Raw genomic sequence first — 126070 nt, forward strand, 5'->3', positions numbered from 1 at the left:
TTCTTATGGAAGCTCAAACGTGATGCGTAACACGAAAATTAACCTCACTGGTTCTTACGGAAGCTCAAACGTGATGCGTAACACGAAAATTAACCTCACTTGTTCTTGCTGAAGCTCAAACGTGATGTGTAACACGAAAATTAACCTCACTGGTTCTTGCTGAAGCTCAAACGTGATGTGTAACACGAAAATTAACTTCATTGGTTCTTGCTGAAGCTCAAACGTGATGCGTAACACGAAAATTAACCTCACTGGTTCTTGCTGAAGCTCAAACGTGATGTGTAACACGAAAATTAACTTCAATGGTTCTTGCTGAAGCTCAAACGTGATGCGTAACACGAAAATTAACCTCACTGGTTCTTGCTGAAGCTCAAACGTGATGCGTAACACGAAAATTAACCTCACTTGTTCTTTCTGATGCTCAAACGTGATGCGTAACACGAAAATTAACCTCACTGGTTCTTGCTGAAGCTCAAACGTGATGTGTAACACGAAAATTAACTTCATTGGTTCTTGCTGAAGCTCAAACGTGATGCGTAACACGAAAATTAACCTCACTGGTTCTTGCTGAAGCTCAAACGTGATGCGTAACATGAAAATTAACCTCACTGGTTCTTGCTGAAGCTCAAACGTGAGCGTAACACGAAAATTAACCTCACTTGTTCTTTCTGATGCTCAAACGTGATGCGTAACACGAAAATTAACCTCACTGGTTCTTGCTGAAGCTCAAACGTGATGTGTAACACGAAAATTAACTTCATTGGTTCTTGCTGAAGCTCAAACGTGATGCGTAACACGAAAATTAACCTCACTGGTTCTTGCTGAAGCTCAAACGTGATGCGTAACACGAAAATTAACCTCACTGGTTCTTGCTGAAGCTCAAACGTGATGTGTAACACGAAAATTAACTTCATTGGTTCTTGCTGAAGCTCAAACGTGATGCGTAACACGAAAATTAACCTCACTGGTTCTTGCTGAAGCTCAAACGTGATGCGTAACATGAAAATTAACCTCACTGGTTCTTGCTGAAGCTCAAACGTGAGCGTAACACGAAAATTAACCTCACTGGTTCTTGCTGAAGCTCAAACGTGAGCGTAACACGAAAATTAACCTCACTGGTTCTTGCTGAAGCTCAAACGTGATGTGTAACACGAAAATTAACTTCATTGGTTCTTGCTGAAGCTCAAACGTGATGCGTAACACGAAAATTAACCTCACTGGTTCTTGCTGAAGCTCAAACGTGAGCGTAACACGAAAATTAACCTCACTGGTTCTTGCTGAAGCTCAAACGTGAGCGTAACACGAAAATTAACCTCACTGGTTCTTGCTGAAGCTCAAACGTGATGTGTAACACGAAAATTAACTTCATTGGTTCTTGCTGAAGCTCAAACGTGATGCGTAACACGAAAATTAACCTCACTTGTTCTTTCTGATGCTCAAACGTGATGCGTAACACGAAAATTAACCTCACTGGTTCTTGCTGAAGCTCAAACGTGATGCGTAACACGAAAATTAACCTCACTGGTTCTTGCTGAAGCTCAAACGTGATGCGTAACACGAAAATTAACCTCACTGGTTCTTGCTGAAGCTCAAACGTGATGTGTAACACGAAAATTAACTTCATTGGTTCTTGCTGAAGCTCAAACGTGATGCGTAACACGAAAATTAACCTCACTGGTTCTTGCTGAAGCTCAAACGTGATGCGTAACATGAAAATTAACCTCACTGGTTCTTGCTGAAGCTCAAACGTGATGCGTAACACGAAAATTAACCTCACTGGTTCTTGCTGAAGCTCAAACGTGATGCGTAACATGAAAATTAACCTCACTGGTTCTTGCTGAAGCTCAAACGTGATGCGTAACACGAAAATTAACCTCACTGGTTCTTGCTGAAGCTCAAACGTGATGCGTAACATGAAAATTAACCTCACTGGTTCTTGCTGAAGCTCAAACGTGATGCGTAACATGAAAATTAACCTCACTGGTTCTTGCTGAAGCTCAAAGGTGATGCGTAACACGAAAATTAACCTCACTGGTTCTTGCTGAAGCTCAAACGTGATGCATAACACGAAAATTAACCTCACTTGTTCTTTCTGATGCTCAAACGTGATGCATAACACGAAAATTAACCTCACTTGTTCTTTCTGATGCTCAAACGTGATGCGTAACACGAGAATGAACCTCACTGGTTCTTGTGGTAGCTGAAACGTGCTGCGTAACATGAGGTTCATTCTCGTGTGTTAAGCAGCATGTTTGAGCTTCCAGAAGAGGTTTGTTCTCGCGCATCATTCATATTCGGTTGAGCTTCGGTTGATTATCTCATTGTGAACTTTTTGAAGCGTCGAAATTTCATTAGCATAAGCTGTCTATAGAGGGACAGGAAGCTCTCAGATTTCATTAAAAAGATCTTGATTTGTGTTCTGAAGATGAACAAAAGTCTTACAGGTTTGGAACGACATGAGGATGAGTATAATTAATGACAGAATTTTCATTTTTGTGTGAATTAAACCTTCACAGTATAGGCCCCAGGCTTCCACTTCCTAATGTGTGTGTGGTGTGTGTGTGTGTATTTGTATGTTTCCACAAGGGGGCATCAGTTTTAATTTATTTTATATTATATTTTATATCTTTTATAATGTATTATATGTATCCTTACTAATCTCTTAACTGCACTGATAACAATATATGTCCGCAGACTAAAAACTGTTTATTTTCTCGATCCGTTGTGTATAAACACACAGACTCCTGAATGCTTTCTCTTCTATCATTTTTCTACAGGAGCAATGTGGACCCAGCAGGGACCGCCAACTCAGAAACACCGGTATGAAAAAGTAATATTTTCTAGCTAACATGTTGTAATTTTTATTAATAAAATTCCTTGATGTTTCTTAATATTCTAGCTGGCGCAAGCTGGTAAACCGTCTTCGACCAGCAACAAACTATGTACCAGTCATACCAGCTTAAATTGGTCATGCTCTATTTATCCATCCATCCATCAGTGACTGTTCAATATTGTAGTTTTCAATGTTACATACAGAGATACATTTTATTTGACACCAGATGGTGTAAGAGAGCCAATCTGGGTTTCTGTGACACTGTTTAGTCTCAGTAAGCTGCAATGGAGGAGCAATGAGAGGCTGGAACAAAATGTTCCCATGCTGACGCACAGCTTGGTTCTATTCTTTTATGGCAGATGGTTACTATACTTATGATGCTTGATTATTTCTAAGCTCCCCAAGGTGCATTGTGACTAAAAATAGAAGGTAAGAGGGAGAGAAAGAAAAGAGTTAGAGGAGATTGTGCTTGACATAAAATAGCTTGAATAAGGCGGAGGCTTTGAATCACAGCTTTTGGTGACTTAACATCAGTTGCTTTAATTGGCTGACTGGCTCATGTACGTTAAATTCATTAGCATAGCAACACAGCTCTCCTCTCTCACACACACTCTCTCTCTCCTTATTGGGAAGGATGCTGTGAGGAAAGGGAGGAGAGGACTAAAATTGGTGCCCCTGAGCAGGAAAGCCCATATATGGAGTCTGATAACGCTGTCATGCGACGTCAAAATAGCAGGTACATTGAGTGTGGGCTGAGAGAAAAAGAGAAAGAGAGGAGGGGGGGGGCCACGTGCGTGTGGCATTCAGTACGTGAGTGCGTCAAAGCGGGAAGCTGGCGGTCTGTGTCAAGTGTGTACGTCAGTCTGAGTCAGATAGCGTCTCATCGCGAGTGTGCGTCAGTGGTGTTGCTGAGCAGTCCGTACTCCAGGGGAAAGAGTGAGGAGAATGCAAGGAAAGGACAGTGGTTAGCAAAAGGGAAGGAAAGGAGGAACTAGACACATGAGTACTTTTAAGTGCACTTTAATATAAATGCCTCTGTTTTGACAACCAAATACACTTATCAGCGACACAAAAGAACACTGATCCACAATGTCCATTCTTCATAAATAGCATATGTCAAGTATGTTTTCATCTCATATGATAGAAATGTCTCTGATATGTACAGACTGTTGTTTGTACAAATGTACAAATGATTACAATCTTTAACCATTCCGCATCATGCCTAGCTAGAGGCACGTGCACCAAGCACCCTGTAAGTCAGCATACATACAATAAAATACTTTTTATTTTTAAACTTAGCATGTAAATAGCTAGAACATAGGAATCAATCCTTTACTTGACCGTAGAGAACTCTACGTTAGCATGTCGACACCATGGGAATAGAACCATTCTCAACCCGTGTCGATTAGTAACTGAATAGAAATAGAACTTCATCCCTATTTTCCCGCTCATTTTTTAAAACAAAACTTTGCTTCGTTTTTATAACCCCTCTCAAAAAAGAAGAATCAATCATTCACACAGTCATTGTCACCACTCCACACCGCAGACAGCAAAGTTACGATGTCACTGTGGTATTCACTGAATAAAGGTGCTGTTTCTCTTAGGTCTGCAACCTCTTGATGTGCCAGGCACACAAGAGCTTCTGCAGATTGCAAGCATTACAAATATTGATGCTGCAAATGTCCAGTGCAATTCCTTCTAGCCATGCCCATCAGAGTAGCCGGCCGAATGGATTCGTTACTCCGTCACTCAGTAGTAGCTAGAAATAAGTCCAGTAATGTCCGTGCATGCAAAGCCATGCACAATATTTTGTCCCTCTCCTTGGCGGCTTCCGCTGCAGCTTTTGTCCACCGGCCAGTAGGAGAACGATGTAAAAACTTGACTTGTCTTGCACACAAAGTGGAATTTGTTCACATTTGTACATCACATTGAAACACATTTGAAATGATATGTCCAAGAGTTGCATTCACACACCCAAAGCCCAATGTAGTGTGAATTCTGTCATTTATATTATGATTTCTGACATTAGTTACTAAGGTGAAAGATTAGACAGGAAAGCGAATCAGCTGTGGTAAACATGCTGATTTTGATACTTTTACAAACTGTTCACTTTTTGAAATGACCAAATATTGATCTATTATGCGAAAACTTTCCACACATTGGGCGTTGTGTGTGTGATGCTGGATGACGAGCATTGAGCCATAAACTATCTGTTGTTTCTCACTGAAATGTTAAAGAATCATTTTCATGTCCTCAAAGTTCACAACTGAGTTTTCACTACAAGTGAATACAAATGCAAGTCTGTAAGTCGGTTTACACTTACAAAGTCAGAGCTGTAACTCTCACTCATATAAGCTCATGTTACATCATAGCAGAAACACATAAATTGATCTCTTAGTCCTCTTAGGATTTGTTAAAGACTAGTATATTGCATTGCTACCAAAGGGTTGCACTATTATTAACATAAATGAATGGATAATTAGATGAACAATTGTGAACATGACGGTTAACTCTCATTGGATTTGAGGAAGTTCAAGTCTTTTTTGGCATTATATACATTATGTATATATTTATACAATTAATTAATATTCACTTTTCAGCAAAAGTAGCTCCATGAAATATGACAATATGCCATACTTAATGAAGTAAGTCACAGACTTATTTTAGAACGGAGGATCACTTCCACTCCCATCTGTAAGACAAAAAGAAGAAACAGGGGACATCATGTTATTATTAACAATGATAATAACAACGTTGGTTTGGCAAAAATGGCAACACAGCAAAGTGATCAGAAAAAAGACCAGCTCTCACCTTTGCGGAAGCACTGTTGTGGCGCATGACATTGGAGTTGATACAACTCAGGTTGTTGCCCCAGGCCGGGGGCGATCGAGGCACCTGCCCCAAACATGGGTTCCAGGGCGGCCAGCTCCTCGAGGAGGGACTGGGCGCAGGGCAGGCCGGGCGACGCAGGGCTGACAGGCGACGAGACAGGCACTGAAGCGGGGGAGGCGGTCAGCTGCAGTGGTGGAGATGTTGGTATGCCCATGAACAGAGGCGATGGTGCTACCTCTGTCTCCATCGCAACTTCGCCTGCCGCCTTTCCATCTGCCATGTTGCCTGCGTTGACTGGCGACATCATAGCCCCTCGCCCGGCCTCATTGTTACAGTGCGCCGATTGGACGCTACAGAAGTGACCGGCACTCACAGCAGAGACTCCGTCAAAGTGCAAGGGGGTGCACCAGCACTCAGGAGTGGAGGGAGAGGAGGGTGGGCTAGAGTGAGAGGAGGAAGAGTGAGTCGGTGAGAGGGGAGGGGAGGATGTGAGGTCCTGGAGAAGGGTCTCTAATATACTCTCTTCAAACAGAGACTCGTCATCAGAGAAGATGGGCAGGTCCAGGCCTTTCCAGGACTTGAGTGTGTAGAATTCACCCAACAGTGGCACTGAATCAAGTCCTGCAGAATTCAGAGATGGTGACTGAGAGCGTTCAGAAATGGTGGAAGGAACCAGCTTGGCCAGGAATGGATCTAAGTAAAAGCCCTCTGCTAGTGTGCTGATGTGCTGGGCTAAAAGCGAGATCTCCGTTCTCTCTTTTTCTCTCTCACGCAGTGAGGAGAAGAAGGGCAAACTTGGCTGTTTTCCAGGTGAGGCTTCAGGTGTGAGGAGACCTTCTGGTGGGTAAGGCCCATGTGGGACGTCAACATACAGCGGACCTCGGACTTCTGGTAAAGTCATGACCGTGCAGTCGCCATCACCTGGACTGTCAGGAGTAGGAGGGAGTTTTTCATAAAGCGACCCACTGCAAGTCTCCACAGGGAAGAGGATCTCTGTGGTTGGTGATGTTATAGTGAGTGGCAAAAGAGTCGAGAGTGTTGTCGTTGGAGGTGGTGGGCTGCCTTGTGGGTTTGATGGCGCTGATGGAGATAGAGATGGTGCCGTCGTTGTTGTTACTGTTGCAGTTGAAGCAAGAGGAGGTGGTGAGGTGGCCCCGGTAGGATCGAAGCTGAAATGAGGTTCCCCAAAGGGAAAATTGCTTCCACCTAGTTGAGGTGTGTATGGGGGTGTGCACACAAACTCCTTGGTCTGTTGGGCCTGGGAGGTAGGCACAGGTGGAAGAGGAAGGGGCAAGGCAGGTAGAGGAGGATCTATCTGGAATGCCGGTGGCAGCAGAATGTTCTGAGTGAGGAAGTCCAAGTCAGACACTGTTGCAACCGTGACTGGAATGGGAGATGATGCAGAAGATGGACTGGCCACAGGTTCACTGGGCTCATGCTGGAAGAAGCTCTCCTCTTCCATAGAGGAGAGACTGGAACGTGGGCCACTCTCCAGTTGTGTAGGCTCTATTGAGGAGCTGCCACCTTGTTCCTCAGTAGATCCTGCACTGCATGCGGCCGTGCTGAAGTCAAATGACTGCCCAGAGAGGCCACTACTTCCTGGCGTGAACACTTGGTCAGGGCTTGAGAGTGTTTCTGGACTCTGTAAGCTTAGGCTTTCTTGTTGGGAAGTGCTTGAACCTAGTACCAAGGAGAGCTGGGTCTGTTCAGAGCTCAGCTGCTGCCTCACTGACCAAGCCTCTGTCTCACTGTGGCAAAGAAAAAGAGTGATATTAGTGATATTTCTAATTCAGCTCGGGTTATAGACTTGACTTTGTAGATGTAGTCTGAGCCTTACCTGATGATGTAGTTGTTACTGACAATGGGGTTTTCCCCAGTTTCCAGCTGCAAGACCATGTAAAGCCAGATCCATGAGTGATCTGCAGTCTCTACACGAACCACCATCTCAGCCCTGCCCTCTCCTCCCTCTCTCACTGTGTGGTGAAAAAAAAACCGAGTTAGTCAAAACATATTCAGTTTCTTGTGAGATTTTATGTCATGTCTTGGTGGGTGGTCAGAAGTGCTTTTTCACTGCACATGCGTATTGCTCTGTATTGCTCACTGTGAGTGTCAAATGTTGATAGGCAACTGTGAGATAGGAGAGTGTTCATGCTGGGCCTAACCAAGCAAATGATGCTGAGAATATTTGTGTGTTTATTCATTCAGGAGTGAGACTCACATAGGCTGCAGTGCTGAGCTGAGGCGTGTGAAAGATCCTGAGGATGCAGGAAGCTGTACCAAGATTGGGACCGCAGAGTCTCCACGTTTAGTCCCAAATAAACATTCACACTGAAAGTTGGAAAAAGGTAAATGGTAAGGAACATTTTATCTTTTAAAAACACATTATTAGTAGTACTTCAACATTTTATCAAATTACTTTAGTCATTTAACCTCACCTGTCTTGTGCTTCCTGAAGTCTCATGTCACGGCTATGTTGAGAACGGAAACATGGCAGGAAGAAGCTGCTCTCTAGTGGTGAAGCTGAAGATTGTTCTCTGTCCGGGGCAGTTCCACCTTGGGAAGTGTGAGGCTCCAGAGGAGCACAGAAACATACCCAGACTGGGTTGGAAGTCCAATAAGATCCTGGGGAAGACTCATCGGGAGTTGGTGACAGGCAGTGGGATCGGATTAAAACAAGCTTATTGCCTGCGCTCTGCCTACGCACTGATTTGGAGGTGTTGAATCTGCAGCGGAACAGACGATCTAAGGAGGAAAGACACAAAATAATGAGCACTTACATACCTAATATGTATTATCTATCTGTGTTTCGAATTTTGAAAATCTTACCTGTGTCAGGTGAAGTTGGAGGCACCAGGTTACTCCTCATAATAAAGTGGTCTGCAGTGTCTATTATGTCGTACACACTGTCCCCTTGAGCGACCAAATCTACCTAAATATTCAAAAGAGAAAATACTGTAGGTGAATGTCCTATTGCTTATAAATAGACTGAAAAACATTAGATGAAAGGGAGAGGAAGGCTATAAAGATTTAATGAGAATGGCTGCTATGTCTGTTTTACTCACCATTGAGTGTCCGAGGTGTTCTGAGACGCTGTCTGACAGGTACAGTAACTTTCCTTCTCCAGTCAATAGCATGAGAAAGCCTGGCATATCTTGTACCAACTCATTTAGTTCGTGAAATGAGAGGAATCCCGTGGTTTCCTCAGCACTGCCAGCTGCAGCTGTATCTGAAAGACGTAATTACATTATTAAACTTCATTCATATATAAAACGTCTTGTACTAAAGAAAATCCACAAATGCGTAGCACGATTTTCGTTTCAGCACCATGGACAGCGTTTGTGTTTCAGCACCATGGAGAGAAATAGCGCTACATTTTCTTTTGTATCTTTTAAGATATTTCTTAATTCGTACTACTAAAACAGATAAGGAGCTCAGATATTGCAAAATAAATAAATAAATAAAGATGCACCTGTTGCATTAACTCGCGGCAACAAAAGAGTGATGTACAGCAATGCTTCAATACAAACTCAACTCTAAGCTTCTAATTTCATGCTTTGAGAATTACATAAATGTAAGAAGGCTTTTATTTTTTTACAATAATGTAAAAAAAGGCTTTTATTTTTTTTTACATAAATGTAAGAAGGCTTATATTTTTTATAAATTATATTTACCTTGGCTGAAGAAGACAGACTTTCTCGTGTACATGCAAGCCAGCGACATGATGTGAAGATAGGAGAGCCGAGACTTGTCCGCATCGGAGATGGGCAACAAGTCCTTCAGGTTCCTAATCTCCGCGTTTATTTGGTCCCTTCGAGCTTTCGAAGCTCCTTTAGTGGACCGATACATTGTGGTTACTAACGATGAGGACTGTTTCTGAGGTTCGCTGATAGTGTTGACTACGGTGCAAGTTGAGAAAAGTGTGAGGCTCTTTTCCAAAAGAGTTCAGGGGTGTTCACAGGTGTGTCATCTCAGCACATGTCCAGAGTACGGCTGCTCTTCTCCTTTCGCCTGCCTCTCCCGGGTTTCCCCCTGCGGTTCCGCCACAGCGCCTGGCTCAGGTTGCGGACCGGAGGATTGATGGATCTTTCCTCCGGGTCGGAGATTGAGTCAGTCGGCTGCTGCTGAAGCCGTCTCTCGCCCAGATATCAGGAGTCCGTAAATCTGGTGGAGTAACATTGCAAGCCGGTAACTTATATAGGCTGGGACTCCACCAGTGTAGGGGGGCTCCCAACGCGCCAACACCGACGTAAAAAAGAGCGCGAGGGGAGGGGGGATGGAGTAAAAGGGGGGCCGGGGGGGATTTATACGTCTCATATCAGTGTAAGCAATGCTGAAACTCACTCATCTCACCCCTCCCAACCCTTGCGCTCTGACTCTGCTCCGACGTCAGCATCCCCTCTCTCCGTTGATGACGTTGGCTTGAAATCGGGAGCTCCGGCGACGCAAAAAGCCCGATTTGGACAAAACCGAGCAATGGGCGGAGACTGAGAGTGAAACGTAGACGGAGTCACCGCACTCCAGTGTAAAGACGTGTAGAGAGAAGGGGGGGGGTTCTGTTTCTGAGCTGCATACGAATGAGATAGAGGACCACTCTCCCCGAATCCTCTTGTGTGGCAGTGCTGATTGCCTCCAACCGACCGAGTTCAGATATGATTCAGAAAATGATTCCTATATTGTATTCCACTGCATGTTCATGGATGCATGATGGGTTTGCATGGATGCATTCCCTGCCATTGTTGCTGCTATCTCATGCCTCGCTGCGCTATTGGCATCAGTTTCCACATTTTACAAGCTGTGTGACCACAGAATGAACCCTTAAATAGATCTCCATTCAAAAAATGGCAGATTATAGTAGCTCTGGCAGCATGTGGGACAATGCACTGCAGTGATAAATTCAGCAGCGCATTTGCCCCAGTGAACCAGACTGTGTGTAACCGAGAACACTGAAATATCTGCTTTATTATTACATAAATGCTTTCTCTCTGTCCTTATAAGGGAAACATGGGGCGAGCATAGACAAGAACAGCAGCTGCATTGAGTTATGTCTTATGAGTTTGTGTGCGTAAGGTGACATTGTGGGAAAGAGCCAATGGCTCACTCAGGATCTATCAGCGCAGTATGTAGTCACAGTAATAGGGGACACAAAATTGGTTGCTTCATTATGAACTTGAGATGCTCCCGACGAGCGCAGTCTGAGTGAGACAGTGAGTTATTGAAAGGACATCAAGTTGGGGTATCCATCATAACTGACTAAATGGATATTGTGATTCTTATCCCTCAGAAAACGAGAAATGAAATGTATAAACTTTGGTATGATATTCCCACATTTTTCTTCTATGAATTAAAGTAGGGTAGCTCATTGTGGTAATCAAATTTACTTGTTAAAAATATTTTAAACATTAATTTAACGTGGTATGGTACGCATGTGATTTATATATATATATATATATATATATATATATATATATATATATATATATATAATGGAAGCAAATAAAAATGCATATGTGGTCTATATATACATTTTCATATTTTTTGTCATCTAAATTAGTAATTATAAACCACATTTGAAATTTCACTTTCAACTTCTACTGCACCTCAGGGTATGATTTTACCTCTGTAGCTCATTTTAATAACTGTGGTTGCAACTCACTCTTGTGTTGCACCACTCCCCAGTCTCCACTAATTGACTTAAACACCTGTCAAACAATCGCTCGTTTAAATCACAAGCTCTACTGACGCGTGTTTGCATCCTCTCTGGATAGTTTGTTCCATCCGTAATGTCGACGAGACGAGTGTCAGACAAAAGTCGCGTGCAGCTCTCGCTGCGGCTCTGCCATTCGAGTCGATTTGCTTTCAGAAGAGGAAGCGCAGTAGCCTGTTCAGTGAAGGTGAGCTATTTTTAGCAACATGCAGAAACTCCGACGCTTTTAGGAAAGTTATGCTGTCATGTGACTTGCCGACGTTCGACGGTGCAATAAATTATACGTTTCATTTTCATTCATGATAAATGACCAGCTGCGATCACTAAAAATATAAATCTGGATAGGAATATCTGTTTAGTTATCAATACAATGCTATTTTAGACAGAATTTAGAAGTGTTAGTCAGTCTTTCAACAGTTCTTCTCAGAGGCACGCGCACGTCTCTGTAACCTGTTGCGCGCGTGAGCTGACCGTGTCGCTTTTTCTAAAAATAGCCCCATGGCTAGTGTCTGACAAACGCAGTCAAAGAGATTCACCGTCCTTGGCGACACATTTAGTCTTTTTAATCACACATTTGTGTTTTGTGGTCAAAAATAGTAATTTGTGTTGTGTAGGAGTAATTGAAGGTCGAATTATATAAATGAGTGGATCCTTTGCTTGGTTTCGGCTATGATCTCCCAGCCCAAATCCCATCTTGAACGTGCAAGCAGACTAGCTTGACCAGGATGTGAGACCAGCTTTACATTGGATGTTCTTTCAGCATAAGAGAACTTTTTTTTTTTTTTTTTAATAAGCTCTGATCACATTTATACACAACATGAAAAAAATCACTTGTGCAAATTGTGGGATTATCAGGAAGATGCATGGGAAACAAAAGAATCCAGAGTGTGTTGTTATACACATGGCCCTTAATTTGCCAATAGCGTCTTATTATCAAAATTAATGTCCTGTTTGGTAGGCCCTATAGACTATTGACTAGTTTTGATTTAGTTCCTTTTGTCATGATAGAAAATGCATCTTGTACTTACTGAGACTAATTAAGAATTGTGCATTAGCTAATGCTGGATATGGATCAAGCTGATTCCTAATGATCATTCGTACGCACACTGCACCATCCATGATTAAACTTAGGCAGTGGTCACCAGCTGTTAACAAATTAAAATAGTTGGTAGGTTTTTCTGTTCAGCAGACCCACAGCATGATTCAGAAGGCTTTCTGTGTGGCTTTCTCAAGCTTGTATGAATAGCCTCTGCTCTTGGGTATCTTTAAAAGAGGGACAGTACAATATGGTACACCAGTGTTCAGCCTTCATCACCCATTTCTGATAAACTGAATGCGGTCCAAGAGCACCATTGAATGCAAATTCTGATAAGGAGGATTGGTGGTCACCTATTGTTAAGAGAAAGTTTCTTAACTTAGAATAATCTTTCTGCTTTCTCAACACACCTTATGAATTGCACAAAAAAAGACTACCAAAAGAATTAGCCTACAGCAATGTCTGTTGTGTGTAAGTAAAAGTCTATTAATGTTTTTTTTTAACTGCATTTCCTTCATAATTCAGAATCATACACACAAAATCAAGGAAAACTATGTTAAAGGGGACCTATAATGCCCCTTTTACAAGATGTAATATAAGTTTGGGTGTGAGCAAAAACACAGTTTTTGTGTGTGTCCCTTTAAATGTAAATGAGCTGCCGCTCTCAGCCCGCTTTCCAGAAGAGGGTGGAGCTTTAACAGCTCATGCTTCTGTTACTCAACAACAACAAAGATGGAGAATCTCATGCAGCTAAAATGAGGATTGTCAGTAACGGTGTTCAACCTTACATTGTTCAAACCGGAGTCGGACACTGATGGAGAGACTCAGGAAGAAGTTACAACTTACAGAATGCAACTGGACGTTTCTGAACGGTTAGTGGATAAATTTAAATAGCTGCTGTGGAGTTGATTCAGCTCATCGACTAGCATGTGCCGTCGTGTTACTCTTTTGTTCAAATCCAGTGTTGAATTGACCCTCGTTTGTGAAGCAGTCCGGTGTAAAATGACGGCATGTCAACAACACTCTACTACAACAACTCTTCCTCTTCTCTAAAGCAGCCCAACATGGCCTCACCCCCTTTGTTGCGTGTTCTCGGGGGTGGGGTTTATGTAAATTTTAGGGTTGGTGATGTCACTAACCTGGGAAGAAGCTTGTTGTAGTCCCTACCAGCCATTTGTTGTAGTCCTTAAACAGTCATTTCTGTAAAAGAAAAAATCTCTCTTTGCATTGAACTTTGAGCGTCGTAACTTTGCAGATGTTGCTTATGCTCAAACAGCAACATTACACACTAATTAAAGTTATAAAAGTGAAATCATAATCAACCACCCCTTTAATGGTGAGGCTAAAATGCATATTAGGCTTTTTCAAAATATTCACAAGTTTTTGTAGTGGTCATTATGTTACAGTCTGGGTTTTGTGAACATTTGGGGGCAGAAGGTAAAAATTCAGTGTTTGACTGCCGGATGTGAGTAAATGGATAATGCCCAGTATGATATCCCACTGTTAGCAGTATGTCCGGGAACAGGAAGAAGTCATTTTGCCTGTGCCCAGAGTACATGACTGAGTTGACTGTGCCTACTTGAAGTCTCCGATGATTTTACACACAGTGGACAAAAATAACCACGCAGGAAAAGGAGAAGCTTCCAGATTTTAAAAAAAAAAAAAACAATGTGTCTTAGGACAAGAAGTCTTTTCAACCTAATATAGGTGGTTACTTTTTTATTAATTCTTTTTTAATTCATTTCAAGACTTGTGTGAAGGCATTTTATAGATGAAAACATGGGGTAAAAATAATGCAATTTAATGCTGTTACCCATCTTGCCATGCATTAAATGCATATGTATTATGTCTGGACCCAGTTGAGGGCCGATTCTATGCAAGTTTCGTATAAGAGTTTTGTAGGTGCAATCAAACTTGCAAAAAAACATACTTTAATGAGAAACAAAATGTCATTGGCCTCTTGTGCAATTGAAGTACGCTTGTCCTCTATCTCAAGATTCTTTCTCTCTGCACTGCTGTTTATTTTTACACAGAGAGAATCAAGGTTTTCGCTCTGCCTCTTGAAAGAAAGGAGCTAACCTGTCGCCTAGCAACACCTCCCACTCCTGCTGAAGCCAGAGTAAGAGAAGAGAGGAAGAGGAAGGATTGAAGCTGTCTATGAAACTGATGAGAGAGATGGAGGTAAAGAGTAAGGTGTGGGGTTGACTTTAAAGGCAAGAGAGGGCAGCACATCATGCCAGTGTGCCGGTATGTTTGCGATATCTGTAGCCTAATAAGAGGCCAATGAAGTTATATACCTGCATTTAAATAATCTAGATTTAAGTATAATAAATTATCTAATGCATTGTTCAGCCGTTTGCGCTGGTTGATTCATATAAACTACTGTGAGTGAGCAGATGTAACACTCAGACACCCACACACTACCTCCCTCCCTCCCTTCCCCTTCTCTGTCAGAGATACTTCCCCAGCCTGCAGCCTGGTTGGGTTTTTTTTTCTCTTTTTTTTTTTACTTGTGCAGTGTATTTTTAGACCCAGGGCTCAGTACAGTGGGAAAACGTGGTATTTTTGTTGAAGTATTTCTATCTCTCTTGTGCTTTTCAGTGTCTGTGAATGGTGACTACTAATTCATGACTCTTTTGTACATTTCCATCGAAAAAATGTCAGTATACATGCTGTAATTTTGCATATATCTTGCCCTTTAAATCACTTTTTCTGTTTTCTATTTTTTTTTTTAGAATCATTTCCACCAGTCTATAAATAGCCCAGCAAAAGCGTTCTATAATTCCATAAGGTCTTTTTTCCCCTCTTGCTGTTTAAGCTCGCTGCTCAATTCTAGCGCTACATGCCAGCACATTGTGCTCTCACCCTCCTTTTTCGCTCCCTCTCTCTCTCCTTTCGTAAGTTGTTGCTGATGCAAGGTTGCCATGGTGACGTGATGTAGATGTGTGACATCAAAACAGACCTCAAGCAGCAGATTTTTTCCCCCTTTCAGTCTGTCGCTCGCACTCTGTTTTCCCATCTCATTTCATATTAAGCCAAAGGCATTGCATTACAAAAAACCTCCGTGAGCTTCTGATCTAAACCAACCTCACAAAAGTAAGAAAGATGTCTTTTAAACTGCACATCCCGCAATTCCTCTTAAAATAATGCAGCTCTTAGTGACCATAAGAGAGCCATTATTCTTCGCCATTCAGGTCCGCCTTTGATAGTAGCGAGAAAATGGTCATTGACTCAGTGCGTGCTTCTTCTTTCTCCTTCCCATCTGACTGCAATGCTCTCGATGTGTAGTGCAGCTGTCTTTATAACAATTTTTGTAGTACCCAGGGTTGTTCATCATCGCATTGAAAATCTAGGATCTTTTTTTAAGTCAAAGAAAAGAAATGACTTAAATGCATTAATGTATTATTAAAAAGAATATTATCTTTTGGACTATTTCTAGGTCGCTAATCAGGATGTTTGTGTTCATTTGTCAGTTCAACTATTCACTCAAATTGTTATATGTTGATTAAAATACAACTTGTTATATAAAATATGTATTAAATTAGAAAAATCCAAATGCAAGGTCGACAAATCAATGGAAAAATGAGAGAACATGAAGTTTGATAAAGCATTGCATAACTATTAGAAGAGAAGAGAGTGGGCAGAGATGGTTAGAAAGAGGAAGAGAATGAGGCACGAGCAGTGAGGGAGGGAGAAAGTAAGCTACTTCAGTGGCTTTTTTTAGCTCTAGGCTAAAGTTACGATTATTGCTTTTATCCATCCTCAGTTTCCCCTTGCCTCCCTCTCTTTGCAAGCAAATATGTTTTCCCCCCTAGGATCCGATATTTTCCCCATGATTAGTGATCATCTCAGCAGTGTGAACGCTTCCGCACAGTTGGCAGTAGAGACGCAGAATGACCTGTGTCATTGACCATGTCTGGATTTGAACAATTGCAAGGTTTTTTGGCTCACTGAATCAGTGGTATGAATTTATGAATGGGGAGTCCATTACCTGACAGTTTTCCTCAACTCATGCTGAGTCACTCCGAATGAACACCACAGCTGTTTATAAGGATCATATGATAAGGAATTATATTTTCCGTCATCTTCTAAATTAAGAGAGTTTCTTTGTACTACTGTATGAAACACACACACACACAGTAACTTTCAGAACTCAAAACATCCTCCCTAGTAAATAAAGACAATGTATTGAAAGTAAGCTGTAAAAATGGTTTGTTCTGAACTTCTTTAATGAAAAAAAAAATTGGTGTAGAATTACGTTTGAAAAATGTTCACTCAGAAATTGCTAGTAAGTTTCACAAATAATTACAAGGAATTAAACATGAAATTTGGATAAGAAAAGTAGTAAGACTAAAATGCAAAGTTCTGTCATGAAACTCTAGATGGCACAGGCTGATAGGTCCTTAACTCAATCTGCTTGCAATCACATCATTCTCTATAGGGCACATTTGATTGGTTCCTGCTTTATCAGTAGCCAATGAGCTCACTGCTCAACCTTCAAATACTTGGTCAGCATTTGCTGTAGCAGATACAGCACACTTTCAGAAACCCTCCACCTTCCCCAGCTCCACCTGTATATATCTGCTATGGGTAATTCATGTACACTTTTGTACAGCAGCAGCATGTCTTACTTGCTCACAGCAGTGTGTCATATATGTTTTGGCAGTAGCAAGTCCCGTACAGCAGCAATAACCAACAGCAGCAGCGTAGCAGATCTATTCTGCTAAGGCCAAACATATCAGCATTGTCATATCCATTACTCAGAGAGTTGTCATGACAGAAATAGTATTTTCTATTAAATGTTTAAAATGTACTTCAATTATCTTTGTTTTATTTACAACTTCAAAAATAGCATTTTTTTTTTTACAGTGTTGGACAAACCAAGGATGTTTAATATGGTGAGCGTGATTTCACCAAGTACAACATGTTCTTGGATCAACATCTTTGTTGATCCTGGAACAACATTCCAATCAACCAATCAGATTTGAGGGACAAGTTTGTCAAGTTTAGGCTTACAACCTGGGTTATGTGCTTCCACAACAGTGTTATTCAACTATCATTTCCCTCTGATTTTAGGGATAAGTTATGGGTAGGGTTAGGTTTAGGGTTGGGAAAAGGTTAGGACTAAATTTTCAGATAGGAATGCTGTTCCAGGATCAACAAAATATGTTCCATGTCTTACTTGGCAAAATCATGGTGACAGTTTAATATATGAGAGCGTTATCCATTACCATTCCAATTAATCTCAAAGGCCTAAAAAAAGCACGATGAAGACCTTTGGGTCAAAACATTGCTTATTTTAATAAAATCTTTGGGAGCAGCAGTGGCAGTGCCAATTCTTGTTTATTTTTAGAAAAACACTTTACACACTTTGGGCCCTATTTTAACGCTCTAAGTGCATAGTCTGATGCGCATGGCAGAGGTGCACTTAGGGCATGTCCGAATCCACTTTTGCTAGTTTAACGACGGAAAAAATGGTTGGCACACCAGGTGCATGGTCTAAAAGGGTTGTATTATAGTCTCTTAATGAGTCATAGGTTTGTTTTGGGCGTAACGTGCAATAAACCAATCAGAGTCTCATATCCCATTTCCTTTAAAAGCCGATTGGTTGAATAATTAGCCAATTTCATTCGTCATTACTGCAAACAGGTAATTCTGATTCATGCAATGACTATCCATTATGACATGTAGGCATTTTTATCTTTATGTACACAATCTTTTACATTGTAATCCTTTTATTTTTAATATTTGGCATGTTTGTGTGTTGCTGCGCGTCCTTTTCTCTGTAACGAGCAAAGTGTATGTGCGTTGTGCACCCGCCTATGGGCGCATATTACTAACACGCTCTTTAAATGACAAAAAAAATATTGCGCCATTGACTTTAGAGCAAGTTTTTGTTGGTCAGCAGTGCAGTCATTTTCAGTTGCCTCAAAATAGCAATGCGCCAACAATGCACACCTTGTTTTCAGAACAACACACCCATAGGTGAACAGATGGGTGCAAATGCATTTGCTATTTAAACAACGTGGGCGCTGGATGTGAAAATGATAACTGCGTCGGGCTGAAACTAGCAAAAAACACTTGCGTCGCCCTGGCGTTGCATTGGGCCGGGTGTATGATAGGGCCCATTATATGTCGGGGAGAAATGCAATGTTCATTAACAGGAAAAAAATGTGTGAAAATAGCATTACACTCAAAGGAACACCTTTATCTACCCTTAAAGGGAGCGTGTTAGTGAGTTAAGGTACTAATATGTACCCTTTGGGGGTAGATAAACTACAAAGGTGTGCCATTGAGGGTACTTCTTCAGTGACAGGCTGATAATTTTCACATCTTTTTTCTGATGGGGTTTGATTTAAGAGCAGGAGCATGAAAAGTTATTTTACACAACATGTGCATTATATATGCCTTTATGCTTAATAAACAGAATGAAGTCCTCTGGTTGAGCGGTGGAATGTGAGTGTGATTTGCATTTTTGCAATATGGTGTTAAATCTGCCTGAAGCTCATTTAGTTTTGCCACAGAAGCTGTTTTTTAACACCCTATGTTAACACTCAGCAGTCAGACTCTCACCCGCAGGCTCATTCATGGTGACAGTCTCTCACACATTACTCATTCACTCATCATGAGGATAGAGTCACTTTACCGTCTCTCTCTCTCCATCTCTGACAGAGATGAGCAGCGTTAGTAAGTCCGAAAAGCCGTCGTTCACCTCTCTTGACATTCAATTTGAAGCATTAGGCCTCAAATCAAAATATGTGCATCCTTAGGCATGAAATACATTAAGCAATAAAGGGTTTTGCTCATTATGAGAGTGCAGTGATATATGTGAATGCTTAGCATTTCATTTTTTTTTACTGATTTAAAAAATATGCTCTCTTCTTTGAAGGAATTCTCTCTTTATTGTTGTCCCCTCTGCTCGCACACCCACGCGCCCATAGCAACACGTTGTCGTATCATAGTAACCACATTTACGCAGAGAGAAAAAATTAAGGGTGGGTTGTAGAAGTATCTTTCACTGACCGCCATGAGCATGATGGCTCCTTGTATTCAATGCATGACAAGGGTGAGATTATGAAAGCATATAAAGAAATGTAGCACACTAATACTAGATATTTGCTATACCTTACATGAAATTACCTGTCGATCCTGAATCTAGTTCCCAGGTTGTGAGCCATATAATGTAATTAGCCCTCCTCGTTAGGCTCATCTGAATAGCCAATCAGTGGCAGATGAGGTAGATGACTCTTGTTATCAAAGTCACTCCAGCTCAGACGAGGCCCTAATCAAGGTGTGTTGGTAATATTCAGAGGTCAATTTAATTCCCTTAAACAAATGGCCCAATTATCAGTGACCAACACATGTCCCTTTTTATGAAAGAGCCCCCTGTCTGCTGTTCTGTGGAGATCCTCCTTTAATCAGGATGCAGTGGACTGAAGCTAATGACACATGCTAATGGAGCTACTGCTTAAACCCCAATCACCCATTTGAGCATGTTATTCCCCACGCAAACCCTGCTAAATGTCCATCGAGGACAATTGACTCCTTTGTTTAGAAAGGCTATTTCTAATCTTATATTAGCTTTATTAGACAACTCTGCTGGGAAATCCAGTTGTTGATGTGCTTTAGATTTTCTTGTTGGTATACCATATACTAACTGCCATTTTAAAGGGATACATTCTTTAAAATGTTTTTGCAGCGATTCCATTTTTGAGAACCATTTTTGTTTCCCCGAAGATCCTTTGAGAGCAGTTCTTTTTTTTTCTTAGTGTGAAGAATATTTTAATAATCTAAAGGACATTTTGTACAATGGATATGTTCCCTGAAAGTTAAAGGTTCTTTATGGAACCATTGATGCCAATAAAAAATGTTTATTTTTAAAGGCCCACAAAGCATTATTCAATGTGTTTACGTAATTGACCCTTCGCAAAGACCCGCCCCTCCCTTAGTTACTGTTGCTTTGTCCAACAAGCCATGGCGCTGTCACGCCACACGCAGTGAAAAATACATCGCAGAGCAAAGAGGATACTGACAACATGTCGACAGACAAGACAGAGCAGGTTACTTATGATATTAAACAAAGTCCCAGCTTTCAAACTAGTTTTTTTTTTTTAGAAATTCAAAGAATAAAACCCGTTTTGTCTCTTTAATGTGTCGCGACCATGGTCGTGACAGATTGCTGTAGCGCCTCAGCTCAAGAGGCTCATAAACCGATCATCTCTACCTACTAGTTCATTTATAGCATCAAATAAACATGAATAAACATGCGAAGGAATGTTGTTTCAAATGCGAAAATATGTTAATATACACAATTTTTTGAGTTTAAGTCCACCGAGGATAATCTTCTAACTCCTGACTGCTTTGTCAGACAAAATGGTGGATTCGGCGTTCTGATTGGTTGGATCGCTTGTCAATCAAACTCCTGGCGAAGGGTCAATTTCAACTGAAACAGGAAAATAGCCAAAAGCATTTCATTTATACCAAAGCTCGGCCAGAGCCGTTAAACTCGGTAAAACCTCAGTTTCCTTCTAATCTCTAACCATTTCTCCTCCTAATCTCCTCTATATCGCTTTAAAATACAGCATTCTGTGAAGAATCCAAATGGGTCTGATATCTTTTCTGGTCTGAGCCGACTCGCGGTCCGCGGATACGATCTGCTCTGTGCTCTCATTTCTCTGGACCAGAGCAGAATTTTGCACGTGCTGCGGCGGTTCGCGTGAAAACTTCATTCGCGTCAATGGAAAGCATATTTACACTGTCTGAATCGTTTCCTATCGTCTATACAGTGCACTGTGCTGTTCACCATGTAGAAACAATTAAATGTGTGAACAAATGACCGATTTCAGCGTCTGTTTGTAGCGTAGGAGGGGCGGGACTTCAGATTCTAGAGAGCATTTGATTGGACAGAAGATTTGATGAGAAGCTGAAATCCAGGGTGATGTCATGAAAATCCGTGATCCATTTTAGCGGAAGTGAAAGACTGTAAGTTTTGAATGCTTATATCTCCTTAATGCAAATTTTGTCATTGTTTTGGAACACACCAGCTTATTCATAACCTTAAGGCTAACATATACATATACATATTCAAGCTAAAAAGATTTCAGGGGGACTTTAAGAGTGTAGTTCAGCATGAAATGAAAATTCTGTCATCCAAACCTGTATGAAACAAAATGATATGATATGATATGTTATGATATGATATGATATGATATGATATGATATGATATGATATGATATGATATTCTGAATATAGTTTTTTGTCCATACAATGAAAGTCAATGAGATCCAGTGTTTGGTTTTGGTTTGCATCTTTTGTGTTTCACAACCAACTACAAACCAGTTCTAACTAGTTTAAATTGGATTGTTATCCGGGAGATTGGCATGTTTGGTGTTTATATTTAGGACTAAATGCAAAATTTCTGTTTGCTTTGCCCACTGCCTCCCCACACATGCTTAGCAAATATAGATATCATGAATACTGATCTGTTGTTTGTTATGCAATTAATGCAGCGGATGTCACGGACAGTGAGTGCTTGTTTTGTAATGGCCTAATGTGTTTGAAAAAGCAGGTGGAGGGCAATAGTGTTTCCTCTTTTCATTCAAAAATAACCATGGATATCCAGGTAAATATAGTGGTTCTGTCTCTGACTGACAGCAGCCGTGTTTGTGGGGAATTTCCTGAGGGGTCCTGTGTCTCAATTAATGTGCGCACTCAAGCATGAAGGAAAAACTCTCTCGTTCCTGGCTGTGCAAAGAAATAATCTGATCAGCAGTTTTTTGTTTTTGTTTTTTGGAGTTTCCTACACTTTTTGCCACACAGTTTCACTATGGTGAGGGCAAAACGAGAGAGTGCAGACACGGCATTAAGAATCACCTTCACAGCAAGAAAGTGATGAATTAATACAGTCTGAATTGAATGCAGAAACCTGCTTTATTGAAAGGCCTATTTTTGGTTGAATGACAAACACATATGGCCTTCGTTCATATAGCCATAGTCAGTTCAAAAGAGAGCGGAAACAAATCAAGTTCACATGATTTAAGGTAGGTGATCAGAAATATTTTAAGTTATGTTGTATTATGTTGTGTTATATGTTATATGTTATGTTACAGTATACAGTATGATGATATATGTTGTGCTATATGTTATGTTGTGTTTGTAAAGCCTGTTTTTGGTTGTATAAAATCACATTTGGCCTTCCTTCATAGCCAGCAGTCGGTTCAAAAGAAAGCAGAAAAGAATCAAGTTCATGTTTTATTGTGTTATGTTTGTTATATTATGTTTTATGTTGTTTAATGTTATGCTTTATGTTTTATGTTTTGTTTTTGTTATGTTATATGCTGTTTATGTTGTTTTATGTTAATGTTATGTTTTATGTTATATGTTATGTTATGTTTTATGCTGTTTTATGTTGTTATATGTTGTGTTTTATTATGTTATGTTTTGTAATGTTATGTTGTTTTGTTGTATGTCATGTTATGTTGTATGTTATGTTGTGTTACATTTTATGTTGTTTTGAAAAGCCTGTTTTGGTTGAGTTACAACTACATTTGGCCTCTGTTCATAACCAGTAGTCAGTTCAAATGAAAGCAGAAAAGAATCAAGTTCATGTTTTATTGTGTTATGTTTATGTTATGTTTTATGTTGTGTTTTATGTTATGCTTTATGTTTTGTTTTTGTTATGCTATATGCTATGTTTTATGTTGTTTTATGTTAATGTTATGTTTTATGTTATGTTTTGTTGTTATGTTATGTTTTATGCTGTTTTATGTTGTGTTTTATGTTATGTTTTGTTGTATGTTTATGTTGTGTTGTGTTATGTTGTGTTATGTTATGTTATGTTATGTTATGTTATGTTGTGTTATGTTATGTTATGTTATGTTATGTTGTGTTGTGTTGTGTTGTGTTGTGTTGTGTTGTGTTGTGTTGTGTTGTGTTGTGTTGTGTTGTGTTGTGTTGTGTTGTGTTGTGTTGTGTTGTGTTGTGTTGTGTTGTGTTGTGTTGTGTTATGTTATATGTTATGTTATTTTGAAAAGCCTGGTTGAGTTACAACTACATTTGGCCTCTGTTCATAACCAGTAGTCGGTTCAAATGAAAGCAGAAAAGAATCAAGTTCACATGAGTCAAGATGGATGATCAGAAAGGGTATTTGTACAAGAATACAGTTCAATCCCAGGACATCCGGCCCATTCCCACTCCACCCACTCACCTGTTCCTAACCCATAAATGAGGTCACATTTGGCATGAACTGTGGAGTGTCCCTCCACTCCATAGGACATCATGACACATGAGTCAGTATATATAACTTTTTCACACACCCATGCACACACACACCTTTTCTGAAGGACACCTCCACATGCGGAGGCATATTGGCAGAGTTCATCAGCCCTCCTCTCTCTATGTGCCTGCTGGGTGGGTACAGCACATCTCGCTCCTGCGTTTGGCTCACAGTTGGGTTTACCGTTTGTCTGCCATCCAGCAGGAAACGGCGCGAGAATGCCACGTTCTCACCCACATACGTCCCCGTCACCCACTTCCTAAAGAACACGTCTCTATCATGATCTCTGCTATGAGGTAATGGTCGAAGAACATGCTGGTGCCATCTGTGTCCATCTGTGTTCACAAATGAATGTGCCATGTTATATTACTCACCTATATTAGATTCTCAGGTGTGTATGTGTGTGTGTGACCGACTACATGCTTGTATGAGATGCCATTCACAGTTGTACAGTCTAGCCCGGGAACATGTAGCCAGTCAGTTCACAGGAAGGAGGTAAAGAATCTGGTTCACTGGACAATTAGGTTACAAAACCAGCTGCAAGATTCCATCACTTCAAGTTCTTCTATTTTGGGCCTCAGACTCTGTGTGCTGCACTGCCCCCATGTGGCAGACCAGAGTCAGGTTTCAGACCTGTGATTATGTAAGACTTTGCAGGGAATGAGTCATCACTGGTTTGTTTCAGAGAGAGTAGAACTCCGTGTATGTGTGTGCTTGTTGGCACAGAGCACTGGAGATAGCAGTGGGATGGGTGAGCAGCGCCGGGGATGATGAAAGTGGGAAAGTGGGTATTTTCCCATTGCTTTTTTCGGCTGTGATTGATCAGTTACAAGTGGTCACTCCTGAAAAGCAGCTAAAGAACAAACGGAAGCAGTGATGGCAGCTAGAAGGTTCTAGAACTGCATTCATGACTGACTGCAGATAGTCTGAATGTATCTTTGATTCTGGAATGGTCTTGATTTTGCTTTCCAGGTCAGTCTATACGCATGTAATGCAGCATAAATTGAACATTATGAATATTTGAACAAATCTTTTAAAATAAAGGCATAGTTTTAACCCAAAGAACACGATTGTTTTGTATATTATTGACATAATATAACTGAATATAATATAGTGTACCTCACAGCCCTGCAAAGCCCTTTTCAGAATCAGAATCAAAAATTGCCAAGTGTGCTTACACATACAAGGAATTTGTCTTGGTGACAGAAGCTTCCACAGTAGAGAATGACAGTGACAAGACACAGATGATAAAAAATAGAATAAGTGATTATACTATATAAAAATATAAAACAATATACAAAATAGACAATATACACCAATCAGGCATAACATTATGAGCACTGACAGGTGAAGTGAATAACACTGATTATCACTTCATCACGGCACCTGTTAGCGGGTGGGATATATTAGGCAGCAAGTGAACATTTTGTCCTCAAAATTGATTGATGTGTTAGAAGCAGAAAATGGGCAAGCATAAGGATTTGAGCGAGTTTGACAAGGGCTAGACGACTGGGTCAGAGTATCTCCAAAACTGCAGCTCTTGTGGGGTGTTCCCGGTCTGCAGTGGTCAGTGTCTATCAAAAGTGGTCCAAGGAAGGAACAGCGGTGAACCATCGACAGGGTCATGGGTGGCCGAGGCTCACTGATGCCCATGTGATCTGATCCAACAGACGAGCTACTGTAGCTCAAATTGCTCAAGAAGTTAATGCTGGTTCTGATAGAAAGGTGTCAGAATACATTGCAGTTTGTTGCATATGGGGCTGCATAGCCTTCTGACTGGGCACCCTGACTGTTACTTTGACACACACCACCTGTTGACTTGGCTTCCAAATTCCCCAGATCTCAATCCAATCGAGCATCTGTGGGATGTGCTGAACAAACAAGTCTGATCCATGGAGGGCCCACCTCACAACTTACAGGACTTAAAGGATCTGCTGCTAACATCTTGGTGTCAGATACCACAGCACTCCTTCAGGGGTCTAGTGGAGTCCATGCCTCGACAGGTCAGGGCTGTTTTGGCAGCAAAAGGGGGACTGACACAATTTTAGGAAGGTGGTAATAATGTTATGCCTGATGGGTGTATGTATGGGTTATACACAAATGCAGATGTTTATTACTCAGTGGGGGAATTTAACTGTTCATGAAGTAGAGGAAAAAAAGGTGTTTCTTGTGTTTGGCTGTTCTGGTGCTCCGTGCTCTGTAGCACCGACCAGATGGCAACAGTTCAAAGAGAAAGTGGCCTGGATATGAGGGGTCCAGAATGATTTTGCCAGCACTTACTCTGGATGAGTAGAGTTCTTGGAGAGTGGGGATGGTTTACCAGCGATTCACTCAGCAGTATGTTTTTAGCTTGTTTATACAAGACTCTATCCCCATTCCTGTAGGCGTCTTTTTTGGCCTGATGAAGCTGTCTGAGATTTGCAGTAAACCGTGGTTTGTCATTGTTGTAAGTTAAATGAGTCCTGGTAGGGATGCACATATCCTCACTGAAACTGATATTTGATGTTACAGTCTCTGTGAGCTCGTCCAGATCGGTGGCAGCAGCCTCAAAAACGGTCCAATCAGTGCACTCGAAGCAGGCTTGTAAATCCCGCTTCATTAGTCCATCTTTTTACAGTCCTTGTTACAAGTTTAGCCGATATCAGGCAGTTTTAAGATGAACCAGACAGTGATCAGAGAGACCCAAAGCTGCACTTGGGACAGAGCGATATGCATCCTTTAATGCAGATACACTATAATATATAATACTACTACTACTACTACTACTAGTAGTACTACTACTACTACTACTACTACTACTACTACTACTAATAATAATAATAATAATAATAAATTATTATTATTATTATTATATATCATATAGTTTAACATAGTACAATATAGTATACCCTAAGAACCTACAGAGGATAAGTGGTTTGGAGAATGGGTGGATGGATGTTCTTGTTCATATTAGGTTGTGCAAAATATTTAAACTGATAAATTAAATTGTTAAAATGCATACTTTTTGGGATTAATGTTAAAGGTGCCATAGAATGTCTTTTTAAAAGATGTAATATAAGTCTAAGATGTCCCCTGAATGTGTCTGTGAAGTTTCAGCTCAAAATACCCCATAGATTTTTTTTTATTAATTTTTTTAACTGCCTATTTTGGGGCAACATTAAATATGAGCTGATTTAAGCTGCGCGGCCCCTTTAAATGCTCACGCTCTCCGCCCCCGGAGCTCGCACTTGCCTTTAATAGCATAAACAAAGTTACGCAGCTAATATAACCCTCAAAATGGATCTTTACAAAGTGATCATCATGCAACATGTCTAATCGCGTAAGTACAGTATTTATTTGGATGTTTACATTTGATTCTGAATGAGTTTGAGGTTTTGCTCCGTGGCTAAAGCTAACATTACACACTGTTGGAGAGATTTATAAAGAATGAAGTTGTGTTTATGAATTATACAGACTGCAAGTGTTTAAAAAAATGAAAATAACGTCATTCTTGTCTCTGTGAATACAGTAATAAACGATGGTAACTTTAACCACATTTAACAGTACATTAGCAACATGCTAACGAAACATTTAGAAAGACAATTTACAAATATTACTAAAAATATCATGATATCATGGATCATGTCAGTTATTATTGCTCCATCTGCCATTTTTCGCTATTGTCCTTGCTTGCTTACCTAGTCTGATGATTGTGCTGTGCACATCCAGACGTTAATACTGGCTGAACATGGGCTGGCATATGCAAATATTGGGGTCATACATATTAATGATCCTGACTGTTACTTAACAGTCAGTGTTATGTTGAGATTCGCCTGTTCGTCGGAGGTCTTTTAAACAAATGAGATTTATATAAGAAGGTGGAAACAATGGTGTTTGAGACTCACTGTATGTCATTTCCATGTACTGAGCTCTTGTTATTCAACTATGCCGAGATAAATTCAATTTTTAATTCTAGGGCACCTTTAAGTACAATATTTTAATAAACAATTATTATTATTATTATTATTATATATACTACCAATTGTCTACACTTTAAAATAAAAGTGCAAAGGAGGACAATTTTAATTCTATATAATTTTATATTAATATATAATTTATGGAAATATAGCATTTTATATCGTTAATGTTATTTGTTATTTTTTGCTGTTTAAATATTTTGCATAACCTAACATTAACAAGTACACCTCCTACACACAATCATGTACTCTAAGTCATATTGTGACATCATTACCCCATTAGCCAGTACAATAACTCCATTATGATTCAAGCCACTGTAATTCAGAGAAGTTCTCATTTCCATTCTGAGAAAGGACCCTCTTTCTGCTAGTGTTGGATCAGGATCAGATCCAGAAAGCTCTATTAACCTGCATCTGTGACTCAGTGGAAACAACATAGTATTGTTTATAAAAGATTGAATTTTGGAATAGTGCTTACTACTTTACTAAATGAATCCAGGTCAAGGTTTTACACCTTGACATTTTCCATATATAGTTTAGGCAAGATGCTGTAGATTATTCTGAAAATATATAAAATTATATATTTTAATATTTTTTATATATATATTATAATTTTATCACTTCTAAATCAGTTCTCTTTCTTGTCAGGCTTGTGCTAATAAGGCTGCAGAGAGGCGGACAGCTCCTCAATGGGGTTCCAGTCTATCCCGTGGTTAGATGACTCAAGAGATCGGAAGGGTGGGTGGAAGGGTTAAGCAGGGCACGTGAGCGAGACTTTCCATTAGGCGGAAGAAGACGCATAGCTGAGAAATGCCAAGAACACATCCCTGCGGGAATGCAAACATATGTGGATCTGGAGCCAGATTTTTATAGTCTTATCAAATTTATTACAGTAATAAATCCAGGATTGAAAATACAACAATGGCAGCATGGTATAAAAAAAATAAAATAAAATAAACCCAACACAAAATAATGTGAGCATTATTGATGGTGGTGCTGGTGGAGTAGAGGTTTGGAATGACTGAGTGGTTACTGAATTACAACAATGAATAACAACAATAGAGATGGATTATACATAGTGGAACATTAACAGAAGCTTTTGACACTAAGAAAATACAGAGATATTTTTTACAGCCTTGATATTGTTATTGCTACATCTATTTGAAAAGGAGGGATTAATTATTATTGCTGACTTCTGAACTGGAAGAGCAAACCAGAGGAATGAGTCTGCAGAGCTGCACCCCTCATCCTGAGAAAGAGGCATTTAGAAATGACAAAAGACAGTTTACATAGGATGTACAGCAGGTTTGGAGTCATAGTGCAGCTGGTAACTTTGCCATTTTCCATATGACATAATATAGTGAGTTATTATATTGTAGACATTTTGTCCTTAAAATATAGTGCCTGTCTCTAATAGCCTTTTTTATTATTAATTACGATGTAGAAATTTAATAGGTTGGTACATCTCTCATGAGAATGACTTCTGTACAATCTTGGAAATGATGTCTGTCATTTGGCAGACATATCCAGCTCATAAGCCCTCCTTGTTGGATGAATCAATCAGTGCTTCCACTCTTCCACCCCTTTTCCTCTCTAGGCATCTCTACATCTTTTTCAGTTAAAAAGCATAAGGCCCAACGTAGATGGTTAAGCGCAGGACAGAACTGGTGTGGTAGCTCATGAGCGGGTTGACCGAAACCATCTCCAAATCCAGCACGTACTCTCTGGGGCCTTTCACGGCACGGGCAAGAACAAGCATGGCACTGATGTTGTTGATTTGCTGAGGAAAAACACATGACAGGCACAAGATCACTTCCAAAACTTGGCTGTGTGAGAAATGTATTAGTCTTGATGGCACTAATCAAAGAAGTCTTCTTGATTTCATGGACAGAACACTGTGACTTTTAATATTTGTATATACACTGCCATTTATATCAAGTTTAACTATACGTGACCCTGGACCACAAAACCAGTCATAAGGGTCAGTTTTTTAAAATTGAGATTTATACATCATCTGAAGGCTAAAAAAATAAGTTTTCCATTGATGTATGGTTTGTTAGGACAATATTTGTTTGAGATACAACTATTTAAAAATCTGGAATCTGAGGGTGCAAAAAAAAATAAAAAATATTGAGAAAATCACCTTTAAAGTTGTCCAAATGAAGTCCTCAGCAATGCATATCCACTCACAAAAATACATTTTTGATGGATTTACAGTAGGAAATGTACAAAATATCTTCATGGAACATGATCTTTACTTAATATCCTAATTATTTTTGGCATAAAAGAAAAATAGATCATTTTGACCCATACGTAATTATTGTTGGCTATTGCTACAAATATACCTGTGCGACTTATGACTGGTTTTGTGGTCCAGGGTCACATAACATTTTTTTATATAAAATATATATATATAATTTTTTTTTTTTTTTTTTTTTACAGCAAGGATACATTAAATTGATGAAAGGTCACAGTAAAGATATTTATATTGTTACAAAATAATAGATTTATTTTTTAAAAAACACTTCTTTTGAACTTTCTATTAATCAAATAATACTAAAAAATATATCACTGTTCCCACAAAAATAATAAGCAGCACAACTTTTTTCAACACTGGTATTAATAATAAATGTTTTTTGAGCAGCAAATCATCATATTAGAATGATTTGGATCATGAAGGATCATGTGATGCCAAAGAGTGGAGTAATGATGCTGAAAAATCAGCTTTGCCGTCACAGGAATAAGTTACATTTTAAGATACATTAAAATAGAAAGCAATTATTTTAAATAGTATTTAATTTGTAATAATAATTAACAAAACTACTGTTTTAACTGTATTTTTAATCAAATAAATGCAGCTTCTAAAACATAAAAAAAGACCAAGAACATATTTTGCCAATAAGGTTAGAAAGATTTTACTTTATTCAATACATAAATTTAGCTTGTTTTGAGGGTGTTTGCATCATTGTACTAGAAAACAAGATTAATTGATTAATTAATTAATTAATTGCTAAAAGAACCAAAAACCAAAATGAATGGCAGTTTTCAGTATAATAATATTATACACCAATTTAAGGTACTCTTTCAGAATATGCAGTAATTAAAACTTAAACATACCCTGATGTAAAAATCTCCATTGTCATCTCCAGAGCGGACGCGGAAGGTGTTATAGGCTCCAGGATAGACACTGGTAGCCTGGATCTGAAAGATGTCTGAGGGGACGGTGCGCTCAGATGTGATGCTCATGTAGCGATGCACAATGGAGTAGGGCATGTCTCGACAGCTGGGCTTTGTGACAGGACACGTACAGCGACTGCAATGAAGAGAGACAACGATATCAGTCCGGAAAGACTGACTGTAAAAGGTTTCAGCACTAAACGAAAGTGAATTGAATAGATTTGAACTGATCTGTTCTGAAATGTATAAACAAAATTTTACAGGACTGGACTGATTTAGACTAAATTGAACTGAATATAGTAAATAGTATTGTTTTCACCCACTAGGTCATGTTTTTGCATGACTAATAACTGTGTTAGCCACAACTGTACCAAATTATAGAAGAATGTGTACCATATGTCCAGCAAATTGGCTTAAAATTTTGGATGCCATCCATCTAGCCAAATATTTCTTCAGAAATGCCTGACCACCTGTTATTCATTAAAAGCTTGTGGAACTTTGCAGATAATGTTGAGACATGCTCAGAGGCACAGACTCAAGAACTGGCCTGAGATGTGGAAAAATAAACCAGGCGATTTGAGAAACCATGTCAGGTATGTCTCAAATAGGCACTACTGATGAACTATAGACAATTAATGAAGAGGAAAATATCTCTCATAACTGTGAAATGAATAGCCTGCAAGTGCCTGTGGTATTTACAAATTGTTCACTTACTTTTCGGACACTTGCACATAGGGTTCCTGACAGCTTTTGTTGTCGACACATTTGTGACCTCCATGAATGTTCACACAAGTCTGTCCATCAGAGCACTGATGAGCTCCTGTCTCACATTCGTTTATGTCTAGATTGAAAGAAAATAAAGAATGTCTATCTTTTTTCCTGAGTGAACTGGGAAGCAGAGTGTTCAGTGAGAGAGCATTAACCTTGGCAGAGGCGTGTGCTCAGGAGCTGATAGCCATCAGGACAGACACAGGAGAATTTGCCGTGCTCATTAACACACTGATACTGGCACAGGTAACTGGAGTAGCTGCACTCGTCTATGTCTGTAGACAGACAATGAATATGATCAGTTGCTCCAGTTGAAAGTTGCATAAATATTTTTCACAAATATGTATATTTATTTTAGCTTTTCACATTGGTTTGTGTTTGCTCCCAGCTTACCATTGCAGGCAAAGCCATCTGGCCCCAGCTCATAACCCTGCTCACATCGACACAGGAACGTCCCGTATGTGTTATAACACCTCTGACTGCAGGGGGCCCCCATGCCACACTCATCAACATCTGAGCGAAACAGAATGACAAAGCAGACGGGATCATATATGAAAACATTGAGCACAAGGCAAGCAGTGAAGGACTGCAGTTACTAAAAAAAGGCAGTCAGATAATCCATTTTTGATGCCATTAATACCTAATAATTTTAAGTGGCTAACCATATCAAACTCAGTTCATAATGATACCCTAAAGGAGGTTCTGAAGAAAAGTTCTGTTTTATTTTGTTGCACATTTTGTCTCCCCTGGGAGAGAAAAAAGGTGAAGGGCGCTCTGTTCTTAAAGGGGCTACGTCCTATTATTCTACAGACAAAAAAAACATTAATAACAATATCACCCTAATAACTTTAAATTAAAAGACTTAATCAACATGAAAAAATTTTAATAAAAAAGCATTTTCTACTGAAATTACTTTGGCCTCTCAGACTACTGGATAATATTAAAGATGCCCTAAAACTTTTTTTTAAAAGATGTAATATAAGTCTAAGGTGTCCCCTGAATGTGTCTGTGAAGTTTCAGCTCAAAATACCCCATAGATTTTTTTTTTTAACTGCCTATTTTGGGGCATCATTATAAATGAGCCGATTCAGGGTGTGTGGCCCTTTAAATCTGGTGCTCCACGCCCCAAGAGCTCGCGTTTGTTTTAAACAACATAAACAAAGTTCACACAGCTAATATAACCCTCAAAATGGATCTTTACAAAGTGTTCGTCATGCAGCATGTCTAATCGTGTAAGTACAGTGTTTATTTTGATGTTTGCATTTGATTCTGAATGAATTTGAGGCTGTGATCCGTGGCTAACGGCTAATGCTACACTGTTGGAGAGATTTATAAAGAATGAAGTTGTTTTTATGCATTATACAGACTGCAAGTGTTTAAAAATTTGACGGCTCTTGTCTCTGTGAATACAGTAATAAACAATGGTAAGTTTAACCACATTTAACAGTACATTAGCAACATGCTAACGAAACATTTAGAAAGAATTTACAAATATCACTAAAAATATCATGATATCATGGATCATGTCAGTTATTATTGCTCCATCTGCCATTTTTCGCTATTGTTCTTGCTTGCTTACCTAGTCTGATGATTCAGCTGTGCACAGATCCAGACGTTAATATTGGCTGCCCTTGTCTAATGCCTTGAACATGAGCTGGCATATGCAAATATTGGGGTCATACATATTAATGATGCAGACTGTTACGTAACAGTCGGTGTTATGTTGAGATTCGCCTGTTCTTCGGAAGTCTTTTAAACAAATGAGATTTATATAAGAAGGAGGAAACAATAGAGTTTGAGACTCACTGTATGTCATTTCCATGTACTGAACTCTTATTATTTAACTATGCCGAGGAAAATTCAATTTTTAATTCTAGGGCACCTTTAATGTTCTCCTGTGGTGAAAATCAAGTTTTTAATGTTGTTTATATGTCTATGTGGTTATTTTAATATGCTTTAAGACAAACCAAATTCAACACCATTGTTGTGTATTTTCTCTTTAAAACTGCAGTGAACTAACGATGCAGTTTGAAATCGCTGGTGTTTCTGACGTCACAAACTACCTTGTAACCAATTACATCAATGTACGAGTGGGTTTTAGCATTTCATTAACTATAGCTGTTCTGAAGCAAGGGAGTCTCAAAAGAAGGTTATCCCGGTATATTTTTCTGTTGATAAATTGTTGAAAATCATGTAGATAGATAGATCCATAGATCCGCGTATACTAAATGAAGCAAGGGTGTAGAGTTACATTCAAGCAATTTTAAGGTGCTAAATAGGATGTTTTGTTTTATATATTTTTGCAATATTACTTGAAACTGTCTTTACTAACTGATAAAAGACTATTTATTAGGTGCACTGAAAGGAATAATATTAATATACATCATCTGTGCACGAGGTAGGGCCTTAAAAACATCAGCCAATCGTTTACACGATCATCGCGTAAACGATAGACCCTCTGGCTTGTCAATCACTGCCGTGACGTTCCTTGTGCGAGACGTGCACGGTTGCGCGCTCCAGTAACTTTCCACACTCCACAGGCGCCGCATGCAATGTTTTTGTCAGGAGACAGATTATGAGTTAACTGCGGTGAGTCCGACATAATGAATCCACTAACACGACACAGCGAATGCCGGTGGTAAACACTCGTGCACCAGTTTTGGGAGGTGTTCCTTTGAAATTTCAAAAACAGTCTTTGGATTCTCAGTCGACAAAAAAATCCTCTCTATCACCTTTAAGGCATGAATAATTTTTTTCACAGGAAAATAAAATGTTTAATTTACGTGATCAAAGATGAGTTTTAAGTGGTAAAATTATTGACTACAGGGGGACTTTAAATAGCAAAATGGCATTCTTCCTGACTCCGACTCCATTCTTGCACAAACAATTCCAATCAAAGTCCCATTCTACTTTTTTTTTCCCATGTTGAATATCCTGTTTCACTTGGAAATACATGTAATTATAAAAGTAAAATGTGCTGCAAACAACTGTTCACACTGACATTAATGTCTCAATGTCTCGTTTTCCTCCTTGCACAAAGTGCTCTTTTACTGGTTTATATTTTGGCCCTTACTCAAAGAAAATGAGGTGTAGGATGGAGTTGTGTAAGTACGTGGGTTTGGATTCTGAGTGCTTGTATGTGTGCGTGTGTGCGTGTGTGTGTGTGTGTGTGTATGGGGTGGGTTGGCCTATGACTCAGGGTATGGCAAAACGGGGCGTGGGAGTAACAGTGTGGGTTGGCTTACCAATACAGGAACGATTGTTGCCAGCCAGCTGGAAACCAGGCTCACACTGGCAGGAGAATGAGCCAGGGACATTAACACAGCGATGTTGACAGTAGCGGTACCGGCACTCGTCAATGTCTGAAAAGTATGAAAACATAAAATTAGATTACAAAAGCATTTTTTTAAAATTCCTCATTGGTATGATTGGACAGACAATGACAGATCATTTCACCATTTTATGTTATTTAAGGCACACTTCGCTCAAACAGTGGTAGCCACTCTGGGACTTAACCATGGGAACAACTTAGTAAATTGAATTGATTACATTCAATAGTGAACTTACTTAAGCTGGACAATGACACCATTTTCTTCTAGAGCTGCTGTGCAGCCAAAATTGTTTCCCTGTTTTCACTGTAAAGCTGCTTTGACACAATCTGCATTGTAAAAAGCGCTATATAAATAAAGGTGACTTGACTTGACATTAATAGGTGTGGATACAAAATTCCTAAGGTTTAAAAGGATTACAGATAACTATTTTAAAGTTATATTTATAGATATTTGTAAATATTAAATGTTAATATTTAGATTATCTACATATTACCATTTCAGTTGTATCCATCTCTTGGTGATTCTATGGCCATCACTTGCCAAAGAATCTCTGGCCATGAATTTTCTTGGCAATGATTTTTCCGGGGTAGGTTGCCAGGTCTGTCCCCAACCCTCCCCATTACATGGCTTGGGACACACACATTCACACCTATGGATAATTTAGTGTCTTTAATTCACTTAAAGCCCTCATGAAATCAAAATTGACCCTATTTACTTTGTTAGAGCACATTGCTATTGTCGTGGTAATCTTTAATCAGAGCTACTGAGCTACTGTAATATTATCATTTAGATAATAACAGATACCAAATTAAGATAATATATCAATTAACATGAGTTAAATTATCATATTTAAAGATAATATTAGCTCTTGTCAAGCTAGTAATATCTTTTGAGGTACTGCAACTAACCTAAAGGGAAAATTGTATGGTTTACATTTTGGTCCATTCCTCAAATGAATCTTTTGTATAATATCCACAAGCCATTTGTAATACTCTTGATTTGAGTCGTTTCTGAAGCATTTCTGAAACAAAGAAACCCTTCTGGGAAAAGTACACCTTAGAATTCTTTTCAAAAGAGAACTTATGATGCAAATAATACACTTTTTAAAACAATATGCTTAAGTGTACAGCCGAATGTACTAACAAGCATTTATGGTAAACTAAAATATATTTAAATGTAATTTTTACTGAAACTTGTACGTAATGGGTTTACATAAGTTTATAATTACACATTTGGAATGATGAAGTTGCAATTTAGCACACTTAAAGTATAATAATAACTATAATTTTAACTATTATTTGAAATCACTTCACATCACATGATTAAGATTTGAAGTACTCTACAAGTGCACAATCAGGACATTGAAGCAAACATCTTTTTCACAATCGAAGGCTTGGAACGACATGAGTATGAATAAATAAAGATGTCGTTGTATTGCTACAAAACGACAGGCGTTTCATTTCTCACCGATGCATTCTGTGCCCACTTTGCGATACCCATCTGGACACTGGCAGGAGAAGGAGCCTTCTGTATTGAAACACTGCTGACTGGGCTGGCAGTCGTGACTGTCCCGTTCACACTCATCCACATCTGTTTTTGTGAGACAATCATGGAAATTTATTATGGATACATCTCTGGCTCGGTTATTATCTTGCCTTTTCTTCTCAGTTTATAGCATTGGATCTAGCATAACTCTGGAATGTAGTTATTGCAGCATTTATCGGTTCACTGCTCATGGGAAGTAACGTCTTGAGTAACGTTATCTGTATCCGCTTCCTTTTGACGGTAGACGACAGCTGGGATGCCTCAGTCTTAGTAAATTCTTCGACCCCCTGCAGACCAGCCCCCTGCCAAGACTTCAGCAAGACTCCCACAGTTGTCTGAGCGCAAAAACTAGCTGACCGTTTCCCCTGACCACCTGTTTGTGCCTGAGTCATTCAAGCGCTAACAGTCAAAACTAAAACATTGCATGCAATAACCCTCCCCACCATCCCCATCCCATTCACAACACTGATTTTGATTTGCGTTTTTATCCAGAAACACATGACTCTCTACAAAGGCATGCTACTGATTACAATAGCTGATTCCTGCACACTCACAGGCTGTCTGACACCTGTTCTGAAAACACACACTCGTTTTCACACACTCACCCACGCAGCTGTCTCCCTGGGGCTCAAACCCTTGAGGGCACAAGTTGAATGACTCGCTGGCCGTGTTCTCTAGGCTGGGGTGGACCTGGTTGGGCGGATCAGAGGCAGGGATGACCGAGGCCGAGCGAGGGAGGCACAGGTATCCACCATAGTGGTTGAAGCACTTCATCTCTCCCTTACAGGCCTCTGGGATTGTCTCACATTCATTTATATCTGCCAGACACATATTTGAAGGAGGATACACAGGTGTTTGTGGGTAAAAAATACACTCTGTTTGAATGCCATAATGACCATGTGTCACATAACAGTTAAGAAGTCATACATATATTATAAACTACTAATGGAACAGTCATTTAAAACTAAATTTAAGTTTTCAGACTGTCAAATTTTATTAATTTAAATATATAATATACACTACAGTCCAAAAGTCTCTTAGTTTTTGCATTTATTTGGGTTGCACTTTATTTTAAGGTGTCTTTGTTACAATGTAATTATACATCCTGAGTAATATTAAGTAACTACATGTACTTACTATAGGTTTAGGATTAGGGTTTGGTTTGGTTTAGGGTTAGTTACATGTAATTATGCATAATTTACAGTTATTACTATAGTAACTTCATGTAACATATGTAACAATGACACTCTAAAATAAAGTACGACCTTTATTTATAAATCTATTTTTAAAATAACTGCTTTCTGTTTTTAATATATGCATAACTGTTTTAATATATGTTAAAATGTAATTTATTCCTGTGAACAAAGCTGAATTTTCAGCATCATTATTCCAGTCTTCAGTGTCACATGATCCTTCATGATTTATGAAATGTTGCTCAAGGAAACATTTCTTAATATTATCAATGTTGAAAACAGTTGTACTGCTTAATATTTTTTGAGGAAACTTAATATGGCTTAATTCTATTTGATAAACAAAGTTAAAAATAAATATTTTGTAACATTATAAATGTCTTTACTGTCACTTTTGATTAATTAAATGTGTTAATGTGTTCTTGCTGATTAAAAGTATTAATTTCTTAAAAAATATATATTACTGACCCCAAACTGTGTGTATATTTTATATAAATACACATTATATGTGTATTTACTACGTTTTTATTGTATTGTGTATATATATATATATACACGTATATATGTGTATTTATATATGTATATACCTAATGCATTAATTTTATCATATATATATATATTGTTTAAAATTTTTTATATAAAGGTATTTTATATTAGCTTATCTTTAATTAAATTAAAAGGCACACTATGTAAATTTTCGCCGCTAGAGGTCGCTTATTTAAAGCAAAGGCGAAGCTTTATGATGCTGAGAATGAATGTGGAATCTTGGGAGATGTGGTCTTCACCTCACAGCCGATGGAAAAGAATTAGGATGGGACTCAGGCAGAAATCATGTTCATGGATAAGATTATTAACGTTACTATAGTATGCAGCAGCGCAGGGCCGAGTGATGATGGAGCTGAACGAGGCCGCTGGAGCGATTGCTAATGAGAGACAAGCATGAAACACGCCTCGAGCGCAAAACTTTTATTATGCCACAGTTGCCGCTTCTGCTTTTTCCAGTCACATGTATGTGGGGTAAGGCAGCGCTGTTTATCATATTAGATACATTTGTGTGTTATAGTGCTACTCTGCATTCACTCGGGGGCTACTATGTGTTAAGCTATATAACAATCATTCGTTTTCTGTCATGATGACATGAATGTATCCATCAAAACAGTTGCTCATCTGTCTTATAAAACATATAATATATCACCATCTTTGGTGTTTCTACAAAATAAAACCGAGGGGTTTGATGTAACATGGGTATGATGTCATTGATAGGCGTCCCACGGACTTGGTCTGTGTCCTGGTTAACATTGCTTATTTCTCTGGATTTAAACATTCTTGGAAACATTTGGGATAATGTAAGTACACAAGTCAACAAAATATATAACATTGTTCTAGAGGTTTTTGGATATTTTTAATCCAAAAATCTTACATATTGTGCCTTTAAGTCTACAGATATCCTCAGTCAGCACAGCACACTGCATAGGGACCCTTTGAATTTGAAGATGTTTTACCTTTGCAGTGCTGAGTCTGTGGATCCCAGTGATATCCATCTGTACATTCCTACATAAAAAAAAAAACCACACGAATTAGTGCATATAACGTTTTATAGGCTAGGTATTTATAACTATAAATCGAATATCTACACAAAGTACAGTAGCCTGTGTGTAATATAAGATATGAAGATGATATTAAATGATGTAACATAGTTTATGATGATTTATTTAGAGAGAGATAGGAGGGAGAGAGACAGGGGAAGGTTTCGTTCCTCCTTACCGTGTAGGTGTCAGTTTCTGTGGGTGGCTGTGAAATAGCGCGACGGAGAAACACAGAGATGCACACACAAAAGACCAAAACACACCCGGGCCGCATCCTCACACACACCTTCAACAGGCTCTGATGAGCACAGACACAAAAACACCTCCAAGAGTGTTGGGATCAGACAGATGTGCACGCGCACGCACGCCGGTAGAGCGATGAGGCTGCGATAAAGTTCACTGGGAAACCTGTGGATGAGAAACAAACAGCTTGAGAAAACTTCAGAAACAAGCTTCAAGCACACATGTAAGTGATACAGCTGTACTAATCACAACTAAAGGTCAGGATGGATGTCTGTGACTGTGATTTATTTCGGTTTTATTTAGCAGATATCAGACTCTAATGTCAGGACCATAAACTGTAAAAGGTCAGGACCTCTCATTTGGCGTTCACTCACTTAATACACATGACCTCTGAAATTGCTTGATTACCAGACGCCCCCTAGTGGATGTATTAAAATTGCAACTATTGACAATTTGGGTCATTTCGTGAAGGAAAATCAACAAGACTTGATCATAGTCTGCTGTGGACACTGTGAGATAGACAGAAAGATTAAGATCTTTAGCTGTGCACAAAAGTACTGTTGTATGAGATGATTTATAACATAACACTTAATGTTAATCATGTTCATGTACCATGATATTTACACAGTATTCCAAGGTACTTAATAGAGTACCAATAATAACTTATTATTTTGGGATACCAAAAATTTGGTCTCAGTTTAATTCAAAACAACTGGATATTTTATCCTTTACCTCTTTGTTAGCTAGGCGCCGTATTCTGCTCCACTGGAAATCTAATAATCAACCTCCCAATGGCTAGTGGATACCATGTTTTTTTTTTTTTTAACTGGAAAAAGTAAGATATTCTGGGAAAAGTCATTTTTTCAATAAATTAAGATATTGTAGTTGAAATCTGATAGCTCCGTGAGGCCTCCATAGGGAGCAATGGACACTTCCTCTGTCAAGATCCATAAAGGTACTAAAAACATATTTAAATCAGTTCATGTGAGTACAGTGGTTCAATATTAATATTATAAAGCGACGAGAATATTTTTTGTGCGCCAAAAAAACAAAATAACGACTTATTTAGTGATGGGTGATGGCCGATTTCAAAACACTGCTTCAGAAGCATCAGAGCATTGTGAATCAGTGTATCGAATCTGCAGTTCGGAGCATCAAAGTCACGTGATTTCAGCAGTTTGGCGGGTTTGACCCGCGATCCGATTCATGATTCGATACAATGATTCATTTATGATCCGATGCTTCCTGAAGCAGTGTTTTGAAATCGGTCATCACTAAATAAGTCGTTATTTTGTTTTTTTGCCGCACCAAAATTATTCTTGTCGCTTTATAATATTAATATTGAACCACTGTACTCACATGAACTGATTTAAATATGTTTTTAGTACCTTTATGGATCTTGACAGAGGAAGTGTCATTGCTCCCTATGGAGGCCTCACGGAGCTATCGGATTTCAACTACAATATCTTAATTTGTGTTCTGAAGATTAACGAAGGTCTTACGGGTGTGGAACGGCATGAGGGTAAGTAATAAATGACAGAATTTTCATTTTTGGGTGAACTAACCCATTAAAATGTAAAAAATGTTACATTTGTAATCTATTATTGTAATAATATTTGCTTTAATTAAAAGTTTGAAAAAAATAATAACTGTTAATTAATTTTTAATACATTAATTAATGTTAATGTAGCCATTTGAAGTGATCATTTACTGAATTGTTAGCCTAACAATCCTTAACTACAATTAAATCATTATTGTTAATTATTAATTATGAAAATATCAATTTTTGAACATGTGAGCAATGTAATAGCATGTAACTTTAACCTAGATTAATACACACTGATATATTAATAAATGCATGATACCTAATGCATTAATATTGTTAGCAAATTGGGAAAAACGAATAAATTCACTTTTTACTTTGAATAAAAACTTTCTTCATTCACAGCACAAGAAAAATCGAAATATTAACTATAATTCTTATAAAACATTTCTGGCTTTGAGGGGGGTGAAAAGTTGTTCAGTTTACACAGAACAAAATATCACACAGACATATTAAAATGCAGCACTATTTTCCTGGCATTCTTTTCTGTAAATACACACATACATTGACATTTGCATAGAGTCAGCACACAAACGGTGTTTGCAGGTGCAGTATAGAAACACAAGAGCTGCTCCAACATGACACAGAGCCATACATTAGCTCATTGAGCTTTTTTTTTTGTTTATTTTGAGTTCAGAGAGTCCAGTCTAAAAGTATTGTCATGTTGACTCAGTCAGTGCGACAAACCGCAGGATGACGTGCAAATCTGCACATTCTATCTCAGCTGCATCAGCCTCCAGATAGAATTGTTGTGCTTTTCCTCCCAAACCGCAAGAAATGATTCAAGCGACTTACAGTAGCCACTGTACAAGAAACTTCACACGCAAACACACTGACATCCAAACGCGCTCACAAATCTCTCATCAGTGTGAATTACCCACTCTTACTGACTGACCTACATGCTACTTACAGTTAAGTAGCATCCTGCAAAATCTGGAAGCACAGCTGTCCCTGTGGTGTTGCATTGGACTGGGAAAAACCTGAAATCAACCATCATAAACAAACTTGAGGCCAGCGAGAGCATGGTTCAGTCGCTTGGTCGGAGTGTGGGCAGTGTGGAGGCGTGGGTAACATCATCTGCCATGTTGTCTGAGTGGCACTTGACCTTCTGGAATGCCAGCGGAGAGGATGTGGGCACCATTCTGAATAACAGTCAGCCGGACACTCGCTGAGTTTCCCACAGTATCACATTCCCGGGAACCCCCCTAAGGTTCACTGTAAAGGTCAAGTGGTTACCCAGAATGCCCTTGTATGAGTCCCACTTTTTCTTCTACTATTTTTAGATGTATTTAATCATTTTCTTTGGCAAATAAGTCAGTAGGTCATTGTATGGCTACGTTTTATTAAATGTGGAGCACTTCAGATGCACCATGTGCTTTTGGATGGGAAACGGCACGTCTGTTTGCTTAACATTTGGTTGGCTGCTAGTAGTACCGTGACTTTTGTAAAGTCTGCAGTGATTATACGACCGCCAATAACACAAGTAATAAAGAGCGGACTTCATGGGCAGACCACTGCAGAGACCACACACATGTAATGACAAACGCTCTCCTCCTACCTCTCTCTCAACCTTATAAACACACTCACACTGGTCCAGTGTCATGTCTACGGTTAATTCAGTGCGCTCAGCTGGGCATTAAATTCGAAATCTGACATTGTGGCCAAAACACTCATGCAGGGTTCAGTTTGAAACCTTGCTGGTTGGTGCATTTATAATTTTATGAATATTACCTCTTTACCTCCCACCTGTGCAAACTTAAGTGGGGTTTTTATGTCAGGACCCTCATGGCCCCAACAACATGTCTGTCTACAAAGACACATGCATTAATTGTTTCTTAGCTAATTTTCCAAAAAAAAATTTCCATTGATTTTTTTGGGGTCAGTTCTCACAGGTGTCATACTGGGGAACCATAGATGTGGAACCTTTTACATCATTAATGTTTTTGAAGTGACTCAATGGTTGTTAAATTGCTACAGTGTTACTGTATCCAAAAGATTAAAGATTGTCCTGTTTTTATGACAGCTTGAAGTACACTATTGTTTTAAAGGTCTTTTATGCTCACCAAGGCTGCATTTATTTGGGAAAAAAATACAGTAAAAACAGTTAAATTGTGAAATATTATTACAGTTTAAAATAACTGGTTTCTATGTGAATATATTTTAAAATGTAATTTATTTCTGTGATCAAAGCTGAATTTTAAGCATCATTACTCCAGTCTTAAGTGTACGGAAGAGGATTAGGGCCAAGCAATAATAAAAAAATAAAACCATCTCGAGATTAAAGTTGTTAAACTTCGAGAAAAAAGTCTAAATCAAATGTTGAGAATAAACTCGTTAAATTACGAGAAAAAAACTTGTTATATTTCGAGAAAAAAGTCGAGATAAAATGTTGAGAATAAAGTCATTAAATTACGAGAAAAAAGTTGTTAAATTATGAAAACAAATTCGTAATTTAACGAGTTTATTCTCAACATTTTATCTCGACTTTTTTCTTGAAATTTAACAACTTTAATCTCGAGATGGTTTTATTTTTTTATTATTGCTTGGCCCTAATCCTCTTCCGTATAAGTGTCACATGATACTTCAGAAATCATTCTAATATGCTGATTTGCTGCTCATGAAACATTTCTTTTTATTATCAATGTTGAAAACAGTTTAATATTGCTGCTTAATATTTTTCTTGGAAAGCATGATATTATTTTAATGAATAGAGCTTTTTTTTTTTTTTTTAAATATAAATATCTTAAATGTCACTTTTGATCAATGTAATGCATCCTTGCTGAATAAAAGTATACATTTCTTTAAAAAAAAATCTTACTGACCTCAAACTTTTGAATGGTAGTGTATACATTATACAACTACTGGACTCTTTCTGGTCATCAGTGATGCTAACAACTTTCATGTTGCTTACTTTAGCAGTTCTGCCCTGAGATGACAAATTAATATTTCCAAATACCAAATACTAATGTGTCTATAACAGAGGCCCCCAGTCTGATATATCGCAGCTCTCTGTCACACTCTCTGCTTTTAAATGAACGCTCAAGTCAGCATCCAGCCATATAAAATAAAACATCTAACATAAGTAATTAGCAGAACGCATAAACCAAATTATGTAACAGCAGTGGCCTATGTAAGTACAGTAAAGCAGTGTTCCCTGTTCTGATGTCACATAGGCATTTTATTGAGCCTTCATTCTTATAACAACACCTGCGCTTCCAAAAGGAGGCCAAAAAGGCTTTCGGGTAAACACAAGTGTTACCACAAATTCCCCAACCTTTGTGTGTCCTCAGAAACCTTTGGGAGTCTTTGCGTAATGTTCCCATTCTGCTGCGTCTTTCACATCAAACCAGCTCATATAAACTGACGGGAGTTAGTATGAATCAGCTTTTTGTGTTTAAAAATAGCAACATTATCTAAACAAAGTCACCCATTTTACGTCCGCAGGGCTCGAGTAACGACATACAGTCAATGGCATTAGTCTGGTTGTGAAACAGTGGTTGGAAAAGAGATTGGAAAGTTTTGCAACACTTGTAGAGATGTGTAAAACCGTCATGATGGTTGAGTAATAAATGCTGAGAAAATACAACAACACTTTATGTATGTTGGAAGATATGAGATGATACGATATGGTAGGAGATGTGGAATCTGCTGAATAATGTGACTGATTGTTCTCTCTAGACTGCTGTGTGGTGTCTGTAGTCGTGGAGAGTGAGTGTGACGTGTGCAGCCCTTCAAACAGCCTGGAGCAAACCGGCCAGTTGAAATTTTCCTTAGTCTGCCCTTTATCGCTTTCTCCCTCTGCCCCACTGTCTGTGACATAACTTCAATTCAGCCTGACATTTCTGCTTTAGCTAGATGAGCAGATCCACAATGGCCCAAAGACCCCATGCAAACAACAGCTATTGGAGTACAAGATGACATTATATTACAGTGCAATATTAGGTTTTCTTTCGTAAACATGCTATACTCACAGGCCGGGCTTTCTTCCTGCTATGTTCTTGAAGTCAGTGGTTTTTCTTCTTTTCTTCCGGTGGATCCCTCTCTTGCTTCTTTCTGTGCAGTGGTGGCACGTCTTCTCTTCTGTCCTCACTCCTCAGCCTGATAGAGTGAGTGTGGAGACGGACAGCTGGACTGTGAATGTATGCAAGGGAGAGAAAGACGGAAGAGAGGAGAGAGGGACAGCCCATTCCGACCCCCATACAGCCCCCCTGCACGGCCATCCTCCGCCCCCCGACCCCCCCTCGCCTGACCCCCCAGGATGAAAATTCCTGGTCTGCGGGCCAAATTCCGAAATTCCAAATGTGTCCAGCTCAACGATAGAAAAGCCAACCCCCCTCCATACACACATATGAACCAGCCCCCACGCACACACACACACAAACACACCAAGGCAGAGACCCCACCTGGTTTCATTTAAACTCGCCCCCCACAGCCTACAACTTTCTTTCTCTCTTTTCCCCTCCACCTAAAGTCACCCTTCATCTCTCCCATCTTTTTCGGTCTCTCGCTCTCTCTGTTCCTTTCATTCGGCTGGATATTTATAGCTTGGGAGAAGCTAGTGGAATGTAGACAAAAATTAGAGAGCAAACTAGAAAGAGAAAGAGAGAGACAGAGGAGGCGAGGTAGAGTCAAAAAAGGGAGGACAGGACGCAAGTCTACTTGGAAAAGTTGTTAGCTTTTTTTGCAGTGTCTAAATATTGAAACTGGAGGTGCTCGCAGGCTGATATAAGTAGAAATGAGAGTCAAAGGAAAGACTCGCATTCTTACTGCTCATACACTTTTACTTCACAAACTCAAACAACAGAGCATGAATTAAAAATTGGAGTTTGTGGCTTTAAGACTAGGTTTATCTGCTAATGTACTACAACACTGATGAAATTCAGTTTTGGCATATACACAAATTTTGAGTCACAAATACCAAAGAAATCTGATTTACTTGTAACTGCATAAACAGAATTCCCCAAATACACAGTTAGAACAAAGAATCATTTGTTGCAATTGTTATTTTTTGGAATATTTCTGCTGCTTCTGTTAAAGGATTACTGTTTTTGTGATGTTAAGAGCTCCTGTTTTTATATTTCTTCATTGTCACTGTTCTTGAGGGTTGTGTCATAAGCTTTTAATTGTCTTACCCCAAATTGATCAGGAAATTAGCAAAATGTAAGCAAATGCACTACTTAAAAAGGCATTGCTGTCTCAGAAAATCATCAAAGACAGAATGGCAGAATATGGGACGTTGTGTCTGAAGTGATGAATCAAAACGAAACACAAGTTGCATGGTGATGCTCCAGAGCGGTGTCTTTGAAAATCTGCTGAGAAATATAATGACAAATGCATGGAGGAAGAGGTGTCATTGTGTGGGGAGCTTTTTAGCTGCTGGTATTGGTGAGCTTTACTGGGAATGCCATTTAATGCTTTGGAGTACGTGAGAATAATGCAGAAGGGCTTGATCAGATGTTATTTTGCAACAAGACAAAGCTCTTGCCCAAATTGCTAAGAAAACCAAGAAGTGGCTTGAGAACAAGCCCATCAAGCTTATGTTTCGGCCTGGTCAGAGTCCAGATTTGAACCCTATAGTGAATATTTGGTCTCACATTAAACTCAAACGAACTGGGAGACATTTTTCAACTTGTCATGAATTGTTGGGAGCCATTAACATTGAGTGGAACAACACTGACTCTTCTTCCTGTAAAAAGATGTCTGCAAGTTGGGGAAGGTTATTCTGTGCCAAGCTGCTTTATCTACAGTATTTCTGCAATTCTTGCTAATTTCCTGACCAGTGATTTGTGATTAAAATGGTCCATTAAAGTCCATTAAAAGACCACTAAATATTTTGCCATTTTTGGCTTGGCCCTTTTTGCTTTTCTTTCTTTTTTTCTGCCCAGTTGTACTTTCTTTTTTTCTGCAGTTGTACCTGTAGTTGCCTTAACTTTAATGGCAGAATGAGGCATTTTACATTTAGTTAAATGTGCCCTAGAATTAAATATTGAATTTATATTGGCATAGTTGAATAACAAGAGTTCAGTACATGGAAATGACATACAGTGAGTCTCAAACTCCATTGTTTCCTCCTTCTTATATAAATCTCATTTGTTTAAAAGACCTCCGAAGAACAGGTGAATCTCAGCATAACACCGACTGTTACGTAACAGTCGGGATCATTAATATGTATGCCCCCAATATTTGCATATGCCAGCCCATGTTCAAGGCATTACACAAGGGCAGCCAGTATTAACATCTGGATGTGCACAGCTGAATCATCAGACTAGGTAAGCAAGCAAGGACAATAGTGAAAAATGGCAGATGGAGCAATAATAACTGACATGATCCATGATAACATGATATTTTTAGTGATATTTGTGAATTGTCTTTCTAAATGTTTCGTTAGCATGTTGCTAATGTACTGTTAAATGTGGTTAAAGTTACCATCTTTTATTACTGTATTCACAGAGACATTTTTAAACACTTGCAGTCTGTATAATTCATAAACACAACTTCATTCTTTATAAATCTCTCCAAAAGTGTGTAATGTTAGCTTTAGCCACGCAGCACAGCCTCAAAGTCATTCAGAATCAAATGTAAACATCCAAATAAATACTGTACTTACATGATCCGATGTATGCAAGCAGCATGCATGACAAACATCTTGTAAAGATCCATTTTGAGGGTTATATTAGCTGTGTAAACTGTGTTTATGCTGTTCAAGGCAAGCGTGAGCTCCGGGGTAGGCGGAGCACGAGAATTAAAGGGCCCGCAACCTATATATCTGTGCATAGTTAATGATGCCCCAAAATAGGCAGTTAAAAAAATGAATTTAAAAAATCTATGGGGTATTTTGAGCTGAAACTTCACAGACACATTCAGGGGACACCTTAGACTTATCTTACATCTTTTAAAAAGACGTTCTAAGGCACCTTTAACAAACAAATTCAAATGGACAATACAAAGAATCATTGAGAGAGCATGAAAATATAGTTCTTTTTGTACAGTCTAGATTAAGAATGCCCTGCCCACTAATACTAAAACTTCCCATTTCGATAAGAATAAATATGGCTAGATTCAGAAAAGCAAACTAAAATACTACTCTATTTGGCAGTAATATTAAGAATAGAATGTTAGTATTGTATTGTATTTATACAAGCATGTCAGATTACATAATTCGATTTAGTTGAGGCTTTACATACATGTAAACAAAGAAATTATTATACATTGAACCTAACTCAGTTGTGTCAAGTCACAAAATCACTTGCGTATTCCTGATGTTGGAAGCATTACATTCAAGCTTTATCAAATTATACAAAAGAATAAACATTGTTTTGCTCTGCAAATGACAAAAGGGCAAACAAATCTGTTTGTCATTACTCTTGTACCAAAAAAACCTGTAGAGTAATGTGGTAGGGCTGACAGCTGTCATTACATACCATTATTGCAAAAACACACACATTTACTGTGCCACCAAGACCTGACAAATTGTGGCCCCCTACTGCTTTCCCGGCCCCCAATAGGCCCACACACAGACCTAACACCCATCAGTGCGCCATGTGCCCACTTATTCTGGTCAAGCCAGAGGGGTCAGGAGTTTATGGACCATAAGGGCTTAAACCACAACATCCTTTAGACTGTTTGCATGTTGATTATCATTAGGACCCCCAAATTATGTCAATCAAATCAAGTATGATCAGTGCATAATTTTGTTCTGAACCTCCATCATTACCAAATATACCATGTTTTGTTTTTTTGTTTTGTTTTTTTCAGTCAGATTGCTAAAAGGGAAACCCACAAAGCAGAGTTAATGAAAACACAATGCAGACAGTGTCTGTGGAAATCATGCTGAGTTTATTTACAAGTAATACAGTTCTGGAGGCCAAGGGGTGAAAGAATGAAGAAGGGATAGAAGGAGAGGAAGCTAAAGAGATGGACAGATGGTGGGGGTGCAGGGGAAACATATTTGGGAAAAGATTAAAGAAAGAAGATGACAAACAGGGGAAAATCAAACATTAGGCCATAAATTCAACAGAAGCTAGACTGCCTACAGATGAGTTATTATGAAGGGAGAGAAAATGTGTAAACGGAGAGTCTTTACTCATGGTACATTCTAAGGATGCAACTCTTAATAACTCCCATGTACCTGGTCCAGACAGCATGATGCCTGAGGGGGGAAAAAAAAAAATCAGGGAGAGAAATTTAAAAATGTTTCACAAAATACATTTTTATTCTACTTATAAGAGCTTGGTTTTGTTAGTACATTTGTTCACTTTGATGAGAAATTCTCTTCATATACACTACCAATCAAAAGTTTGGGATCAGACCATCAGTATGTTTTATTAAGGAAAATTAATACTTTTTTTTTTTTTTTTGAGAAAGAATGCATTAAAATCAAAATTTAAGACTTTTATGCTGTTACAAGAAAACAATCTGTTTCAAATAAATGCTCTTCTTTTGAACTTTCTATTCATCAAATAATCCTAAAAATGTATCAGTTTCCTCAAAAATATTAAGCAGCATAACAGTTTTCAACATTGATAATAATATGAAATGTTTGTTGTTCAGCAAATCAGCATATTAGAATGATTTCTGAAGGATCACGTGACACTGAAAAGTGGAGTAATGATGCTGAAATCTCAGCTTTGCCATCACAGGAATAAATAACATTTTAAAATATATTAAAAGGAGCATAAGAAATAAATAAATTGTAATAGTATTTCATAATATTTTTGATCAAATAACTGCAGCCTTAGTGAGCATAAGATACTTTTTTCAAAAACATTAAAAATATGACCAACCCCAAACATTTGAAGAGTAGTGTAGTTCAGGATAAACACATATTTTCCAAGTGATTCGGGGTGTTTTGATTTGGTTTGAATAAACTGAAAACCACATTCCATAGTGGTTAAACCACATAAATGACTAGACAGGAAACAAAGGTGACTACATATAAAACAATGTGCATAAGATACAGTGACCCCCACTGGCTGCAAAGAGAATTTCCCCTGAACAAAGACCTCCATATGAAGCAACTGTCCAGAAAATCACCATACACACTATACAACAGCCATAGTGACACTTACTTGAAGGTGTCAAGGATATGTGCCGAGTTAGTATAATGAGTAAGGTAGAGGTTCACGTCCACTAATGTCCATTTGTCTGATCGACAAGGTTCAATAAACTGTGAAGAGAACAAAGAATGAATGCTTTGTGAAAAATTTGAGTACTTCAGATCTGATGGAAGTTTTTGTTAAATACCTTTTCAACAAGGTCAATGAAGAAATCGCGGACATCTTTTGCGTTGATTAACTTGGCAGCGATATTTACAAGGCCCCTTGAGAGATTCTACAGCAGAATATATTTTGAAATCATGAAGAAAAGCATTTATTTCACAAGAAACACATGACCAACCAATCTTCTTACCTTAAAATTGGCTTCCATCTCGTTGAAGACATTAGTTTTACCCCGCAGAGCAGTGCACACTAAACTGAGTGGATGACAGGTTTCATTATTCAGAAGGCTGAGACAGAGGGAGTAACATGCAACATTTACAACAGCCCTCCTCAGACCCGCATATCTCTTCTCCTCGTCTAAATCTCTCACTCACACACAGTGCTGAACACACACCTTTTGTGTTGGTCTAAGAGATCCTTGTCTGTGATTAGAATTTTGAGGTCTTTGAGGTCTTGAAGGAATTCCTTATCCAGATCTACATCCATGTCCTCCATCATGTTATCTAATAGAGAGAGATGGTGGATTTTGAGAGTACAGACAAAGACAAAAAGGGAGATCATTTCATCTATGTGTTTTTCTACACTACACAAGTGGTCCATTAATGACCTCAGACTAGATGCTCAATAACATACAGATGTCAAATTAAACATTAGGATAATTATGTAAGGGATAATGTGCAGTCAGCACATTTAGCAGCCATTATACAAAATCATTGGAACACTGAATGCCACGACCAATTTCAAGTATTGCAGTTGGCTGTGTGAGAGCTGTGTAACTGGTCTTACCCACAGCTCCTAGAGTCCAGTTGTTGATGAGCTGCCCAGCACAGAAGGCGAAGTCTTGGAAGGTTAGATACTGCAACTTTTTCTTCCCCGTCTCAAAACGATTATTGGCAAAGAACACTATTGCAGCATAGTCTCTGGAGGAGGAATTGGCAAGATCGTTTAGCAAGAGAAGGTGAAAAAGCACCAAATCAGCACTGAAGCAACTGTTCATGGGAATTTGCATCCGCACATTTTCAATGAATATATCACTGAAAGAATAAATGCCTTTATAATAATCATTCCTAAATGTGCTTTAACTACTCTCCATTTGTTTCTCATTTTCTGTGCTTTCTGAATAAAAAGGTTTAGAAAGAAACTTCAGTGACACTTTACAACAATATTTTTTGCTAACAATGCAGCAGAAATACTTCTACAGCATTAATTAATCTTAATGTTAATCTCAGCATTTACCAATACTTTTTAAAGATCAAAACTGTATCTGTTAACATTAGTTAATACACTGTGAACTGACATTAACGCTAACATTAAAGGGACAGTTCACCCAAAAATGAAACTTCTGTCATCTATTACTCTCCTTCATGTCATTCCAAACTTTTTTTCTTCTGATGAACACAAAAGAAAACATTATGAAGAATGTTGGCAACCAAATAGTAGGAAAAAAAACTACGGAAGTCATTTGCTACCATTAATTGTCTGGTTACCAACATTATTCAAAATGTCTTCTTTTGTGTTCTACAGAAGAAAGAAATACAGGTTTGGAACAACATGCAAGCGAGTAAATGATGGCAGAATTTTATTTTTTGGGTAAACTATCCCTTTAACAAAGATTAATAAATGCTCTAAGAATACAGTGCTGCTTGAAAGTTTGTGAACCCCTTGCATATTCTGCAAAATGTTAATTCTTTTAACAAAATAAGAGATCATACAAAATGCATGTTATTTTTAATTTAGTACTGTCCTGAATTTACATAAGAGATGTTTACATTTAGTCCACAAGATGAAAAAAAAAGATGAATTTGTTAAAATGACCCTGTTCAAAAGTTTACATATGATTCTTGATTCTTAATAATGTGTGATGATCCACGACTGTTTTTTTTTGTTTTGTGATGGTTGTTCATGAGTCCCTTGTTTGTTCTGAGCAGTTAAACTGCCCAATGTTCTTCAGAAAAATCCTCCAGGTCCTGAAAATTCTTCAGATTTCCAGCATCTTTTACATTTTTGAGCCTTTTCCAGCAGTGACTGTATGATTTTGAGATCCGTCTTTTCACACTGAGGACAATTGAGGGACTCAAACACAACTAATAAAAAAAGTTCAAACATTCACTGATGCTCCAGAAGGAAACAAGACGCATTCATTTGAAGATCAAGATAAATTTTACTTAATTTGTCTCCGGGAAACATGCAAGTATCTTCTGTTGCTTCCGAAGGGCAGTACTAAATAAAAAAAATATATATATTTCAACAAAATAAGAAAAATGTGTATATCTTCATCGTGTTCAAAAGTGTTTCTGTGTTTCCTTCTGGAGCATCAGTGAATGTTTGACCCTTTTTTAATAGTCCTCAGTGTAAAAAGATGAATCTCAAAATCATACAGTCACTGCTGGAAATGGGGTCAAATATGCAAAAGATACTGGAAATCAAAGATTTTCAGGACCTGGAGGATTTTTACTGAAGAACAGAGCTCAGTTTAACTGTTCAGGACAAACAAGAGACTCATGAACAACCATCATGAAACAAAAACAGTAGTGGATCATCCAGGTAACCACACACAGTATTAAGAATCAAGGGTATGTAAACTTTTAAGCGGGGTCATTTTTATAAATTATTATATATTATATATATAAACATATGTAAACATCTTCTAATATCTTAAAATATTGAGGACAGTACTAGATAAAAAAATAACATGCATTTTGTATGATCCCTCTTATTTTGTTAAAATAATAAACATTTTGCAGATTCTGCAAAGGGTTCAAACTTTCAAGCAGCACTGTATATTGCTCATTATTAGTTCATGTTAGTTAATGCATTAACTAATGTTAACAAATGAAACCTTACTGTAATGTGTTACCGAAACTTCAAGGACAAGGAATAGATCAAAACAGAGTAATTTAAGCAAATGTTCAATTCTTTCTCACCTTGCTAATTGATCAGGTAGCAGAAAGTGTTGCCGTATGTTTTCCACAAGGGGGCCCTTGAGTTCTTCCACCACTTTGAACACTCGCTTGAAGTTGTCAAACTATATTTGAGGAGATAGATATAATCATTTTGTTTCCAAAAAGGTCTTAGAAAAGTATCCAAGCATAAATCTTAGATATCAATGAGAAATGTTTAGTCACTCAGCTAACCTGTCTTCTGCAGCTCTTCAGCGTAATGCCTGTCTTTGTACTAACATCATCAAGGTCTTTTTTTGTTCCTTTGGAGAGTTTTTTTCCCAGGACCTCTCGAACAAACAAATCATCAAAAGCATAATACCTAGAAGAAAATATGAATAAATGAATACTATAAAAACTGCTTAATAAATAAAACAATTTATATTGGCAAAACACAAATCAGCACATACCGTTCAATGAGCATGGCTTGTCGGTCTGGCGGTATCTGAAACAGAAGCTGATTGGCTAGTTTAGCTGGGTGGTGTAAAAGTCTCTCGCACATCTGGAAAGTTCTGTACTGGTCCATGGTGTCACTGAGCAACACTTCTGCACTCGCCTCACACTCCTCCATTACACCTCCTTCTATCCGCACCGTCACTGCATCGTTCACTATGAAGGCAACCACATTGTTATTAATAAATATAATAAAAATTATATAATACATAACTTTCTAAGCAAGTATTACAGTAGTTTATAGTTTCATGCATTATACGTTACCTGTATATCCATTCAACCACAGTTGATACACCTCTTTGTCCATAATGGTGGTGTTTCCAACAAATACATCCAGCTCCACAGACATCTTGGCATCGGCAATGTATGCGTTTAAGCTGTACAGAGTCACGTGGTCATGGTAAGTTAATACCAAAAAGATGCTTTAAACATCCAAAGTGTCTTAGTGCAAGGATAAACTGGTATTAGATAGTCTCACTCTTCTGGCAAGTAAAAAAAACAAGACTTACAGTAACGTTAACTGTTTCTTAATCAGAACTGAAGTTACGGCCATAAACTAATCATTAACTAATCCATAACACAATTTAACACACCACACAGTTCAGACATGCTACATTATTATGTATTATATTTCTAAGTGGACTTACCAGACACACAAACGTATTCTTATTAATGCGTCAGTAGGTTTTTAATCACATTCAGATATCACAACATTAGCTATTTTGTTCCTTTCAACATTTAATCGCTCGAAAACATAATCATATCGGATACGAACGTTTAGAGATAATTACCACGAGTCGATCATACAGTGGTAACAATCACATTTATGTTTACCAAACAACAACTGTCATATCGTGCGACTACGCTTCATCCATAGCAACAGCACTCGTTGTGACTACTTCCGGGTGTGCGCCGCATTAATTTTACGTCACATTCACGTGACTGTAGTTTCGGGTAGTGAGTGTTCGGGTATCATCACAAATATGGCAAGCCGTTTTGACTTTTATACACATCTTAGGATATGAATTCTTGATATCAACAATTCAATTGTTGATATCAGGAATTACATTTCCAGTAGTAACAATGTTAATTCTTGATATCAACATTTGAATTTCCACTAGTAAAAACTAGAATTCTTGATATCTGTAATTTCACTAATGTCACCATAGGCTGCCATTCAAATTCAATTGTTGATATCAAGAATTGATTTCTTACTAGTTGAAATTCCAATTTCACATATCAGAAATACAATTCTTACTAGTAAAAATCGTAATTTTTGATATCAATAATTGACTCTTCGCTAAGCCACGCCCGAAAACCGCCACAGGCCAATCGTGGTTTAGCAACCGTTACTAAGCACGGGAGGTCTGTCAAGCTTTCGAGCGAGGGAACATGCCAAAGCGTTGTGCTTATGGATTGTGTTAACCTGACCCGGTATCCTAATAGTTTGGACGGGGTGGTGGAATTTTTTTTCCCTTCCAGACACCTAAAACCCAAGTGGAGAAATGCCGGTGTTCTGACAATTTGTGCTACCCTGTCAGATTTTGGTACCTCCCATTGAAACAGTAGGTAACGTTAGCAAAATCTGACAAAATCCGAAAAATGCTAACGTTACCTATCAGATTGTGCTTCCAGTGTGATATTAACGTGGTCTATGGCTTTATTAACATCTACACCTACCCCAACCCTTAACCTACCCTTATAATAATGCATATACAGTAATTTTGTGTTATTTATCATGACAACAATGATGTAATATTGATGTATGCATATGCAGTAAGCCCAGGTAGGTCAATCTGATGAGTAGGTTAGCAAGCTAGCTAACTCAGCACATCATTGCTTGGAAATAATGATGGTTCTTTATTCATAATGCATATATTTGAACGTGAAATAAAATTATTAAAGGCAAGACGGAGTTACGTTAGCCTGGCGTGCTAAAAAGGTGTAGCAACAGTAACTAAGGAGGGCGGGGCTTAAGCCGGGGACACACCTAACGATTCGCTGAAACATTCTAAGACTGAACTGGACTCACATACCGATTGTTTCCTTCGACTGGAGCCGATTTAAATACTCACACATGGAATTTGAACACCGACTGTAATCGCAGACTGAACGCAACTGGCTCTGACTGGACGCGTTTGAGCGCGATCAGTCATAAGAATCAATTTACATTCATAATCAGCCTTACAATCGTTAAGTGTGTGCGCGGCTTTAGCGAAGGGTCCATTACATTGCTACTAGTAAAATGGAAATTTTTTATATCAAGAATTAAATTATCAATAGTTGAAATGTCAGTTCTTGATATCAACAATTGAATTGCTACAAGTAAAAATGTTCATTTTTGATATCTGAAAATGTATTTCTGATATCAATATAATTTTAGATATCTAAAATGGCTTTCTTACTAGTAACAATCACATTCATGTTATCAGAAACTAACATTGTCACTAGTGAAAATCAAATTATTGATATCAAAAATTAAATATTTTTACTAGTACCAATTCAATTTTTGATATCAAGAACTGACATTTCAACTAGTGACAACTGAATTATTGATATCAAAAATTATTACTTTTACTAGTAAGAATTGTATTTCTGATATGTGAAATTGTAATTTAGTAAGAAATCAGTTCTTGATATCAACAATTGAATTTGAATGGCAGCCTATGGTGACATTTAACTAGTGAAAATACAATTACAGATATCAAGAATTCTAGTTTTTACTAGTGGAAATATAATTCTTGATATCAAAAATGAGCATTTTAACTAGTGAAAATTGAATTGTTGATATCAAAAATTAACTTTGTTACTAGTGGAACTGTAATTCCTGATATCAAGAATTAGCATTTTAACTAGTAAAAATTGAATTGTTGATATCAAGAATTCATATCCTGAGAATGAATAAAAGTCAAAACGGCTTGCCATACACAAATGTTTATGAATGAATGTGAGCCCAAAATCAGCTAAACATGTCTTATAGTCAAATAGTGCTATTTGTGACTTTAATATGTTTAAATAGGAATACTGAAACTTTGAAATGAAAAAATATAGATGTCAGGATGCAAAGTAGTTTATCTGTGTGGAAAACAATTTTCACATTGCCTAAATCCCTGAACATTTTAAAATGTATTTTTAGAATTGTGAATATTACATTGACATGGTGCAGGGAAATAACATTTATAAGATGATTTTACATGATATAATGTGACTTTTTAATATTGTAATGGAATACCAGACTCAGAGACAGGATTATCATCAAACCCAAACAGGTATTTGAACAGATGCACAGGTGAAGCAGGTGGATGATAGCAAAGTCTGTGAATAATGAATAGTGAATAATAAAGTCCTTTCCTTTCACTATGCAGTTTGGGATGAGACAATGACCGGTGAGTGGAGACTGGAGAGCACACACTTCTTGGATGGTTGGACCAGGTGAGTAGCGGAGCGGGGAACAGGTGAGAAAACACAGGTAGGTAATTGGAGAGTCCACTAGGAGCACGCTGGAGGAATACGAGGAGATCTCAGGACTGAGAATCCACTGGGGACAACTTCAGGTAAGTAGAGCAGGTAAGGAGCCAGTAATCTACACTGAAAATGAGTAACTGATTTCTGGTAAGAGTGAGCGCTGGGAGTGTGTGACGGAAGAGGCTGGTGACGCTGCCACAAATATATTAAATTTTTAATATATTACCATTTAGGCTTTAATTGTTTTAACTTAACTGTCTTTACATCAGTTACATTAGTTTAAAACAGCTAAATAAATACAAACTATATAGCAGGTAGGCTATGTGCTTTCTCTGATGACTCAAAATCTTATTTGTTCATTTAGCAGACGCTTTTATCCAAAATTATTTACAAACGAGGAATACAACAAGCGATTAATCTTAAGGAACACGAGAAGTGTCAGTGTTGGGGGTAACGCATTGCAAGTAACTCGAGTTACGTAATCAATCACATTACTTTTTTGAAGTAACTAGTAACACATTACTTTTAAATTTACAACAAATAACAATAAATTACAATACATTACAATAAATTTACAGTTAATTTTTCAAATAAGGAAAGAAAGTTACTTTTTCACATTTATTGACTGACAGCTCTCCTGTCTCCATGTTGAGAGAAAGTGGCGAGGCATTGTGCGCTGTGTGAGCATGATGTTATTGTTCTAGACTAAATGTGATAATTTACTTATCTCACTTGTACATTCAGTACTCCTCAAAATAAATAAAACCAGTGAAATGCAAAATCATCATACTACGCAAACCTCTAATAAATATGTTAAATAATAAAAGTATATTTTATGCATTTAATCTCACTTTGATGATCTTTGATGATTCAGTTAAACCATACACATATTTTTTTGTTTTTATTTGTGAAGTAAGTGTTAAACTTTCTTCTTCTGCATCCTATTCTTCTGCAATCCAGAACGGCAACACAGCTGAAAGGTTTGTTTGAGCTGCGCCCTTTACTGCACACGCATACATTTTCATTTCCTTCAGCCTGAGGCTTATTGACCATTTTGGTGTGAAAGGGCCCTTACATTTGCCCAAAAATATAACTTTTTGTTATAAAAAAAAAACAAACAAGCCCAGCATAAGTGAGAAAATGTAACGCAAAAGTAACGTAATCACTCTAAAAAATGCTGGGTTAAAAACAACCCAAGTTGGGTTGAAAATGGACAAACCCAGCGATTGGGTTGTTTTAACCCAGCGGTTGGGTTAAATGTTTGCCCAACATGCTGGGTAGTTTTATTTAAACCAACTATTGTTTAAAAATTGCTATATGGCTAGCTTAAAATGAACCCAAAATAGTTTTGAAATTAAAAACCAGATGCAATTAGAGGCAACAATAATAGACAAAAGGTGAATGTTTATTAATAAGCTTTAATATTTTATTAATATAAATTTATTAATAAGCAATTTAATAAATGTTTATTGTTTAATAATTATTAATTGAACATTAATAAATGTTCATTTCCAACATACTTTGGGTCAATTTTAATTAAGCAATACAGTCATTTTTAAACAATAGTTGAGTTAAATAAAACTACCCAGCAGGTTGGGCAAACATTTAACCCTACCGCTGGGTTAAAACAACCCAATTGCTGAGTTTGTCCATTTTCAACCCAACTTGGGTTGTTTTTAACCCAGCTTTTTTTAGAGTGAACGCATTACTTTCCTTAAAAAGTAACTAAGTAACACAACTAGTTACTTTTTATTGGAGTAACGCAATATTGTAACACATTACTTTTCACAAGTAACTTTCCTGGTGTTAACAATACAAAGTTTCAAACACTGAATAGTACAAGCTAGAACAAAGTGGGATTAAAAAAATAGTAAAAGCACAAACGAATTTTAAAATGTCAATCATGACAGATCTAAATCTAATCTAAAAATTTCCCTTGCTCCCAAACTGCAATTAATTAACTGAATCCACCAAAGGAGCACAAGTGTATTTTTGACATGGCCTTATTATTCTGCACCTCTCCCCCATTGTCTTGCATGCCTTTGTTCACCACTCCCGCTGGTTTATCCGAAACTATGGCCTGTTCCCATTCTCACTCCAGCAACCCCCCTCTCACCCCTGGCCCTGGTTAACACCCACATTGTTGTGTCCTCGTGCTAGCAATTGTGCCGGAGAGCAGGGAGGAAGGATGTAGCTAAATACCATGGCTTAAAGCAGAGAAAAGGCTTTTGTCACCCTTTCCGTTAGTTTTGTGTGTGTCCAGTGTGTATGCAGCCTCATCTCAGCAGTGGGAAGACCTCATCTAGAGATATTTCAGCATAAATGTACTAATGAAATAAGAGTATCATGAAGCTTTACACATTAGAAACAGCTGTGAGAGGGGAACTCACTCACTAGCCAGGATACAGTGCAGATTTTTACAGTAAGGGAAGAGGGGAGGCGAGGGGGAGGAGAGGAGGAGATGGGGGAAGACATCACTGCCTCCCCAACCACAACCACCGCCAAAGGAAACACTGTAATCTCAAGGAACATCTCAACGAATTCCTCAGGAATCACCACGAAGTAAACCCCCAGGCTGCTACCATACATTTCAACGTCGTTGATTCGGATTATCCGTCTTATTTCTTCTGTAAAAACCGACCAATCGCATGCAGCACTAGTGTAGCCTACCCAGCCTGTCCTACATTTCGACTCGTATTTATTTATTTATTTTTCATATTTACAAGGCGTTTTAGGAACGCTAGCCATTGGATGTCTCCTGTTTAGGCAGTAATTAATAACGTTGTTATTCTGTGGATTGGACTGGAATGAGTGGAAGCTTTAGGGCGGAGAGAGACGGATGCGGACGGACATTGTGATCCCTGATAATACAGAGGAGAAGAGATGCTCCACGGGGATTATTTTAAACCTCTGTGCTGACCTCTCATCCCATCCCGAGGAGCAGGAACAAACGCGATTGTGCTTCGGTGCTTCCCAGAAACCAAATACTGAGAAATTAATGCTGCAAATGAAGGTTTAAAACACCGAGGAGAGAGGTAGGCCTGTTTAGTGTGATACAATCGGGATGGGTTTGTTGTTTTAATAGTTAAACGTGGCTCCAGAATCCTGTTTGCATATAAGAATTGTGATTTTTTTTCATCTTAATGTAGGTTATAAATAGCGGACCGAAGAGGAAATGGCCCTTTTCTTCGTGCCTGAGTGAGGAATGTTGCGATCCATTTACAGTGACAGACATCTCATGTGCCTCGTAAGACTTATTTTATGGTTTAACCGCAGTAATATCAATTGATGGTCATTATTTGTGTACAATATGGGGAGCGACAGTGAAATATTGAACCGGGAGCTGTCAAAGATGTCCGACGAAGACTTGCTGACTTGTTCTAAGGAAGAGCTGGTGAATCGACTCCGCAAAGAAGAGTCGGATAAGATGTCTGCTCTCATACAGCGCGGCCGATTAATCAAGGAGGTCAATAAACAACTGCAGGGACATCTGCTTGAAATCAGGGAACTCAAAGTCATCAACCAGCGGCTGCAAGAGGAGAACCAGGAACTTCGGGATTTATGCTGCTTTCTGGACGACGACCGTCTGAAGGTGAAGAAGCTCGCGCGTGAGTGGCAACTATTCGGCCATCATGCTGCCAAAGTGATGCGCGAGGACCTCGGCGGATACCTCAAGAAGCTCGCCGACCTGGAGCGGATGCAGGACGGTCTGGTGAAGGAGAATCTGGATCTGAAGGAACTTTGTTTGGTGCTTGAGGAAGAGTGCGTGAGCAGAAGTGATTCCAGCCCGGGCGGCTCCACGGATCTCAACATACCGTGTATGGTGGCCCGGGATGTGGGTGACGGGAGCTCCAGCACCGGGAGCGTTGGCAGTCCAGACCAGCTGCACTTGGTGTGTTCACCAGATGACTGAAGGAGAGGAGCAGAGCCATATTACTTTAACCTTCTCTCTTGATGCTGATACAGACTTTTTATGCCTACAAAAGTAGTTTACATTTTCTGACAATGACATCTCAGATTTCGGTGGAAATAGACCAAGACTTATAAAGTAGGCTAGTTTACTGATGGGCTTTTTGATGCCATAAGGACAGTTTCTCTATATTTAATTGATTAACATTTTATAGTTGGCAGACCTTTAAAGCTGGAGGGAAATTATTGGGAGCCAGGCTAAATAGAATTATTTTTAAGCTTTAAAGTGACAGCCTTTTCTTTCAAAACCTGTCCTCCTGCTGGGAAAATCCAGCATAATTTACTCACCCCCATGTCATCCAAGATGTTCATGTCTTTCTTTCTTCAGTCGAAAAGAAATTAAGGTTTTTAAAGAAAACATTCCAAGATTTTTCTCCATATAGTGGACTTCAATGGAGCCCAAACGGTTGAAGGTCAAAATTACAGTTTCAGTGCAGCTTCAAAACGTTCTGCACGATCCCAGACGAGGAATGAGGGTCTTATCTAGAGAAACCATCGCTCATTTTCTAAAAACTTTCTAAAATTTATTTTAACAATAAATGCTCATCTTGAACTAGCTCTCTTCTTCTTCTTCTCTATTTGAATTCCAGCAGTGTAGACACTGCTAAGTGTATTACTGCCCTCCACAGGTCAAAGTTTGAACTAATTGTTATATACTTGCACTAGCATATTGTATATGACAATTTATCAAACTTTGAACTGTGGAGGGCAGTAATACATGCTGGAATGCTGGAATTCAAATAGAGAAGAAGAAGAAGAGAGCTAGTTCAAGATGAGCATTTATGGTTAAAACTTTTTTTAAAATGAGCGATGGATTTTCTGGATAAGACCCTTATTCCTCGTCTGGGATCGTGTAGAACGTTTTGAAGCTGCAGTGAAACTCTGTAATTGAGTGATTTTGACCTTCAAACGTTTGGGCTTTGAAGTCCACTATATGGAGAAAAATCCTGGGATGTTTTCATCAAAAACCTTAATTTCTTTTTGACTGACGAAAGAAAGACATGAACATCTTGGATGACATGGGGGTGAGTAAATTATCAGGAAATTTTAATTTGAAAGTGAACTAATCCTTTAAAGGAATAGTTTACTGTTATGAAACAAAAATGAAAAATCTGTCATTATTTAATGTCTTTCCAAACTTGTATGAATTTTCTTCTGCAGAACACAAATGAAGATAGTCAAAGGTGTCCAATACCAAATTGGACCCCATTGACTTTCATTGTATGGACCAGGCTTCACAAACTGGGGGTTTGTGAGGGAACTGCAAGGGGTTCATGAGTGGATGAAAAGCTAATAATTATATCATAAAAATGTAAATATGACAAAGAAAGTTTGGGAATCCCTTGCATTGACAAAAACACATGCATTTTTCCTGGATATTTTCTTTTGTTCTGCAGAAGAAAGAAAGTCACACATGAATGAGAATGATTCATGACTTTCCCCATTGAGCTGGTAGCTGTGTTTTTGATACATGGTGGCTGGTTTCTAGCTGGTCTAAGCTAGTCGAAAACCATCTGGACCACCTTAAAATTATGACCATCTGGTCTAATCCTGGTCTGAGAAGTCCTACTGGCTTGAACTTTCTAGAAACCATCCACCATGTTCCCAAAAGCTTCAAATTTTCCTGCAGGCCTATTTATCGTATTAGTAGCATTATTTGAATGTATGTTTTTTCCAAGTGTTGCTGGAATGTTTCCTTTCATCTCTTACAGGGGTTGTAGATAGGGGCAAAATAGTTTTGGGGTTGACATTTTAAACAACATTGAGAGAAACTGCTAACTTTTTCCAGGTTTTACTGTGCACTGATCTGTTCACGGGCTGATGTTTCTCCTACAATGCACTATGACAGGGCTGCAATGAATCGTCAATCTTTGGAGATTCACATTTTTACTGATTAATAGAGCCATATACTATAATGATCTGTTTGAGATCATTTACAAAAAGCACTGAATCATTTTCAAGAATGGAGAGGAAATGGTAGTATCAAATGATTGTGCAAAGCAAAGCCTCCATTGTAAGCAGATCAGATTTTTTGTGACATAATATGGCTGTATCGCGGAGGCCCAAGATTTATTCACTGGAAATGCACATGTTACTAGACCACTTTTCTACAGTAAGAGATTGTTATTTCTTGTTTATTTTGAACTGGACAGTATAATTCACTAGATGTAGTGACGTGTGCTCCACTAAACGGTGTTGCTGTGCTCTGCACTGAATCCAAAATGAACTTTCTTTTGCATTAACCCCACTTTTAACTTCACAGCTGTACTGTACAAAGCTTTTTGTGTTCAGTTGTTGCTTTGACAAGACTTTAATTAACACATGCTTAATTGACACTGATGTTTGGAGGGGAAAACATTGACAGACATGTAGTTTTAAAAATTATTGTGCTAGATATTGGTATAATTATAGTCATTTTTGTTGTATTTGCTGCATACTACAAGACCCTCTTACATAAGATTGTTCTGTTGTACATGGTTTTATTCCAAATATGATCAGTATTATTTCAATGACTTCAGTTTTATAGCTACAAGACCCAGCTCTCTGATTGATTAGCATTTGCTTCGTTTCAGGCTATGCTCAGAGTGAGTGAGCTAGCTTTAAATACACTTGACTGACACACCATGTTCTGTTCTGGTCTTTTTTTCCTCATACTTTCAAAAAAAATGATATACATATTGTATTATAACCCACAAAGGACTTCTGAATCGCATGGATGAGATTTTCCCAGTCGTGTCTTAATGAGGCCTTAGTCATGCTGAAGCTCAGGCTTTAATTTATTGATGTTTCACTGGTTTATTTTTGGCATGTTGTTTGCACAGCAGCTCCAGAGCCAGAAATACTTTCACTGTGACTGGCATACAGAGGTCCTTTCAGCAGAACATGTGCACGCTGGTTCATTCAGTACAAACTCTTCATTATCTCAATCATATGTCCCCTCTAAGTGACTCACTTGAAATTAGAGCGAAAACAGAGGGTGCAGTGCGGAGGAAATAGGGTCGGCATGTTTATTTAATTTGCTCTCTGTATGTTTATGATGTCTTGGCCTCTTTTACCTTACGTGCTCTTTCACTTTATCAATTATGTTCCTCCGGGAATAGTTTTTAATGTTTAATGTAGTTCTTCTTGTCACCACAGGCTATGAGTTGCACTATTAAAAATAAAGGTTCTTAATTAGCATTGATGGTTCCATGAAGAATCTTTAAGATCCATGGAAACATTTCTATTCTTTAGTGGAAAAAGATTCTTCAGATTATAAGAACTTTCATCTTTTTGTTATTTGGAGAATTAACATGTTTCTTCAATGGCATCTATGGATGTAAGAAAAAAAAAAAAGTGTGATAAGGATCTTTTTTGAGTATCATCATACATATCCTCGCACACTTGTGTTAATTTTTAACGACACAGACAGACAAAAAAAAAACACAAAAAGTTTGTCCTGAGTAGAAATGTAATTGTTTAATTTTTCAAACATCACATTAAGATCAACACTGTTTGAGGAGGGTGTTTAACAACTGGATTCAGTTCAGAGGCAAATGTATTTGTGACTCATTGAACTAGGAGGAAATGGTGTGCTCAACCCCTCCTCATACCCCTGTGTGCAGAGAGACTTGCTTTCCATTATGTAACTTACTAAACATTTACTTCATTGTTTATATATCTGTGTGCCCCCTGAAATAACATTACAGCTACAAATAGTCTTATGAAGGGGCCATATATCAACTTCAGCTGATTTTTTCCCCCCATACAGAATAGGAATAAATGGAATTCCTAATTTCAAGGCACTTTATTATTTTACAAAACAGCTCAGAAGTCATAACATTGTTTACTTTTCCCAATAGCAGCACATATTTTCAGTAATCGTTTATTATTAGATGTTAAACAGCATGCAACATGTTTTCAGTAAAAAAAAATTTTTTTTCAAAAATAAATACAAAACTACATGTGGTCAAGTGATAGTAGATTCTAACATAGTGTATTAAATACAGTATAAAATCTTAATAATTTACTTTTACTGGCCTGTGAATCACACACCTTTTGTACTTGTAGGGAAAAACCACTGTAGAGTAACCACTGAAGTGTTCGGTGAAGTTAAAATATAATTTAACCAGTGTAACAGTGAGCCAGTCATTGAAGTGTACATTCTCAGTGTTGAGTTGTTGTGTTGCAGACATTGTATGTAAAGAACCAGGTAAGGCTACGTCCCTTCAGTTTCTTGAAAACTAGCTTATTCAGCACACACTGTTATTATCACAATATGTTTCTTAAAATCTAGGTTAAAAACATAAATGACAAAGAGATAGCAGTACACTGTGTAAATCCACAAACGTCTATAGCAAGACAGTAAAACCGACATAAGTTCAAATCCATCAATTGAAACTATAACATTTCTAAAGTTGGTAACATAATAATAAATAACTTAATAGACACTCTAAAAATTGCTTTAAACAGTTTCCTGAAGGGCATAATGGTGAGCAATCTACATTGTGCTCTCACTAACTCTCAAACTTCCACAGCAACCTCTAAACTTGTTAGTAGGCCACATATTTAACTGTGACAGTACCGTCAACGATATACTAAATGTGTAGTTGAAATAAATGAATATCAATAATACTATCATTAATGCCACTGCAGTCAAACGTTATGGGCTTAAATGTCAGTCAGTTTTCTTTTCAATGTTATATATATATTACAGTACCAACTTTGTTACCAAGTCTGCAGTGACATTTTGAGTGGATTCATAAACACCTCTGATTGGCCATTGTGTTCACACACTCATCAGTTATGTCCGTGATTGGCTAAAAAGATCAACACTTCAAAAACATGTTGTAATTAAGCATCAATGACACTCTTTACCAAGTGTCTTTGCCCACAGGGATGTTCTTCCGCTGATAAATGGCTGTTTTCAAAGCGCTTTCGAATTCAAACACTTCAGTGTGCTTTCAAACGCTCCCGTGCGTTGATCATTGCGTCGATCACAGACATATATGTTGAGTGCATCCGCTCAACAGTGCTCAAAACGTCACATTTCTTAAATTTCAGTTCCGACGTGGTATCGAAGTCGGTACTTTTGACGACTACAACACGTGTGTGTGCTGTGATGATTTCAGTTTACTTCATATAAAAGTTACTTTTCATTTTGCACTACACATACATAAAGGTGAAGTGTGTAATTTCTAGCGTCACCGACTCAAATGGCAAAAATAAAGACTCTCATTGGTTGGACAAACAGACAGTCCATGCCAAGTCATGCCCCTGGTTTAGCCAGTATTACTAATCAGCCATCGAATGGCATAGTTGTGTCTCCTCATTAAGCTGGGACAGGAGAAAGCATTTAAACGTCAAAAATGTTACACCCATCACCTTTAACACGTGCTTCTGTATTCTTATAATGCATTCAAGTGACTAGATATGCTATTAATAAAGGTAAACAGAATACACAGGTAAAAGCATAACACATGCAGTGCTTGCTTATGCTTGCTTGCATGTAGTAGTAAAGACACTTTTGGAAGTCATAAACACTTTTCCCTCACAGCAGGTGAGAAATCAAAGGGTGAGGATAGTTGGTGAATTGAGAGAATGATCTGACTGATCCCCGCTGCTGCTGCTGCGGCGATGAGCGACACCACACGGCTGAGGGTTACGAGAAGACTGGCTGGTAGCGTGTTGAGAGGCGGTGAGACTAGGGGCTTGGGATGAAGTCACTGAGCTGGAATCCACTGAAGAAGAGGGGTAGCAGAAGACCAGGCTGGCAGAAAAGGGGGTCAGAGATGGAGTGGAGATGACGACAGGAGTATGAAGAGACTCTGATTCTAGAGCTACGCTGGTAACAGTGGAAGCTGAAGCTGGAGGTGGGATGGTAATTTTGGGCTTGGGTTTGTTAAGCTTGGTTTGACTCTTAGATTCTCCTGAGGGTCCAGGAAGATCAGGGTCCGCAGGCTCAACCTTGATTCCACTCAGTGTCGGGAGGTCATTGTTTGAGTCGGAGTCGGAGTCCGAGTCCTGGACTTTGCAAATGGGTCTATGGGCCTCGAGGACCAACTCAAGCTTTTCTTTTTGCTTCTGAAGCTCTGCGATCTCCTTCTGCAGACGTGATTTTTCATCCTCTAACTGGTCAGTTTCCTGTAAAAAAAAAGTTTAAACGTTCAATTTGGGTCCAAGTAATACAAAGAAATCTAATTTGAAAGGAAACGTGTCAAATGGAGCAAAATTAACGTACATTTTGCAGCGTGTCAGTCAGTTCGCGTCGACGATTCCTGCACTTGGCAGCAGCCATTTTGTTACGCTCCCTTCTAATTCTACGCCGCTCAAGTTCGTCAGGGGATAGCTGGAGTGAGAAAGTAAAGCAAATGTAAGAAACATGTATATAATTCATATTCATGAGGTAGTTTGACATTGGACACAGATAAGAAATGGGAAAAAAAGGAAAACAAATAATAATTGATTATAGTAATATATAAAATAAAAAAATATATATATAATTATAAAACTTTAGTAACAGTTAAATTGTATAATGGATGGCTGTGAATGGTGGTGTATGGAAATGTATAGTTGATTTGTGTAAAAATGATGTTCTTATGTTTTTTTGTCCTTATTTTATTGTATTTTTCTATATCTCAAACAAATGGCAATAAATATATTTTAGAAATAAAAATTATAAAACTTTTGGAACTATGGTCAACTCAATTTTAATAGTTGTTAAACTTGTGGAAATACTGCCATCTAGGGGATGAGATTTTTTATTTCATATCTAAAGAATCATCGACTACCTTACATTCTGAGGCAATATGGCAATTTTCATCTGTCAGTACTCTATTATGAATCCATTTATATTCTGTTAATTAATTTCTCGCTCTCTTTCTTTTGTGGACATCATATGCAGTTTCCTGCCTTTGTATTGATGAATCACCTGCAAACACCCTAGTGACTCAGGAATGAGTCATATTATTTTACTCCAGTGAATCACATGATATCCCATTTCCTGTCTCATTATTTCACTCTCACCCTGACAAGACTTGGATGTGTGAGTCAATAAGGATTTCATGAGTTAATATTGAACAAGCATCTCTGCGATTCTGTCTTGTAAATAACATATTGTATATAAAAGTCTTATTTGAACATACAGAATTAACATTTACGGCTGAATACATAGTTTACACTCTTCAATAAGCACAAAATGAGTTTAACACCATGTATGTATTAGCAAACATGTCCATGGGTCACACGTACACACGTACACACTACAGACTCACAACAGGATATTACACATTCTGTGTCTTCCACGCTTTGATTTCGGACTGTCTCCTCTTTAGAATAACACGCATGGCTGGTTTTGGTTTTGGCCAAGACCACCGACAAAAATTGAGAGGATGACAGGTGAACATGGTGACAAACCATGCTGTCACAGTCTGCCATCATGACTCATTACAACCTCATCACGTAGACACACTGACAGCTATTAAATTAAACTTACATGTTCATCATGTCTGCTTCTTGTTGAGCTGCCAACAGCTGTAGCAGCTCTAATAACACCTGGCCGGGATAAATGGGATTGAGAAAATTGAGGATTCATAGATGGGATTCTTGGTGGCAGTGGGTAAGTTGGTCGAAGTGCCCTGGATGGCCCTGGGGTGCCCAGAAGGGAGGGCTGAAGCATCCATTGAAGGTCCTGGTTTGAAGTTATAGTGTTGAGACTGGGCACAAACTGACTGGATCCTGCCACAGAGTACTTCTGCTTTAAAACACAAGAGACACAGACAATATATTATCAGTTGCCATTGGCAGATTTAGGGAGGAGACTTTATTATATCTCATTATGACTCAAAACCCATTGTTGTTGTATTTGCAGAAACACCCAGATATAAACACCAACCTGAATAGGCAATCGCATTATTAAAGATCATAAAATCTTATATTTTCATTTCTTCACCACTGTCTGCTCTTATTTGGTCAATACAACTTAAACCAGGGGATCTGAGGATCACATGTTATACTGGTCCACAGAGAAGATATTTAAAAAGTACTATAGAATTAGATTTTTCAAGACATTTCTAACATGACTACTTCATGGATATGAATTACAACTAATTTCGAATTAAAATAAAGCATTTTAAGTACAATAAGTAAATGATATGTTAGTTTTAAAATATCACTGAGGTAATTATCTTTAATAAACAATGAAAATGGAACTCGATTATTATATTCACTTGAAATATTAATTGAAAATGTTTTGAAAGCTTAAATTCAGAAAAGACTACATATGATCCTGCTTTAAAACGTATAAAATTTAATTTTTCATGACATTTCTAACTTGTCAGACTTCTTTATGAATATGAATTACAACTAATTTCGAATTAAAATAAATAATATGTTATGTATGATAGGTCAATTAACTTGTATGTTAATTTTAAAATATCACCGAGGTAATTATCTTTAATGAACAATGAAAATGGAACTCAATTATTATATATACTTGGTGAAATGTTAATTGAAAATGTTTTGAAATCTTAAAAGAGTATAACTATGATCTTGTTAGATATTAGATAAAAGACACGTACCTGTTGTTGTTGTTGTTGTTGAGATGTGACAGCGGTTGTAGCGAGAGATGCAGAGCTCGAGCCTGATCCAGAGGCGCTATCTGGGAAGGTCCGATCGATTCCTCTGCCCAGGTTTCCGTAGTTGTACATGTATGCCGTTGACTCTTCAGTAATCCAAAAGAAACTGACGACTAAATCTGTGAAACTCTGTGTTTCTTTTCTGGGTCTGCTTCCCAAAACGGTTCCTCCTACTTATATCACTGACAGTTCAAGCGAAATTCAAAAGCAAGTTAAAAATCCACCTTATTGCGGGAAAGCGGTAGAATCCACTACGACACACCTGGGGGAGTTTATAGGTTTCTGACAGCGTTCACAATGTTCATATTGCAGCGTTCACAATGTTCATATGTAAAAAATAAAGATTAAGAATATATAAAATACAGTTCTGTTTTTCTGCCAAACTGATGGTTCCGAATGTTCACGAGAATATAAATAAGTGATCAAGAGCTGTACAGCTTCGCCCCTCCCAACTTACTGGAAATGGTGCTGCCTGTCCTCTGAATGACGTATGGTCACATGGAATATTACGTATATAACCATATATGGATTTTTCCGGGAACTCCTTCTGTTTGCGCTAGTGACAGACGCTCTCATAATAATGGCAACTTTAAATCGAAACTTGAGCTTTTTACAGCAACTTTGGTTATTTATTATTTATTTTTTTAGTTTAAACATATAATCATATTTTTCCAACCTGTACTAACACTTACTAAGCCTTGTTAACACTTGGTAAGCATTGTGTGGTCCTCATTTAATTGGTCACTCCAAGCAGTTCGCGTACTCTTGTGATGAGTGTATATTCAGAGAGTGGCTGGTCTTCCACAAATGAAGACATGTGTGTAGATTGAGGTTTCAGCACGTTCCTGTGGGGGACCACATTAAAGCACCATACAGTGAATGAATGCTATGAATGAATGAAGTTTCATGAAACAATTTTCACTGCTTTTCACCATTTAGCTGAATCATCCCTGAAGCAGTAAAGGGAAAATGATTCATGGTGTCAGGCAGTGAAATCTTAATTCATGACCTTTCCTTCTCTCTTGAAAACCACAAATGGTTGGGCAGTCCACTGTAAACCTGCAATCTGGTGTATTTTGAGCACAAATATTTTACAATCACAGACCAGATACTTGAAGCAAGCCTGTGCTTTTTAGGTAAGCTGCTCTCAATTTCCTGTTCACATCGGAGCCAGAAAAACATTTTGACATACGAGAGTGCTTTTTTCCTAATCATATAAAAGCACATATACGATCATTTATGTTAAATTCTTCAACTCCAGTCAATCATCGGAAATAATTCTAAATCCAAACAATTATGACTGCAACCCATAAAACAACAAATATTCCAAGAGGCATTTTAATATATGCTTGGGAAATTTGGTGGCATTTTTGGCCTAGTTAAGTTCATCATAGCCTACTTTCTTTTTTACAGTGCCAATTTCTATATAAATGTTTTTCTTGTGAGTAGGCCAAATAAAATTCATATGAAAACACAACAAATAAACATCTATTTATCTTATTATTTTTATTTCCATTCAAATACAGTAATTGTTGTTTTTGTAAGCATTATTTGCAGCATCACTATGACTCATTTTTGGACTGTTTTGTATTACAATGTACTCAGTACGCTGATCTGTTTGTGCCAGAGGAAACAATGTTTGTAAAAACGAAACCACATGGCTGGAGGAGATATCATATCTAATGTCTTCTCTGTGTAATTTACAAAAGATTAACTGACTTCCTTTAGGATGATGTCACTGTTCCTTTTGTCCTACTTTTGATTTGCCATGCCCCCCCCCCCCCCCTTTTTTTTTTAAATGGTATTTTGATATTTGGAGATACTACATTTCAGATTTCTTCTAGCAAGATCTGGTTGTAACCAGAGTGCTAGTGCATCATTATGTGAATTATGACCTCAGCAGAATGGAATGCAGTGATGACACACCCCTTTTGCAACTCTTTGCAACATGCCTTGACATGTAGGCAAGGTGCCTCTTAACCAGTGAGATAGGATGTGCTATTACCCAAGGCTCGGTACTGATGCAAACAATTTACGCACATTGAAATTCTGGACACTAAGAAATTAATGGCACTCCCCAATGCCGGTTATTACACGTATCCAACCAAATATGTTTCTATTCTTTCATTTATCACAAAAAATGCTACTACTCCAGCTTTATACCATAATCTGTAACAGCTTATTATTATCACACACTTAGGTGTAATTATTACATATTAAGATGTATGAATGTTTTAAATGATTTCCATTCTCACAGTAATTGAATTTATCTGTAATATGATAGACATGCATTTAATGAAAAAGAAAAGCCATAAAAGATTCTACATTAGTGAATTGTTTTGGCCTATTATAACGAATTTATTGGGATGTCTCAACTTAAAGGGTTAGTTCACGCAAAAATGAAAATAATGTAATTTATTACTCACTCTCATGTCATTCTACACCTGTAAGACCTTCGTTAATCTTCGGAACGCAAATTAAGATATTTTTGATTAAATCCGATGGCTCAGTGACTCAGTGAGAGCAAAGCCATTGTAACTCTCAAGATCCTTTAATGTACTAAAAACAACAGTTCATGTGAGTACAGTGGTTCAATGTTAATATTATAAAGCGATGAGAATATTTTTGTGCGCCAAAAACAAAACAAAATAATGACTTTTTAACAATATCTAGTGGTTTCAAAACACTGCTTCATGAAGCTTTGGAGCTTTACGAATCGAATCATCAGTTCGGAGCGCCAAAGTCACGTGATTTCAGCAGTTTTGTGGTTTGGCACGTGATCCAAATCACTAATTCGACTCAAAAGATTCATAACGCTCTGGAGCAGTGTTTTGAAATCGGCCACTAGATATTAGTCGTTATTTTGTTTTGTTTTTTTTGGTCACAAAAAATATTCTTTTTGCTTTATAATATTAAGGTAGAACCAATGAACTCACATGAACTGATTTAAATATGTTTTTAGTACCTGGATCATAAGAGAGGAAGTAAGCAGGCCTCGCTGAGCCATCAGATTTAATCAAAAATATCTTAATTTGTGTTCTGAAGATGAATGAAGGTCTTACCGGTGTAGAACGACATGAAGGTGAGTAATTAATGACATTATTTTCATTTTTGGGTGAACTAACCCTTTAATGACTGCACAAAAACAGTGAATCATGAAAAAGGAAAACTCTGTGGAGGTATATATTTACGATAATCGCTCTCCTAATGTCCAAATCAGTCAAATATTGGTTTAATTTCAATTGTTCCCTCTCAATATTAAAAAAAAAAACTTTAATGTATTATTATCATGATACTCATGAGACCTATAAAAAAGTTTTTATAAAGTTGTTATCTGACCCTTTTATGAGAAAACAAATGTCACCAATTTTTTTTAAAATGCTAATAAAAATACTTTGTGAAAATACTATCTTTGTGATATATCAATGTGGCTTTAAAAATCAAATAACATATGAATCTTTTTTAAGCATTAGAAGCACAAATTCGATTTATTTGTTATGAGAACGTTTAGATATGTTTAATAAACTATTTTATCAATAACAGACCAACATTTGGTCCTTGCTTACTAGCTAACCCCTAATGAGTGAGCTTAATTTAGCTCGAATTTGCAAACTTGTTACCAATCCTGATTATTCTATTTTATTTTATTCTGATTTTATTTTATTTTATTTTGATTTTATTCTGATTTTATTTTATTTTATTTTGATTAAACTTTTTATTTTTTATTTATTTTTTTTCATTCTGATTTTATTTTATGTACTTTAATTTAATTTAATTTAATTTATTGTTTTATTTTTTTATTCTGATTTTATTTTATTTTATATTTTATTTGATTTCATTTTTATTTCATTTTGTTTTATTTTTTATTTTATTTCATTTCATTTTTATTTTATTTCATTTTATTTCATTTTATTATTTTATTTCATTTTATTTTATTATTTTATTTTATTTTATATTTTATTTCATTTTTTATTATTATTCTGATTTTTTTATTTTATTTTATTTCATTTCATTTTTATTTTTATTTTTTTATTTCTTCAGCTACACACTCAAAAGTATGTACTTTTTCTTTACAAAAACAGTACATACTTTTAGGACGTAGTATAAGTAGGCGAATTGGGACGCAGCAAATATTTTCCTCTCGGTTGCCTAGTACTGCGCTGAGCTACTATCTTTTGATTGACTTGTTTACAGCCAATCAAAATGTAAGATCGTCAGTCTACGCAACCGTCATTCTAACCAATCAGATCGTGACGTTTTTCATCTCTGCCACGCAGGCACATTCTCATCAGCCAATGAGAAGCAAAGCGAGGCGGGTGTAAGGGTGAAGGTGTATCTGTGAGTATAAGCTAACATGAAAACTTATTTAGAAAACAATATTTCTAAACACGACTAACAATCGTTTGTATCCAAATTAAGATAAATGTATTTGTAATCATTTTGGTTTCGCATTCAAGATTAATCCGACATGTTTTGTTAGTCATCTTTCAGATTAGCTACATAGCAAGCTAGTTTATTATTATTAGTCTGATGCTGACATTAGATGCAACAGACTTTAATCGCTTGGATTTCAGATTTTTCAGCTAATCAAATTATTTTTGGAATTCAAAGCAGGAGAGAAGATGGATTTTCAACAGCATGGATATCGGGCAAGTACGTATTAAAGAACTTGGCAAAAGATTGATGTTCTTTGACATACGTGGACAACAACACACTGTACTTTAATATCAGCAAATGATTACATCACGTGTAGTTTGGCACCAAAGTACAATGCAGATTATAAAGAAACTGATTAGTCCTAATTAGATATCTTAGTTTGATGACGTGCTGGATGAACTCGTTGCCACATCACATGTAACTAGTATGGACTGCTTTTATTCCACAGGAAAATGATGCTAGTATTTGTGAGTCCTAACAGTCATACATTTTATAGGAGAATTCTATAGGGGATGTTGCTTTATCAGTCATTTCTCATCATGCCAAAAAATTGTTTTTCTCCATGCAGCAAAACCCAGAGCCAGAGCATCTCCACCCAGTGGAGGTCCGCTTCTCTTCGATGACACCAGCTCTGTTCCTCCACCCATGAACAACCAGAACTACTATAGTTCAGGTTATAATATGGCTGAAGTGCCAGCGGGAGGTCAAGATCCTGGAGTGGGCAACCTCTTTGCAGATCCAATGGCCAGTGCTGCCATGATGTATGGATCATCACTTGCCAATCAAGGCAAGGATATTGTGAACAAAGAGGTGAGATGCTATGTTCAACTTAGGAGGTACAAAGTGATATGTAAATGTGCAGAAACAACTGACCCAGCTGTATGCATCAATCATGCATTGCTTCTGGAACCGGTTTATTCATTTTAATTATGTAATTTATTTATTTTTTTTCACACCCTGTAATCTCTTCTGCAGATAAACCGATTCATGTCAGTGAACAAGCTGAAGTATTTCTTTGCCGTTGATACCAAATATGTTATGAAGAAACTGATGCTTCTCATTTTCCCTTACACACATCAGGTAAAATGTTAATCCCTGAATCAAAGAGAAAATTAATGTTTATTAACATTATTTTCTTATTTTAATCGGAATTACTTCTTTGCTTGAGCGCATAACGTTTATTTAATCAGTTTTAAGATTGTTACTTTATCATAAATTAATTTCAAGCTTGTCTTGCATCACCCAGATGCATTCAGAAAATCAAATTTACTGCAAAATTATTTGAAAGGTTTATCTTGCCTTTCTTTGAACAGGTTTAATATAATCTTTTTTTGTATGTTTACTCTGATATCATCAGGACTGGGAAGTACGTTACCACAGAGACACTCCACTCACACCACGCCATGATGTCAACGCTCCAGATCTCTACATACCCAGTAAATTGTTTATTATTCACTTTGTGCAACCTGAAAAATCACTGATTTATGACATTAATTATTAAACATCTTGAAAATAATTTTAGTGTTTCTTTAAGGCCAAAAAAAAAAAAAAAACATTAAGCAAGTATGTGAATGCAAGCTCAGTTTTGTGCATTCTTGCACTCTAAAAATGTGTCAGACCACAATTCATAGTATGCACTGCGTTCTCAGCATCGCCACAAGTGCCGCTGTGGTGGACATTTCCATAAACTGTCTCGTCCTACGGCCATTTTCTTATTCAGGTCACTTTTCAGCTAATGGCAGAGCAGCATTTGAAGAGAATCTTTGTGAGCAAGTTAGATTTTATAAACGTGTTTATAACTAGCTAGTTACCTGAATAATTACACATCCTGATGGCTCAGACATTTAAAGGGAACTCTACTGCTCCCTTGAGTACTAGGCATTGTTAATGCTGCAAGACATTAAGTATGAACAACAGAAGTATGCTTACATTTTATTTGCATCTGTAGTCACATACTTTGCATATAGTATGCATCATAGTAATAGCAGAAATTGTGTCTTGGTGAATTTATAAATGTGGAGTCTTATTACAATTATTAATTGAGTTATCTGTTTGTCAGTCTAGATTTCCTCTTCAAATGTTCTTCTGTTTTTCATTTAGCAATGGCTTTTATCACCTACATTTTGCTGGCAGGAATGGCTTTAGGAATCCAGAAACGGTGAGTAATAGTGATTATCAAGCACACTGATGTGTCATTTAGATTCTGGAGTGCTTGGACATCCTGTGGGATTTGTATAAAAATACATTTTAATTAGTCAACTAGCCCATAACATTCAGTAACCTTGATGTGACCCTATTAAATGGGATTCATATCAGTACATTCAGCACTGACACATTCTTAAAGGGTTAGTTAAAACAAAAATGAACCTTCTGTCATTAATTACTCATCCTCATATCATTCCACATCCGTAAGACATCTTCAGAACACAAATGAAGATCTTTTTAATGAAATCGGAGAGGTTTTTGTCCCTCCATAGAGATTCAATGCAATTACCAGTTCCAGAAAGGTAGTAAAGACATCATTAAAGTACTCCATGAGATTCCAGTGGTTCAACCTCAAATATTTTATGAGGCACAGCAAGTGCTTTGTTTGCCCAAAAAAACATAATCTACCACTTTATTAACAAAATAATATTATCCAAAGCGGGTTCACGCAACAATGTCTGCTCTCTCGTGAACACTCGTGCACGTGCATTGTGTTGACGCACAAGTCTGAACAACACGCATGTGTCGTGATGCTCTCGTGAACGTGTTGCAGATAAATATTTTTGTAAATAAAGTGGTAAATTGTTTTTTTTTTGTGCCAACAAAACACTTGTCACTTCATAAAATTGAGGTTAATCCACTGGAGTCACATGGATTACTTTAATGATATCTTTACTACTTTTCTGGACCTTGAAAGTGGTAGTTGCATTGGATCTCTATGGAGGGACAGAAAGCTCTCAGATTTCATTAAAAAGATCTTAATTTGTGTTCTGAAGATGAACGAAGGTCTTTCGGATGTCGAATGACACAAGGGTGAGTGATTAATGACAGAATTCTAACCCTTTAAGTAATATTGTTGCCTTCATGTTTGATAATGTTTCATATATGATTAATAATTTGTATGTTTTCTCTACATATTCAGGTTCAGTCCAGAGGTTTTGGGTTTGTGTGCAAGCACAGCTCTGGTGTGGATCATTATTGAAGTTCTAGTCATGTTGCTCAGTCTTTACTTGCTCACAGTTCACACAGACCTCTCAACGTTTGACCTTGTTGCCTACAGTGGATACAAATATGTGGGGTATGTTTGAGTTGGATATTATGTAGTATTAGAGCCTAGTTTGTAATAGGGTCGTGTGTTTTTATTTGGCATTAAAAACTGTTTTTGTCTTTTGCCTTTCAGGATGATTTTCACTGTGTTGTGTGGACTGCTCTTTGGCAGTGATGGCTACTTCGTTGCTCTTGCTTGGTCTTCTTGTGCCCTCATGTTTTTTATTGTGAGTTTTGTTTAGGAATTTGTTTAAAAGTGTTGCTTACGTATTCAAGTTTTTCAATCTTTAATTACTGATTTTTCTTTTCTTTTCAGGTTCGTTCTCTAAAAATGAAGATCTTGTCTTCAGCAGACTCCATAGGTGCCGGAGCGAGTACCAAGCCTCAATTTCGCTTGTACATAACTGTGGCATCTGCTGCCTTTCAGCCAATCATCATTTACTGGCTCACCGCTCATTTGGTCAGATGACCTACAGTATTTATACAATGAAGGGACTTTAAAATGACAATGCTGGACTGGGATGGCTTCAAACTTTGGCATTGTTTCAGAAAAGTGACTTACCATGATTATGTTGTTTTTTTTCCACCGAGGATTTATGTGGTCTGATCTTCAATATTGGCTGCGTTGCAGAACATCTTCAGATCAGTTGTCGAAAATATAATTTAAAATATTTCACATGGAGACTCTTGTGACTTTGCCGTGTTGCTGTAGTGTCACAAAATCCAGTCTTCTTTTAAGAGGCATGCTAATTTATCTGCCCAGTGCTGTAATTCTTGTGTGATGTGTAACTGGTGAACACATGGTCAACTCAAGTGTCCTTCTTTTCTGGTTGTCTGTGCATGAATAGCAGTGTTTTCCTCTTTATAGCAAAATAAAGTCCATAATTCAGGCTTTTAATGTGTGTAGAACTGTTTCATCTTGTCAATTAAAATATTTTATTTTGGCATGATACTATGCAAAAAATATATTTTCTGATAGATCAGACTCATTGCGTTATTTAGCTGCTGTACACTCTATAGCAAAATCCTGCAAGCATGTTAGAATTACAAAAGCTGAACCTGAGATGCTTTTCCACCACATATATCAGTACCAGCGGCCAACATCAAGGCTTTCCCCACAATAAAACCAAACGCGTTTTATTTCATCCAGCCATGTCTCTTTAAGGAGGGGTCGCAGGAGGCGCGCCGGCTGCAAAGCGTCCTTCTGGTTTCCAAGGAAACGTGGGAAAGGACTGCGCAGACAGGACGGGATAGTGCGAGACATAGCTTCTTTTGCAGATATTTTAACACTTTGACAGAAACTTTCAACATATAAGAGAACAAAATTGGAGATTGAATGCTTTAAATTCATACCCAGTTGTTTAGGTAAGTTTTTCGCCCTTTTGTCTTGACATAAAGCGTTCACGCGAGCATGAATGCTTGGGTAATTATTCTAAATGTAACTTAATATTCTTGCGCCATTTTCTCAGGTGTATAGACCATGTGGCTTGGCTTTCTGTGTTTGTTAGTTGGTAGTATAGTCGAACTGTTTTTATTTCTCTTTCATAAAGCCTGTTCATATTTCGAATTAATTAATGCAAGCTGTCCATCATACCTGTGTTTGTTTAGCACCAATTGAATGGTATGTTATTTCTCGGTTGACTACCTCCTTGCTCAATGATTTACTCGCTTGTGCACTCGGTGTTGAAAAAGAAGTGGAAGGGCAATGACTTTTACAGTCTCCAATACTTTCTAAATCCTTGTGCTTGTTTTGTGAAAGAAAAATAATTTTAAAGGACATGCCTGCATGTGTGTACATATGTACAGTGCATTAATATCTGTTTGTGTGTTTTTACAGTTCAACAGGTGAATGTGTGGACCTGTATCTTGCAGCTGGGAGACAGATGGAGAAAGACACACAAGCACTGCCACCCCATTCTCCTCTACATTCCCCCCAAAATAATTCAGAAGCTCTTTCTCTATCCCCCTCTCTTCCACAGCCTGCCGCTGTTCTGCCTGCATCCCTCCCTTCCTCCCCAACCACCCCAGCCTCCTATCTTCACTTTTCATCAACCCCTCGGGTATATGGAGGATCACACTGCCCGAGTCCTTCCTCAGTATCTGATCAGGATGACCTGACCTGCCTCAGCTGGTTGCATCAAAGGGGGGACCTGTTGCCCTTGCAGCCCCTGCCCAGAATCACTACACTGCCTCAGATGTTAGAGCCCGTTCCTGCCCAACAGCTGCCTCCCACCCCTGCCAAACCCCCGTACTCTTTTAGCAGTCTCATCTTCATGGCAATTGAAGACTCGCCTGAGAAGAGACTCCCGGTGAAAAGTATTTATGAGTGGATTGTGGACAACTTTCCCTACTATAGAGAGGCTCCAGGTGGATGGAGGAACTCTGTGCGACACAACCTGTCCTTGAGCAAGAGCTTCCAACGAATACATCGAGACAAGAGTCAAGTGCGTCAGACCTCTTTACTTCCAAAACACATTAATCAGAATTTTCTCATCTAGATTGCTTAATTTGTTTATTAATGAAATATTCCTGTGTTATTTTACAGTCTGTTGGAAAGGGCTCATTATGGCGTGTTTGTCCAGAATATCGGCCAGCTCTTCTGGAAGTTCTTAAGAAAACACATTATTGTCATCGTACCAACAGCAACTTGTTGAACAAGCCTGTTTTGTGAGTTTGATTTGCTTTCTTTTAATACACCAGCTGTACTGTATGATGCTTATATTGAATATCTGATTTTACATGCGTGACGTCAGATGAACAAGTGACTCTTTCATTGTGATATGTGATACTCAAACAAGTATTTCTGACCTCCATTCTGAACAGGTTGGAGGCGACTGATAATGGGCAGAACATTTTGGGTGAGACCATGGAAATTTCAGGTCAGTCACAACTTTTGAATTTAACTCTGATGAAAGTCGAGTTAAGTTAAGTTAAAGGGTTAGTTCACCCAAAAATGAAATTTCTGTCATTAATTACTCACCCTTATGTTGTTTTAAACCCGTAAGACCTTCGTTCATCTTCAGAACACAAATTAAGATATTTTGATGAAATCCGAGAGGTCTTTTTTATCCTTCATTGAAAGCAATGAAATTACTACATTAACTGTCTAGAAAAGTAGTAAAAACATTGTTAAAGTAGTCCATGTAACTACAGTGGTTCAACCTTAAAGGTGCCCTCGAATGAAAAATTGAATTTACTTTGGCATAGTTGAATAACAAGAGTTCAGTACATGGAAATGACATACAGTGAGTCTCAAACTCCATTGTTTACTCCTTATATAAATCTCATTTGTTTAAACGACCTCCGAAGAACAGGCGAATCTCAACATAACACCGACTGTTACGTAACAGTCGGGGTGTACGCCCCCAATATTTGCATATGCCAGCCCACGTTCCCAACGTTATGAAAGGCATTAGACAAGGGCAGCCAGTATTAACGTCTGGATCTGTGCACAGCTGAATCATCAGACTAGGTAAGCAAGCAAGGACAACAGCAAAAAATGGCAGATGGAGCAATAATAACTAACATGATCCATGATAACATGATATTTTTTGTGATATTTGTAAACTGTCTTTCTAAATGTTTCGTTAGCATGTTGCTAATGTACTGTTAAATGTGGTTAAAGTTACCATCGTTTATTACTGTATTCACGGAGACAAGAGCCGTTGCTATTTACATTATTAAACACTTGTAGTCTGTATAATTCATAAACACAACTTCATTCTTTATAAATCTCTCCAACAGTGTAGCATTAGCCATTAGCCACAGAGCATAGCCTCAAACTCATTCAGAATCAATGTAAACAATATAACAGTATACAATACTCACATAATCCGATGCATGCATGACGAACACTTTGTAAAGATCCATTTGTGGGTTTTATTAGCTGTGTAAACTTTGTTTAGGCACTGTTTAAGGCAAGCGCGAGCTCCGTGGGCGGAGAGCACGAGAATTAAAGGGGCAGCAGCATAAATCAGCTCATATTTAATGATGAAAAAAATCTATGGGGTATTTTGAGCTGAAACTTCACAGACACATTCAGGGGACACCTTAGACTTATATTACATCTTGGAAAAAAAACGTTCAATGGCACCTTTAATGTTATGAAGTAACGAGAATACTTTTTGTGCACAAAAACAATGACTTTATTGAACAATTTTACCTCTCCCCTGTCTGTTACGCCGTAACAGCAGTGCTGCGAATCCCTGTTTACATCCAAACGCTGGCTCATTATTGGCCGATCAGCATCACACGCATGCCTCATGCTGCTCATGTGAACAGCATTGGCCAATACCAAGCCGCTGTTTGGATGTAAACACAGAAGCGAAAATAGCTTAGCAGAATGACGGGAATTTGTTGAAAAAAGTCGTTATTTTTGTTTTGTTTTTGCACACAAAAAGTATTCTCATCGCTTCATAATATTAAAGCTGCAGTCCGCGATTTTTGGCCCTCTAGCGGTTAATAAACAGAACTGCATGCGTCTTGCGGAAGAACAATGTAGCCGGAGCTACTTTTCTCCGTGTATGTCTATGGAAAAATCATGCAGTTACTGTGATACTCTGTGGCGGGTCTTACCAGTCCGGTCTGAAATAGTCCGAGTATAAACACTTATTATAAGTGTACCATAATGATTCAGGGTAAGACAAAAACACGGTTTGGAAAATGGATTCATGTTGTATATTCTCATTATAAATTTTGAACACAAAAATTTTGAACACAAAAAAGTTACGGACAGCAGCTTTAAGGTTGAACCACTGTAGTCACATGGACTATTTTAACAATGTCTTTATTACTTTTCTAGACATAGAATGTGGTCATTCGTTGCTTTCAATGGAGGATAAAAACAACCTCTTGGATTTCATAAAAATATCTGAATTTGTGTTCTGAAGATGAATGAAGGCTGAAAATTGGTCTTTGGTCTCATCTCGTCATACCAACAAACAATCAATTACACATACAACACAACATACCAAAACACCTATAATATCATACATACAGCTTAATAATAAAAATATATGAAATCTAGCAGTATAAAACAGACATGTAAAATAGTTCTTAAAAGTACTTACATTACTGTTAAAAAGCTGTATTTATTTGATCAAAATACAGTAAAAACAGTGGTATTGTGAAATATTATTTCAATTTTTATTACAAATTACATTATTACAAATATCTGTTTTGCATTTTAATATATTGTAAAATGTAATGTATTCCTGTGATCAAAGTTGAGTTTTCAGCATCATTACTCCAGTCTTCAGTGTCACATGATCCTTCTGAAATCAATCTAATATGCTGATTTTCTGCTCAAGAAACATTTCTTGTTGTTATCACTGTTGAAAACAGTTGTGCTGGCATAATATTTTTCAGGATTTTTTGATGAATAGAAAGTTCAACAGCATTTATTTGAAAACAGAAATCTTTTGTAACATTATAAATGCCTTTACTGTCACGTTCAATCAATCTAATTTGAAACGGTAGTGTATGAAATGGTGCTAGCTTCTCTCACATGCACTTTTTAGTTTGCTTGCCTTTATCCACTTTTTCCAGACACGGTATGTTTGTGAGCTGTTGCCTTGGTAACAGCCAGACATTACCCTAGCAACCTATAGCCACCCTGACATAATGGCCGTCCTCTCTGTGTCAGGCTGTTTTATTACAGGGTCACTTAAGTAAAGAAGTCTCACATAACGGACAGATTGCTCTCTTCATTTGCACACATCTTTTACCATATACTACTAATTAAATAATAATGGAACAGTACAGTAATTGGTATTTGTTAGTGTTTTTTGTGTGTGTGTGTGTGTGTGTGTGTGTGTGTGTGTGTGTGTGTGTGTGTGTGTGTGTGTGTGTGTGTGTGTGTGTGTGTGAAAGAAAGACAAAATTCAAGCATTTAAGGCCTATAAGCACATATGCGTAAAAAGATATTAAGTTTTATTTAGCAAGCATGTAACCACTTAAATCATAGAAGGAACAGACCATTTTCAGGCAAAACAGGCAATTTACCATTGAAAATATATGATTTTTAAAGTTTTTTAACAGTTATAGCGCCACGTATGGTCCAATCTCCATAAAAATGCTTCTTTAGAGTCATATGCTGCATGTGCTCATTTAAAGGGTTAGTTCACCCAAAAATTTAAGGTCTTACGGGTGTGGAACGGCATGAGGGTGAGTAATAAATGACAGAATTTTCATTTTTGGGTGAACTAACCCTTTAATTTTGTGAAGTTCTGACTTTTCGTTTAGGATTTATTGGCTTTTGAGTATATTTTGCCATGCCCATTTTTTAAATGACCCTGTTATAGCAATCCAAAGGTAAAGTAAATAATTATTGATCTAGAGAATAAGGACCAAGACCAAGGCATTGCATGCCAATTTTCTAGTCGATTGGACTAACGGTTGCGTAGTTATAGTTTTCAGGTTTTTTCTCAAGTTATAGCGCCACCAAGTGTCCAATCACCGCATTTTTTTTATTGTGACCAAAGATTGAGCCCCCTACACGTGTGTACCAAATTTGGTGAAAATATCTCATTTTGTATAAGAGTTATAGCCATTTTAGTGAAATAACAACTCTTTAACTCGTACGTTTTGGTGTAGAGTAGAGTCCCATAGAGTGACTGTCACACAAAATTCAGATCTGTTCTATATGGTACAATTGTCTTAAATCCACCACTTTCCCACTGTTCCTCAGATCTAGATTCTCTCTCCTCAAACCCGCCGTGCTCTTTGATACCAGATCACGAGGAGCTGGTCCCCATGGAGTCTGTGGAACTTACAGAGGTTGCTGGCGAGGATTCAGAGAAAGATCCATTGGCAGACAGCGGTTACATTGAGTTACACTACTATCAGTATCAGCAATATCAGTACCTGGTTCTTCCAGGAGACGCAGAGCTGGACCTGGAGACGGTTGAGATACTGCAGCTTGATGCTGAGGCTCAGGAAGCTGCAGGGTCACTGCTTGACCTTGCGGGAGGAAACCACTGAGAGAGGAGTGTTAATGGGGAGATGTGGCCACTGTGAAAACTCTGGGCTTGATGTACTATTGACACTTTATAACTGCCTGAACTTTTACTTACTGTAATAAAAGGTGCAACACAAGCAATCCCAAATAATGTAGTAATTTGAAAAGACATTTGTAGCGACTGACAACAGCACTGTGAGGGTATCCTTGGTATTAGTATATTGCATGTAATTTGGCTGAAAAAAGCATCTGGAAAATGATGAACTGTCATTAAGAACAAAATATTTATTGTTTATTGTCATGGTTGACAAGTAATATTTAATGCACTTCCATGCCATTGTTCATTAAGTCCCTCCCATTAAAATTCATCTAAAGATTTGTTGTATTCTAGATTCAAATTAGAGGGATAAAGTTCTGATGTCCTTTTTTTTTTTCTAAAGAAAATTAGGTTTCTACAGTATGGAATTGTTCAAATTGTTCAAAATTATGAACATATTCAAGTATTATTGAGAAAAACTGCCAGCTCTTAGTTTAGGTAGATGAACATATTAATATCTAACCCTTATTTCTGGTTGATTATTATTATGCTACAGCATTCTGTAGTGATTAGTTTTCTGTGTAGTATGATGCATGTCATATTTTGCTTTATTCATGTGTTTATATTATTATTTTTAGTTTAGTATGTTAAACAGATTGACACTAAATGGCACTCTGAACCCATCCTCTTCATGTGCATCTCATTTAGCAATAAAGTACTGAAATATTATGATGAAATCTTTGCCTGGTTTGTCCCATGAAATTAGATATTTAGTTTTAATTAGCAAGCTCTTAGTAGATCACAGATATAACTAGAATACATGGGGTGTTAAACAACTTCTCAAATGGCTTCATTTATGAAAATGACCTTGACCTTTAACCTTTAGATAATGGTTGGTCTGCAGTGGTCTCCTGTTAATGTGGGTAACAGACCAATGTTATGAAAATTGACCTACCTACTCACCTACCAGTAGTTTAAACTAATAATTGAAGCTACACCATGAATAGCATCAGTCAGAAGAAAAAAAAACCCTGAATAAATAACTATAAATGTTTAAATTTGTATAGTTTTGTGGTATAGAAATGCAGGTAAAATGTCCCTGAAGAATGTTAGAAATGTGTTAAATCACAAACATGTGCTATACAGATTTAGGTTAAGCTCTGCATACCAGCTGTTGTGTAATATGTAGTGAATGAGATGTGTTCATGGGTGGTGTTTGGTCTCTGCTGCACTATGAATACCGCCAAACTAGTATGACTCATTATGGAAAACTTAGAAGACACTCCCTAGATGTCTGACAAAACTTTTTTGGGGGGGAGAAATTGTTAAGATTGCTTGTAGTATTGGTACCATTTCCATGTTGGCATGAGCTAACGATTATAAGTGTATTAACATACCGAGTAAAACAGGTCTAAATGTGCGTACAATCATAGAGGTAAATATTCAATTCATTTGTAGACAAAACATTATTAAATTTTGGTTTACGCACAGAAATTATTAGGCTAGGCTCAATAATATTTATGTCCTCTGATTGGACCATAAGAACAAACCACACTTGTCAAGCGAGTTTGTTTTGGGTTCTCTTGGATGTTGTAGTTCTTGTGTGGCCTGTTTACAGTTGGAGTGTATGCAAATATATTACCGCGAAAACTACATTTCCCAGCAACACGCGCGGTGGGGATGTTCTTTGACGGACAAAGTTGTGTTTATTAAAACTGAAACGTTGATGTTCTGAGCATAATCCGTGGAAGGTCTGCAGTGAAAAGCGAAGAATAAGGTACTGGAATTAATTGGTTGCTTTTAAAGTCGGTAATATGTAAGAAAGCTTAAGACACTTTTACGTTAGCTTACTTAGGCTGTTTCGTCCGTTCCTCAAATATGTGGTCGGTTTGATTTAGAAACTCAATGTTGGGGCGAGGCGACAGTAAATAGCTAGTTTAAAATCAGCAAGTTTGATTTTATATTCTAATAATATGCACGCATCCTTTAAGATCTCAACAAGTAAACAATTTCAGGTTCATATGTGGAAAATATTACATAAAGGGTCTGCTGGAATTCAGCCAGTGTGAACAAGAAGAGGAGGTGCCTGCACTAATGTTTCAGATTTAATATTTAATATTTACTATTGTTTGACGTTTTGAAGCAACACTGGTTGCTTTTAATGGTTGATATGACCAAGTTAATATGTTCATTTATCATATCTGACAAAAGTTGGTTAGTGGCAACTGCCACGTTTCTACTTGCAGTACTAACTTACATGCACATTAAGCAATACTATAATTGTCTGTATTATTACATAATCTTTTAAGAGACAGGCAGGAATTCCTGACATTTTTCAGCAGGTTTTCTGTTCCACACCTCTTTTGATCGGTTCCACCTGTGTTTTTTTTTATTCCTCAGGGTGTGCTGTTTCACTTGTGCATATTTGAGCACTAACTCTTCCACCATATTCAAATCTCATTGGCTGTGTGTGAATTAGCCCATTTCTTAAGATGTTTCCACAGCAGTGTTGATTGTACACATTTGCCCACAAGTGAAAGCAGTCAGAATGAGTCACATTCAAGCTGGGGAATCTGTCAGTGTAGAAGAGCATGCTTGAACCTTTTAACTGGCTTGCCACATCGCAGTTTCCCAACAAACCCTGCCTTGCTAGCCAACAGGGAACGTACTGTCCCAATAATGCATCCCAGAAATGGATTTAATATGCTCTCTTTGATATTTCCAAGCAGATATTAACAGCTAGCTTTAAAGGTCAAAACAAATTGTCATGCACTGGAGTATGAATGTGTGACCTTATTTTATTGCTGGCATTAAGTTGAAACATTTTTATTGTCGTCCACAGTAAGCCTGTGAAATAGGACAGAGGATGCGGGGTGAACCTGGGCCAGTCCAAATTGTGACAGTCAACAAGGAGGAACACTCCTTTGACCTGGATACAGAGGCGCTCGGTCGAATTCTGTTGGCGCCCGATGTTCGAGATAAGGATGTGGTGGTGGTGTCTGTCGCTGGAGCCTTCCGAAAAGGGAAAAGTTTTCTTTTGGATTTCATGCTCCGATACATGTATAAGAAGGTCAGAAGGAAAACCAGTGCATTCAATATTCAGATCATGTAATGCAGCACATAATTTAATATTAAGGCAAGATTAGTTCACTTTCAAATAAAATTTCCTGATAATTTACTCACCCCCATGTCATCCAAGATGTTCATGTCTTTCTTTCTTCAGTCGTAAAGAAATTAAGGTTTTTGATGAAAACATCCCAGGATTATTCTCCGATCATTTCGCTAGATAAGAGTCCTACTCCTCGTCTGGTATCATTTAAAGCCCTTTGAAGCTGCACTGAAACTATAATTTTGACCTTCAACCGTCTGGAGGCCATTGAAGTCCACTATAAGGAGAATAATAATGGAATATTTTCATCAAAAACCTTAATTTCTTTTCGACTAAGGAAAGAAAGACATGAACATCTTGGATGACATGGGGGTGAGTAAATTATCAGGAAATTTTTATTTGAAAGTGAACTAATCCGCAAGGCAAAATTAGTGCAGATTTCCCACTTTTAAAGATCATTGGTGTCCTGCTCTTGAGAAGGTTCCTACTATATATTCACCTCTCATTATTTTGTCCCCTTCAGCCTGGTCAGGATTGGCTTGGGCAGGACAATGACCCCCTGACAGGTTTCTCCTGGAGAGGAGGCTCAGAACCAGAGACCACCGGCATCCAGATATGGAGTGAAGTTTTCATTGTACGGAAGACGGATGGAAGTGAGGTAAGCACTCAGCAGCAGGCAGTGCACTGCGGTCATGTAGTCTTATTCAGAACTGGTTAAATGTTTTACTCCCATTTAACTAATGATTTTCATGATTGTGTTAAAGGGTTAGTACACCCAACAATGAAATTTCTGTCATTAATTACTCACCCTCGTGTAGTTCCACACCCGTAAGACCTTTGTTCATCTTCAAAACACAAATTAAGATATTTTTGATGAAATCCGAGAGTTTTTTTTTTTTTTTTAAATCTCCCATAGAAAGTGAAAAGATTACCACATTCAAGGTCCATAAAAGTAGTTAAGATATCGTAGGCAAAATAGTCAATGTCACTACAGTGGTTCAACCATAATGTTATGAAGCGACAAGAATACTTTTTGTGCGCAAAAACAAAACATACATAATGATTTTATTCAACAAATTCCTCTATACCTTAGGGCTGTTTCATAAAAGATGCTAAGAAAAGCGAGGATTAAACTCCAAAACCTGACTTGAATTAACCTAACAAATGAGTTTGGGCTAAAACGGTTTCATAAAAGGTAATTGAAGTTCACGCAGTCCCGCTAATTCGATCCAGGTTCACCTAGTCAAGATAATTTCGCGTGCACGGTTTTTTTAAGCAGCCCTAGAGGTCGATCATGGATCAAATCGATCCAACATAGGAAACTGCATACATTTCGTGCTATTTTATGCGTTTGAGACATGGTGTTTTCCTCAGTGCATAACTTACTTTTCACAAGTTTATTCTCCATCTGTAAATGTTAGAAAGTAATGCAAATATTTCCATTTTGCGGCTAAACTTCACAGTGAACGAGCGCTGCTGCGCACATGCGCGCTAAACAGACGGAATGCAATAGAAGCAATAATTCTAAAATATACATTTCGCTAAAATATTTGATGTTGAACATTGAATGTGCTTTATGTACAAGTTTAAACCTACAAATAAGTGTGTTTTTATGATAGTAACTGTAAATGGACAATTGTAATGCGGTAAATCAATATACTTTGGGATAGATATATATATATATGTGTCCCAATCAACCTGAATTCCATATTTTTTATATATATATATATATATACAGCTATGGAAAAAATTAAGAGACCACTCCAAGTTCAGAAATCAATGTTAAGTGGTCTCTTAATTTTTTCCATATATATATATATATATATATATATATATATAAAATATGGAATTCAGGTTGATTGGGACACTTTTTCCCAGTCATTTCAATAGCAAAAAGTGTCCCAATCAACCTGAATTCCATATATAATATAGACCAGAGTATAAATTAAATATGGGCCATGGAAAAGGCTAGCTGACTTTATTGTGCTTTGACTACAGTGGGTAGTTCCAGTGTGGACAACATCCATACATGTAATTTTTTCTGCAGGCTGCATCTTACTCTGTCACTCTTTTCTTAGTTTTTCCGGCTCTGAAACACTCACTTGGTATTTCTCCTGCTCTTTGTCTAGCAAAAAAACACTCATCACTTAATGAAAGCTTACAAATGAAGGCCTGATTGTTTCAGGTGCCTTGTCACAGGTTTATTGATTTTAAATTTCTGTGTTACTCTTACTATATTTTCACACTTAAAACAATAATTTGGTAATCATCTTGTACTCTTCCTTGCTAAGAAATAAGTCTCCTGACAGTTCTCTCCCAAGTGCTTCCATTGTTGTCAGTATTAAGTCTGAGAATGATTCAGTGGGCTATATAACACTTAATTTTTAAGAAATTACTTCTCTTTAAATGTTTTTTTTCTCATCATACTTACCTTTTAATTAAAAAAAGGCTTAAACTTACACCAATATTTTTTTTATTTAGCACTATTTAGTAAATGTGTGTATTTTTATATATATATGTTAATAAGGTCAAATAATTGTATGTGAGAGATTCAGCTGTAATATCATTGCGTTCCTATTGGTCAGTTTTAGAGAAGCTCAGCTTAGCCTGACAGTTAGCCTGCTCCAGACCAGGCTAGTTTCCCAGCATAAGTTGCCAGAGTAACTGAGTTTGAACTAATTTAAGTTTGTTTTATGAAACAGAATTCGCTGACAACAAGTCTAAGTAAAATAAGCCTGGCTTGTTTTCTAATCTTATGAAACAGCCCTCTTGTCATTCTCCTATGCAGTTTACGTTGAAGACAGTGCAGTGCTTCCGTACGTCAGAACGCAGACTCATTATTGGCCGGCTCCTGCATCAGCATCATATGTACATGTCATGCTGCTCACGTGAACAGCATCGGCCAAAGCCGAGCCGGCGTTTGGGCGTAAACATGGAAGCGCTGCACTGCGTCAACTGCGTAGGAGACTGACAGGGTAGAGAATAAATTGTTGAATGTTGTTATTGTTGTTTTTGTTTTTGTGCACAAAAAGTATTCTCGTCACTTCATAACATTAAGGTTGAACCACTGTAGTCACATTGACTAATTTAACAATGTCTTTACTTTTCTGGACCTTGAATGTGGTAATTTCGTTGCTTTCTATGGGAGATTAAAAAAAACCTCGGATTTCATCAAAAACATCTTAATTTGTGCTCCGAAGATGAACAAAGGTCTTATGGGTGTGGAACGACATGAAAGTGAGTACTTAATGACAGAAATGTCATTTTGGGTGAACTAACCCTTTAACCATACTTGAATATCTGCATTCTACCAGTGACACAGATGGAACACTGTAGTCCATTAGAGTTGCGAACATGCAGTCCTTGAGAGAGAAATAATGCTTGTAATTGGTGTTTCTATTTGTATCCCTATATTTAATATCTGCTTCTACTTTGTTGTCCACTGCTGGTTGCTCAAAACAACAAACTTCCAGCAGCATCACCAGTGCATTTAGATTCTGAGATTTTGCGTTTGAATGATTTCAAGCTGGTTCTTTTTTATTATTTGGTCAAAATGATTCATTGACTCACAGAGAGAATCAGCTGGAGCAGTTACTGAATTAACATCTGAATGACTTATTGAACTGCAAGTCATTACTTTGAGTCATATCTGCCTCAAAATAAATCAATATTGCTCTGGTTTTATGTTATATTTAAGGCTTGTGAGATCAGTGTTTCTAACTGGTTCTTTATTTGACAATAGTTAAATAGGCTTGTTAGGAACTTTGTTTATTTTGTTGTAATAAATAGAACTTTTATTAATATTACCAAAAATTGTTGGATCAATTATTTTCAGAGATACTGAATTCCCTACAATTCCTGTCACAAGTGGTCATGCATGAGATATGTGGTGTGAATGGAGACTGAATGAAGAACTAAATGGCTAGTGTTTGACTTTCAGTTCCCTAGAAGTTCATTATGAAAGTTGCATTATGAAATTTATTACTGTCTGAAATCTTATCTAGTGTTGTTTTGTTTTTTGTTTTTTTTGTCCCGTAAGCAATCTGAACTTGCACAAGTGCTGATGTCAGATTCATAGTAAATTTGTGGTAATTTCCTGTTAAGATCTTATTGTCGTCAGTGATTCTGGGTTAACATGTTTTTAAAAAAAGTTTGATTCTTGAATCACTCGTCACTTCCGGTCACTTGCTCTGCTGAGTTTGGAGAACTGTAGTACTAAAATGGAGCATTTTGTTCTTTTCTGTAGGTTGCAGTGCTTTTAATGGACACACAAGGAGCGTTTGATTCTCAATCCACAGTGAAAGACTGTGCCACTATCTTTGCCCTCAGCACCATGACTAGCTCTATCCAGGTTTCCACAATGCATCTCAACAGTTTTGCCACAAATGAGTTGAAAGAAGACTGGAAATGTTTCATAATTCTAATTACTTTTTTTCTTCTAGATTTATAATCTGTCACAGAATATTCAGGAAGATGATCTTCAGCAACTTCAGGTAAGTGAAGTCACAACTAGACAAGAATACAGAATTCTCAGGCTAAACTGACTTGTCTTGAGACTGTCTTGCATTTTTGCATTGGGAAAATGGTGTTTTTATTACACCACAGAGAAATGATTAAAAGCAGGGTTTCTGCGGGTCTTAAAATGGTCTTAAAAAGTATGAATTCATCCGTACACAGATTAAGGCCTTAAAGGGTCTTCAATCAGAGCAGAAAGTATTAAATTCATAAAATCTTGGCATTAAATGTTGCATGCACTGCAAAAAAATTATTGTCCTGTTTTTCAATACAAGTATCTAAACATCTTTTAAATCAAGACACATTTACTTTAGATGCAAATGTATAACGAAGAACAAAATTAAGTATTCATATTAATATTTTATGTCAGTTTGCATCTTCAGTAAATGCAACCTGATTTAAGAATCTTTAGACATTTTCACTAAAAATTCTGAGAAAAACATCACTTTTGCAGTGTGATCAAAAGGTACAGTAAAAGTTATTTTCATATCCTTGTGCAGCGGTTGGTAACCTTATGACACACGGAGGGATAATCACAGAAGCACACCTCTGTTTGCGTGAACTGTACACTGTAATAAAACAATCCTGTTTTTACAAAAAAATCCAGGCAGCTGTGGTTGCCAAAATAATTCTGTAAAAAATATAGTAAAAATGTAAACATAAGTGGAAGCCACATGAGGAAGTTTATCACAAGTCCTTTCCACAAGCTGAATTATATTAGTATAAAAGGTGCACGGAGTCATTCACGCAAACACAAAGCACCATCATGGTAACACACAACACTTAAATAAAGCAATAAACATTCATTAAACAACAGAAAAGTCAAGAACTGAACTTTTTAATTGACTCTGACTCAAGATTTTGTCTTCAAATCCGTAAAGACTGATCACCCCATAATTGTTGAAATTTTAACTAAATTAGACCTTCTAAAGAAGGAAAACTTTAATATTATCTTTTGCTGGGTTCCAAGTCACATTGGACTGACTGGTAATGAGAGGGTGAACAGGGCTGCCAGAGAAGCGCTTGACCTGGAAATATCTGACTATCAAATACCACCTTCTAATTTTAGACCAGTAATTATCATAACATCACTAACAAGTGGCAGAAAGAATGGGACAAAAATAAAAAACTTTTTGAAAGTATAAAAAGAAGTGTCTTCCATAACTTCAAATCAAGACATGACCAAGTCGTCTTCACTGGGTTCAAAATGTATCACCCGAATGTATTTTAGATTTTCTATCTTATGTCTAGATAAAATGTTTTATATAATAATGTACATTTTATGGATTATGATATTGACTTAAATAGCCATGGTACTAACATGGTGTAAAAAAAAAAAAAAAAAAAAAAAAAAAACTTAATAAACAATTAAACAAAAGAAGATTTAACATAAAACCCAAATGTAGAAAACTGATAACAAAAACTATTAAGAAACATCATTATTAAAACAAAATACTTTCAAGTTTCATGCAGGGAATTCAGGGAACATCAGTTTACATTTTTTCACTGTAAACTATAATTTTATTTGCCTTTTTTATTTCCAAAAACTGTACATTTACCAGTATTTTACTGTTAAAAAAAAATTCCATGAAATGTCCAGTTAGATCTTTTACAGTTTTTCCCAGTACATAGTACGGGAACTTACTGTTAACCTATTAACAGTAGCATTTTTACAGTATTTTACAGTTAAAATTACACATTCTTTAGAGTGTTTGTCAGATCTTAAAATCTCACACTTTAATAGTATTTATAGTTCCTAACTTAATAAAACAGGCTGTGTGACTAAGGGTGCTTTCACATTAGCACTTTTGGTGTGCACCCAGGTTCGATTGACGTCAGAGTTCGGTACGTTTGGATGATGTGAACACTGTCTTCTGAACTCGGGTGCGCACTGTACCCGAGTCCACTTAAAAAGGTTGGTCTGGGGTGCGGCTCAAGTGAACTCCGGTACGGTTCGCTTCTGATATGAATGCAAACGTACCAAATTGCGGAAGTGAACCGCTATTAATGCCGTATTATTTGATGATAATGTGTGTTTGTGTGTGTGTGTTTCAGCCACTTTCCCGACGAGCGTAACTGATGTGATGCAACAGAGAGCTGTAGCGTAGCTTTTCTCATTTCTGCTCGCCTTCAGCATTCTACATTCGCGGCAAATAGACGCAAGAGCCGTTATGAACATAACCAACGGTTCAAAAACAAAAATATAAAAGTGAGGAGAGCAACGTTATGCTATCTCCTGCGCCATCGTTACTAAACGACGTAGTAAACAGCTGCTGGTTTGATTTGGGTCGGACCCAAATAATATAAATGTGAACACAGTCCAGTGGGGGCAGGTGGAGCAACTGAACTTTGGTTCGGTCCAGGCAGTCGAACCAAGTGTGAAAGCACCCTAAGAGATGATTACCTCAAAATGTACATCTGTTATTTAAATTAAATACACCTCTTCAGCTATTGCCATGTGCCAGTGATTATCCCTCCCTGACATAGGTTGCCAATCCCTGTTCTAGTGTTTGGGACTCAGGAGCAGAGCGATTCACGCTGCTTATTTGTAAAATGAATTAAAAAGTAATGGATATAAGTTGGAAGTTGTATTTTCAGAGTTGCTAATACAACTAGCACAAGTGTTAATACAAGTGTTTCTCCCTAGACATTTACATTTAGAGAACATAATAACATTGTGTTCCCTTCAATTCAACAAATAAATTGGCTAAATATCTATACTTTTTTTTATTGCCCAAAGCTGTCAAGTTTAACTGTAATTGTTTTGAAATTTATTTCTTGATTTATTTTGGATATTGTGTAACAAGCTCTCATCATGCTAAGAACCTGTGCGAGAAGTTGTACTTCTAAATTCATCCCTTTTAATGGATTGCTGTTTAAAATGTAGATAAAACTAAAAAATAGGAGAAAAAATAATCGCATCAACCTCACCAGTCAATTTGCTGGTGGACGACAACCCAGCTGTTCTGATGCAGCTCTCTACTTAACTGTACCATACAGTATATCACAATTATAAGTGTTTTTTTCTTGTTTAACATTGTGGTGTATTAAACTTTGCTAACTTTATTACACCTGTCATTTGTTTGTGTGTGTGCAGCTGTTTACAGAGTACGGCCGACTTGCAATGGATGAAATCTTTCAGAAGCCTTTTCAGGTATGAACACACGTTGTTGATGATGACTTTGTAGTCATATCTGTTTAAATGTGTTTGTGTGTGTGTGTGTGTGTGTACCTGTAGTGACGCGTGCCTTCTGTGTTCACATTTGTTTTTCAAATTTGTGGGTTTTACTTGGCACTCATTTAACTTTGTGAGCAGAATAACCTCAGGACCTAAAAAGAACTCTGGTGACACCATGTTACAATGATGGTATCAGATGGCAAAATATTATACTGAATGATTATCATATTTATATCCCATTGTACACTGCTCAAAAAAATTAAAGGAACACTTTGAAAACAGATCAGATCTCAATGGGGAAAATATCATGCTGGAAATCTATACGGATATGGACTGGGTAATGTGTTAGGAATGAAAGGATCGTTTGATGTAAATGAAATGATCAACCTACAGAGGACTGAATTCACCTCGAATTTCAAAGTGAAAAAATGATGCAGCAGGCTAGTCCATATTGCTTAAAATTCATTGCAGCAACTCAAAATGGTACTCAGTAGTTTGTATGGCCCCTACCTGCTTGTATGCATGCCTGACGTCGGGGCATGCTCCTAATGAGACGACGGATGGTGTCTTGGGGTATTTCCTCCCAGATCTGGACCAGGGCATCACTGAGCTCCGGGACAGTCTGAGGTGCAACCTGGCGGCGTCGGATTTAGGTCAGGTGAGTGTGGGGGCCATTCAATGGTATCGGTTCATTCATCCTCCAGGAACTGCCTGCATACTCTTGCCACATGAGGCCGGGCATTGATGTGCACCAGGAGGAACCCAGGACCCACTGCATCAGCGTAGGGTCTGACAATGGGTCCAAGGATTTCATCCCGTTACCTAATGGCAGTCAGAGTGCCATTGTCTAGCCTGTAGAGGTCTCTGCATCCCTCCATGGATATGCCTCCCCAGACCATCACTGACCCACCATCAAACCGGTCATGCTGAACAATGTTACAGGCAGCATAACGTTCTCCATGGCTTCTCCAGAGTCCCTTTCACTGTCATGTGCTCAGGGTGAACCTGCTGTCATCTGTGAAAACCACAGGGCACAGTGGTGGACCTGCCAATTCTGGTGTTCAATGGCAAATACCAGTCGAGCTCCACGGTGCCGGGCACTGTTTCTGATTGTTTGGTCAGAGACATTCACAACAGTGGCCTGCTGGATGTCATTTTGTAGGGCTCTGGCAGTGCTCATCCTGTTCCTCCTTGCACAAAGGAGCAGATGCCAGTCCTGCTGATGGGTTAAGGGCCTTCTACGGCCCTGTCGAGCTCTCCTAGAGTAACTGCCGGTTTCCTGGAATGCTCTTGAGACTGTGCTGGGAGACACAGCAAACCTTCTGGCAATGGCACGTATTGATGTGCCATCCTGGAGGAGTTGGACTGCCTGTGCAACATCTGTAGGGTCCCGGTATCACCTTATGCTACCAGTAGTGACACTGACCCTAGCTAAATGCAAAACTAGTGAAAAATAGTCAGAAAAGATGAGTAGGGAAATAAATGTCAGTGGCCTCTACCTGTAAAACCATTCCTGTTTTGGGGGTCGTCTCATTGTAGCCCATTTAGTGCACCTGTTGTTAATGTCATTAACACCAAAGCAGCTGAAACCGATTAACAGCTACTTAACTGACCAGATCAATATCCCAAGAGTTTAACTGACTTGATGCTATTCTCGGATTAAAAAATGTTCCTTTAATTTTTTTGAGCAGTGTATTTATATCCATACCAAGATTCTACAGTGGTATTTACTGCATTAAAATAAAACCATGGACAACATAGTCTTGAGAGCTTAGGACAGATGAATAACTTGAAACAGCTGGTTTTCAGATTGCATCTAGACAAACCTGTCTGTGCATGTGTGTAGTAAAGAAAAAATGTTTACAGTTTTTTGCATGTTTCCTTCATGTCAGCACAACTCTTTTCTTGCCCACAGTCGCTTATGTTCCTGGTCAGAGACTGGAGTTTCCCGTATGAGTACAAATATGGGTTTGAAGGAGGAACCGCTTTCTTGGACAAACGTCTGCAAGTATGTGACTAAGAATGACTTAAGGTACTCTGTATGTTCAGCTGTGTGTTTGTCTGCAGTGATACTTCTCTTGTGTGTTTGTGTGGTGGAGTTCAGGTGAAGCAGACTCAGCATGAGGAGCTTCAGACAGTGAGAGAGCATATTCACTCCTGTTTCACCTCCATTTCCTGTTTTCTTTTACCACACCCTGGCCTGAAGGTGGCAACAAGCCCTGCTTTCAAGGGACAGCTGTGTGGTATTACACTTCATTCATGATTAACTTCTCACACTACACCCTTTACCTAGAGATAGGCACAAGTACCTGAGCATTTTATACTGCCAGCAAATATTCAACTTGAAACATTAACATTTTCATAGTGCTTTGTGATTAGATTTGCTCGACAAACTATTAGAAATGGTTAAAAAAAATACAGTGTGGTGGGATGCAACATACACCCACCATTTAAAAGTTGGGTGACGGACCCCCAACTTGGTTGATTTATCTGTTTGGGCAAAATGACCTATTCCTAATTTTGTACCTATCCCTAATTTCCACACACAAATTACATGCGCTACCATTAAAACGTTTTGGGTCAGTAAGATATTTTTTTAATGCTTTGATGTCTTATGCCTACCAAGGCTACATTTATTTGATCAAAATGCAGTAAAAACAGTAAAATTGTGAAATATTATTACAATTATTATTCCTGTGATCAAATCTTTTCAGCATCATTACTGCTGTCTTCAGTGTCACATGATCTTTCAGATCTTTCTGCTCAAGAAACATTTCTTGTTATCAATGCTTAATATTTTTGTGGAACCCTTGATACATTTTTTCAGGATTCTTTGATTAATAGAAAGTTCAAAAGATTTATATTTTAAATATAAATCTTTTGTAACATAAATGTCTTTACTGCCACTTTTGATCAATTTAATGCACCCTTGCTGAGTTAAAAGTCAGAAAAATCTTACTGACCCCAAACCACAGTAAAGTGTATTTTTGTCAACACTATCCGATATCTGCGTATCTCATTGTGTGGGTTTTGTCTGTATTTTCAGTCCCTCATTTTATACTGCCATTTTTTAAAAAGTTTTTAAATGTTCTAACTCTCTCAAACAATCACTCCATCATTGATTCTCAGACGTGGCTCCAGAGTTTAAAGAACACTTGTGTAAACTCATTCCCAAGCTGCTCAAGACTGACGACCTGGCTGTGAAAGAGATCAATGGGAATAAGGTGACCTGCAGAGGCCTGCTGGAGTACTTCAAAGTGAGCACACAACTAGCTTATGAACATATTGGTCCTAATTGGTTGAACAGCATTTTTCATGTGTTTTGTTTCTCATTTGTTAGGCATATATTAAGATCTATCAGGGAGAAGACCTTCCACACCCCAAATCTATGCTAGAGGTAACATAATACAGTTTTACTAATATTTGGTATTGATTTGGTATTGCTTCATTACAAGATTTCATGGTTTTGATGTAATGTTTTGACTCATTCAGGCTACAGCAGAAGCCAATAACCTTGCGGCGGTGGCGTCAGCTAAAGACCAGTACTACAAGAATATGGAGAAGGTATGTTACCTGGAATGTGTTAAACACTTGTTATGTGTACAGTCCCTCCCGAACGGTTAATACATGCAATTATTGAAATATGTTTTGTCCCCTGAAAATCATGAATCATTCATGTTTCATTAACTTTCACATTAGCATAAGATCAATGTTTTGGATTAAGGAAGTTTTCCTACAAATTCTGAGAAATAATCAAACGTCTTAAATGGTTAGTTCACCCCAAAATGAAAATTCTGCCATTAATTACTCACCCTCATGTTGTTTCACTTTTGTTCATCTTCGGAACATAAATGAAGATATTTTTGATGAAATCCAAGAGATGTCTGTCCATCCATTGACTGCCTTTGCAACTTAATCTTTGATGCTTAAAAAGTTCATAAAGAGATCGGAAAACTTATCCATATGAATTTTCTGAAGAGACTCGATCACTTTATATGATGAACAGATTTAATTTAGGCTTTTATTCACATATAAACATTGATCAGTGAACATAAACAGAAGCTCAACCAAACGTGAATGACGCACAAGATCAAAGCTCTTCCAGAATCTCAAACACGCTGTGTAACCAATGAGGTTCATTCTCGTGTGTTTGGCAGCATGTTTGAGCTTCTGGAAGAGGTTTGTTCTTGTGCATCATTCATGTTTGGTTGAGCTTCTGTTTATGTTCGCTGATCAATGGCTGTTTCTCAATTCCAAGAATGCAGAGAACGGACTTGCGTTCTCGTGGAGTCCGGTCTTGCCAGGCGCATTGAAAAAAAATGAACTCTGACACAGAACGCATCATTTGAGAATTGAGATGTGCTGCAATAAATACAACATAACAACACAAACAAATGTCATGACCTTTTAAAAGATTTCTTTCATATTATTATAGACATTGTTTTCATATAATTTTATCTTTTTATTTTACCGCATGTATTTATGAAAAAGAGTAGCCTTTGTGTTACATGCTTTGTCAATCTTAAAGGTGCCCTTGACTCAAAAATTTAATTTACCCTGGCATAGTTAAATAACAAGAGTTCAGTACATGGAAAAGACATACAGTGAGTCTCAAACTCCATTGTTTCCTCCTTCTTATATAAATCTCATTTGTTTAAACGACCTCCGAAGAACAGGTGAATCTCAACATAACACCGACTGTTACGTAACAGTCGGAGTGTACGCCCCAATATTTGCATATACCAGCCCATGTTCCCAACAATTATCAAAGGCATTAGACCAGGGCAGCCAGTTAACGTCTGGATCTGCACACAGCCGAATCATCAGACTAGGTAAGCAAGAACAATAGCGAAAAATGGCAGATGGAGCAATAATAACTGACATGATCCATGATATCATGATATTTTTAGTGATATTTGTAAATTGTCTTTCTAAATGTTTCGTTAGCATGTTGCTAATGTACTGGTAAATGCGGTTAAAGTTACCATCATTTCTTACTGTATTCACGGAGACAAGACTGTCGTTATTTTCATTTTTAAACACTTGCAGTCTGTATAATGTATAAACACAACTTCATTCTTTATAAATCTCTCCAACAGTGTAGGATTAGCCATTAGCCAAGGAGCCCAGCCTCAGATTCACTCAGAATTAAACTTTTAACATCAAAATAAATTCTTTACTCAAATAATTCGAAGCATGCATACAGCATGCATGACGAACATCTTGTAAAGATCCATTTGAGGGTTATATTAGCTGTGTGAACTTTGTAAATGCGCTGTAATATAGTTGACAGCTCGTGTGGCAGGAAGCTCGCGTCTTAAAGGGGCGGCGTCGAGTGAAATCAGTGCATAGTTAATGATGCCCCAAAATAGGCAGTTAAAAAAATTAATTATAAAAAATCTATGGGGTATTTTGAGCTGAAACTTCACAGACACATTCAGGAGACACCTTAGACTTATATTACATCTTGTAAAAAAACGTTCGTGGGCACCTTTTAAGATTATTTTTTTTATATTCCAATAAAAATACTGCATGCTTTCTTCAGATTATCACTTTATTATAATTAAGGAAAACAAATGGTTTACTTTCACAAGCCGTCACGTATTTGCGAGCTTGTAGCGGGAATCTCATAAGTGAGAACGAGAACTTTAAAACCCACAGCGTCTTCTGGGATTTTTAACGGTTCGATTCTCTCAAGTTTGCATTCGATGCATCCTTGATATTAAGTACATATCCGGGTACTTTCATGCATTCTCTGTTCTTGCGTTCTTGAGTATTGGAACGAACTTTGACGGTTGATGATGACGTAGAGCAAGGACGCAAGATCGCTGAAGAATGCATATTGAGAAACGGCTAATGTGAATGTGGATAAAAGCCTAAATTCATTCTGTTCATCATAAAAAGTGCTGAAGTCTCTTCAGAAAATTTGAACTAAACCGCTCAATCCATATGGATTAGTTTTACGATCTCTTTATGAACTTTTTGAAGCATCAAAGCAATAGTTGCCTAGCTGTCTATGGAGGGTCAGAAAGCTCCCAGATTTCATCAAAAATATCTTCATTTGTGTTCCAAAGATGAACATAAGTCATAAGAACTACATGAGGATGAGTAATTAATGACAGAATTTGGGGGAAAGCTAACCCTTTAAATAATAAACAAGAGACAGTCAAATTGTTGTCACTGCTTGTCACTTTTATTGTTTCACTTGGTTAAGGCTCAGAGTAATTCAGATACACTTTCTCTGCTGCGAACAATTGACATTTGCCTGTTTCCAAACATAATATCCATTTAACCTTAATAAACCTATAATGTCCTCTTTATTTCTTTTTCATAAATTCCCTCTCACTGTTAGGTATGTGGTGGAGATCTGCCTTATGTGGCTCCTGATTCACTGGAGGAAAAGCACTGCTTTTTCCTGCAGGAGGCCCTTCATCTCTTCTCCAGCACTAAGAAGATGGGTGGGCGGGATTTCTGTCACCGTTACCAGGAACAGTTGGAAACAGAGCTGATGGAGCTGTGGGAGTCTTTCAGAAAGCACAATGAGGTAACAGCATTGTGAAAAGGCATCGAAAGAAAAATAATGTATAGATTTCAGGAATTTAATTTTGTTTTTGTACACGTTTTCTTTCTTTTCAGTCCAAGAATGTTTTCAGTGCTTTCCGGACACCTGCAGTGCTGTTTGTTCTGGTCTGCCTCCTGTATGTGCTGTCAGGAATTTTGCTCTTCGTTGGCCTGGAAACTATTTCCTTTGCATGTGACTGTGTTGTTGGTCTAGCCATGATGGCTATGCTGACGTGGGCCTTTATCCGCTACTCTGGCCAGTACAGAGAAGTAGGCACAGCCATAGACCAAGCTGCAGGAGTAATACTAGAACAGGTAAATATATTCCTTTTAATAAATATTTTTATTTAAAGGTGAAGTATGAAGTTTCTTTGACACTGGTGGCATCTATCAGAATTACAAAAATAAAGCATATTTTCAAACAAGCTTGCAAATGTCCCCTGTTACGCATTGCTCCTCCCCCAACTCAAACATGAAGGTCTGAACAGGTAAAAGTAGATACATTCAATAAAAGATCCAAAATATTAGGAATACTTTTAGCTGTGTTGCTATGTGGCATGAGTAAGCAATTGAGTAGACTAATAACACTCTGTTTAGAGCAAATATTAGCATTTCACTTATAAATATAGCTGCAAAGCAGCGATAGCGGGCCCAAGCCTGGTGGCACCGCCATCCCGGGAGCATCAGGACAAATGCGCACAATTTTAAACGGTTAAACATCAAAGGACTATGTCAAATTCACTCCAAATTTACTGCACTATAAGGTGATGCTGTAGAGCCCCTCCCCCCACCTGTGTCTAAGGCTTTGCCCATGTCTACTGGATAACAATCCTGACATGTGTGTCGAGTCTCCATGGTCACAGCATTACAGATATTAATATTTTAGCAATTTATAAAAGATGAATCACTGTCTGGCCATCTGGGATTTTGGTATGGAGATAAAGGTTATGATTATAATTTTTTTGGTAGCATCGTGTGTATATTAGCACTGTTTGTTGTTTTCTTGTGGTATGAGATAGAGTTTGGACTCGGGAGCACTGCCGAGTGACGTCAGACTTAACCGAATAGGTTGAGCTGGAAAGCGATTGACAGATCCAAATAGACTGCTCTCAGTGTTTAAATGGTGCCTGGGAGGCTCAATATTTACACTTTAAAGGGAGATAAACCCATGAATGGCATACTAATAATAGTCGATAAAAATATTACATACTGTCTTTAAGTGTTAGCATTTTTTTAATTCTGTTTTTTTTTCTCCAGGCCACAGATGTGTTAAACAAGACAAGAACCCAGGGTCAGGTGGCTGCACAACAGAAGAAGACAAGATAGCTTCACATTCAAACCGAAGATGCCAGAACCAGTTGTAAACTGCACAGACGCGACCAATAATATGATACCAAATATTGCACACCTCCAAACATAGCACTTAAATTTCTACTTCTAATGCAGGTTGACTGATTTTTTTCAAGATGTCTTAAACCAGATTTTTAAAGATCAACTCAAATATAAATATAAACCAAATATCACAAACCAGCAGTCTTTCAGGGACAGGTATGGATTTAGCACAAGGGCTGAACTCTCCACAGAGCTGCATTGATACGTTTACAGTTGTTCATTCCAGTACAGCCAAAGACATCCTCCATAGCGAATCAGGGTCGTGTAACTTTTGGATTGCACTTGCATTGCACTCTGTAGACATGTTATTGGTTTGTTCTCTTTAGCCAGGAATACCTTTGCACATGAACTGCCATTTACTTCATTAAGGCTTAAGCTTGATGTATGATGTTTAGTATTAAAAGTGTAAGTACACTATATTATATGAGCTTTGTTTTATGATCTCTGTACCAAATTGTGGCCTTCTATGCATTCCATCTTTTATACACCCATGTATGATTTCTATGGGAAATCCTGTCAATGAGTTGTTTCACTTGTAATGGGTTTCATCGGGGTAACAAACATATATTTTATTCCGTTCCAATGTTCTTGAGTGCTGGATTGGTCATGTACACCCCTTTTTAACTGCTGGCATGTTGCTGGGTGTTCAAAACCATCCTGACACTTTCATTAAGTTGGACTGAAAGTATTGACAGAAAAGCCAATATCAACTATATAAAAGTGTCTTGAGAAAATGTGTCAGTCAAATTGTGACATTTCTGTAATCAGGTTCATATTTGCATATCATATTAGTAAACACCTTATTTGATTCTGTTTTTGTAGTGGTCCGAGCACTGTTGCGTCTTATTTCTTTCTGTTTTCATTTTTGTCATATGACATTCCTCTTATTTCTTGTATGACGTAGTGGGGAAAGAGTATACCTGGAAAAATCAGGTTTTATAGGCATATGATAGTACCTCAAAGCATTTTGTTTTGTTCCAGATTTTTCTAGACAATGACAATATTTGTATGCCCCCTAAGGCATGCCTGTAATGTGTCCTTGTGGCATTTTTGAATGTGTCCTGTGATCTCTTCTCATTTTCAATCGAGTGGACCTGCCTAAACTGATCTACCAGGGATCATACTCTGTCCCTGTATATCATTTTTACTGTTACATACACTTTACATATATAAACCCTAAAAATAAAGATATAAGCATGCAATGCACTCATGGGTCTTCTTTGTATACAGTTAGAGGCAGGAATGTCAACTTTTCTACACTAGGTGTCAGCATTGAGAACATTTCAGTGAGGACCGTAAGCATTCATGGACACGTTTTGTTCGTTTGCATTAGTCTACTAATGAGCAAAAGCGAGTAAATGGAACAGGAACCATTAATACATACGTAGCAATTTATAGATAACAAAGGCTATTCTGTCAGCGGAATATGTTCTTCCCTCATTGCAGTTTCATTCTTTGCTGTTGTGCATCGCTCCCTCTAGCGCGTGCTGTGTGAATTTTTTCTATAGAAATGAAATGTCCTTGTTTCCTTATATGGCGATAGGAGTCGCGAGCCGCCTGATGTGCACGGCTTTGGCTGAAGCGCGCTCACGACTGTCACCATTTGCTTCCTTATTTGGAAGCGAGTTAAGCGAACCTTAAAAAGGGGCAGAGACAAACACAAAGGGTTACGCTCAGACAGCATCGTGCCCTACGAGCCACTAACGATTATTGCAATCGGTGTAGTATATGTTTTCAGTGCAGCATTAGTAGCATAACAGCGCTTTCGACGTCACGTTACCATAGGGTAGAAAAAGCCCCATCACAAGAATTTCCCAAAGCTATTTAAATGTCAAATATAATATAATTATAAAAAATAATAATTTTGCATTTAAATAAAAAGTCGTGTTAATATTAATTTCATATTATTATTATTATTACTATTAGTTGAATTAAATAAATACATTTACAAGTTTTATATATATATATATATATATATATATATATATATATATATATATATATATATATATATATAAAAGAATTGAAAGTACTGTTAAAATTGACACATTATGTGCTATATCATTTGTTGCATTTTTAAAAAAATAATTTTTAGTAAAAAGTACAACTTTAACGCTTTTGAACAACAATATGTTTGTGCCAACGTACTACTGACAACAGTGAATATATTTTAATATGCCCACCACCGTTTGTGTAGAGTCCAAAACTACAGCTCCCATAACACCTCAATAAGCGCGTGACATGGAAGCTCGCTCCCATCTGCTGTGCGGCCGCGCGCAAAAGGGCGCGCCCGAGTGTTGTATCAAGTGTGCGAGACCGAAGGACTGCATCACAGCTCATTCAATTCCTATCCAGACGCCGACTAGCACAGATACGCAACCATGGTATGTCTACATTTAAATAATAATTATAATGATAAAATGTACAGCTATTTGCTATATATTTGGAGAGTTTAATGATTATTTTAGTATGAATGACTAATATGTGAATTAAATCTGTCAACGCCTCCGCCGACTAACGTATAGCTGCAGGCTATGTTTGCCATAAATTGTTAGAAAAACTCAAACTGGATTTCGTTGGCTCTTGTTGCAGCATTCTTTCATTTATATATACAGTTAATCTCGCGGCTCTCGATGGTTTGGTTGCGCGTGGCCTTCAGCTGCTCGGATGCGATGAGATTGGCAAAAATGAGATCCAAAAACTACTGGCGCCATTTCCCCGCTCAGCTTCCTTTATTTCCGTGAGTCGAGGCCCAGGAAAGGCCTCACTGCTTTTCGTCACACACTACCTACAGGCCCCATCGCTGCACACACTATTACATCGCACGGCGAAATTGATGAGAATGTGAATAAACCAATATCCGCTGGTATCGTGTGTGTTTAACTGCGTTTTCGCTTGCCAGGTGACGCGCTTTCTTGAGTCTGTCCTTTGTCTGACTGAACACGGCCAGAAAACTCGCATTTGCCGCACCGGAGCGGCTGCGGGCGTGTGTAAAAACGCAGATTACTCCCTTTTAAGGTCGAATCCTCGCGTGTTTATACTACGCTTTTCGCCTTCAGTACGCTTTAATTTTGCGGATATTTGGAGCACTTGCACGAGCACTGCATTCGTGGCCCCACCCTAATTCTTGATGCACAGATGGTGTTGGTTTATTTTTTTTTTGACCAAAAAAAAAAGATACCTCGACTACAAACGTGTTTTAGGTCGATTGTAGCTCGGTTTCATGTTGAATATGATCATAAAAATGGAAGGAAGGAAGCAAAGTTTTAAAACCGTTACTTGTGCGTTTGGCAACGTGTGCACGACTCTTCCTGGTTGGACGCGTTTTATCTTTGCTCGACGCATTTTTTATTTTTCATAATTCCTGTTCGTCGTTTTATCGGCATTTTGTCTTTAAGCACATGCCGTTTCTTGTCTGTGACTTGGAATATGCTTTGGTTTTTATTATTATTTCAGCAGCAGCAGCTGCTGCATTCATTCGTCGACCTCTTTCTGTAGATACAAAAAAATACTTGCGCTCGCGCCGCGTGTAGGCTGAAGGAAATGCCGGTTCCGGTGCGAAGTTTCGGTATTCTCGTCGCCAGGACTATATACGACGTCATAGGCCACAAACGACATCTCAACCTGTTTATCTGAGGCATGTGACGACGTGTTGTACATTTTTTAAACGCATAAGCTCTCTTTTCATTTGAGGGCCCACGACGTCACATTTCCTGTATCACAGCGCTTACTCATTTTTAACTGGGTTTCACTTCTTCAGTGAACGTCGATGATTTACCAGCAGCTTGTACTTAAACTTTGGACTTTTGCTCTTTTATTTTATGACATTATATTCGCGACCTCATCTGGCATCTAATATCTAGAATCTGCTTTTACGCATTCAAAACAAATGGATCAAATAAAGACTACATTTGTAGTCTGTGTATTATCTGAAAGGTCTCTTCATCCAAAAAAAGGATCCCACAATCATGGAAAATCCTTATAAGACTGAAAGTCGTGGTGATGCATTGGTCAAAAGGTGTGGGAATCCTGATTCTCCCTTTGGGCCTTTAATATGCCCTATTTTCTTTTTTCATTTGTGATCATGTTATGTAATGAGGCATCTTAATGCCTTCCTATCATTCACACCTTAAGCAAACCGGGTTCCACCCTTTAGAGGTATGTTTCCTGTAAGTAGGCCACTCAAACTTACACCCTGCAAGGCTCTGTGTGTCCACCTAATGTGCTATTCAGAAGCTAAAGGTTGAATGTTCGTTTATGGCAACGCAGCGTTAGTCACTAATGGAAATCAGAGGACTTGAGTATGTTCATGAGACTGGTGTGACTGAGGCCATTTTGATTTCTAACAGACGAATCATTGTTTTGTGATTTTTAAAGCTGTACACCAGATTTGTATGACATGGATCTCTCTTGTCTCTATGGCCAGTTTTAAACACATTCAAGGGTTTTGCTTTAAATCAGACCTTTAGTATAAATTTCATCAGCTCTTTTTGAGGAAGTGCCCAACCTTCCCTCTGTTCAAATGTGTTGGATAATATCTGAGAAGTCGTGTGACCAGGAAAGAATGGTGCCTTGTTCAAACTAGCCCTTTTTTTTTTTTTTTTTTTTTTCTTTGACTTGCTATTTAATTTAACTTTTTTTCCAGGAGCGGAAACCAAATCCCTGCAATGTTTAATTTTCACCCAGAATGTTAAAGTTATTTTGCTATGACTCTCATTCCACTGCCCTTGAAGTGTGCGGTCCTGTTTCTCCCATGTCAGGTTTTTGTTTAGTCACTGCAAAACCTGCCATCCCGGTAGTCTGGATTCAGCCAAATGAGGTCTGAGTATCCAGTTTTGTTAAAAGGGCAGCCTGTCTAACTAGATTAGACAAGACTTTTTGTTGCAAAATCCCACTTAATTCTAACTTTGCCCACATTCATGTATCCTTGCACATCATCTCTATTCAAAAGGACCCTCCGTGATGTGACCTTATCCTGTTTGTGTGCTCGCAGGCCTCCGGAGTTACAGTGGACGAGAATGTGTTGACCATCTTCAACGACATGAAGGTCCGCAAGGCTCAACCCAATGAGGAGGAGAGGAAGAGGAGGAAGAAGGCTGTTCTTTTCTGCCTGAGTGAGGATAAGAAGCATATCATAATGGAGGAGGGCAAAGAGATCCTGCAGGGAGACGAAGGAGATCCCTTCATTAAGTTTGTCAAGATGCTTCCTCCCAATGACTGTCGCTACGCTCTCTATGATGCCACATATGAGACTAAAGAAACCAAGAAAGAGGACCTGGTTTTCATTTTCTGGTGAGTCTTTGAGGGTCTGTGAGTGTACTTCAGGACCAGGAAACCCTGGTTTAAATGGAGATCTGCCTTCCTGCAGAGTTCAGTTCCAGGCCTGTCTGTAACTATCAAGTGCTCCTGAAGGTCTTCATTAGCTGGTTCGGGTGTGTTTGATTCAGGTTGAAGCTGAACTTTGCCAGAAGATAGATCTCCAGTAACAGGATTGGATGCCAATAATATAGACTTGTGTGAAACAGATGATCTGATCTCTTGTTGTGTTGTCCAGGGCCCCAGAGAGCGCCCCTCTTAAAAGCAAGATGATCTACGCCAGTTCTAAGGATGCCATCAAGAAGAAGTTCACAGGTAATGCTGTCTATCAAAAAAGAAAACAAAATAGAGATGTACATTTATCAAATAAATAAAATGCATTTCATTTATAATTTAATTGAATTAAATGAAGTATAATTTCATCCATTATATTAAATTTAAAACTTTTTTTTTAACAATGTTGCATGCATATTTATAAATTAAGCTAATTATATTTAAACATAAATTAGACTTTTAATTGTTTGTTTGCTATAATTTAACTATGATATTGTTATTAAAAAAAAATGTAAATGTGAGATCTGTAGCATTTTTGTTCTGTCTTGTTTCACAGGTATCAAGCATGAGTGGCAAGTGAACGGTCTGGAAGATATCAAGGACCGAAAGACCCTTGCTGAGAAGCTTGGGGGTTCATCAGTGATAACTCTTGAGGGGCAACCTCTCGATTGAGGCTGACGCATTTCAGGGGTTAGCCGTTCATTCCAACATGGGTGGGGCAGGTGGGCCAGCACAACTGTTTGTTGGGGCCACAGGGTGGGTTAATGTGGGTGGGGAGGGTTGGGCAACAGTGACAGTTTCCAAATTCCACACATGAAAGATGTAGGCTGTCATTCCAGTTCACACATACAATGAACAAGAACAAAAACATAAAAGAGAAAAAAAAAGATCTTAAAAAAACAAAAATGAAGGATGATGATTATAAAAACAAAGTAATATAACTGTAAATGTGTACTGGCAGGTTTTCGTTCTTTCTGGGTTCCATTGGATTGTTGAAAGGAAAGAGTGAGACAGCAGCTGTTGCAATTCAGCTATACAACATACTGTTTAAGGTTTAGTTTTTTTTTTGTTTTTGTTTTTTTGCCAAACGTCTAGTTAAGTTTTTCTAAGTATGTGTGTTGAGACTAGGTATAGTACAAAATTTATTCCAAAATCACACACTGTTATTGGACCATTCTGGGAACAGTTTACTCTCCCCTCCCCCCCTTTTGTTTTATTTTGATTGCTCACACATTGTTTTAATAATTTAATCATTCCATCTGATTTAAATATTTCCAAATGTAATTCAAAACCATGGCACTGGTGTCAAGAAATTGTACACATTCCTTCTACCTGTAAAATCTGGGACCTAGTGGATGAGCGGTCTGTTTATGAATTGGATTGAATGGATTGATGGACACGTATGAGGTTTAGATGAGGAGCGATTATATTTGGGCAGCCTGTGTACAGAGCTTGGATTGATATTGGTCAGTGGATGTTTTGTATCGTCTCCTTATCTCTAATAAAAAAGCACTAAACAACTCCGCTGTTATAACTGGTTTGTTTCTTCATGTTTGGAAAATCTGAGGAGGCTGGATTTGTTTTCTTGTTTTGCACCCCAAGGTGAATCTAATTTCTCAATCCTCTTGAGCTGATCTCTTATATTGGTTCATAGATGTTTGCTTACATTTGTGTGTTGATATTCTGCATTTGTTGCTGTTTTATCAGTGTTCAGCATGGTTTATGCACTGATATATGTGATGGTTGCAAAATTCATAAAGTTTCAAATGGATCCAAACAAAGACTCTGATTGCTTTATCATCCTCCCTATGGATTTGATGGGTGGCCTTTAATAATGTAGACTGCAAGATAATTAAAATGGCTGTTAATATTGAAACTACTTTGATTGCAAATCCATCTTGTATAAATGGCATGTCAACTACATTAGATACAATCAATAAAAATGCAATTCCGTTAAAGCGATCAAATCCATTCCTTAGGCTAATGTTTTAAAGCTCTCTTGAGAAATGGCAGTGGTATCGTTTCAAATTGATGTTTCCTAATGGCCAATATCTTCCTCCTGCCATTTTTGGCACTTAAAAGAATAGATACCTTGTAAATGTACAGATCCATGTAGCATCAATACACTGAAGGAAACAAAAAAAAAAACCTGCATTCATATGTACATATCTAGCATGTAGAGGGTAAATGGAGTAGTCAACCTGAGGATGGGTATCAGCAATTGACAACATTTATTTCACTAAAAATACCCCAGGGATTTCTGTGAACAATTTAAGGTGACTTGTGTAGTGTGCTACACTACCCACTGTTCTTTAAAATAGCTTTCTGGACAATTTGTGCAATATTAAATCCCTGAGCTACTGCAATACTGTTGAATAATGCATTCACGTCAGTATAATCGTCCCTGACTGACTGACCGAACCGTGAGGACTTACTGTTCAGCCATGTTGTGAAAGACTCAATGAATGAAAGCTGTGCACGTCAACCAGTGGAGGGCAGCAGAGATTCATTTCAAAACCCTATTGGAAAATGTACATATGCTGAACTACAATCGTCTCAGCACTCTGCACATTTTTGCAATTTTGAATTAAGCTATTAGTACCTGCTGCAACACTGAACTCGCATATTCTCTATGAAATATAAACTAACAATAATACAACAAAAAGTTACTGGAACTGCAATGGGTTGCCAGTGGTTTCTGGCACAATATTTTTTTTTTTTTACGTTTTCCTCTTACCACCACCAGAGGGTATCAGTGCCACATTTTACAAGCAGCCCCCAAAATTATAATTATCACTTTTTTTCTATCTTACTTAGAAATTTGCAATGAAAAGACAGCAAAAACAAGATACATATTTTAGTTTATTAAAATAAAAGCTTTTTTAAAATAGAATTATAATCAACATTTACACCCACAACCTTTCTCTTAATATTCAATCTTTATATTAATCCAACATAAAAGAATAAGTAAAATTATTTAAAAAAAAGGTTCTGTATTGTTACCAGTTTGAGGTCTCCATCTATCTTGAAAAAGAGTATAACTGTAGAAGAGTGAATTGTATTCATGGGTAACAGATCCAGATGTATACACTGCAGTAACATAAACTAAAGGATTTTTAATCTATGCTTTAAATATTTATACCTTAATACTCTGTTCTATTAACTCTCTCAATTTAACAACACATACCACATCTCAAGTCATCGATTTTATCTTATTGTGCTAATCATAGTTTAGAAAAAAATAAAAGTATGCTCAACAGACCAAACAGGAATGAAAATGAAGAAAGCATTGCCCATTTGCCTCTACTTTTAGTCACCAAATAAACTGTGTGTTAATCTAACGATACACAAAACCCAAGGGATGACATGAGGACAAAACCCCCATCCCAATTTAGTTTCTAAAAGTACAAACAACACTTTAAAGGGGTGGTATAATGCCACTTTTACATGATGTAAAATAAGTCTCTAAGAGTGTGTATGTGAAGTTTTAGCTCGAAATACCCCACAGATAATTTTTTATAGCATGTTAAATTTGTCACTTTTTGAGGGTGAGCAAAAACTTTTTGCATTTTTGTGTGTGTCCCTTTAAATGCAAATGAGCTGCTGCTCTTACAAAGAGGGCGGAGTTTCAAAAGCTCATGTTAGCAGCGCCAATTACCTCATGCAGACTCACTGAAAATATCAGAAACTGTTCAAACCGGAGTCAGAAAATGATGGACTCAAGAAAAGTGACAACATGTAAAATGCAATAGGACGTTTCTGAACGGTTAGTTAATGAATTTATGTAGCTGATGTGGAGTTAACCATCTTAAAGTCACTGATTAGCATATTCTATCATGATCATCTATAAATCGCTTGTGTGGGAACTGTTGTAAGATGCCTACAGAGCCTGAGAATATATGCTGCATGAAGATAGAACAGGTATAGTTTAGTTAAATTACGGTTATAATTTATAATCTTGCTTTCATGACATGCTATTGCATTTGTGTTACGTTATGTACTGTAATGCAATAACATGGCCTCACCCCCTTTGTTGCATGTTGTCGGGGGCGGGCTTTATGTAAATTTAAAGGTTAGCGATGTCACCAACCCAGGAAGAAGCTTGTTGTAGTCCCTACCAGCCGTTTGTTGTAGTCCTTAAAGAGAATTGTGTGAAAGAAAATATCTCCCTTTGCATTTAACTTTGAGCGTCGTAACTTTGCAGATGTTGTGTATGCTCTAACAGCAACATTATACACTAACTAAAGTTAAAAAAGTGAAATCACCCTTTAAAGCTTCTGTAATGTGGAATGTGAACAAAGCAAGGCTGTGGAGAGAATCACATAAGTGAGATCAAACAATTGACAAGATAAATCTACTGGTGTTGTCGACCTCAAAGTCTAAAGTTATGTGTAACGTCGGCAGTATAGCGAGCAAAAACTAAAGGTAGTGGTTAAATAAAGTTCCAGCTCAACCCATGTGAGTGATCAAAGCCTGTGGGTAGCGATCTACCAGCCTTGGACCTTCTTTCGTCTCAGGTTCAGTAGCCACACCCGTAAATGACTGTAAAGTGCAGGTTCTATGTCATATGTTGTCCATGATTTTATATTGTGTGTCATGTCTTCAGTCCTGATTGCAGTCCACTTTATTTCCATGAACCCAGTAACAGATCTGAGCAAACTTCAGAGGAGTGAAGCGAACAGCCACGTTGTAGTCACGATTCTCTCCATTGATTTCCAGCCACTGGTGGCCCGAGAAGATCCCGATGACCTTGCGCTCCCAGCGCTCTAAAGTATCATCCCACACACGTCCGTAAACACCAGAGCCACTCGCACCTGGGCGGGCGTCACAGTGCTGGTAGATCAAATCATTGGACTCATCCTCCACTGGACAGAAGCGGTACACAAGTTCCCCGGGCCGGTCACTGTCAAATCCAGAGAAGTGGATGCGTTTACCAGCCAAATTGTCTGAGGTTGGTGCCACGGCCAGCCGCATGAAGGGACGCCGGTGAGGCCAACGCAGCTCTAGAAGCGCGTAGTCAAAATCCATGCTGACCTCTTGAGGACCTTGAATCCAACCTTTGGGAACTCGGGTCCGTTTAACTCTCACCCAGCGCACCAAGGGTTTCTTCACAGGAGTCTGACCCGGCCTTGTACCGTTAACAGACGGGGGGATCAGAAAGCCCACCCTGAGTTTCCTCGCTCCTTTGACGTAATCCTTCCCATCATGTACGCAGTGGGCTGCGGTCAGGACGTGCTGCTGGGACACCAGAACTCCAGTGCAGCCGGTAGAGATACGGACGGCTGTGGAGAACGGGTAGTCCAGAAGGAAGTGGTCACCGCGGATGTTAAAGCGTCCGTCTGAACCGTAAATCTGCCGTTTTAGCCGCTTATGTCTGGGGCTGGTTACTTTGGGCTGCCTGAATGGAAGTTCAGTGTCATTTTCATCCAGGTCAACAGTGGTTAATGTTCGGGAGCCATCTGCATAAAGTGTTTCGAAAGCTAGGTTCTCTTTATCCATGTCTTCTCCTTTGTGGTAGCAGCTCTCATTGCAGTGAGTAGTGAAGTCCAGCTGAGCTTTGGCGCTGAAACGGGAGCGGGACAGCGGTAGGGTGGCATGAGGTATCAGCGAGGGGAGGTGGGCATGAGACTGATGGCGAGGTTCTCTCACGGAAACCGAGCTGGGCAGGAGGAGTAAGAACAGCAGGCCAATACAGCAAGGATGGGCGAGACCCAGTGCGCGGTTAGGCACCATGGCTGAGATGTATGCAACCTAAAAGCAAACACAAATATATATGCAAGCATGAAATAAAACTCAAGATGTTTTGCAGATATATAGTCAGAAATGTAATGTCTTCTCTCTTAAAAAAGGTTCTTTTTTTGGCATCTATGGTGCCATGAAGAATCTTTAACATCCATGGAAACAAGGCTTTATAGTGGTAAAAGGTTCTTCAGATTATTAAAATATTCTTCACACTAAAGTGTCAATGTCAACTCATCGACTGTAAATTAGGGCAAAAATGTTGGTGCAAAATTGTGTAGTGTATTTCAGCCTTAAGAAAAAAAGTATTCTTTTAAAGACCCCCTGTTGTTTATACGTCAATGTGGTGTTTGTAACATGCTTTAAGACAAACCATGTGCAAATTCATATGTCAACACCATTGCTGAGTATTTTTGCAATATTACTTGAAACTGTCTTTACTAACTGATAAAAGACTATTTATTAGGTGCATCATCTGTGCATGAGGTAGGGCCTTAAAAACATCAGCCAATCGTTTACGCAATGATTGGCCCTCTGGCTTGTCAATCAATGCCATGACGTTCCTTGTGCGCGGCTGCGCGCTCCAGTAACTTTCCACACTCCACAGGCGCTGCATGCAATGTTTTTGTCAGGAGACAGGAGTAACATCTGCAGATTATACTAGTTTATGATAGTTATAATGATATATTGAAACTACTTTGATTATGATAGTTACCTGCGGTGAGTCCGACATAATGAATCCACTAACACAACACAGCGAATGCCGGTGGTAAACACTCGTGTTCCAATACTCGTGCACGAGTTTTGGGAGGCGTTCCCTCGAAATGAGCTGTGAAGGAGGGGGGTTGTTCTTACGCATACGCTCATTTAAAAAAATAACAGTCTTTGGTTTCTCAGTCGACGAAAAGATCCTCTTTAGCACCTTTAAAACTGCAGTGAAACAAACCTGTGGTTTGAAATTGCTGGTGTTTGTGACGTCACAAACTTGTAACCAATCACGTCAATGCACCAGCGGGCTTTAGCATATCATTAGCAGTGAACTAGTCTCGAGAGAAGTCAGGTTATCCAGGTATATTTTTCTGTTGATATGAAAAATCGGGTTGATTTAGGCGGGTATATGATGTATGTTATGATGAACTATATGCCTTTTTCCACCGACGTTCTGAGTTGTTCAAAGCGTTTGTAAGGATACTGATAGTTAGAAAGCAGCTGTCTGACTAAGATGGCGAACGGAACATGGTTTGAGTAACATTAGCAACACATTATTAGCTGTTTGATAATATCGTCAAGCAAAAGGCAAGCATATTAGTTACCGTTTTGTGTCTGATGTTGTAAAGAGCGATACCATTGCGCAGCATTTAACTCAGTAAGTTGACCGAGTGGATCTCTGAGCTGGCTTGAGCGAGTGGAGGCTGGGCTAATTTTCATATTCATTGATCCGATCCACTAATACTAAATGCGGCAAGGGTGTAGATTTAGATTTACATTCAAGCTATTTTAAGGCATGACGAAGGAAAAAATTTTCACGGGGAAAAAAAAATTAATTAAAAACTTCACTGAAAGTTTTTTTTTTGAGGGAACCAAAATGGCATCGCTGTAAACCCCCTTTTGAAACAATTAATTTTAAGAGTGTCGACTCTTTTAGCTGGCTCTTATCCGTTCTAATAGCACCAGTGGTTTTGGACTTATCATACTGATATCCATCAGCCTGGATAAAAAAAGTTTGTTTACTAAAGCTGTTTGTTTATCTTTTTTGTAATGCTACATTATGTCTCATGCTACGCTCTGTAATTTTTATTGTCATTTTATATTGTATATAATTGTTTTATTTAGTACTTGTATATGCCCAAAGTGCTGGCTAAAAGTGCTTAATATAATTATAGAAATTATCTATATATAAACTATTGCTGTTTATGGCTGGTCATGTGATTTCAACATGGTGGCACCTGTGGGGTGAGGGGGGTCACTTCATGTAGAATAAATCAGTTTTTTATGATTGAACATCACTTGTGTAAATCAAATTTATATAGGAAAAAAGACTGAGATACTTATTATAATTTAATTTAATTTAACCGTTTTATTTTTTGGGATTGCCTAATGGATCATCAAAAACAACGCGCGACGCACATGATAGTTTGGCATAATAAAAATTATTTGAGAAGTCCTAGTTTAAAGTGACATTATCATCTTCTCCATTCATCATGGACACCCATGAGTGACACATGAGGAATTCCCTGGACACAACCTGTTTCCTATAGCCTACAATATCCCTTTGTCCCCAAAACCCCCAATCTCGTCTTTTTTGTTGTCTTTCACATCATGAATGAATGTCCAACCAGCCCTATCCACGCCTTGCGTTGTTGTTAAACTCAAGGAAAACAAACTGTATTTACCTTCCCTCACTTTCCCATCGCGCTGTACAAACCAACAACTGCAATGCACTTGCGCAAATGGCAGCCAGGAGATAGTATTCAAAAAACTACACAAAATGAGAATTTTATTATAGAAAAATACGTTAAATAAAATAGTTTTTTAACAACTTGCAATGTTTAGAGGCATCACGATTAAAATGGGGATTTAATTAGCCTATACGTGCAGCCAACAAGAGCAGCAATGTTCGCCACAGCTGGTGTCTGACCGAGTAAATGACACAAAACACTTTCAGATATAACCAATTCGCGGAGGATACTTAACTTCAAGCTGTGTTAATAATAATCAAGGCTTGTTTAAATCCAAATCACATATTCGTCTCCTGGAAGTTCACCGGGTATCCCATTCTCCAGGTTTACTCCCATCTCCACTCTGAAGTGCTGGAGTGCGTGACAGGTCCGCCAAAAACATACACAATCCTTTTAACGCCAGCTTTTCTTCAAAAACTGCTTCTTTTTAAGAGTCCTTATTTCAACATATCAAACGGCATGCTTGCCCTCAGTTGAATGGTGATTGCTGAAGTGCAAAACTGAGGTCGCCCAAACCCAATAACCGAGGCGCAATATTGCGCCTTCCTGCGTGGTCCTAGTGCCACCGTCACAGGGATAAAGGGAAAGATGGTGCGTCCAAAAGCAACATCTATTTGTGAACAGTCTGATACGTGTTCAGCACAGTGCGTCATTCTACTTTCCATCCTAATTCTTTAAATGTAATGACGAACCTTTCTGCTTACACAGCGTTTATTCTGGGCATGTCTTGGCATACATTAAAATATTCCTACTACAGGTGTTAATAAGCTGTCTATCAAACATAGGTGACAGTCAAGGCAGGCATGTCTTGAGGATATGCATTCCTTCTCAGTTCAGTTAAATTGCCCTACATGTATGCCAATCAAAGCAAGTACACACACATGTACATGCGTTTAGGTAATTCTTTTAGCATGTATTGTTTATTATGGTGTAATCTTACCTGTTATGGTTTAAAGGGGTTAAAATGACCAGGGTTGGTCTTATGGCAGGACACATTCCAGAAATACTTGGGTGTGTTGCAGTCGTGATGGCGTCTTGAGCCGTAGTGCAAGCTTGAATCTAACCTTCTGACCTTGATCTTCATCAAGCTCACACCACTTGCCCTAACCTGCACAAAACACCTTCTTTCATTCTTTCTGTGGTCAAAAGAGTTCCATTTCTCAGATGTATTGCACAAAACAAGGGGCTTTAATGGCTTATATACACAGCTTTAAATAGTTTCCAGCACTGTGTGTGTGTGTGTGTATGTATGTTGATTAAAGCTAACAGGGAAAAGCGCTTCAATTGCTTTTGTTGCTCAAGTGCATAACAAAAAGCGTATCAAATCATATCACATTTGTTCAACTAAACAAGCCACACAATGTGCCAAAGTATGCAAGCCTGCAGCTTCAGAGTGAAAAATAAATAAAAAAGGTAATTGAGATAAAATGTAAAAGTCGCATTGTGAAATATGGCTACAGTTATGAAATTCAAAGTCACATTGCAAGAAATAAAGGCACACTGTGATAGTCGCAGCTGTAGATGTATAAGTTGCAAACACTTCTTTATTCATCTGCTTTTTACTTTGAGGCTTCCATACTAAAGTTAATGTTACAGCTGCTTCATTTCCAATTCAATAGATTTTTTTTTTCCACAATGCCCCAGGGCTGTTCTCTCAAGCTGCGGTTTTGCACCAGGATAAGGAATGTTTGAAGTCTTGTAGGGGTTCTGGAGGTCTGTAAATGTCTAATACCATAGCAAAACACTGTTCAGTGATGGTATCATGTACTACATTGAGTGTCACGGTGGGTGAGCGAGATTTGGTTGATGTGTGCTGGCACTGACACGCTGTTCTCATTGTCTGTTTCCTGCTCCCCTTTCTCCTGGTTTTCTTTCAGACACTTCCAGACATATATCTTATTTAACATCACAAGCCACCAGAGACTGAAGTGGATATCATTCTAGCTGACAAGCCACTGATATTTGCTATGCTCTTTCACAGTTAGCGATAAGGGGTTAGGACATTGGAAATGCAGCCTAAAGCTCATTCACTCGACAGGAATCTGCTACCTTGGACAATCCCCAGATCTCTTAACAGTGGGACTCTTGTTCTTGACCTGTCCTGGCTACATGCCGTGAGGAGGGGCCTTTGAAAGTGTGTCCATTCCTCCAAAACTGATCTTTTATCACCTCCAGCTCCAGCTTCAGTCCTGTGGCTCTGTGGCCTTTTCTCTATTCACCAGGCGGTCTATTTTCAGAACAACTGATTCTTGTCTTCTCTTCTTTAAGTTTTTTAGACAAACTGAAAAGCCTTTTCACCAGCAACACTGGATAATTTGCAGAGGCTTTGAAGCTCCTTGGAAAAGGGGGAATTCTTCCACCAAAGGAAGCAAAAATGTCAATGAAGAGGACACTGGGCTTCCTTCACAGACATATACACAACTTTTACCTTATAATGCTTCAGTTTAAAGCCACTGAAGCACATATTTTGAAGCGGGATATTGTGGCATTTGGTACCACTGTGGACTGACAACCTCAAAAGTCATTATTAAAGTGAACACTTTTCCAGCTACATAAATTTTAAGGTTGGGAGCCAAGAAGAGGTTACATTAAAAAAGACAACATAACTGAATGATTTACACGACTCATCAGCTTCAGCGGATGGAAGACTGCGTTAAAATGGTCTGAAAGTGTTCCTTTCATTACTAATCAGCGCAATACATACAACGATTAGTGAAGTGTGATTTTCAAACGAATGACTCTTACTCTTTTTAGTAAATCCAAAATTAACAGGTGATTTTTCAGCTATTGACGCTTATGAGCAGGTTCTTTTTATTCAAAACATTCAGATTCACAAGTAATAAACTCTTATATGCTGGTCTTTTTTAGTGAATGAAAAACACAGTATGACCAGTGAAGTTTGATTTCAAGGAAAGACTTTTTTTAGTGAATCACAACAGTTGGAGTAGAATCTGAATCGTCATATACGACTCCATGAACCAAGAACTAATATTGATGTACTCAGTGTTGGGAAAAGTTACTTTTAAAAGCGCATTACAATATTGTGTTACTCCCTAAAAGTAACTAATTGGTTAGTTTTTATGAAAAGTAGTGCGTTACATTATTTTTGCATTACATTTTCCCACCTGGGCTGGGCTTGCTTGTTTGTTTTTTTATTAACAACAAAAAAGTTCTATTTTTGCCAAATGTTAAGGGCCTTTACACCAAAAGTGAAATGAGTAAGCCTCAGACTGAATGAAATGCATATTTACACCTGTACAGTAGAGGGCGCAGCTCAAACAAACAGCTGTGCTGCCATTCTGGATTAAAGAAGAATATGATACAGAAGGAAGTTCAACACTCTTATTTCTAAATGTAATCTAAAGTAATTTTGGCTTATTAGTTTGGTTGAATTAGATCACTGAAGCTCAGCAGCAAAAACATTGGATAATAAAGTGAGATTAAATACATAAAGTATATTTGTGTAATTTAATATAGTTAATTATTGCAGGTTTGCATAAAATTCTGAGATTGCATTTCACTCTGTTTTTATTCATTTTGAGGAATACTGAATGTTTTCGTGCAAGCGGGATGAGTAAATGCATGTTCACACTTAGTCTAGAACTACAATAACATCATGTTCACACAGCGCACACAACACCTCTGCACTTTACTTCTGTCAACATGGGGACAGGAGAGCTGTCAGTCAGTAAATGTTAAAAAGTAACTCAGATATTTTGTTGTAAATTGAAAAAGTAATACGTTACTTTAGTTACTTGAAAAAGTAATCTGATTACGTAACTCAAGTTACTTGTAATGCTTTACCCCAAACACTGGTTGTACTTATGGCCAATAAGGCCAAATCAATGTAATTACTTACATGTTATTTTTGAAGATACACTTTGTCAGTGGTATTTTACATTCTTATTTGTTGTTTTATCACAGTATTGATCACTGAAATGGTTCTAGCCATTTGCAACAGAATTGCATTTCTTTCTCAAAAATTCAAAAGAATCATTAATGGAACCATTAAAGGAACACTCCACTTTTTTTGAAAATAGGCTAATTTTCCAACTCCCCTAGAGTTAAACAGTTGAGTTTTACCGTTTTCGAATCCATTCAGCCGATCTCCGGTTCTGGCGGTACCACTTTTAGCATAGCTTAGCATAGTTCATTGAATCTGATTAGACCGTTAGCATCGCGCTTAAAAATGACCAAAGAGTTTTGATATTTTTCCTATCTAAAACTTGACTCTTCTGTAGTTAAATCGAAGACCTGTAGTAAAATCTAAGACCGACGGAAAATAAAAAGTTGCGATTTTCTAGGCTGATATGGCTAGGAACTATACTCTCATTCAGGCGTAATAACCAAGGAACTTTGCTGCCGTTCCATGGCTGCAGCAGTGCAATGATATTGCGCAGCGCCTGTGAGCCCCTGCTTGCACAGGGAACGTGCCTTGCAACCATGGAGATGTTTGTGAGAGACGCTGCGTAATATCATTGCACTGCTGCAGCCATGATACGGCAGCAAAGTTCCTTGATTATTACGCCTGAATGAGAGTATAGTTCCTAGCCATATCAGCCTAGAAAATCGCAACTTTTCTTTTTCTGTCGGTCTTAGTACACGATTTAACTACAGAAGAGTCAAGTTTTAAATAGGAAAAATATCAAAACTCTTTGGTCATTTTTAAGCGCGATGCTAACGGTCTAATCAGATTCAATGAACTATGCTAAGCTATGCTAAAAGTGGTACCGCCAGAACCGGAGATCGGCTGAATGGATTCGAAAACGGTAAAACTCAACTGTTTAACTCTAGGGGAGTTGGAAAATGAGCCTATTTTCAAAAAAAGTGGAGTGTTCCTTTAAGGAATAGCAATTGGAATCAGAATCATTCCATTTTGTATGTTTCCCATCCCTGATTATAAGTAATGTGTATGGGGGACAGATGATAGCAGACTTTTTGTCTTGGACTGTAAACTGAGAAGCCACAGTAGCTTGAAGAGTATTCAATAACAGTCCCTTTCAGGGGGCCATGCTTTCTTCTCTGGAATACAGGAATAAAGACCCAGGCTTATTCAGTGCCACTCCTGTTAATTGCACTTTGAATGTATGTATGAACTCTGTCTTGCATACACAGGTGTGGTTAGTGCACAGATTCAAATCTTTTATAGGGTGCAGTACAGAAGTCCCATTCTTTCCCAGCCCTTAATTCCCATCACACTGAGGCTCAGTGTACAGTAGCCATCCAAGCAAATAAGTATTGTTAACAAGATCAGAGACTCCCTCTGTACTCTTTAATCCATTAATTGACTTTTGGTTCAACTCAGTGATTTGCACTCACAACAGTGGAAAAAGCTTTTCACAACAATAGTCATTGTGCTTGACTCGTTTCCACAGCATACTGCCAATCAGAGTCATGACAGATAACGTGTGCATGGACTACATCAACAAGATCTGTTCAAATGTATGTGAATGTTTTCACTATTTTTGGACCTTGATCATAAAATTGTATGCATAATAATTATAAAATGGCAAAAATGCTAAAATCAGAATTAAGCCCACCAGCAGCCATGGTTATATGGAAATGCATCACCTCCATGAATGAGACCAGACCTAAACAATGTAGCTTTTTTGTGTCCAACATGGCTTTTTTAAAGTTTTTTTAATTGGACCTCAACAATATGTCAGAGACCAGATGAGCACCTTGACTGTCCTTTGTGTCTTCAGCTGTTCACCTTCAGTGGGTCTGACTTCTCTTCCACGACACAGCTGTCCAAACTTGACTCTGATCACTACTGCGCTGCACAGTTTCTTCATTCTTCTTCTCTAACCTCTTCTGACAAACTCTATCTCTCGCTCTCTCATTCTGTACTCCCCCTCCTCATCTCGCAGGCTTGTTCTCCCCAGGAGCTCCAGAGGGGTATAAATGCAGCTCTGCTTCCCCACAGTATGAGCTCATTCCCAACTTGGCAGCTCGGAGGAGTGAGCGGAAAATCAACACAAAAACACATAATTTGCAAAAAAGTCGAGGAATGCAAAACAAAATATTCTTATCGCAAAAACATTTAGAGGGACCATGTAACTGGCTCCAAACACAGAGTTGTTCTGTTCTGTTGAAATAAAATGTTAATAATAATATGTTTTGAACAACTTTGTGATGATAAGCCACTATAATGTTTAAGAGCTTTGGTCATACCGACAACCTGGAATGTGCCTGAAATTTATTTGTGGTCATTAGAAATCTTTAGAGAAATAATTCAAGATAATTAGGATCATAAGAAGTGTCCTAAAATGAGATCCAGACTTTTTAAACAAAGTCTCATGGCATAAAAACTGAGAATGAAGTTTTTTCACTTGATTAATTTGTCCATTTAGGAACAAAAACAAGGAAAGAGCAGCAATGTGACATCCACTGTGCTGACATGGTGGAAATGAACACATTATTACCATGCTGGAAAATTATTCTCATGGTGAGATATGAAGCCAAGAAAAAGAGACATGTTTTACTGAACCAACCTGCTGTCTGCAGAAGAAATGTCTTGCTTCTTGAAATCCTACATAAATGTTTATTTTTCCCATTGCAGTAGCTGTGGAACAGAAAACACATTCCGTGCAGCACTTCAAACAATAGTTCACCCAAAAATGAACATTTTGTCATCATTTACTCTCTTCGATGTCATTCCAACTCTGTATTAAGAAATATGTTAGGCAGACTGTACATCTGCTCTTTTCTATGAAAGCAAAAGTAGGTGGTTGCTTCAAAAAGAACAAAAAAGCACCTTGAAAATATTGTAGACATTTCAAAATTAAATTTATCTTTTTCTCTAACTTCTTCTTACAAACAAAAACAGGTGAAAAATGTGTTTTTTTGAAGGCAAAAAATGCATACATGTTTGAAATGCCCACATTAAACATCATCTCAGTCTTTTGTGTTAAAGGGGACCTATAATGACCATTTTACAAGATGTAATATTAGTCTCTGGTGTCCCCAGAATGTGTCTGTGAAGTTTCAATTCAAAATACCCCACAGATCATTTATTATATTTATCAAATTTGCCCCTATTTGGGTGTGAGCAAAAACACGCCATTTTTGTGTGTGCCCTAGAACTTTTTTTTAAAAGATGTAATATAAGTCTAAGGTGTCCCCTGAATGTGTCTGTGAAGTTTCAGCTCAAAATACCGCATAGATTTTTTTAATTCATTTTTTTAACTGCCTATTTTGGGGCATCATTACCTATGCACCGATATATAGGTTGCGGCCCCTTTAAATCTCATGCTCCCCCTCCCCTGGAGCTCGCGCTTGCCTTGAACAGCATAAACACAGTTCACACAGCTAATATAACCCTCAAAATGGATCTTTACAAGATGTTCGTCATGCATGCTGCGTGCATGGGTCGGATCATGTGAATATAGTATTTATTTGGATGTATTACATTTGATTCTGAATGAGTTTGAGGCTGTGCTCCGTGGCTAATGGCTAATGCTACACTGTTTAAGAGATTTATAAAGCATGAAGTTGTGTTTGTGCATTATACAGACTGCAAGTGTTTAAAAATAAAAATAGCGATGGCAGTCAGTTATTATTGTCAGTTATTATCGCTCCATCTGCCATTTTTCGCTGTTGTCCTTGCTTGCTTACCTAGTCTGATGATTGACGTTCTGCCCTTGTGTAATGCCTCAATCATGGGCTGGCATATGCAAATATTGGGTGAAGCCATAATCAACCACTCCTTTAAAAATTAAACCAAAATGAAAGACACGAGAGTATGACAGAATTTTCATTTTTACATTTTCATGTTTGTTCATCCACTCTGACTGAACTTCTCAAATTTGATTTTCAGTCGAGGATACCGAAACATGCAGAATATTAAATAGAAAGCTGGTCTACACTAATGCCTGAAAATAATGTACACATATCTGAAAGCAAACAAACAAGTGATTATTGCTAACTAAGCAATTTCTGCTGAACATCAAGCCCTGAGAGGAGTTGAGTAAAGGATTTGGCCATGTTGGAGATTCCCATATAATCATAATGTCAGGACTGGCAGACAGAGACAGCTGTAGAGAGTCTGATGTGACTGCTGTGCAGATGTTACCACAGACACACTCCAACACTCATCTGGACGCCTGACCTCGTGAAAGGACTCAAAAAGTAATGGCCACTTTAAAGTGCTCCACGTCAGCCCGGGTGGGTGCTGTTTTTCAAACCATTCTAAGCAAGAACATTTATATATGCCATAAATATTGCACTGAAACACAGAGGTTTTATATCAGCACAGTGTGATGATTGGGAAAAAGGCTTCCCAAACAGCTGAGAAAATAGAAAATTCTGCCGTAATCATGGCAGATTAATGCACATATTTGGGATAATAGTTCTCCACTTTGGGTTCATTTATGGTTCAGACTATGGGAAGGAGGATTACGAGAGGAAGAAAAAGGATTAAAAAAAGAAAAGGAGAATAAATGAATTTTGCTGTCAGTTCTCTGAGTCAATTTCAATTCACTCAGATACCCAGAGCAATATCTTAAAAAGACTTCATCCAGTCACACAGAAAATAAATTCCTACGTGGAATGAAAGGCCTGCTTTAAATATCATCTACATTTTCATTTTCAACATTAAACCAAATAAAAAGTCTTTAGCAAACATCATACATAGAGTCTTCTGCCTTCTTCTGCTCCTTCTACAGAAACTGATAACACATTGAAAAGCAATCAGTTGAGCTTATTGCTTTAACACTGCATTATTACGGTCATGTGGGGGACAAGAGCAGAAATCAAGATGTCTAAACCTGTGTTTAGTTATGACAGACAAATGGACACAGGAAAACACAAGTTAAAAAACAGAAAGAAAAATCTGCTCTGAGGCGCTCTATAAACAATCCTAAATATTTGTGGTGGACCTCATGGTGAACTGCTTTGCAATGCTTCTTTGGCTCTCACACATGTATTTGCTCTGTAAGCAGGTGATTATCAGACACTGACTGCCAGGATCACCCATTCTCCAGCAGTGGCAAGGCCAGAAATGTTAAAGTGAGTGGACCTTGGTGAAATAGGGTGGACCTCAATACCTACTCTCAAAGCTTAGGTTTCCTCTGGCCACAGACTTAAGACCAGCATGTAATTTTCTCACCCAAACCACAGCCTGCTGCTTCTGATTGCTTATAGAGGGAAAAGCTGCTCATAACTGCTGGTCTATAAGTTTCTCTGTAATAATAGCATATTGCCAATTTGGCAAATGATCCAGTGCGTGTTTGCACTCTTGAGAGTGTCAAAGGTTTCTATTTACAAAGTGTTTTTGCAGCACTGAGTAATGTAGCCAATCACAAACATATCTATTGATATCT

The 126070-nt window shown here is 38.0% G+C and overlaps 10 protein-coding genes across 16 annotated transcripts; 5 read left to right on the forward strand and 5 right to left on the reverse strand.

The window, feature by feature from the left end:
* Positions 1–5496: 5496 nt before the first annotated feature.
* npas4a (neuronal PAS domain protein 4a) lies at positions 5497–9511 on the reverse strand. The gene is made up of 8 exons (XM_067372399.1): positions 9337–9511; positions 8728–8891; positions 8492–8594; positions 8101–8407; positions 7884–7993; positions 7503–7638; positions 5645–7413; positions 5497–5525 (listed from the first exon to the last, which is right to left on the reverse strand). The coding sequence occupies exons 1-8, from the start codon at positions 9509–9511 to the stop codon at positions 5497–5499; spliced, it is 2793 nt and encodes a 930-aa protein (XP_067228500.1).
* A 19004-nt stretch (positions 9512–28515) lies between these two features.
* On the reverse strand, positions 28516–45234 carry efemp2a (EGF containing fibulin extracellular matrix protein 2a). Of its 2 annotated transcripts, none has more exons than XM_067386217.1 (11): positions 45053–45234; positions 39522–39643; positions 39152–39200; positions 37065–37277; positions 36382–36504; positions 34828–34944; positions 31976–32095; positions 31738–31857; positions 31529–31655; positions 30755–30950; positions 28516–29417 (listed from the first exon to the last, which is right to left on the reverse strand). In XM_067386217.1, exons 4-11 carry the CDS (start codon positions 37231–37233, stop codon positions 29256–29258), a joined length of 1134 nt encoding a protein of 377 aa, XP_067242318.1. In that variant the 5' UTR covers positions 37234–37277; positions 39152–39200; positions 39522–39643; positions 45053–45234; the 3' UTR covers positions 28516–29255. The 2 variants fall into 2 exon arrangements, with proteins under 2 accessions (XP_067242318.1, XP_067242309.1); XM_067386208.1 differs by having other exon boundaries at positions 39414–39643.
* Positions 45235–48878: 3644 nt separating this feature from the next.
* On the reverse strand, positions 48879–54581 carry fibpa (fibroblast growth factor (acidic) intracellular binding protein a). Its single transcript, XM_067372519.1, has 11 exons — positions 54339–54581; positions 53956–54068; positions 53649–53847; positions 53434–53560; positions 53224–53324; positions 51086–51219; positions 50694–50802; positions 50490–50553; positions 50325–50411; positions 50150–50247; positions 48879–49230 (listed from the first exon to the last, which is right to left on the reverse strand). Exons 2-11 carry the CDS (start codon positions 54038–54040, stop codon positions 49161–49163), a joined length of 1074 nt encoding a protein of 357 aa, XP_067228620.1. The 5' UTR covers positions 54041–54068; positions 54339–54581; the 3' UTR covers positions 48879–49160.
* A 4863-nt stretch (positions 54582–59444) lies between these two features.
* ccdc85b (coiled-coil domain containing 85B) lies at positions 59445–61449 on the forward strand. Its single transcript, XM_067372531.1, has 2 exons — positions 59445–60191; positions 60306–61449. The coding sequence occupies exon 2, from the start codon at positions 60467–60469 to the stop codon at positions 61067–61069; it is 603 nt and encodes a 200-aa protein (XP_067228632.1). The 5' UTR covers positions 59445–60191; positions 60306–60466; the 3' UTR covers positions 61070–61449.
* Positions 61450–64548: 3099 nt separating this feature from the next.
* Positions 64549–70165, reverse strand: fosl1a (FOS like 1, AP-1 transcription factor subunit a). 3 transcript variants are annotated; one of them, XM_067386239.1, is made up of 4 exons: positions 69684–70163; positions 68600–68857; positions 67346–67453; positions 64549–67248 (listed from the first exon to the last, which is right to left on the reverse strand). In XM_067386239.1, exons 1-4 carry the CDS (start codon positions 69810–69812, stop codon positions 66673–66675), a joined length of 1071 nt encoding a protein of 356 aa, XP_067242340.1. In that variant the 5' UTR covers positions 69813–70163; the 3' UTR covers positions 64549–66672. The 3 variants fall into 3 exon arrangements, with proteins under 3 accessions (XP_067242340.1, XP_067242330.1, XP_067242348.1); XM_067386229.1 differs by having other exon boundaries at positions 68600–68860; XM_067386247.1 differs by lacking the exon at positions 67346–67453 and having other exon boundaries at positions 68600–68860; positions 69684–70165.
* A 3864-nt stretch (positions 70166–74029) lies between these two features.
* On the forward strand, positions 74030–78321 carry yif1a (Yip1 interacting factor homolog A (S. cerevisiae)). Of its 3 annotated transcripts, none has more exons than XM_067372561.1 (9): positions 74030–74078; positions 74352–74393; positions 74746–74987; positions 75153–75257; positions 75535–75613; positions 76278–76335; positions 77305–77460; positions 77563–77656; positions 77746–78319. In XM_067372561.1, the coding sequence occupies exons 2-9, from the start codon at positions 74363–74365 to the stop codon at positions 77896–77898; spliced, it is 918 nt and encodes a 305-aa protein (XP_067228662.1). In that variant the 5' UTR covers positions 74030–74078; positions 74352–74362; the 3' UTR covers positions 77899–78319. The 3 variants fall into 3 exon arrangements, with proteins under 3 accessions (XP_067228662.1, XP_067228716.1, XP_067228654.1); XM_067372615.1 differs by having other exon boundaries at positions 74355–74393; XM_067372553.1 differs by lacking the exon at positions 74030–74078 and having other exon boundaries at positions 74089–74389; positions 77746–78321.
* Positions 78322–78478: 157 nt separating this feature from the next.
* On the forward strand, positions 78479–85097 carry si:ch211-145o7.3 (forkhead box protein N2). The gene is made up of 5 exons (XM_067372541.1): positions 78479–78794; positions 79267–79873; positions 79975–80096; positions 80253–80308; positions 84118–85097. Exons 2-5 carry the CDS (start codon positions 79313–79315, stop codon positions 84408–84410), a joined length of 1032 nt encoding a protein of 343 aa, XP_067228642.1. The 5' UTR covers positions 78479–78794; positions 79267–79312; the 3' UTR covers positions 84411–85097.
* Positions 85098–86066: 969 nt separating this feature from the next.
* On the forward strand, positions 86067–103994 carry atl3 (atlastin 3). Its single transcript, XM_067386259.1, has 14 exons — positions 86067–86201; positions 87267–87494; positions 88057–88191; positions 91780–91884; positions 91976–92026; positions 95146–95202; positions 97142–97234; positions 97331–97469; positions 98356–98483; positions 98567–98623; positions 98719–98790; positions 101579–101770; positions 101863–102102; positions 103045–103994. The coding sequence occupies exons 2-14, from the start codon at positions 87291–87293 to the stop codon at positions 103111–103113; spliced, it is 1542 nt and encodes a 513-aa protein (XP_067242360.1). The 5' UTR covers positions 86067–86201; positions 87267–87290; the 3' UTR covers positions 103114–103994.
* A 1427-nt stretch (positions 103995–105421) lies between these two features.
* On the forward strand, positions 105422–109914 carry cfl1 (cofilin 1). The gene is made up of 4 exons (XM_067386293.1): positions 105422–105563; positions 108173–108471; positions 108734–108810; positions 109106–109914. Exons 1-4 carry the CDS (start codon positions 105561–105563, stop codon positions 109219–109221), a joined length of 495 nt encoding a protein of 164 aa, XP_067242394.1. The 5' UTR covers positions 105422–105560; the 3' UTR covers positions 109222–109914.
* prss23 (serine protease 23) lies at positions 109315–119616 on the reverse strand. 2 transcript variants are annotated; one of them, XM_067386272.1, is made up of 2 exons: positions 116983–119616; positions 109315–114300 (listed from the first exon to the last, which is right to left on the reverse strand). In XM_067386272.1, exon 2 carries the CDS (start codon positions 114280–114282, stop codon positions 113152–113154), a length of 1131 nt encoding a protein of 376 aa, XP_067242373.1. In that variant the 5' UTR covers positions 114283–114300; positions 116983–119616; the 3' UTR covers positions 109315–113151. The 2 variants fall into 2 exon arrangements, with proteins under 2 accessions (XP_067242373.1, XP_067242383.1); XM_067386282.1 differs by lacking the exon at positions 116983–119616 and adding an exon at positions 116682–116967.
* Between the last annotated feature and the right edge of the window lie 6454 nt (positions 119617–126070).

The sequence above is a fragment of the Chanodichthys erythropterus genome, chromosome 1 (assembly GCF_024489055.1).
Source record: "Chanodichthys erythropterus isolate Z2021 chromosome 1, ASM2448905v1, whole genome shotgun sequence".
In the NCBI taxonomy this organism is placed as follows: Eukaryota; Metazoa; Chordata; class Actinopteri; order Cypriniformes; family Xenocyprididae; genus Chanodichthys; species Chanodichthys erythropterus.

Excerpts from the sequence above, each read along its gene's own strand:
- yif1a (XM_067372553.1), top strand. The coding sequence starts at position 74,284 with ATGCAACAGACTTTAATCGCTTGGATTTCAGATTTTTCAGCTAATCAA. Across the intron at positions 77,461-77,562 it reads AGTGGATACAAATATGTGGG|GATGATTTTCACTGTGTTGT; the intron begins GTATGTTTGAGT and ends TTTGCCTTTCAG. Across the intron at positions 77,657-77,745 it reads GTGCCCTCATGTTTTTTATT|GTTCGTTCTCTAAAAATGAA; the intron begins GTGAGTTTTGTT and ends TTTTCTTTTCAG.
- fosl1a (XM_067386229.1), bottom strand. The coding sequence starts at position 69,812 with ATGTACAACTACGGAAACCTGGGCAGAGGAATCGATCGGACCTTCCCA. Across the intron at positions 68,861-69,683 it reads AACAACAACAACAACAACAG|CAGAAGTACTCTGTGGCAGG; the intron begins GTACGTGTCTTT and ends TGTGTTTTAAAG. Across the intron at positions 67,249-67,345 it reads TGACTGACACGCTGCAAAAT|GAAACTGACCAGTTAGAGGA; the intron begins GTACGTTAATTT and ends TTTTTTTTACAG.
- npas4a (XM_067372399.1), bottom strand. The coding sequence starts at position 9,511 with ATGTATCGGTCCACTAAAGGAGCTTCGAAAGCTCGAAGGGACCAAATA. Across the intron at positions 8,892-9,336 it reads GTCTGTCTTCTTCAGCCAAG|ATACAGCTGCAGCTGGCAGT; the intron begins GTAAATATAATT and ends TACGTCTTTCAG. Across the intron at positions 8,595-8,727 it reads AACACCTCGGACACTCAATG|GTAGATTTGGTCGCTCAAGG; the intron begins GTGAGTAAAACA and ends TTGAATATTTAG.
- atl3 (XM_067386259.1), top strand. The coding sequence starts at position 87,291 with ATGCGGGGTGAACCTGGGCCAGTCCAAATTGTGACAGTCAACAAGGAG. Across the intron at positions 91,885-91,975 it reads CCATGACTAGCTCTATCCAG|ATTTATAATCTGTCACAGAA; the intron begins GTTTCCACAATG and ends TTTTTCTTCTAG. Across the intron at positions 98,624-98,718 it reads ACCCCAAATCTATGCTAGAG|GCTACAGCAGAAGCCAATAA; the intron begins GTAACATAATAC and ends TGACTCATTCAG.
- si:ch211-145o7.3 (XM_067372541.1), top strand. The coding sequence starts at position 79,313 with ATGGAGAAAGACACACAAGCACTGCCACCCCATTCTCCTCTACATTCC. Across the intron at positions 79,874-79,974 it reads TACATCGAGACAAGAGTCAA|TCTGTTGGAAAGGGCTCATT; the intron begins GTGCGTCAGACC and ends GTTATTTTACAG. Across the intron at positions 80,309-84,117 it reads TGAGACCATGGAAATTTCAG|ATCTAGATTCTCTCTCCTCA; the intron begins GTCAGTCACAAC and ends ACTGTTCCTCAG.
- efemp2a (XM_067386208.1), bottom strand. The coding sequence starts at position 39,509 with ATGCGGCCCGGGTGTGTTTTGGTCTTTTGTGTGTGCATCTCTGTGTTT. Across the intron at positions 39,201-39,413 it reads CAGAAACTGACACCTACACG|GAATGTACAGATGGATATCA; the intron begins GTAAGGAGGAAC and ends TTTTTTATGTAG. Across the intron at positions 37,278-39,151 it reads ACAGACTCAGCACTGCAAAG|ATATAAATGAATGTGAGACA; the intron begins GTAAAACATCTT and ends TGTGTCTGGCAG.
- cfl1 (XM_067386293.1), top strand. Across the intron at positions 108,472-108,733 it reads GACCTGGTTTTCATTTTCTG|GGCCCCAGAGAGCGCCCCTC; the intron begins GTGAGTCTTTGA and ends TGTGTTGTCCAG. Across the intron at positions 108,811-109,105 it reads CATCAAGAAGAAGTTCACAG|GTATCAAGCATGAGTGGCAA; the intron begins GTAATGCTGTCT and ends CTTGTTTCACAG.
- ccdc85b (XM_067372531.1), top strand. The coding sequence starts at position 60,467 with ATGGGGAGCGACAGTGAAATATTGAACCGGGAGCTGTCAAAGATGTCC.
- fibpa (XM_067372519.1), bottom strand. The coding sequence starts at position 54,040 with ATGTCTGTGGAGCTGGATGTATTTGTTGGAAACACCACCATTATGGAC. Across the intron at positions 51,220-53,223 it reads CTACCTGATCAATTAGCAAG|AGACTATGCTGCAATAGTGT; the intron begins GTGAGAAAGAAT and ends TTCCTCCTCCAG. Across the intron at positions 50,554-50,693 it reads CTCTTAGACCAACACAAAAG|TTTAGTGTGCACTGCTCTGC; the intron begins GTGTGTGTTCAG and ends TCATCCACTCAG.
- prss23 (XM_067386272.1), bottom strand. The coding sequence starts at position 114,282 with ATGGTGCCTAACCGCGCACTGGGTCTCGCCCATCCTTGCTGTATTGGC.